Source organism: Schistosoma haematobium, chromosome 5 (assembly GCF_000699445.3).
Source record: "Schistosoma haematobium chromosome 5, whole genome shotgun sequence".
NCBI classification, from domain to species: domain Eukaryota; kingdom Metazoa; phylum Platyhelminthes; class Trematoda; order Strigeidida; family Schistosomatidae; genus Schistosoma; species Schistosoma haematobium.
This window is the reverse complement of record NC_067200.1, coordinates 8658450-8802628: the sequence shown is the minus strand read 5'-3', so window position 1 is coordinate 8802628 and position 144179 is coordinate 8658450. Positions and strand designations below refer to the sequence as shown.

Below are 144179 nucleotides of genomic sequence, written 5' to 3'. Positions count from 1 at the left end.
AAATGTTTTCTTTTGACATTCACTTAATGCGTGACGTCACCAAATGTTCATATAACAACAGTATCTAGTCAAACATGCTCTACAGTTGAAAGCATCTTGAATATATTAATGACCTATTCATAAATTGATATTTAATATTCTAACATTTGATTTACAGCTCCACCTTACTTCTAAACGAATTGTGAATAATCCTCCTATCTGGGAAATATATTTAGATTCAAGTTTCAAGAAGTTCTAAATAGTTTACTTCCATTATCTCTTCACCCTATAGCTCTAGTAGAATTTTTGATGATAAATAATTTACATACTTTCACTATTAAACAGTTTCACATTTTAAAAATGTTATTTAAGATCAGATTAGAAACAACTTAACCTACAAATTATAACAGATTAACCAAGTTTATTTGTTATTTTAACTCCACCTCGAGCCTCTCTGAGGTTACTGTCAGTCTCAAGCCCGGATAAAGGGAGGGGTTCGGTGTTGGGGACGTTAGACCCCCCAGAACTCACTTGGGAAAGGACTTAATTTTTTAATTTATTTAGAATATTTGAATATCTTTGTTTTTGCGCCGAAGGCGCTCTTATCACCTTCATGTCATATTTCCCACTGGGAAATATCTTAGATGCTATTGGTCCGTTGCGTCTTTTAGTATGCTATTTGGTAACTCCCCAAGAACTGTCTTGCACTGTATATATACGTTTTGAATTGTGTTTGTTGTTATCGCTCGTTTCTGGCTGTTTTGCAGAGTATACTTCCCATTCCAAGCTTGGACTTCTTCCTCTAGTTAGATGGGCTGGGACGCATCAATAGCTAGCTTACTAGTCTTCGGTCACCGAGTCTTGTTTCTCGTTCGCCGATTAAGTAAACTCGTGATAGCTTCAAATCTAGCATTTGGAAATGGAGCTAACGATCTCATCCCGTAGATAATTAACTCGCCGAAAAAAGATAACGCTAACCAGAAAAATAATTCATTTGTTAATGTAAATAGTGTAATTCATTCTACATTATCTTAAATAAATAAAAATAATAATCTCCATGTTTACTACTACCCTTTTAGAAATATATTCGATTCAATTTTTATTCAATTATTTTATAATTATTCAATAACAACAACAACAAAAAAGTTAAACATTGATATACCTTTGTTACCAGGAGCAACCAGCAATCAATGTACACATACATACATACACACACATACATACATAGATACAGACATACATACAAAATATGCATTTACCCTTTCAACTATGTATTTGAATAATTAACATGAAATGTAATAAATTTCTAAGGAAACAAGTAACCTAACGATTCACTTAGAAATTACTAACAGAAATGTTAATCTTAATATTCAAATGATTTAGACATTCACTACAGTATAACACTAACAAACAAACAAACAATAACAATATTCAATAAACTTATGTCATTTGAATTTATCAATCTATTTTTATTTAGGGACTATTGTCAAGGTTACATGAACCTATTCAAATGACCTTAACAAATGACCTTGTTTATTCATGACACATTATTATTTATTACTTTAAACAAACACAAAACAAACAATAGAAACATATATATATGAATAGAGGAAAGTTTTCTAATTCGTTTAACGTAATATATATATATATATATATATATATATATATATATATATATATTACTATGATAATGATTGCCTAATTAAAGATTTCTGTAAAAGTACTACAACAATTAATTAGTAACAAGATATAATACACAAAGTGTAATTAAGATCAAATTGTACATTCCATATTGATCTCCTGAGATATTCATTCACTTTTTTTTTCTGAACATTGAACCCTCATATTACCCATAGCCATACACATACATACATACACAAACACATACACATAGATAGACATACATAAGTTAATTGTTCTTCATTATTAAATAAAGAAAATGGGATGTGGTGCAAGTGGATTGAAAGATTGTAAATCAGGTAAATTTTAATTATATTTAATGATCATTATTGTTTGTTTGTTTTTTTTGTTTTTTTGTCTTGGATTTTTTTCAAAAGTACATTTACTTAGATTTTACATTGACTGTATTCTATTTACTTAATATGAAATTAATGAAGTTTAACTATAATTGGTTGAAGTTAGACATTAACTTAGCGAACGGTACTGAGTTCGAGTCCCAGAGTGAACATCAACTCTGAGATGCAGGTACATCCAGCTGACGAGTCCCAAACAGGACGAAACGCGTGTCCTGGATTCCACTGCTAGCCACAATCCATCGTTGCTTATAATGCTTGTAAATTAAGGCAACATCGAGGCATACGCACAGTATGCACATAAGCCAATAAGAGACTGATCAATTTCAGTCCTAAAACATCAATGGGAAGATTCAAGTAAAACAATATCAAGTGAATTAACATAGTTGGATGACAGCTAGCTCAGTCGTTTAAAGGTTAAGCGTTTACTCATGAGACTGATAGGTTTTGGGTTCGAGTCTTGCGAAGCGGCTTCGTGGATGTGTACTGTTGAGGAGTCCTATATTAGGATGAAACGGCGGTCCAGTGCTTCTAGGTTTTACATGATAGTCTAGCTTCAATGGACTCATGAATTCAATTATTAAATTACTATAATTAAATTGCTTTTTATTAACTCTGAATACGATTGACGATACTTTTTGATAGTTATTAGTTAGCTACAGTGTAGGATCAGGCACATATATGCATTAGTCCAATTTGTCATACTTCATTAGCACAAGAAGATGAACAATGAATTCATAGAAGTAGTTACTTCAATGGTGGTAAGATATAAAAGAAAGATTGTGTATAAGGATATAGTACAGGAAGAAAGAATTAATTCGTAGAAAGAAAGTTGTAAAGCAATTTTAATCTCTTAGTTTAAGGGAACACAAAGAGTGTATACACCGATGCCATTGTGGTTGACTGTGAGACATGTCACCCCCAGTCTCCAACCATTGGTTAAGACAGTCGTGCCGACCCCAACCGAGTAGTCCATATCTCCCAACATGGCTTAGACTGGATGCCACGTCTTGGTTTGGCCGCCCTTAACTTTCTTCCAACCATCTCCAACACTAGTCAGCATTGTGCGTCGTGGTAATTGCATTTCAAGCATACGTAACACGTGGCCCAACCATCTCAGTCGATGGAAAATCACAACCTCATCAACTGATTTACCATCATTCCGTAATACTCTGCGTCTAACCTCACTCTTACTTACCCAGTGATCCCAGCAGATGCGAGCAATATTTCTAAAACTCTAGTGTAGATATAATTGTTTGAACAAACCTTGTGCATATATACATAGTCTAATCATTAAATAAATGATATCTATTGTGTACCCAAAATGAATATATTCTGAAAGAATATACAGTGAACTTTGTCTTTTATTTGAGGTCTTTCAGATGCTTAACAAGTAGCTTGTGAGAGTAAGAAATGATTATTGAATTACGAAAATATACATTTATATTCAGTGATAATTTTCTACGAGTTTTTTGAGATCAATTTGATCACCGTGTTACATTATCCTTTGTATTCTAAATGTATAAAACTATAAAGCAGCTAAGAAACTTAATATAACAGGACTTGTAAAAATAACTAAACAGTCATAAAGGAATTGAACAAGTCCATTATCATAAATGAGAAATATTTTAAAGGTGATAGTTTTAATGTACTGTTAAATTTATAAACTGAAGTTTTATTGAACTGAGTTAATATCTTCTCGATCAGACTACGTTCATCCGTCAGTCAGTAACAACGTAGAACTTCGTACGTACGTACATCATTTCGAGTTGCCACACCACATTAGCACAGAGATGCAGTTGTTGACTCGAATTCCGTAGTGGTAAAGGTAGTAAGAGTATAAGCAGTAATCGGAAAGATCAGGGTTTGAAGATGTTATTCAAGGAGTATATTATAGTAAAATAAATTTGGAAAGAAAATAAGGGACATGAAGAATCCAGATAATTAGAATTTGGGAGAGCACAAAGAGTAGATGCACTTGCGCCATTGCAAACGATTTTGAACCATGTCATTCAGGGTCTCTTATCATCGGTTGCTACCATCTCGCGGTCCCCAACCAGGTAGTCTTCACCTACCAACATGGCTCATTCCACTTGTCAGTGACTTCATAGACTTGTGCCATGTTTTGGTCTGGCCGCCTCTAGCTGTCTTCCAACCTACTCCTACACCGTAAAACATAGCACGTCGAGGCAGTCGGTGGTCGGGCATATGTAACACGTTCATCATGGAACTAGAATTAGTTCATTCTGAAATAAGATGTTATACAACGCTTTCATAATGTTCCATATGTGCATATATAATGGATCACTAAAGTAGATGATCTGAATCGAATGATTAAGGTCCTACTCAAATTAGACGGGAATTGTGTGACCGATAAGTTAATGTCGAACTTACACCTCGCAGTTAGTACCTAACATGGATTACCCTTTCGTTGTATCCAGGTGTACTATTTCTGCTTTGATGACCGTACAACACAAACAACGTTATTACCCGACTGCTGGATGATTTGATTAGGGCCCATTGACATTTCACTGACCCTACATATATATCTCATTATTTGTGTGTTGGTGAGCTCGTAAATTTTGCTGAACACGGATAGCATGAATTCACCTCAGCATTCAGACAGGTGAAACGAAATTTGAAATTCTTAAGATATAACAACTTTAAACAGTCTTTTCTTCAAATTAAATAATCATTAAAACAACGATATTAATAAAACAGGTTCTTGATCTTAGTTATCTTAATCCATTTACATACTCATCCACATCTTTTAGAAATTACCTAATCTTTCATTGTTATGGTTTACACAATATAATCTTTGTGTGACATCAAGTTGATTCACTATTCATATTCCCTCACCAAAATAATTAATACGTCTGATAGAAACACATTATTCTGCTTAGTTCCATATTACCGTAATCAGATGACCTCCGATTGATGAATGTGTTCATGATAAACCATCATTTTGAGTCATATAAACGTGTACCTAAAAGCTAACTAACTCTTGTTGGACAACTTACATTTGGAGAAAAAATAGCCTCTTCCTAATCACATTTCTAGTCGTTAGTATTTTGTCGTTAAAAGAAGAGTGTAGGTCAATCGGTGAGCAAATTCTACAACGCGTTAATTCTGATTCAAGTTGCCAAATCGCAATTATTACCCTCAGTCATCTGCTTGTTCAAACCACTTGACAAGAGGTGAGCATGACTGAAAAACTGACATTCTATTTTAAATTAAAAATTCAAGTGTGAACTCTGATGAATGTAACACGGCCATGATCCAAACCACCTTTGCCATTTTTTTAACCATCGTCCTTTATCAATATATAACCTGCTTTCGATATTTGAAGTTTCTTATCACGGGTTAACTTTGGTTAAACAATGGGTGAAGAACAGGAAGGGCTGGACAGCTGTTCTGTTCAAGTATGTGACTTAACAGAATAGCACGTCCACGTCATCATTAAGGATCGAATCCAGGACCTTTAGGTATCGTAATATTTCGATAAGTGAAATTTTCAAACAGTTTAAAATAGTAAAGCAATCATACCCTATTTTGCCTAGTTAACAATCATATCTATTATAAATAACTATCAAGTAAACCTTAAAGTCCAGGTCATAGATATTGTCAAACATGGAATTACTTTGTTTACTAAACTATCTCCATCTTCTTCAACAAGAAGAAATTTACTATAGACAAAACTAGGAAATAATTTTATACTTGAATAGTTTATAAGCAAGTTAACTATCAAGTTGGTTTATAGGAGCCATCTCCATAAAGCACCTAGAACCTGACCTATGTAAATGTTCAACTAAGAGCGCTTAGTAAAAAAAGCACATCATTTAGTCAGGTAGTGAATCTTCATAGACTAAAGTAGTTGAAGTGTGTGCGATGCATCCTGAGCTACCGTCTACTTCGGCATGTAATATTTTCTGATATGAAATTAGCTTAAGATGGCCAAATAAAGACATGGCTTTAGTACATGACGTCACTGTCTAGTGAATTGGAACGCGTACGCAGATGCATACAACGTGGTCAAAGTCGTTCCAGTTATCGTCACCACTGACTGGAGACATTTGTTGATATAGATGATAGTTAGTGCCAATAGTATAAGCTAATTCACTTCTTGTTATCCCTTAGAACCTGTGTTTTGAAATTAGTTTATACATCCCATTTCACGGATTCTCTTTTTCCAAATCATATTTTCTATGTTTTATAATACTACTGATACTATTACGACTTGTACTAAAGTTGCATTCACTTTGATGATTTCATCTTGTTGTGCTGGTGTAGTATGATAATTTGAATCGACACATGTATTTGGTTTTCTGTTACTTATGATTGACTGATTAACACATCAACTGTATCTAAAACGTATCTTTAAAATGATGGTGTACTTTCTCGTATTCCATCATTTACTTTCAAACTATCAATTGTTGTTTACTAATCTCGTTAATCCTATTTCAAATATGTATTTTAAACTGAATAATTATAATTGGAGACAATGTAAAATGAATTTTGAATTATCAGTTTAGGGGTTGTGGAGATTGTTAAGTTTTCGATTGAGATCATGGACCGATTGATGTTAGACCACCATTGAAAACCTGGAAACACCGGACGGCCGTTTCGTCCTATTGTGGGACTCCTCAGTAGTGTGCGTCCACGATCCCGCTTGTAGGATTCGAACCCAGGGCCTTCTATCTCGTGCGCAAACGCTTAACCTACTGGACCACTGAGCCGACATGGAATAGTATTAAAGTCTGACCTCAACCAATCCGCGAAATTGCACGACCATCTTCCATTGTACTGAGGTAGACACCTGTTTCTACCCAACACGGACTAGCTCCGCTGGTCACCGCTTCTCACCAGAACTTCGAGAATTTTCTCACGGAGCTACTCACTAGTGAGCACATGGTAATTATTAGTATAGGGGTTGTGGAGGTCGTTAAGTTTTTGATTGAGATCATGAAAAGATTGATGTTAGACCATCATTGAAAACCTGGAAGCACTGGACGGCTGTTACGTTCTAGTATGAAACTCCTCAGTAGTGAGCATCCATGATCCGGCTCACAGAATTCGAACCTAGGTTAAGCATTTGCGCGTGAGACCAAAGCTACTGGTTTCAAACCTCTCATGCGAGATCGTGGAACCGAAAATTTTCTTCTGTTCTTTCTTCATACTTTATCCTCAGTTGAATAAATTTTATTTTATTTTTTTCATACAAGTTGGCCGGATTTCACAAACTGACAAAAAATCGATTATTATTATTTGGCTTAAAAATCATTTAAAATAGAATTCGTACATTGATTATGGTGACTTTTATGAAAATGTCCGAAAGAGAACATTTAGGTTATATGATTGATTAATGTATTGTGAATGTTGATGTTTGTTTGTTTTTCAGTTAAAGGGATTGTGAAGTTAAATTTTAGTAGGAAACTATTCAAATGATTTCATGTATTCGATTATAAGAATATCAGTTAAAAACTAACTAATTGTTTAAGCAAAGATGGATAGTGGGTAGTAGTGGAATCTAGGAAGCGTGTTTCGTCCTATATTGAACTCGTCAGTTGAGTTGATGTTCATTTTGGGACTCTAATTGTTTTCTGAATAACTTACTGATTGTTGTAAGAGTAAAGTGTCCAGTCTTTTTTTAAAAGACTGAATGAGTATAATAGAATGTTACATATGCCTTATAAAGAAATAAGTAGTAAGTACATTGTTAAAATGGCTTGATAATTGAAAGTCGAATCTAGCTAAAGCAAAAACAATAAATGTAAACTTTCAATATATGAATTCATTATATTTTGCGGTTTCTCATCAACTGCTTATAACCCCTAAACATTAGAAATCAGCTTACATCCTTTATATGACAACATTGAAATGTTCTAATCAATGAAGATTCATGAACAAAGCAATAGAATTGTAAGAACTATAGAAGATATTTGTATGCTAATCAATGTGGATATTTATAGGTTAAATATAAGAATATCCTAGAATAGAAACAGAACATAACATTTTGATGAAGTTTTGTTTTTTTGAGTTAGATGGTTTAGTCATGAAGCTTTCATTGGTCTTCTGAAGGACATTATCAGCACAAACTTCAGAACATAAATATATTAAGTTGATTTCAATAGCTTCTATCCAATAAACTACTAAAGAACCTTGGTTTAAATGTTTTTTTCAGTCGTGTCATAAAATTATAATCAATTAATCAAAGTTGAACTCTATGAGAAGACTAAAATGAAGGTAATAGAATATACTATGGTTGAGAAGAAGCCTGTCTTCTTAAGACTTATATTTTAAGGGTAATGAAATAGCTGGAAAGATTAATTTGAAACTAATAGTAAGGATGTATTCAGCTATTAGGCTAATCTATATACATCAAATGAACTGTTGATTATGACAGTCATATGTGGAAAAATTCCCACCTTAAATAGAAGAACAATACAGAACTAGTACTTTTTGTCTAATCCAGGACTTGACAATTGTGTGTGCCTAGATCTATATTGATGTTCAAACAGGAGTTTGAACTATGCTACTGAATATAGTAATTAACATTTTCACATGTGACCTTCATGAATAGATCCCAACTACAAAATTAAACTGTTACTTACTTGCTTAAGCCTGTTACTCCTCGTGGGGGAGCATAGGCCGCCCACCAGCACTTTCCATCCAACCTTGTCCTGAACAATTCTTTCCATCTCTTTCCAGTTGTTACTCATACTTTTCATACTTTTCTATTTCCTGACGTAATGTGTTCTTTGGCCTTCCGCCTTTCCGCTTCCCTTCACGATTCCAAGTTAGGGCTTGTATCGTGATGCAGTTTGTTGCTTTCCGTAATGTATAACCTATCCACTTCCAACGTCTTTTCTTGATTTCTTATTCAGCTGGAAGCTGATTTGCTCTCTCCCACAGTAGGCTATTGTTGATAGTATCCGGCCAATGACTGTTGAGTATCTTGCGTAGACAACTATTTATAAATACTTGTACCTTCTTGATGATGGTTGTAGTAGTTCTCCACGTTTCAGCTCCGTACAGTATAAATCCAATCAATATCTTCTAGAGATTTATTAATGCATTAACATAAGAATTAAATTTCTTTATCTGTGATATCATTTCTCTTTATTATTGAATAGAAGTAGCCGAATCGACAAATGATGATCATGCTGATAATACAAAAATAGAAACTGAAGAACACAAAGAAACAAACACTAGTCATATAGTTCCTGTATTATCAAGTGAACAATTGGATCTTCCATCAAATAATAGTCAACATGATGAACCCAAAGAAGAAATTCCATACAATCAAGAAACGCCAAACGTTTCAGCGATTACTGAACAACAACCGGATTTAGATTTAACAAATGATGTGAATGTAAGCATACTGTTTTTTAGAAAATAAAGAACACTTGAATTTTAGCACACAAAAGAAATTAATTTACACCATATATCTCCGATTTATTGTTAATATTAGATATGAATAGGTTAATCAATTAGGTATCATATTTGTTATTTTAGACTATATAGCAACCGATGGTTAGAGACCTTGAATGACATGACTCAAAATCGTTTGCAATCGCGCAGGTGCATCCCACACTTTGTGTTCTCCCAAAATCTAACCTTCCAAATTCTTCATGTCCTATTTTCTTTCTCTTTCCAAATTTCTTCATACCATGATCTTTCCGATTAATGCTTATACTTTTACTATCTTTACCATTATGAGATTTGAAGCGACAATTGTATCTCTGTTTTGATGTGGTACAGCAGCTCGAACTGATTTACGTATGTACAAAGTTCTACGTTATTGCTGACTGATTGACTAATATAGTTTATCAATTCAAAGAATGTTTTATCAGTGATATAATTACAGTTTACATTACGGACTGAATTCAATCAGAAAAAATATTGAAAAACGGCGATTAATGAATGATTATTTTGTTCTATTATAGGACTTCTTGGAAGTGTCTCTACACGACCCCAGTATAAATTGAACCCATAAACGTTTAGGCTAATAATGAGCATTCAACATTTAAAAAATTAAGCCCAATATTCAGTAGTTTTAATCTCTAGCTTCAGTCAAGTTATAATGTCGTGTGAAAACCATCCCAAGTTTAGTGATTACTGTCACTAATCCTTCATATAATAAACAAGAGACAACGCTACTAATTTACTAATCTCAGTTGTTTTGTTACCATCAATGAATAAATTTTATAAATGGATACCTTAATAACTCATAAAGTTATACTTTGAATGACATTCAATAATGCTTATTATGTATGATCTAAGAGTCATTTTTCACTTGATTTGATCGGGTCATTATACCATAGCTGGATCATATTATATTACTCTTATTATTCAGTTTAGGATATAGCACCTATTGTAATCTAGTATTTCATTAAATAATTCCTAATTGCCATAAAGAAATTTAAATTGAACCTTACTATTAATGAGAATCTTGACCCTCTTACATACAGAACATAGTATATAGACGGTAGATTGTAATCATTTGATTCATAAATATGTTAAGAGAAACATTTTCTAGAATGACTTATGATTTCCCATCAAAAATACTTTATAGTTTACTACATGAACAGACATTAGTTAGTCAATTCATAAAAATCTACCCATGACATTAAAGATCTTTGAGAATTGACGTGAATTAATTGAAGTTAAATATATAAAGTATTGGATATCAATTTAATGTTCTATAGTTTTAGCACTCATAGAGTGTCATGAAAGTCCTCGATTTGATCAACGCTAATGAAGAGTCCTGTATGAGGAAGAAACAACCGTCTCGTTTTTCCTAGCTTTCACAGGTTGTTTAACTAACATCGGTCCGTGAAATAAAGTTTCAAGGTGAACAATTTTCACAACCATCCCTATTCATAGTGTAGTGAACGAGAACAGTAGTGGGGACAACCAAATGCATTTGAACACAAAATTACAGAATCTCTTAGTAAAATCTGAGAACCATACAACAAATCCTTCATTTGCAAAATGTTAATTACTCGTATCAAATATTATTGTTCCTTCATTTCTATACCAATCATTCTCTATTCTCATTCTTTTTTCTTCATAACCTTCTGTTACTATACATTTTACTTTCGATTGATGATACATACTACTTATACCTGTCGAAATCAGTAGCATTCACCACAGTATCAGTAGAGATGATGATTATAAGTAACAGAATGAAAAGTTGTAAATGAACAAATTCTGAAACTCATGGTTTAAGAACAAATAAATAGTGAACGTATCTTCACTAGCATGAGTGATATTTAGACGATATTACTTAAAGTTTCTAGTCAATGACCATAGTTATCTCATGGATCTAACTAGGAAGCAATCAATAACTTCATAAACTGATACCACTTCTTGTTTTGACCATCATAGGTTTTCTTGCAATCTGCTTCTACATTAATCAATATCACCCTAACACATGTCTCCAAAAACATTCAACATGTAAGATCAGTGGAAATAGAAAGAATGTTTCAATTATAAATTAGGATATCTTTTGGTACTACTAATTTAAGATCTTGGTATCCAAATGGTTATTGAATACACAGTGATTATAGTTTAATTACACTTTATTTCACCGATTGAAATCATGAGTCAATTGAAGCTAGACCACCATGGAAAACCTGGGAACACTGGACCCCGTTTTCTCCTAGTATGGAACTCCTCAGCAGTGCGCATCCAGAAACCTGCCTTGCGAGATTCGAACCCAGGACTATCAGTCTCACGCCAGACGCTTAACCAACTAGACCACCGAGCCGGCCATCATCCAACTGTGTTAATGTCCAGAAGTCAAGTTGTTCCATTATAATTTTGTCTTCGTCTAGCTTCAATTGACTCATGATTTCAATCAGTGAAATTTCTAAAATCTCCACAAAACCCCTTCTGATAATAATCATCTGCTCACTAGTAATAATTTTATATTCTGAAAAATAATAATAATTACAGAATTCACGCCAGTTTACAGGCATGATCAATTTGATATAAATAATAACGTTAGACGTGCAGAACAAACATGTGACAAAAGAAAGTTTTAAGTATACTAGTTCAGTAGTTGTTTAAGTAGTACATATATTACAGCGATCCAATGCATCAGCCGGGAATTTTTAATATTTCTTAAATGGACAGCCTGTTGATTTATGAACGGTGTAATTTAGGGCAATTCGTGTGCCAGACTGACGTCAAGAGATACTCCTGGAGTTCTAGTCAGAAGCCGTTACCAGTGGAGTTCGATCAGGTCTGTTGTGAGATATCAACTCACTGAAGACAATGGTGTACGGTGGTGCAACTTCGTGGATTGTTTGAAGTTAGACATTAACACCGCTGGATACCGGCCGGCACAGTGGTCTACTTGGTTAGGCGCTTGCCGCGAGACTGATAGGTCCTGGGTTCGAATCTAGCGGGGTGCAAGATCGTGCTGAGAAGTCCCATATTAGGACGAAACGGCCGTCCAATGCTCCCAGGTTTCCCATGGTGGTCTAGCTTCAATTGACTCATGATTTCAATCAGTGAAATTTCCTAAATCTCCACAAAACCCCCTCTGATACACTTTATTTGCCAGAAAATCCCACCTGTATTATGTAATATACAATATAAAGTCGTGAATAATAGTTTGATTATTCATTTATGCCAGTGTAATACTATTTCCATAATGGTTAGTCTATTCCTTCGTTTTTTCTTTTTTTGTTTTCGTTTCCAAATTTGATTATATCATCCATCTGTAATCGTTCATCATTTATTTTTTCTTCTCTTATTTGGTCATTAATTAAAACAAATAAATGAAACATTGATCAATTCAGGTGAATATTTCAATAAATCATAAACATTTAATAAAATTTTGTACACCATGTCAACCATTGTATTCTAACAATAATATTGAAAGTATATATAGTTACTAATGAACAGTTTGACTCATTGTTATAAACAAGTGAGTATATATGTTAGTAGATAGTCAAAATACGTATTAGTCTACTACTTAGTTAGTTAGTTCAGTGATAAGTTAGTTTATATTATACACTTAAATGTTGTTGAATGATCACTTTGTTATAGCTATTGCTATGATTGAATGTATAGATGTTGTGCTTGAATAAAACTAATTATGTATCTATTTAAACACATATATATATATATATGTATAACATTTGGTTCTCATCCTATCCAACCACTTTCTTATGTATGAATTCAATTTGTATTTGATATCTTCTTGTCTAGTTCGATTGGTATACAAATGAAGGAAAAGTACCAGTTCACTATTCTGTGCTTCTAAAACAATTGTGCTTTTGAGATAACAAATGTGAACCAATTTTCGGGGATTGTCATTCAGTTGCTATCGTTTATAAATGTATTAGCGAAATGTATATTCATTATGACTGAAAATGTAATTTCAAACTGATGTAAACATATTTGGGAGGTTTTTTGAAGATTGTAGTCATTTTAATAGTTGAATTGATGAGTTGATTAAAGCTAGACCACTATGGAAAACCTGGAAGCAATGGATTCCTGAGAACAGGATCGTAGATGCGCACTGCTAAGGAGTCCTGTACTAGGACGAATTAACCGTTCATTGTTTACAGATTTTCCATGATGATCTAGCTTTAATCGACTCATAAACTGAACTATTAAAATATTTATTATTCATTAATTTAAAACAGTTTACAATTGTTTAACCAATTTTTCCTAATTTCAATTATCGTTCAATATTGTTTAACATTAAGACAGTTGAATTCATTTGTACTGGTTGTTAAAATCTTCCTGGTTAACGTTTTTTTAGCGAGTTAGTTTTCTACGGGATGGGTTCGTTAACCCCATGCCCAACCCTCCTCCTTCATCCGGGCTTGAGACCGGCAGTAGCCCCGGGAGGGACTCCAGGCGGAGTTTAAGACTATAATTGATTAGTCTCTGATTTGCTTAAGAACATTTAATGAAGATTACCAGGATATTGTCTTAACTCATAACCATTCTAAGTAGAAATGAATGATGGCTAACAGTGTAACCGATGACATACATATTTCATTCTATTTGAGACTCACCAACCGGGCATAACTGCATCTCAGAATTGATGTCCACTTTGGGACTCACCTGAAACGACTTCATATCTTACATTCCACTGTTACTCAACATTCATCTCTGATTCATCTATGTTTGTTAATTAACATGTATAGTGTTTCAATGTGTATATTCATTCAATTCCATATTTTCTATTTCAATCATTTCAATCATTTTAGCAACCTGAAGAATATAATAAAACTGATGACAATGTAACAGAAAATTAATCATCTCTAATTTGTATTTATATTATACAAATGGACAATTATTCCTGGATCTAAACAAAAGCAACATGTTCTTTTAAGTAACTAATATGGCTTTCAGGTATATTATTATTATTATTATTACTATAATCAGTGATTATATTGTCATCATTATCATCATCATCCTTATTAACAATGAATTATATTTAAAATCAATATTATTCCAGAATTTCATTAATCAATAATTGAATGAATCCTGATTAGATTGATTTCATATTTTCCTTCAATTGGGAACAACATATATATTTATATATTTAATTATCTATACAGACAAACGATTGTTTACACTGAGACTATTCATCAGTTCTAATTGAGTTACACTAAAATCAATAAGAAATCTATTATTGATAAATTTTGTTGATGGTCAATATTTCGATTATACACACACACACATACATACATACATACATACATACATACATACATACACGCATAAACATACACACGCAGAGATTCATAGCTTGATATACTTCAATAAGAATGTCAAATGTTAAGCTTTGTATATTGATGATAGCAATAAAAGAAAGTTAATCATTTTTCTTTTTTTTTTATAATTGTGCACAGTTTGTATTGTTTGTTGTTGTATGGTAAGAAATTAGATTCATTAAGGCCTTTGTGTATTGTTTCTGAAATCTTTTATAAATCTTTGATAGTTTGTTCATTTATGAAAATAGATTTGTATTAATTCCATTTTCATTATATAGAATGTCCAGAGATGGGTGATCAAGTAATATGATATGAATAGGGGTTAGAAAAAGGGAAAGAAAGTTGCAGACAATAAGATTGAGTATGAAAATTAATATAAGAAGGGATTTTGTGAAGATTGTAGTAATTTCAATTGAAGCTAGATCACCATGACCTCAACTATTTAAATTATTACAATCTTCACAAAACCCCTTTTGATCCTAATCAATATATGTTCACTAATGACTGACTCCAAGATGTATACCTTGGAGTTCTAGTGAGAAGCAGTGACAAGTGGAGTTCAACGGGTTTAGTTGTGAGATAGGAACTCATTGATGACAATGGTGAATTAGTTGAAGTTAGACATTAACACCGTTGGACGAAGGTCAGCTCAGTTGTCTAGAGGTTAAGCTCTCGCGCGTGAGACTGATAGATCGTGGGTTCGAATCCCTCGGGCGGGATCGTGGATGTGCACTGCTGAGGAGTCCCACAATGGGATGAATCGGCCGTCCAGTGCTTTTAGGTTTACCATTGTGGTCTAGCTTCAATCGATTTGCGATCTCAATCATTGAAATTACGATAATTAATGTCAAACATAGTAGTTAGGCCTAATATGCATATATATAGATATGTATTCAGGGTTTTAAAATGGGATTTATTTTCATTCAACGTAGTGAAATGAACATTAAGCTATTCCAAATAAGAACTTTCGTCTAAATTTGACTGAATAGTTTTACAGTATTTGGGCGCCGAGTTGATGTGTGACATTAAAGAGGAAGAATGTATTTGTAGAATCTCAGCGTGTACACAAAAATGTGAATACCTACTATAAACATTGCTAACATTGGTTGGATGACCTATTCAGTATACAGTTAACTGGAGAACCATATACCTATTTATATTCGATAATTTTGATGTTTGATTACATTTCCTTGAAAAAGATTGGACCAGATTGTCAAGCGAAACGTCGAATTTACTTCAAATTCATTCGCTGAGATTTTACAAATACTTTCTTGCTCTTTAATTAAGATATTCTGTTGATACTCGTTTTATTATTTAGCATAGTTACCATTGGAAATTCTTAAAAGTCAAGAATTCCACTGAATCTATATAATTAAAACTAAACAACATATTTATTTGCTTAACAATTCATCTACATCCTGAGAAAATCTTCTTAAAATTAGGCGGTATTTCGAGTTTAAAAGTCAAATAATATATGACATCGAGAAAGTAATTATGAGATTAATGCTTCAAGCATTTGGTATACAAGAAATATCAATATATTACATTGATTTATTGTTGATTAGGATCTAAATGTTATCAACTAATTAAATAAGGTGAATCTCATTGATGATCAGAATGGGGTTGAATTCATGAGTCGATTAAAGCTAGATCATCATGGAAAACCTGGAAACAATGGACGGCTGTTTCGTCCTAGTATACTACTCCTCTCCAGTGTGCATCCATGATACCGCACAAAGGATTCGAAACCACGACCTTCGTTCTTGTGGACGAACGCCTAGTCTTTAGGCCGCTGAGTCGACGATCGACGGTATTAGTGTCTAACTTCCATCGATCCATTCATCCATTGTCTGGGGTAGATACGTGTCTCTACATGATACGGGATGGACTCCACTGGTCATGGCTTCTCACTAGAACTCTATTCATGTAGAACTGATCAATTCTAATGAACAGTGAAATCTTACTTAGATCACTTCAATCAGTGTTGATATTCACATCTAGATCCTTTTCAGAAATAACATCAAACATTCATCATATTCCGATTTTCCCATTTTATTACACAGAAAAACTTATCACATTGGTTTCTATAAACAAATAAACTGTCAGTCAGTCAGCTACAACTTAAGACCAGGCACATATATGCATTGATCCAAGTTGCCATACCGCATCAGCACAACACGATGAACACCGGATTCATAAAAGTAGTCAAGTCAATGGTGGTAATATATAAAAGAAAGATAGCATATAAGGACATAGTACAGGAAGAAAGAATTAGTTTGTAGAAAGAAAGATATGAAGCGATTTTAATCTCTTAGTTTAAGGGAACACAAAGAGTGTATACACCAACGCCATTGTGATCGATTCTGAGACATGTCACCAAGAGTCTCCAGCCATTGGTTACGATAGTCACGCGGACCCCAACCAAGTAGTCTGCATCTACCAACATGGCTCAGACTAGAAGTTAGTGACTTCAAGCGCTGATGTCACATTTTGTTTTGGTCGCCCTCAACTTTCTTCCATCCATCCTAAACACCGGTTAGCATTGCACGTCGTGGTAATCGGAGTACAGGCATACGCAACACGTGGCCCAACCATCTCAGTCGATGAAGATTCACAACCTCATCAGCTGATTTACCATCATTCCTTAATACCCGGCGTCTAACCTCACTCTTACTTACTTGGTGATTCCAGCAGATGCGAGCAATATTTCTAAGACATTTGTGGTCAAATGCATGTAACTTACGAGCATACCAAATAAAACATATGAATTAGCTTTGATGGACATTGTAGTTTGTTTTTATTGAGAAGAGGAATACTTACACTTTGATAGACCAGTATAAATACATTAAATTAGTACATCATATTTCAGTTGTTTTTAACTGTTCTTATTAAGAAAACATAAGATGGATGCACACTACTCATAGCTAACAATAACCCTGTATGTAGATGTATATAAATATTGTACCAACATACTTTATAGAAACTTTAATGATTCTCAGATTATAACAATACAATGGTTAACATTGTTTCTTCTATATACAACATGTTATTCATATTACATTAGGTGAAAAAAGAAATAATTTTCGTGTAGTTCCATTAAATACTATTTGTATTAGTTACTGTGGAGAAAATATTGTCAATAGAATGAGAGAACTACACGTCACTATGGTAACGTCAGCTGTGTGATGAACAAAATGATTAGATGATTATGTTATTCATTTTTTATTCGACCTTATGAAGTTAGTTCGATTATGAAACTAATGTAAAATTTGTAAAGAAATAATATAGGTGTCGTTTCATAAAAACCTTTACATATTTGGGCAGTATCATTGATGAACACGGTGGATCTCATGCAGACGTGAAGGCGCGGATCGGCAAAGCAAGAGCAGCATTTTTATAACTGAATAACATCTGGAAATCAAAACAACTGTCAACCAACACTAAGGTCAGGATTTTCAATACAAATGTCAAGACAGTTCTACTGTATGGGGTGGAAATCTAGAGAACTACGAAAGCCATCATCCAGAAGATACAGGTGTTCATTAACAGTTGTCTACGTAAAATACTTCGGATCCGTTGACCAGACACTTTTAGCAACAACCCACTGTGGGAGAGAACAAACCAGATGTCAGAGGAGAAAGAAATCAGGAAGAAGCGCTGGATGTGGATAGGACACACATTGAGGAAAGCGCCGAACTGCGTCACAAGGCAAGCCCTCATATAAAATCCCGAAGGCCAAAGGAGGCGAGGAAGACCAAAGAACACATTACGCCGGGAAATGGAAATAGACATGAGAAAAATGGACAGGAATTGGATGGAATTAGAAAAGAAGGCACAGGACAGAGTGGGTTGGAGATTACTGGTCGGCGGCCTATGCTCTATTGGGGGTAACAGGCGTTAGTAAGTAAGTAAGTTCATATTAGTTAGCTAATGATGATTAACGTTTATGCGGTCACTATAACTATACTTAGTTAATTGTAAATTCCTTTGGTGTTTAAATCAATTAATCCCTTTGATAAATTTCGATAATATAATAAGAAGACGAAGATTATCAGAACCATGTGATGATATATTAGCGTAAAGTATTTCGAACAATCTGATCACACGCATAATGTACTTGTTAAGAATATTTATATATGAAAATAAAAGGTCGACTAGACTGGAAATGGGGTAAGAGGAGACAACGATGGTAATAAGAGTAATAATGATAATAATATGAACACAATTTGAAACCTAATCACAATGGATAATATATCAATATCTCCAAGGTAAGTTTAAGGTGAGAACAAACTGTTTTTGAACACACAAAGAGGATCTGAATTTTCGTATGGCTAAGGTTTTGATAAACCTTAGTATAAGCCCTTTTACACTTTTATACAACACCACAAAAGCCGAGTTAAGATCAATCTTATGGTCTGTTTCGATCACATGTCTAGCAATAAAGAATAATGGATGTTTATCCTCTGCTCTTATTTGGTCATTCGAATCTATTTGTTTCTGCAACCATTTTAATATTGTTTGCTTGTATCTTCCCCATTGTACAAGAGAGTGGCTATCAGGACTCGGTAGCTAGGTGGATAACGTGATGACGTTTGAGACGAATGGTACTGGGTTCCAGTCCCTGAGGGAACATCAACTATAGGATGCAGGCGAGCCCAGCTGACGAGTCACCAATAGGACGAAACGTGTATCCTGAATTCTTAAACCAATGATTTTCCCAGCATTCTGTCTTTCATATTCCTTAATTCAGATTGATCGAAATTCAGTATTTAATTTCAGCTATCAAATGAAATGGATATTTAAAAATATACAGAATACTCCTTGACCAGTATATAAATATATATCCCTAGTTTATATGTTTCATGATTAAGCTGTATACTTTATTTTAATAACTGTTCAAGCAGTGGCTAGTGGAGCTTTACCATATCAGGCGTGAGGAAGGCACTCACCAACGATAAAAGGATTTGCCACGTTATAACACGGATTGACTGAAGTTAAGCATGTACACTATCGAAACCTAGAGTTCAAGCGTTCTTAAATGAGATCTACGGTTCCCAGTTCGATCCCTGATTTGGTGATTTTGATTACCCCCTTACTGAGGAACAAATCGACTATTTAGTACTTTTTCTTCGATGTTTAATAAACTTAAATCAGTGTGTGATCTCAACAACATTCGACGGTCTACACAACCAATCTACTGATTATTAAGTGATCAATCCAATCCAGGAATTCATTTTCAAAGCTGTTCGAATACGTTACCTGTGAATTTCAATCTTAAGAACAATCATTTCAATTAGGTAGTCTTGTGTATTAAATGCGTTATCATTTTTTATCTCTTGTGTACGGATATAGAATATTATTAGTGTGAAGATATAAACCTTTATGAATAATCATCTATTATGTTTGTAGTAGGTGTTGAGTCACGGTTGACTATGATCACCAGTACAGAAAGACTACGTGCCAGTTACCAGGTTAGATTCCTAAGTAGGGCAAATATTATAAGGCAGTTAAAAGTTGTAGTAAGATGTATTTGTTGGCGGTCTCGTGGTATCGAAGTAATACCGAGGTCGTGCCAAAGTTTACAAGCGGGACTACTAAGCGTACGAGAGTTCGTGCAAGGGGACAGAGAACAGAAGGATGTGTGTTTTTTGGTATACATAAACAAGCAGGTACAGTAAAACAATCACTGGAATAGTTGGTTATAATAATAATAACTTTTTTCGATTATACCAATCGCGTTCTCTTCATAAAAGTAGGTCCCTACAGTTTCTTACTACTTTCCAAGTATCTCATCTAGTTTTACCGCTTACGTTAAGGTCTTCGATGAACACTGATGAGGAGGACGAAATAAATGTCCAATACTTCTTTGATTTGAATGATTTTCTAAATATGGCTGATTTGTGATCTCAAAAACATAAACATATTTATTGATGACGACATTCAACAAGATCCTATACAATACCACATAGCTGATTCTTGAGAATTACAGAAAGAAGAAGTGAAAACAATTATGAGGAATAGGTAATATCAATTATCATTGTGAATATAAGGTAATGAAAAAACTGTGTGTTCTAGTTATGTATTATGTCAAGAGAAAAGCATGTTTTGACTATAGAGAAACATTCGAAGGTCGAGGTGAAAAAAAGGCAGAACATTAAATAGATAAACATTCATTAATGCGGTTACGATGAAGACGTTTTTAATATTACAAAAATAATGTATCACTAATACGATTTCAAATACCTTTATCTAAGACTTTAATTCAACAATTTACCATTCGATGTTAATAAAGTGTTAACGCATTTTTATAATTTAATAGTTGAGATCATGAGTTAATTAAAGCTAGGCTACCATAGAAAACCTGAGAGCATTTGACGGCCAACTCATCCTATTGTGGTACTCCTCAGCAGTGAGTATCCCCGATTCCGCCTCGCGAGATTCGAACCCAGACCCAGACCCTTTATAAGTTACAGACATAAACAACACTACAGTGATATATATCAGCTTATCAACTAATTAAGGTTTTAACAAAAGAGATCAGATCATGAAGGAAAAAGTGAGCAAAGTATAAATAAAATTCTTTCAAGTATATCAATCTTTAAAAAGTACAGTAATTGAGCACGTTTTACTAAATTGATCTACTGTAGATAATTAAGAATGTAACCAATCTATTTATCATAATAAGATGTGTAGAAAATACTCTCTAGAAACATAATAAAATGTACAAATTAAATTGATTAAACTACGTTGACTATAAATTCACTTGGAATTGTTTATTTGTATTTTCCCGTTGATATTTACGACTGCAATTGTTCAGTCTCATGTTGACATATGTGCATCCTGTGCGGATTACCTTGATATAGCCTTAAGTCACAAGCTTTTTAAACAAAGATGGATAGTGGCTAGCAGTGGAATCCAGGACGCGCGTTTCGTCCTATTTGAGGCTCGTCAACTGATTGTACCTGCATCTCAGAGTTGATGTTTATTCTGGGACTCGAACTCAGTACCATTCGTTTCAAACGACATCATGTTATCAACTTAGGTATGGAGTTTTGATAGCCGCTTGTCTATAATTCATTTATTCCCTTAGAAAGTTTCCAAATTTCTTGTGAAATGAATGCTATCATTCTATGAATAATAATACAAAATGATACATATATTCGCCTACATGTGGGATTTTATCAAGTATCAATGACAATTTCAATCTGTTTGTTTATAATTAGACTTGAAACAATACAAGCATTGAGTACATATATGTATGTATATATTTAAGGAAGATTGATGATTATAATATCTTTAAATGATGTAACAAAATCAATGTATATTGACTGTCTGAACAAAATCCCCCTTTCATAAGATAAATAATTAGTGTGTAAAACGTATTACATAATTTTTTAATACTAAATACACTGAAAAGTTGAACGCTTCTGGTTACGGCTTTTCACTAGAACTCTAGGAAATATCTCTTGAAGCTAGTCTAGTGATTCTAGGTTCTCCATGGTGGTTGAGCTTTAATCGACTTATGAATTCAACTAATTAAATTACTATGGTCTCCACAAAAAACCCAATTTTGTGATTTTATGGATGATAGAATCATTGAAACAAAATAGGAATTTACAAAATATCTTTTTGATTCGACATATTGGACGGTTGAATTTCTTTTAATCAAATTCGATTTGATTAAAGTAAGTAGTCATCATCATAGTACGGTACTATACAATACTAAGTTGCACAGCTGAAAATAAATGCAACATTAATCATATAGTATTAGTATTAGTAGTAGTAATAGTAGCAATAGTAGTAATAGTAGTAATAGTAGTAGTAGTAGTAGTAATAGTAGTAATAGTATTAATATTAGTAGTAGTAGTAATAGTAGTAGTAGTAGTAGTAGTAATAGTATTAGCATTAGTAGTAGTAGTAGTGGTAATAGTAGTAATAATAGTAATAATATTAGTATTAGTAGTAGTAGTAGTAGTAATAGTAGTAGCAATAGTAGTAATCTAAATAATTGTAAATTTATCTGCAATAATGAATAAGTGAGAAAAAATTAACCCAATATTTTCCCATGTATGTATATACTCGAATTCTTTTAATAATCGTTGCCTTCCCTCCCTGCTCCTTAGTTCGATGTGACTATAAATTCACCTATGCATTCACACACGGACTGACCACTCTGCTTCAACTTCACTCAATGTGTTTGTAACTTTGTTATCTGTGTTAATCACTAATAAACTGTAGCCACTGCTTCTTATTGCCTTCTCAATTCAACCAGCGTTGGGATCAATATAATAACGGTTATCACGGTGACTGATCAATGAAGCTGAGACACTACAGCGTAACGAATTTGTTTCAAGAAATATGTCTATTGAAATAAGGTAACATTTGAAATTAGCTACGTATTAGTCTTATTAGCTCATTAATCTAACGAAGATGTGTAAACAAGTGTTCTAAAATGTCTCCTTTGCCCGCTCATAATTATGAAAGAAACAAAGTAATATATTTATAGAAGCATGTCAACTCATAGCAAATATTTTCTTTTTAATATAGACTTTATTACTAGGCTAAATGGTAAGGCCCTGGTACGACAGAGGGTGGTGAGAGTTCGCCCTCCCTCCCCGAATGCTCTCACATGGCCACACGTATACAGCGATTGTCAAAGAGGGTTCTACTCACTACCTTCTTGCACAAAAGGTGTTGTTTACGAAATTGAGAGAACAAAAAGCGAATGTTTGGCGCTTTAACCAGGTTGATGGATCCACCTACTGGAGTTGGAAAACCTTGATTCCAAACATTGGTGCACGTGGGATCCAAGATTCTGAGGATACAAATGGCGTATGAACCAATTATTGGTCAACTGCTACCATGGGACTGCATCTCCTTATGTTGCTCCACTGCCTTGTGGATCAGACCTTTAAGTCGAAGGTTCTAGGCGTGATCCTTTAAGAAAACCACCTGTTTTGATCTGAGCACCCGAGCAGAATCCCAACTCACGCACAAATCAAGTGACTTATGTGGCGCATATGTATTTGATGCCCTTTTGTACCAATATTTAAGAGTTTAAATAAATAAATAGTATTTAAACATATTATGTAAGCCTGACAAGGAACAATAATTCCATTTTCGCATAAACATTACAGATGCATCTTAATGACAAAGATCAACAAACATGAAATCTAAATCTTAACATTAACTTAAGGATCAATTGCGAAAATAGTTGATTTAATCCAAAATCATATTCACACTAGAGAGTAATGGACGGCCGTTTCATCCTAGTATGTGAATACTCAGCAGTGTGCATCCATGACTCGAATCCACGTCCTTCGGTTTTGCAGGCGAACGCCTAGCCCCTAAACCGCTGAGCTGGTATCTGACAGTGTTAACGTCTAACTTCCACCGATCCACGAATGACTGCACAACCATTATTCCATTGTCTAAGGTAGATACCTGTCTCTACCCGACTCGGATCGGACTCCACTGGTCAGGGTTTCTCATGAATTCAACTATTAAAGTTTGTAACTCTCTGAAAATTTGTTACATTTTTGTATTTCCTCCAACTGATAACTTGATTACAGTTATGCAGTTATCAGCAATCTGAGAGTACTGGGTGGGTTTTTTAGCACATGGGAATCGGACCCAGGACCTTCGATCTCATGGATAAATGCCTAACCTCTAAACCACTGAACCGGCATCCAATGATATTAATATCCAACTTCAGAAATTAAATTACGCTTCATCTGTTCAAATGGTTCTTTATGTATATTAACTTATAATCTTCAATAGTCTAATTATTCATTGTTAGGTAAAGATCAGTTTGTATTATTTTAGTTCATTATTTCAAATTGTTTATATGTAAAGTTTGTGCAATATAATTGAAATTATTACATTTAAGATATAATGAACAAGGTTTTACATTCTTGAATTCATTTTGGAGATTAAACTTAGTCAAGTGAAGTGAGTTAGTGAATCCAGCTAGCCATTGAATTGTCTTAAGTGTATGAAAGTGTTATTATAGAAAAGTACAAGTTTCACTAATATTTTCATATTTATTGAACAGGTTAATGACTACCTGGAATTAGTATTTCAGTAATTAATTCGTTTGACAATTGAATAGTAAAGTAGTGGATTCGAGTCTCCTTGTGAAATGTCGACACTAGGTACAACAAACTAACTGAAGAGTTTCAAATAGGACGAAACACGCATCCAGAATTCCACAGTTGTTGACATTAAATATATGAACAACCTTTATTAAAACCTTATGTTTTCCCAACCATTTTTTTGTTGTATCTAGAGCTTAGATTTGTGTTATATCGGGTACAACTTGAGCACTCGAATGCTAGAACCCTTCAAGACGCAATTGACAAGACAGAAGACAAGTTAAAAGAATTCTATTTTATATAGTTTGAAATATGGTCTAAAATTCTCAAGCATTTATAGTTTTTTGGTAAAAACGAACTCATTATAGTAATCCATTCTGCATACAGAGGTTTTTAGTATTTGTTCAATAGGGAAGTTATATGTGGAAATTGTGGATTATTTTTCCAAAAGATTATTGGAGCTTCTTAGAGTTTCCTTGAGTTCACTTGTGGGCGGTCCTCACACTTTACAAAACACATAGGATTTTATCGTGATTCAACATCAAGGCTTCTAAGCATAATGTACGGGATTCCTAAATTAAAAAGAAACAGCTTTGTGATTAACATAGTTTTTAATGTTATCATTGACTTATTTACTTACATTACTTACGCCTGTTACTCCTTGTGAAGGAGCATAAGCTGCCCACGAGCATTTGCGCCAAACTCTAATATTGTAATCACGTTATCATCAAAATATTAACTGCAAATTTAATAATTTTCATGAATGTTTGATGTAGAGAATCGAACAAAATATAAAATCTTGAATTATGACCTCGTTTAATAATATAAGGATGATTTTCATCTAGTACTTTTTCTAGCCAACTTAACAATGTAAACGATGTAATTATTACCAATATCGAAAACCCATGAAATTTAGATCACCAGTAAAAACCTGAAAGTACTGAACGGCTGTTTCATCCAACTATTGGGCTTCTCAGCAGCGCGTATCCACAAAACTGAACGCGAGACTTAAACTTGGAACCTTCGGTGTCGTGAGAACCTCTAGATCACCAAGCCAGGATCCAAAAGATACATTTAAATCTAATACAAGGTATTGCACTACCCTATAATGATAAATAAAATTATCGACAAACATTTAGGATTAGAAACGACAACATAGTCTTAGTATAACAATTATTTAGTTTATGTGCAAAGACGGATAGTGAGTAGCAGTGAAACAAAGGACGCGTTTCATCCTATTTGGGACTCGTCAGCTGAATGCACCTGCATCTCAGAGTTGATGTTCATTCTAGGACTCGAAACCAGTACCGTCGCTTCAAACGCCATCACGTTATCCACTTAGTTACTGTATCCTGATAGCCACCTGCTTGTGCAATGGGGTGAAGTTTATACTCACTTGGTGTTGTTTCCCTTGAATTTTCCCACTGACGTTTAAGGACTACAATTGATCAGTCTGATAAGTTTCGAATATAACAACAGGCGCGTTCTGAACTCCACTGCTAACCACTATCTATCTTTGCTCAGAATGCTTGTGAATTAAAGCTATATTGAGTCAATACACACAGTATGCACATATGCCAATAAGAAATTGATGAAACGCAGTCCCAACACGTCAATAGAAAGATTTAAACAAACAATACCAAGTGAATTATTTTGTTTATTTCACATTGATTCACTTTGTTTTTTCGTGTTCAATAATGGAAGTTTAGTTAACAGTAAACATAAAAATGAATCATGAATATTGTTAACGCTTATTACATCTAAATAACATAACTGTTAACGCTTATTTTCTTTCAATGAAGCATTTTATTTTGACTATTTCTACTTCATTAAGCATTATTTGTTTACAATATTAAGACTTAATTGTAACTATAAGTTTAATCTTATTAATAGAAATGAATACAGTTTATTGTTATTGTTGTTGTTGTTGTTTATCTTCTAATCAGAAGGATAAAATATTATTAATTCACCTGTAAATTTTATTATTCAAAATCTTGTTTTTCCATGCGTGATTCTGGGGTAAAATATATTTTTTGAAAAAGGAATATAAGTAAACTAGGGAGACCGATCAAGGACAAAGAATGAAAGACAACCACTGAAATTCAAAAACAAAGAAACAGATGGGTGGAACACGTCGAGGAACTCTAAAATAGACCAGTTCTACTCAATCCATCGGACATCGAAGCAGAAAACACACATTCTTATACATGTCAATCGACCAACGATCCAACAAATCAGAATGGTCGGTCATCAGACAAATCAAGAGTGGGTAAGCAGTAGGACCGCACAATATACACACTGAAACACTGAAGTCAGTTATAGAAGTAACTACAAAGATACTCCACAGTCTTTTCAGGAAGAAGATTTGTGTGGAAAAACAAGGGCTGACGGACTGGAAAGAAGGATACCTCATCAAGATACCAAAGAAACGAGATCTGAGTATATGTGAGGACTACACAAGCATCACGTTACTGTCAGTAACAGGAAACGTTTTCCGCAGTGTTGCTGAACCGAATGATAGACTCAGTAGACGCCCAATTTCGAGATCAACAGGTCGGATTTTGTAAGGATATGTCGTGAGCAGGCTAAATCGCAACACTACGGATCATCGTTGAACAAACTGTTGAGTGGAACTTGTCACTATACATCAACTTCATTGACTATGCGAGGTCGTTTGACAGTGTGAACAGCAGAACATTATGGAAACTTCTTCGACACTATTTAGTTCCTGAGAAGATTGTCAACATTGTCCAGAACTCATACGACGGACTACAATGCGAATTCGTGCATGGAGGACAGCTGACAGATGCATTTTAAAGTAAGGACCGGAGTTAGATAAGGCTGTCGATTCTCTCCCTTCGTCCTTCTTCCGGTTGTCGACTGGATTATGAAGACCTTGACAACTGAGAGGAAATCACCGAATACAATCGACAGCTCGGAATCATTTAGAAGGTTTGGACCATGCAGATGGAATGACCATTCGATTCCATACACACCAACAAATGCAGATGAAGACAACTAATGTAACAGCGATCTCTGTAGCGGTAGGCCTCAGCATACACAGTGAAAAACGCAAGATCCTCAAATACAACACGCAGAACACTGACCCCATCACACTTGATGGAGAAACCCTAGAAGAGGTGGAATCTTTCACGTACCTGGGAAGCATCATCGACGAACAAAGACGATCTGATGCAGACGAAACAGAAAGGATTGGCAAATCAAGGGCCACATTCCTACAATTGAACAACATATAGAAATCAAAACAACTGTCAACCAATATCGAAGTCACAATCTTCAATACGAACGTCAAGACAGTTCTATCGGAGCTAGAACTTGAAGAACTCATACAACCATCATCAGAAATGTACAAGTATTTATAAACGATTGTCTATGCAAGATATTGAATGTACGTTGACCGCATACCGTCAGCAATAAACTACCTTGCAATAAAACAAACCAGCTTACAAATGAACAGGAAATTAGGAAAAGACATTGGATGTGGATAAGACATACATTACGGAAATCACCAAACTGCATCACGAGGTACGCCCTAACTTGGAATCCTGAAAGGAACAGGAAAAGAGGAAGGCCGAAGAACACACTGAGTCGACAAATGTAAGCAGATATGAAAAGGATGATTAGCAACTGGGGACAACTGGAAAAGATTACCCAGGACAGGGTTGGGTGGATAGTGCTGGTGGGCGGCCCATGCTTCTCCACGAGGAGTAACAGGCGTAAGGAAGTAAACAAGTAATAAGTAGATCATGAATGATGTGATGTTGGTATGTTCCTTCTTTAAATATACCCTGTAATATGGATTCATATACATAGTTATTGAATATGTACCAAATGTTCCATTGATATAATAAAAGAAAAACTAACTGCCTTGCTTAATAATTTTTAGAGAAAACAAGTATATATGTAATCCCAAAGGTTAGAATAGGTGAACAATGAATAACGAATTCCTGTTCATTCGGTTATAATTTAGAGCTGATGCAACCAGTAGAATACTAATCCAAAGTATATTTAATACAGAAAAACCATGAATAGTGTTTTTTACGTGTCTACTGATGAGACTTAAGCTAAAGAATAAACTATCTAGAATCGTTACCTCGTTTTGTATGTATCAATTCAACTTCTCTTGTGAAGCAAATTATATTAGTCGAAGTTCTGGCATTTACATTTTCATGTTCATGAAAAGAATGTTCTTCATTTATACACTGGTACATTAATATGATAGAGATTTTCAATCAGTTCATGTGTTCATATATACAGATCACTGACGACTGTTACTGAAATGAATGCCTAAGGCTCTATTGAAAGTAAACTGAGGGACAATGATGCCAAAAGATGAATGATTTTCATCCATATAATTGAACAGTTTTTACATCAATATTGCAAATCCAAGCCACTAAAAAGTCAAAATCATTGAATAAATGATATGAACCATCATTCAATACCTGATAGATCACTCTTATAATAAAAGTTAAACAAAACATTACACCCATTTATACGCATGAATATATTAAATAAGCGATGTAATGAAGAATATTGCGTGCATGAATTGAAATGATATATAATGAATCTCCTTTTCTTTTAAAGAAAAGCCAAATGGTAATTGATAAAAGAATATGGATAAAAGAATATACAATACAACCAAATATAACTTATAAATCAGTCAACTGTTAACAAGAATACACATTTTTTTAAAATGAATTCAATGACTAAATATGAATATACTGTGATTTAGATGGTGGTTGGAGGTAGTCAACAAGAAACCCTGGACCCGGGTTTCGTGCGGCTTTGTGAGGTTAGTCACGTCTCGGATAGCTCAGTGGTAACGTCTCTGACTGTGAAGCTGGGTAACACGAGATCGAATCCGCCAGGGAGCACCAGTTCCCTCAAGATTACAGGTACACCTTGCTGACGAGTGCCAAGTAGCACGAAACCCAGGTCCAGGGTTTCCTGTCGACTACCTCAAACCACCATCTAAATCTCAATACATAGTGCCCGCAGTGTCGAGTCACCTAGACTGGTGGCCACATTGCAACATGATCGATAGCATTCGATCTACACTAATAAGGACTAGACAAGCATGACATTGATCACCACCCAGTGATCAATCAATTGTGATGAATATACTGTACTTATGGTTCATTGTAGTTTATATGTCAAACACATTTAGAATGAGTTGACAATCGTTTACACATTAGAACTCAATCAATTTACAATAACACACAACTACTTTTCTAGATGTTATTCAAAGATAATTGTTTCATATTCGATATAGATGTACCCCACTGATGATACCTTAGTTATTAGAACTGCTGGAACTATCTGTTTATATTCAGTACTAGTGTGTATATAACTGTCATGATTAAAAACGATTTATGGATATTGTTCATTAACTTTATTGACCTAATGGTATCTTTCTCACAACACATTTTGAATGTCTTCGATCAAGCTTTATGTTCAATCGATTTTTTGAAAGATAATAAAGTACCCGTACATTCTATGAAGTAAATAGAGAATAGATGAACGATTGTCAAATTTCAACATTCATTAATCCAAGTTTCATTACTTTACTAAAGCTGCTTGATTGAAATTGTTAGTTATTTTTAAGCTTACTAATTCTAATAGGAAAATGTTTCATTTCCATTGTATAAATCTTTTAAAACGTGTCACTATGTCGTTCATCTAAATATTTGTTCTTAAAGTTTGGACTTATACTACTTATTTTATTGAAAGTACTATAGAAATAGTCAGAAAAACATCCTAGGAATTGGTTTTGTGGAAAGGAATCAGTGGTAAGATCTCTGACTGTGAAGCTGCGTAACACGGGGTCGAGTCCACCAGGGAGCACCAGTTCTCTCAAGATTACAGGTACACCTTTCTGAAGAGTGCCAAGTAACAGGAAACACGGGTCCAGGGTTTCCTGTCGACTACCTCTAACAATACAATAATATAGTATCAATACTGTATTTTGTATAGTACCTTCTGAAATATCTATAAGAGAATATTTTAGTTGAACAGAAAGGGGTTGATCAACAATCACTAAGGTTCATATATATTTATTACGTCACTCATTAAGTATTCTTCCTTATTATTTCTTGAGATCTGCAGGGGAGACTATTCTATGCTATTTCGTAATTGAAAAAACTCATTGATGAAAGCTAAGCCTAACTCAAATGCATGAATGAAATTAACATAGTAACTCATGAATGTTATACAAAAGTGTTTCAGACTGTGATTATGGAGTTTACAGTCACATCACTTCTCGGATAATAAGAGGTATGCTTTTTTGACGAATGTTGTACAATCTATGAAATAAGACTCTAATGATGTAGTAAAACTAAATATAACCTAGATTTGTTCACACTTTGAACTTAATTTGTTCTCATTGTTGACACCTTGATTTGTTTTTAGGTAATTGATTATTGGATTGTAACTAATGTCAAGTGTGTTATGTTCTTCTCGATGCAGGTCAAATCCTATCGACCAAGTCGCAATGTAGCCACTGATCTAGTTACGGTTCGGATAAATCCGTGGTAACGCCTCCGACTACGAAGCTGGGTGACATGGGATTTAATTCGTTAATTGGCATCAGTTCCCTCAAGATTACTGGTACACCTTGCTGATGAGTACTAAACAACACGAAACCTAGGCCTAGAGTTTTCTGTCGACTACCTCCACCATCCATCCCATTGATTATGAATTCACTATAGTAAAATTTACATCTGTAGAACAATTTTTACAACCCCCTTCACTGTGAGAACGTTTAGTGTTGCAGTTTCATGCTTCATACTAGAGGAAGAACTCAAAACACATCAGTATATATAGAAAATATTTAATAGAAATGCTTAGAAGGGAACATCAATTCCAAGACGATTACACGTACACTTTGCTGATGATTTATAACGATAATAAAACCTGGGTCTAAGGTTTCTTCAGGACTGCCTTCAAATGCTTTAAATCAAAATATAGAGCGTGCACGGATGAGCCACTCAAGTCAGTTCCTGTATTGCAAAATGGTTGACAGGAACCATTCATCACTAAGTTCTGTATAAACATGACATTACTCAGTATTAAGTAGTCTATTAAAACGAAAGTATGTGGTTGCATAAGAGTAACAAGTAAACTTGACATGACTCTGTCTTCATCATTTAACAGATGTTATTCATCTATTTTTTACCGATCGTGACGTGAAACCTTGAATTTATGCTTCATGCTATTCTCCAATTATCAGAAAGGCATACCTGAACTGTTAGGAGAATTGTTTATTCTTCTTGTGTCTAAACCTACGTAACACCATTTCACAGTCCGAAGCTTTACTACTGAACTATTCCAATTGAGACATACCTTGTCTATGGCAAATTTATTTAACTCGATTAATCTCATGTTTGTCATATCCTCAGAGCTGATCAAATTCTACCCATTAGTTATGCTTTAAATCATTATAATCTTAAGAACCCCATCACTAGCATTTCGTGTATATATGCTCGTAAACAGATATGTAAGTTCATCTATGAATTTGGATATAATTTTTATCAGTAATGATCCTAAAAATTGACTGAGATCAGTAAGATTAGTTTCCATTCGATTCAATCTAGATTAGAATATGCATTAATTTTGTTTTTAATTTTAGACCACAAACCTAATTTAAGCATCGTTAATAATTCATTTTAATGAAGCTTCGGAAAGACTTTAACTTATGAACAAACCAATCAGATTTAAGATAGCTGGTCTTGAATTTTGGCGCAAAATTTATTCACTCATTTAGTTAAATATCATTTTAGCACTATAGCTGATATCAGTTCGTGATGAAAACATTAAATCGAATTCCTAACTCTAATATGCAGCTGTGAATACTAATCCTAATTCCTAACACTAATCTATAATATTCGTTTAACCCTAGTAATTAGGTGAACATTCCATAGTCATTTTAGAGCTGTACAAAGGTCGTTCATTAATTGTAGTCTCACTAAACTTTCATTTAACTGAATCTGGATTAATATCAGATGGGTTTTGTGGAGACTGTAGTAATTTCAATGGTTAAGATCACGAGTCAGTTGAAGTTAGACCACCATGGGAAACCTGGAAGCACTGTTGAAGAGCCCCACAATAGAACGAAACGGCCGTCCAGTGCTTCCGGGTTTCCCATGGTGGACTAGCTTCAACTGACTCATGATCTTAACCATTGAATCTGGATTGTTTAAATCTTTCAGCACTTTTAAAAAACTGAAATTACAAACTAATAACTCACATTTGGTATTGTTTCTCACGTCAATAACATAGATATTTATATATGATGAAAGTTAGCTCATTATATAAAAAATATCTTCATGAAATGCTTCAATAAATCTTTGTGTTTTAACATACAAACAAAACTTATACAGAATTTTTAGCTCATACCACAAAGAAAACAATCTGTGTAAGATAAGTCACGAATAAGCTGTACGGCTGGGGGTGGGGAGAGTTCTCTCTCCCTCCTCGAATGCTCTCATATGGCCACACGTATACAACGATTGTTCTACTCACTGCCTTCTCGCGCAAAAGGTGTTGTTTAAGAAATTGAGAGGACGAAAAGTGAATGTCCGGTGCTTTAACCCAGTTGGTGGACATGGAGAGTCCACCTAGGGGAGTTGGAAAACCCTAATTCAAAACCAATTGTGAACATGGGCTCCAAGATTCCGAGGAAGCAAATGGCTTATGAACCAATTATTGGTCACCGGTTACCATGAGACTACATCGCCTTATGTTGCTCCACTCTCTTGTGGTATAGACCATTAAGTCGAAAGATTCGTTCATGATTCCCTAAGAAATCCGCCTGTTTCGGTTTGGGAATCTAGGCAGCATCATAGGCCTCAAACATATCAATGATAACTGCTACCCGTCTGATTGTTATTATATGGTGGATATGTATTTCGTGCCTCTTTGTACCTATGATTATTCGTTCAAATAAATAAATCATAAAGATATTCACTTGGTTTTGTTCACTTGAATCTTCCCATTGATGTTTAGGACTGCAATTGATCAGTTTCATGTTGGCATATGTACATGCTGTGCGGATTACCTCGATATAGCCTTAAGCCAAAAGCTGATCAATTGCAGTCCTATACTTCAGTGGTAAGATTCAAGTGAAACAACACCAAGTGAATATAAACTCCACCTCATTGCACAAGCAGGTGGCTATCAGGACTCATTAGCTAAGTGGATAACGTGATTGCGTTTGAAGCGGACAGTACTGGTTTCGAGTCCCAGAATGAACATCAACTCTGAGATGAAGGTACATTCAGCTGACAAGTCCTAAATAGGACGAGACGCGCATCCTAGATTCCACTGCTACCCACTATCCATCTTAGCTTAACTACTTATCAGCATTTTATTGAATAGAATATACTCAAATTACTGATTGATTGAAGAGTAAACATTTCACAATTAAGATTGTATTAATTGAGAAGATCATATGATATTTCATTGGAAAACATGAGAAATATATAAATAAACAAAACATCAGTAATAATTCTAATACCATATGTTTATATATCAGATGATTTGTATTATCTTGTATAGATGTAATAATCAAAATTAATCAGCTCTTGTATTAATCAAATATGAAAGAAATAAGAAGATGAATAGAATATATACATGAGTCAAAAACAAATCATGGATCATTGATAGAACATTAATGAACACTTATATTTGAGCTATTACCCTGTGTATGAAGTTTAAATATACATTCTCAAGTATGACAGTCATGTATGTTACTATTAAAGTATTTAGACATTATCTTACCTCTTGTTAATTGACTAATGATCAGTCCTATATATTTTTAAGGATTGACATAATGTTGCAACATATTATTGTTTTATGGTTTATAACATTTAATTAACATCAGTTTAGGGGTTGTGGAGATTGTTAAAGTTTTGATTGAGATCATGAACCGATTGATGTTTGACCATCATTGAAAACCTGGAAGCACTAAAAGGCCGTTTTCGTCCTATTGTGGGACTCTTCAACAGTGCACATCCAGGATCCCGCTCACGGGGTTCGAACCCAGGGCCTTCAGTCTCGCGTGCGAACGCTTAACCTACTGGACAATCAGTTAACAGTTTCTAAGTCATTTGTCGTTGATATGACGAGAAGAAAAGTCAAAATTAGACTGATTTACTCATTATGAGTTTCGGTTGAATATTACTTCCATTTTAATTCAGTGTACTAATTATTCAGTGTAGTAGTTGTTCTGCTTTCTCGTATGAAATCGTATTCTGTATAACATATAACATTCTTGTATTCAATGGACATGAACTATATATATATATATATATATATATATATATATATATATATATATATATATATATATATATGATTTCATCCTGACTATTAATCAAAGTGTGTGTACAATCAATATATAAATGAGTGTATTATCAATTAGGGTCGTTGTCGTTGTGCTTTGGGAGTTAATAAATCTTTACTTATACCAGTTTTTGTATTCTTACTTTCGCGTCGTAGGAATTGCAATGGTCTTTCGTTTTGAGTATAAATGATAAGCGTTTCCAACACAACAATCAACGACGGCCAGATATAACAAGTAGCATTCAATCGACAAGACATATCAGTCGTTAACTTCATATGATAGTTACTATTATCTAGAAAAAAACCTTACATTAGTGAACTATGATAGTGTCTAAATTAAACCAGTTTTATGGAATTTGATGAGAGTTATCACCAATATATCATTTATACATATAGTTAACTAAAATAAGGAACAATGAACAATATAGAGTTCAAATTAAATATTTTTGACATTAATTTGGCGGTTAAAGTTACTTTTAGTAATCGATGATAGTAACTAAGGTTCATTAACAAGGTTCACAACACTTTTGAACCAGAAATTACAATTAAAAAATACCAAGTTATTATATAGTAATCATTCGGTATAAATATTTTAGTCCTATATGTGGTCTATTTTAACTCAGACAACTAAATAGTAACAATTCAAACAGTGAAACTTGTTAAAACAAGCTCATATCTCATTGGGGTCATCAGTACCCATAAGATTTCTAACATGTCTTACTGATGAGTTCCGAGTAGCTAAAAGTTTTATGTTCAGGCTTTGCTATCAATTATGTTTTACCATCAAACAGTTGATAGTTAATCTATGTGAATGGAGTTCTTTCTGTATGTGTATAAACATGATTTTGTAATATAGAAAATTGATGCTCAGAGTATTTGTTGTTTTGGAGAAGAATATATTCACGTCTACGTTTTAGCTTCTAAATTGAAGTTTTTTCTAAAACATTCTCCTTCTTTTCTCCAGAAACAACTGGAAAGGATTATCCAGGACAAAGTTAAATTTATTATTTATTTATTTATTTTAACACATAGATATTGGTACAAGGAGGCACCAAATACATATGCGCCACACATGTCTCATTTGATATATGTGAGGGCTGTGATACTGCCCGGGTGCCGAAATCGAAGCAGGTGGTTTTCTTAGGGGGCCACACCCGGAACCTTCGACCTAAAGGTTTGATCCACAAGACAGTGTAGCATCGTAAGGGGATGCAGTCCCACGGTAGACCAACGATTGGTTTATACGCCATTTGTTCCTTCAGGATACTGGAGACCATGTACACCATTGGTTTGGAATCAGAGTTTTTGTTGGGATATTCAGAAAAATATCCCAAAAAGTTATCCTGTTAAGTCTAATTCTATCCTTGGACTTGAAACGGTATCGCTTTCCTATTGTTTAATATGTATTTCACATGTCATTTTCCTGTTGGCCAAATATTGTAGAAATTTTATTTTCTATTTTATGGTACGATGTGGTCTGCTTGATTGGTATATAAACTCAGTATGTTTGAAATACATGATTCATATCGCAGAGGCTGAGACTTGTGTTCTGAACTTAACTGGCTGAACTAGGCGGAAAGCAGGGCCAATTAGAACTCTGGGCTGCTCGCACGTGTTTTACACGTCATTGTTCCGATCGATACGTCACTGCTCTCTAATCGGCGGTCACCAGTTATAATAGTTTTCCAACTCCCCTAGGTGGACTCTCCATGTCCACCAACTGGGTTGAAGCACCGGACATTCACTTTTCGTCCTCTTAATTTCGTAAACAACACCTTTTTTGCGCGAGAAGGCAGTGAGTAGGGGAATGTTGGTTGGTGGCCTATGATCTTCCACGAGATTTGACAGGTGTAAGTAAAAAAGTAAGTTCTTTTCTCCAACTAGTGTTCAAAATTGGTAGATTCCTGTGGACGTACATAAGTTTAATAATTCAGTCTCTAGGGCTTCGTTTCAAAAACTTATGTATCTAAGCCCTTGAAATGTAAAATTTTAACAGGAAATTATATCAAACAAGCTGTACTCTCTTATAACAAACGGTTCATGAAAGTATTCTTGTTCCTATCTATTAATCTTTAAACAATAATTAATAAATCAATTCTCAAGCACTTAGCCAAGTTGAGTTTTATCAATATTTATCTCTACGAATGAAGACATTATTAATAGTGGGTAAATACGGTAGACACATTTTACGATTATGTTTTCATTAATAAAATATAACATATAAGCAAAGATGGTTAGTTGCTAATAATGGAATCCAGGACGTGCATTTCATCCTATTTGTGACTCGTCCGCCAGATGTACCTGCATCTATTAGAGATGATGTTCACTCCTGCCCCCTTTTCATTGTGTCATATGGTTGTCTCATATTTCATTCTCTTGCAGATTGTTCCCTGTCGTTGATAGGTCTCCAACGTATCTTTGCTTGTCTGCGCTTATGTTCGTCTTTACTTGCTTATTTGCTTCTATGTATTAAGCTTGTGCCTTGATTTTCTCTCTCCTTGTTCGTCTGTTATTAACTGCTGTCTTTCTGTCTTGAATCTTGTCCAGGCTTTTCAAAGAGATCCACTCTTGCGGCCCAGCACCCTGTGGCGTATTCCAGGAAATCTATACAAGAGATAATGTTCACTCCGTGACTCCAACCCACTACCATTCGATTCATACATTTAAAGCTATTGAATAACTTTCTAATGTCACCTTCATTCCTGTTCAGCCTGTAATACAAACCACAAATTATAAGATTTTATTATATACTTCAATCTAGATTAACTAAAATAAATAGTTAAGTAACATTCAATTACAATCAGTTTCAATAATAATAATAATAATAATAATAATAATAATCGTGAAACTATAAAACTCAATCCAAGTTACAAAATGATCTCACAGAATGGTACTTCATTCATGAAGTAGATCTTCACTTCACATTATCAGAATAACACAAACAAAACAGAACAGATAGATATACTAAACATTCAATTCAATCTTCACTCTGTTCAATTGATTCATTAAAGTATCCCATATTATCTCCATTATTATTATTATTATAATCATTATGATTATTCTATGTCTATAACATGTCTCATCTACTGGATTGAATCTCATATTGAAACAGACATCATTAATTCAGCATAATAAATTAATCATAACATTCTTGCATTGAATTATATATCCATATACAACAAATGAGATTGAATTCATTACTATTCAATTGCGTGTTCATATCAAGTGTTGAACAGAAATTGACTTCATTGAATACATTTCTATTGAATAGAATATAAATAAAATAAATGAATCATGTTTTATTGAAGAAAAAGTATCTTTGAACAAAGAATTGTGTTTTTTTTTGTGTTTTTTGCAATGTAAAAACGATTAGATTTTGAGTTAATAACAACACTCTATTTATTTATTTAAACACATAAACATTGGTACAAGGAAGCACCAAACAGATATGAGCTAGGATACTGCCTGTGTGCCCAAACCGAAACAGTTGGCTTTCTTAAAGGGCCACATCCTGAGCCTTCGACCTAAAGGTCTAATCCACAAGATATGGAGCAGCATAAAATGATGCAGTGCATTGGTAGCAGGTGACCAACAGCAGGCTCATATGCCATTAACTACTTTTGGATCATGGAGCCCATGTATGCCATTGGTTTGGAATCAAGGTTTTCCAACTCCCCTAGGTTGATTCTCCGTATGTACTAACCCGGTTAAAGCACCGGACATTCGCTTTTCGTCCTCTTAATTTCATAAACGATAACCGCGTCATGAGAACGGCAGTGAGTAGGATTTTTCTGGTTGTATACACGTGGCCATTTGAGAACATTCCGAGAGAGAGAGCTGACTATGCACACTCTCGGCCGTACCAAAACACATAATGAATGCGTGTTTTGGATCCAATTGATTGTCATAACCCAACAACATTTCATTAAAATACAGTAATAATACATTTACTTATATTTTACGTATATAAACAGTAACTAACAATTTACGATCTTCAATAATGAGAATAGTGTAATATTAAATGTTAAGAAACTATTGCATAACTTCACTGTTTATAAAGAATTTCTTTATTCAAAGAAACTATTTGACTGAACTTCTCAGAAAAAGAAAGAAAAACATGACTCGATTTACTTTTTTTATTCTGTTCAATAGAAATATACTCAATTGAGTAAATTTCTGTTGAACACTAGATGTGAACACGCAAGTAAATAGAATTGAATATATAGAATAATTGAAGGAATCTGTTTTCAATTTCATCTTAGTGTTTATTATTATTATTCTTCTACAAAGTCAAGATTGAATTGAATGTATAATCTATCTGTCTCTTTTGTTTTGTTCTTCTGATAATGTAAAGTAAGGATCTAATAAATGAATGAATCACCGTTTTGTATTATCCCAGTATCTGTTCGTTGATTTCGTGATCCTGGTTTTATTGTAACCACTTATACTTAGCCATGCACTTTAATGGATTGATAGATGTTTCTGTCTAATGTAGATATGAATTTGAAGAAACTACTTACTCAAAAATTAATGAAAGATATCGAAAATACCATGGATATTGATGTGGTGTGGTGTGTGCTACTGATATCGACAGATATCAGTAGTATGTATGATCAATCGAAATTGAAATGCCTAGCGGCAGAAGGTTAAGAAGATCGGAGAAAAGAGAACGAGAACAGAAAATGATTGGTAAGGAAACAAAGGAACAATGAAATCTGAGACGATTGATTGATATTTTGCAAACGAAGTATTTACTGTATAGTTCTCAGATTTTAATAAGATGTTTTGTAATTTTGTATTCTAATACATATGATTGTCCCCACTTGTGTTGTAGCTCACTACATTGGTACCATCACAGAACGTTATGACATACTTGTTTATAATTTTCTTAAAATGAAAATGTATAAAAAATGTATAAGATTGATGTGTGGGCAAGGAAGATAATGCTTCATTGTTTGCTTAGTCAGATGTGTAGATAATGTAACAGGTTTTAGATTTATTATATGTTCTCCTACGATTATTATTAGTGTTAGGAGTGTTGTCTGCTTTTGATGTGGAAATATAGTTACGTTCAAGTCAAGCTAGTCACGTGTTTTTGATATTATTTGTGTTGAAGTCCTGTAGAATGGACACTGGAAGGGTATCTAGCGTAGATATTCACCTAAGGTGAATGAACGTCCCATTCGTGTTTATATACGTAAAATATGAGAAAATGGATTAATACCGTGTTTCCATTAAATATTAGAAGGGTTTTCGTGGATATTATAGTAATTTCAATGGCTACGGTCATGAGTCAAATGAAGCTAGACCACCATGCAAAATATGAAAGCACTGGATGGCCCTTACCTGCTTATTGTGAAACTCTTCAACAGTTCTGGGTTCGAATCTCTCTCTAGGCGGGTTCGTGCATGTGCAATTCTGAGAAGTCTCACAAGAGGACGAAACAGCCATACAGTGCTTCCAGGTTTTCATTCAATATTGTTGGATTATGACTATCAATTGGATCCAGAACACGCATTCAGTGTCGTTTCTATTACAAAAATCTAATCGTTTTTACATTGCAAAAAACACAAAAAAAAACACAATTCTTTGTTCAAAGATACTTTTTCTTCAATAAAACATGATTCATTTATTTTATTTATATTCTATTCAATAGAAATGTATTCAATGAAGTCAATTTCTGTTCAACACTTGATATGAACACGCAATTGAATAGTAATGAATTCAATCTCATTTGTTGTATATGGATATATAATTCAATGCAAGAATGTTATGATTAATTTATTATGCTGAATTAATGATGTCTGTTTCAATATGAGATTCAATCCAGTAGATGAGACATGTTATAGACATAGAATAATCATAATGATTATAATAATAATAATAATGGAGATAATATGGGATACTTTAATGAATCAATTGAACAGAGTGAAGATTGAATTGAATGTTTAGTATATCTATCTGTTCTGTTTTGTTTGTGTTATTCTGATAATGTGAAGTGAAGATCTACTTCATGAATGAAGTACCATTCTGTGAGATCATTTTGTAACTTGGATTGAGTTTTATAGTTTCACGATTATTATTATTATTATTATTATTATTATTATTATTATTATTATTATTATTATTGAAACTGATTGTAATTGAATGTTACTTAACTATTTATTTTAGTTAATCTAGATTGAAGTATATAATAAAATCTTATAATTTGTGGTTTGTATTACAGGCTGAACAGGAATGAAGGTGACATTAGAAAGTTATTCAATAGCTTTAAATGTATGAATCGAATGGTAGTGGGTTGGAGTCACGGAGTGAACATTATCTCTTGTATAGATTTCCTGGAATACGCCACAGGGTGCTGGGCCGCAAGAGTGGATCTCTTTGAAAAGCCTGGACAAGATTCAAGACAGAAAGACAGCAGTTAATAACAGACGAACAAGGAGAGAGAAAATCAAGGCACAAGCTTAATACATAGAAGCAAATAAGCAAGTAAAGACGAACATAAGCGCAGACAAGCAAAGATACGTTGGAGACCTATCAACGACAGGGAACAATCTGCAAGAGAATGAAATGGGAGACAACCGTATGCCAAAACGAAAAATGTGCTAGGGATATATAGTATGCCCGAGCGTCCGTTCGAGGACAAAGAATGAAAGACAATCACTGAAATTCAAGGACAGAGGAAGAAATGGGTGGAACACGTCGAGGAATTCTTAAATAGACCAGTTCTACTCAATCCATCGGACATCGAAGCAGAAAACACACATTCTTATACATGTCAATCGACCAACGATCCAACAAATCAGAATGGTCGGTCATCAGACAAATCAAGAGTGGGTAAGCAGTAGGACCGCACAATATACACACTGAAACACTGAAGTCAGTTATAGAAGTAACTACAAAGATACTCCACAGTCTTTTCAGGAAGAAGATTTGTGTGGAAAAACAAGGGCTGACGGACTGGAAAGAAGGATACCTCATCAAGATACCAAAGAAACGAGATCTGAGTATATGTGAGGACTACACAAGCATCACGTTACTGTCAGTAACAGGAAACGTTTTCCGCAGTGTTGCTGAACCGAATGATAGACTCAGTAGACGCCCAATTTCGAGATCAACAGGTCGGATTTTGTAAGGATATGTCGTGAGCAGGCTAAATCGCAACACTACGGATCATCGTTGAACAATCAGTTGAATGGAACTCGTCACTATACATCCATTTCATTGACTATGCGAAGTCGTTTGACAGTGTGGACAGGAGAACATTATGGAAACTTCTTTGACACTATGTAGTTCCTGAAAAGATTGTCAACTTAATCCGGAACTCTTTCGACGGATCACTGTGCAAATTCGTGCGTGAGGAACAGCTGACAGATGCATTTGAAGTAAAGACAGGAGTCAGACAAGGCTGCTTACTCTCTCCCTTTTTCTTTCTTCTAGTGATTGACTGTATTATGAAAACCTCTACATCTGTCAGGAAGCACGGAATACAATGCACATTTTGATTGCAACTAGACGATTTGAACTTTACAGATGGTCTGGCTCTTCTTTCCCATACACACGAACAAATGCAGATAAAAACAACTAGTTTATCAGCAGCCTCTGAAACAGTGATCCTCAACATATACAAGCGAAAAAAAGAAAACTCGTCAAATTAAACACAGTGAATATCAACCTGATCTCACTTGTCAGAGAAACACTGAAATAGATGAAAACATACATTGTAACAAGTTCCATTCTAAACAAATTCCCTTTATATATTCTATTATTATTCACATCCAAATAAAATAAATACACAGTTGAATATATAATCATCTTTTTTGTTTTACTGAATGAAAAATAATTATATTGATCTAACTCAATTTTTAAAAAAAACAGGCGGGAAAAAATAAAAACATGAAAGAAATTACATTCAAAAAAAGGAATAAAAAAGAAAAGAAAAAGGAAGAGAAATTTAAATGTAATGATGTATTGAATAAGAAATTACATAATACATATATATTATTGTAATATATATGATGCAATTTACATGGAATTATCAAGTAACATATGAACATATAATGATTATGATTATGATTACATCATCATGAAAAAAGAAATGTGTTCAATTGGACAGTGACCGATTGGTGTGTATGACCAGTTTTGTGGGATTTTTTCTTTGTTTTTAATTCATTGATAGTGGGTTGACACGTCACAGGAGTTATTTCTCTTCCACAAACCCTCTCTCTCTCTCTCTCTTGCTCTATCTATTTAGTTAATAGATTTATCTAAGGAAAAACAAACAACAAAAGAGAGAAACAATAAACGAACTTTAAAATATGGACAAATAGTTTTTTTTCTTTTTTCTTTCTTTTTCTTTTTTAAAAAATAAAATGCTGAAATTATTTACAACATTTGGTTCAGTATTGAAAGAGTTATGATGATTTGTTGTTAAGGGGGAATGATTTTTTTGTTGTGAAATTGCTTACTTTAAATTGGGTAGTTTATTTGTGAATGTTTTATTATTTTATTAGAAATCATTCAGATTAATGACTTCAAAACGAAACCCAATTATCAATATTAATTGTTTTTCTGGCTAGCATTTCTTTAACGAGTCCGTTTTCTATGGAAGCCTCACTGAATCCACCCAACATCGAATCAGCATCCACGATCTCACAATAGATGTTACTCCACCAACAATTGAAGAGATGCAGGAGAAGACAATCAGTGTAGCAGCAGCCTCAACTGCAGTAGGTCTCAATATACACAAAGGGAAAAGCAAGATTCTCCGATACAACAAAGTATGTAACAATTCAATCACACCTAAAGGACAAGATTTCGAAGATGTGAAAACCTGTACGTATTTGGGCAGTATCATTGATGAACAGGGTGGATCTGATGCAGATGTGAAGGCGCGGATCGGCAAAGTGAGAGCAGCATTTTTATAACTGAATAACATCTGGAAATCAAAACAACTGTCAACCAACACTAAGGTCAGGATTTTCAATACAAATGTCAAGACAGTTCTACTGTATGGGGTGGAAATCTAGAGAACTACGAAAGCCATCATCCAGAAGATACAAGTGTTCAATAACAGTTGTCTACGCAAAATACTTCACATCCGTTGAACAGACACCATTAGCAACAACCCACTGTGGGAGAAGACAAACCAGATGCCAGAGGAGGAAGAAATCAGGATGAAGCGCTGGATGTGGATAGGACACACATTGAGGAAAGCACCGAACTAAGTCACAAGGCAAGTCCTCACAATGAATCCTCAAGGCCGAAGGAGAAGAGGAAGACATTACGCCGGGAAATGTAAACAGACATGAGAAGAATGAACAATGATTGGACAGAACTATATAGGATGCATAGGACATAGTCTTTTGGTAGTAACAGAAGTGAGTAAGAGTAAGTAACTACCAACAATAACTCTATAAAATAGCTTCCAACTTACCAATCCTAAATAGGATTACTTACTGTTATAACTTACTTTATAGTTGTGTTGAGTATTCCATGGGATATCAATTACTTTTAATACATTAATATATATATATATGTATATATATATTCCTTTATATCTGTACAGATAGACACATGTTCAACTAAGAAGATGTTGATATGGTGAACAGAATGGATCTAATTAAAAGGTCAGATATCAGGTCAAATTAACAAGACATGTGAACTATCACAGTATGACGGTCACCAACAGCTAGACCTCGATAGAAATAGCTATTAAGGATTTCTTGTACGATAATCGTAATGCTTCATTTCTGTTAGAAAGCTTCTTAATTCAGTGGTTGAATTTATGAGTCGATTAAAGCTGGACCAGCAACAAAAACCTGGAGGCACTGGCTGGCCGTTTCGTTCTAGTATGGGACTCCTCAGCAGTGCTCATCCATGATCCCGCACGCGGGAACTGAAGCCATGACCTTCAGTTTCATGCGTGAACGCTTAACATCTAGACTATTGAGTAAAATTATGGAACGCCTCACGGTTTTGAGCGTCATCCTTATTCAAAGGCAATGCTAATCTTCTTTGTATCGTTCCAATTCTAGTATATGTACCATCGAAGTGAGTACATTGATATTCCTGTGTATATTTGTGCACGACTTAGTATATTTTCACGTATTGAACTCTGTTTTAGTATATTATTTTATTATTCATACTGGTATGTTTATGATGCATATCAAAATATCTCTTTTCACTTTACTGCAATCTACATTCACCTGTGTAGTTTCGACTCACAACTTACACTTAAATCAATATACAGAATTCTCAATTTTCGAATACCTTCCTACACTGTTACTGGGATAATTCTTTTGGGCAGTTGATCCTATAAATTTAATCGAATGGAGTGAATCATTCAACTGAATATATGGATGAATTTGTGTTTTTGTAAAGCCCATTGAGATATGCTACAGTGGCTCATCTATAGAAGATAGATTTGGATAACTTGAGGTACCCAACATGCAATCGTCAGTAAGAATTATATGCACCATCCACCCTCCCGTTGAATGAATAGTAAAATCTAAGATCTTGCAGGTTACCTATCTATATATTAATCTATCTATCTATCTATCTATCCACACATCTATCTATCTATCTATCTATCTATCTATCCACACATCTATCTATCTATCTATCTATCTATCTATCTATCTATCTATCCACACATCCATCTATCTATCTATCTATCTATCCACACATCTATCTATCTATCTATCTATCTATCCACACATCTATCTATCTATCTATCTATCTATCTATCTATCTATCCACACATCCATCTATCTATCTATCTATCTATCTATCTATCCACACATCTATCTATCTATCTATCTATCTATCTATCTATCTATCTATCCACACATCCATCTATCTATCTATCTATCTATCCACACATCCATCTATCTATCTATCTATCCACACATCCATCTATCTATCTATCTATCCACACATCTATCTATCTATCTATCTATCTATCTATCTATCTATCTATCCACACATCTATCTATCTATCTATCCACACATCTATCTATCTATCTATCTATCCACACATCTATCTATCTATCTATCTATCTATCTATCTATCTATCTATCTATCTATCCACACATCTATCTATCTATCTATCTATCTATCCACACATCTATCTATCTATCTATCCACACATCCATCTATCTATCTATCTATCTATCCACACATCCATCTATCTATCTATCTATCTATCCACACATCCATCTATCTATCTATCTATCCACACATCCATCTATCTATCTATCTATCTATCCACACATCTATCTATCTATCTATCACCAAGACAAGTTTCCACATATACATATAAACTTTGCGATTTTATAAATCGTAATCACTTTAATTCTTCTAAAACGATACTATCTATTATTTGGTATTATAATGTTATCTTCAACAGTATGATACCCATTATAAGCTATTAGAACAATCCATGAAGTGAATACTTCATTTACATCATACTACTTAAATTATTATTATTATTCTAATTCTTCCAATTAAACACAAGTTACTTGATATACTACATGTCAAGTTTTTTATGTCACAAGAAAATGTTTGTATCCAGCTATACAACTAACTATCTAACAAATAGTTTATAACTGAATTCAAATAATAATAACCAATAATATTGTGTTTATTAATACCTGAGGCAAATCTCATTTAAAACTGGTAAACAATATCGTTTGTGTTCTTTGAATCAATAACTAAATCATTCAGCTTGATTGCCTTTTCTATTTTTTCAAACAGTGGTCTATAATATTTATATCGATAAGCATCTCTAGTAAGGGTAGTAGTAGCAGTAATAATAATAATAACAGTAGTAGTAGTAGTAGTAGTAGTAGTAGTAGTAATAGAGTACCAGTTAATTAATATTATAAAATCAAGATTTTGTTTCTTGTTTCAATTAATTACAATCATAGGACTTTGATCAGATTATTGGAATATATATACTTCCCAATAGATCAGTAATTCCCTTATGTTCATATATATATATATATATATATATATATATATATATATATATATATATATATATATATATATATATATATATATATATATATATATATACGTGTATTTAACGAAGTTGAATCTTGACTAACATCAGCTGATTAAACTCAAGAATTAGCGGACAATAATAAAGAATAAATTTATTCAGAGAACGAATCATTAAAATGTTTATGAAGTTTTTGTTTTGAAAAATTAAAAAAAAACAACCAGGCAATTGTATCCACCATAGAAACGGATATAAAATTTGCACGGTTCAAGTTGTTATACCTTTTCAAAACTGTAAAATGAAATTTTTAAATCAAATCTTAGATAATGGATAGTTGCTGACAGTGGAATCCAGAATGCGCGTTTCGTCCTAGTTGGGACTTGTCAGCTGGATGTACCTGCATCTCAGAGTTGACGTTCACTCTGGGACTCGAACCCAGTACCATTCACCCCAAACCCATCGCGTTATCCACTCAGCTACTGAGTTCTGATAAGCACTTGCTTGTGCAATGGGGTGAATTTAAATTCACTTGGTATTGTTTGGCTTGTTTGGCTTAGATTAAGATAATATCAAGGCATACGCACAGTATGCACATATGCCAATAACAGACTGATCAATTGCAGTCTTTAACCTCAATAGGAAGATACAAGCCAAACAATACCAAGTGAATTAAAAAGGTTATTTTAAAACTCAGGATTTAGAGTAACACAAATAGTGATCTATGTCTAAGCCACTATGACAGGTTATGAATAGTGTCACAGTGTGTCTAACTAACCAAGTAGTCTAGCTCTTCCTACAATGCAGAGCTCAACGGTTAATGTCCTCACTCACTGATATGGTTTTAATCGGCCAATTTCAGTTTTCTTTTAGCCTACTTCTAAACCAACCATCATAGAGTGTCTAGATTGACTGTGGTTTGAATTACGTAATTCATGTCCTAGTCACTTTAGTCGATAAACATACTTTCACGTAGATTCAAATCATCTGGGTTCCTACTCAGTCAAAAAACACCTCTTTCATATATGACTTCAACTACTACAACTTGATGGAAAAAGACAGACGAAAAATAACGTTTTCTGTCAGTTACAAGTAAGGATATTCAAATCACTTGGAATTCAATAAAATCATCTTTCTTCATTTCTACTAAGACATGAATGTAATGGGTTTGTTTAACAAATTAGTTATTAGATTATGAAATGCCATTCAAAGTGATTTGTATCACATAGGAATTGCACTATAAATAATAACATTAAACTAAATATCAGTTTTTATCTGAAAAGTTTATTCTTAACGTTTCAGACTATGTAGCTAAGCGATGTATTGTTGAATCCAAAGTATGAAACACAGTACATTTCACTTCAAATTTCAATATGTTATCCATTAAACAATTAAATGGCGTCATTTAGATGATCTTGCTCAGGATATCAATATGTTTACATAGTATAATAATTGATTTTAGTTCTTAAGCTCATTAACCAGAAAGATAGACTTCAACTTGAAGTTTGTGCTGATGATGTCGTTCAGAAAAACGATGAAAGCTCCACGACCAAACCATTCATCTCAGAGAACAAAACTCTATCAAAATAAAAATAGAGATACTTACAAATATGATTTACCACGTGTCATTTTAATTTTGAATTTGTCTATAAATTGGAAGTTTCATAAAATATCTATATCATTACTGAATGTATATGACTAATTAAAACCTGAAGTAATATTACTTACCACAGAATCACCAATTGCTATCAAACTTGATCGTCTTGATGTACGAGGTTCAACATTTAGTTCATTGCCCAATTTCTATTTCAAGAATATAAAAAGAAGAGGAGAATAACTTTCATACAATAGAAATAATCATTTATACAATGTGAAATATGCTGTTACAGTAATCAGATAAATATTATACCTATCACCAACAGTTCATCATTTCAATTTTACCGAACCGTAAAGTAGTCACAATAAGAATTTCGAAATTCTACTGTAAACTTATTTATATACTAGTGAGCAGACAACTATATGCTGGTTGAAATGTTCGCCGTTATTGACAATAGCCTTTAATATATGTCAATCGGGGGAGAAAAGCAATCACAATATTAGTTTCTTGAATTGGTTGGTTAGACATTAGCACCATTGGATGCCGACCGGCTTAGTGGTATGGAGGTTCTGGTTTTGAATCACACGTATAGGATCGTGGATGCGCACTGCCGAGGAGCTCCATACTAGGACAAGACGGTCATCTGGTGCTTCCAGGTCTTCAATGGTTGTTTAACATTAATCAATTCATGATCTCAATGAAAAACGTAACAGTCTCCACAACCCTATACTGATAATTCCTGGAATGTATATATTTCATAAGAGGCTGTGAAATAAAAACAGCTTTATGACATCTTGAAAATATCGCTTTAAAGTGTATACTATGGATACATCTATGAAATAACTCACATTATTTGATGTGATTTGTTTCACAGGTTCATTGACTTGTGATGAATTCCAATTCAATTTTGTTTGTATATTTGATGTACGAATAAATGGTCCTTCACATACTTGAGCAGTAAGTAAATTTTTCTCTTCAGAATTTAACAAACCACGAGATTTTGGAATTGTATACCAATTTGTTCTATCAGTATCTTGTAATGATTGGTCACTACTTCGTCTAGATAAATTATCATTTATTTTATTTGTTGGTATATGTGATGTAGTGTTTTTCTCTTGACGTTGTGCATCACAACTATGTCTACGTAGTTTAGATACACTTGGTAATTGTAAACCTAGAAATGATGTACAATTTTTTTTATCCGATAGATTTATATCACTTGTTGGTTTATCAAAGCGTAAGTCACTGTTCTGTGGGGGAAGCTAAAGAAAAAAAACAGACAAAACATACGGATCTAAATTGGGTATTAGTATTTGAAATAGTCAAGGTAGTAACTTAAGGAGACTAATAAAGATTGATTGAACAAAAGGTGGAGTCAACAATAGTTGATGATTTAAATAATGTAGGCAAGGCAAAAATTTATCATACTACCCAATAATTTAAAATGGTTTAAAGATAATCATGGTAATAAAATAATCTGAAGAAGTGGCTTACATGGAGTTACGAAACGTTAGAAATATAATTTTTCTGCTTATTAGGATATGAAAATCATAAATTTATTATTAACCTTCTAATCAATGCTCAATTTATTTGAAACTATCAAGTCCAACCTTGGCATTGATACACATTATCAGGAGAGATTTCAGGCCACTACAAATCGTTTGTGTACACATGAAGCGAGTTTAGATTTTGAAGTTCTCAAAGCTTTCAATAACCCGAGAAATACTTGCTTACTTACTTACTCACTTACGATTATCACTCTCGTGAACCATAAGTCACCAACCAGCGATATCCAACATACGATGTCCTGAGCTCTCGTTTACAGATGTTGACAAGTGTGCCATTCATTCTCTTGATGTATGTCTCTAGTTCTCTGACCAATGTATTCTTTGGTCTATCTCTTTTACTTTCACTTTGGTAATTTCAAGTTAGGGCTTGCCTCGTGATACATTTTGATGATTTTCACGATCTATGTCCCATACACCTCCAATGTAGTTTTCTTAACTCCTATTCATCTGGAAGCTGCTTTCTCCACGGACACAATGAAGTGTGGATGATAATGTCTAATCAACCGGCCTGAAGTATGTTCTACAAACAGGTGTTTATATATACTTGGAACGTCTTGATAATGGTTTATTAGTTCTCCAAGTTTCAGCCTCTTACAATAAAACTTTATCCACGCTTGTATTGGAAATTCTGACTTTGATGTTGACTGATATTTTTTTTCAGTTTAAGATGTTCCCTGATTTTAGGAATGTTGCCCTTAATTTACCAATCCGTCCTTCCACATCTGTATCAGGTACCGCTTGTTTATTGGTAATCCTGTCCAGGTACGAGCTTCTCCACGAAGAGTGGCCTAATTTGCACTCTCTATGTTGTATCTCATGATCTCACTTTACCTTAATGAATGTTGGCGCTTACTGCATCAGAGGTTGTCACTAAAGTGACTGTCTTCATTATATATATATCCATATATATATCAACTGGATCATGAAGACGTCAACATCTAAAGGGAAGCACGGGATACAGTGGACATCTAGGATGCAGCTGGACGATCTAGACCTCGCAGGTGGTCTGGCTCTTCTATTGCACACGCAACAACAAATGCAGGAGAAGACGACCAGTGTAGCAGCAGCCTCAACTGCAGTAGGTCTCAATATAAACACAGGGAAAAGCAGGATTCTCCGATACAACACAGCATCCAACAATCGAATCCCAATTGACGGAGGAGATTTGGAAGATGTAAAAATCTTTATATATTTGGGCAGTATCATTGATGAACACGGTGGATCTGATGCAGACGTGAAGGCGCGGATCGGCAAAGTGAGAGCAGCATATTTACAACTGAATAACATCTGGAAATCAAAACAACTGTCAACTGCCAATACCTCAGTAAGACGTTTCAATACAAATGTTAAGACAGTTTTGATGTATGGGGCGGAAACTTGGAGAACAACAAAAGTCTTCATCGAGAAGATACAAGTGTTCATTAACAGCTGTCTACGCGAAATAATTCACATCCACTGGCCAGACACTATTGTGGTGTGTGTTACTTATATTGACATAAAAAGTATATGATGTTAGTCGTGAACAGAAGGTCTGGAAGCAAAGAGACAAGAGGATCGAACAGTAAAGAATGGGAACAGAATTCAATTTGTATGAAAATGCAAAAACAATGAAGTCTGAGCCATTTTGAGACAATTAGCGGACATTTTGCAAATTATGCATTTAGTTTATGATTGTTAAAGTTTATTAATAAGTCCTGTAATTTGTGTTAAATACATTCGATTGTCCTCACACGTGTTCTGTTCACTTCACTATCAGAAACAGCCCATTGTGGGAGAGGACAAATCAGATCCGGAGGAGGAAGAAATCAGGAAGAAGCGCTGGATTTAGTTAGGACGCACATTGAGGAAAGCACTAAACTGTGTCACAAGACAAGCCCTCACATGGAATCCTGAAGGCCAATGGAAAAGGAGAAGACCAAAGAACACATTACGCCCAGAAATGGAAATAGACATGAGAAAAATGAACAAGAATTGGATGGAACTAGAAAAGAAGGCCCAGGACAGAGTGGGTTGAAGAAAGCTGGTCGGCGGCCTATGCTCCATTAGGAGTAACAATCGTAAGTAAGTCCTTAACAGTTTCTATTAAACCTTTTGAAAGCGATTTTAAGGCCAGTTCTTCGAGAGTTTCAATCATTATTTCTACTTTAGTTGAACGTGGTCTTCTTGATGTGAACAGAGATACAAGAAACCTTGACAAACTAAGGAAGCTATTTTTTGGGAAGTTATTTCATTTGATTCAAAGCTTGTGAAACAATAACATTTATTTTTGTCCCTAGTCTACTCTACAGAACATCAGCTTTCGTTTGGTGTATGATTCACTGTCATAGCTTTTTTTGTTCCAAAGCTATGGTATATTTTGTACTTAAGCTTCAACTGACTCATGATCTTAATCAGTGAAATTACTATAATATGCACAAAACCCATCTGATATTTTGTACTCTAATTTCTATGCTAATCTCCAGTTTTGGATATAACTGTATTTTCTCAATTATTGTGCGTTATGATCTGGTTAGTCATCTATTTATTCATGTATCTGTTTACACTGATCTGGAAATCAGGAACCAGATCAGAATTGAGAATAAATCGTGTGGTGTTCCAGTTGACTTGTCTTTTCTCACTCGCATGCTTGTCAGCCAATCAGCTGATAGAATAGTTTTCGACGCTTTCATTTTGAACTAACGCATACTAGCCTTAAGGTTAAGTCAGTCAGCCTATCGCATCAAGGTCTTAATCTAGATTAGACAAGTTATCCTCAGCACCAAAAGTGAGTAGGCAGATCAAGAATGTAACATTTTTATTTTCTAAATCAACTGAGGAATTCGATATTAACTAATTTTGAATCCATATACACAATTGTTTCATAATCATCATTTGATCACATCAGTTAAATACTCCTTACTACCCATGTATCCCCACATAGACATATGAAATAATGAATTCATTAGAATGTGTGGTTTGATCGTTTATACTTAAGTGGAAAAGTCAATTTAGTAGCATAGTATATTTCTAAATGGCTACTTTTAGTATCTGTCCTGAAAAAAAGAATTTTTTAAATATTTTTCCATTGAAATAGAATTTTAATGTTAACTATTTCTTACATCAATATTTCGGTCAGCAACTTCATATCTTTACTAAACCTATTTACAATATATATATATATATATATATATATATATATATATATATATATATATATTGAATTCTCTTTAAAAAAGAGACTAAGATCTTAACACGCTTTATTTGTACTTTAAAAGAAGTAATCATTGATGAACTGGGGGGGAGGGGAAAGTTAGTTGCTTTTCTTGTTCTTGATCGTGTTGCTGTTGTTGTCAACATTCGATTGTTTTAAAATGCAACAAATGGATTCTATCTATTTCATTCGTTTAACCTTAATCATTATTTCTATTGAAACAATAATGATGAAATAATTTTTATTTTCACATGAACTGAATCAATTCATTGTTTAGTAATGTTAGTTTCATTTTAAAGTAAAGATGATTAAGGTCAATCATTTTGAAGGATAGAAGGATAGAATCTATGAATGAATATTTAAAATAACCAGTATTTATGAAGTATGATAAATATGATCTTGATTTAATGGAAATAGTTTCCTTTATTGAAGTTAAAGATTACTTAAACTGATCAATGATCTGTGAATGAATTGATGCCATCTGAAATTGGATGGAAGATCCTAGATCCTATTGTATATTGACGATTGATATTATAATCAACTTTGATTTACATTTATTAGTATAGTATCATTTGGGTAGGGGTAACAATAAATGGTACCAAGTATGTGAAAATTGAATTTAACTGTATAGATTTTTATGACGTTAAAGTGTGATGAAGGAGAACACCATTTAATGGAGTCCTTCATTTTGACTTCAATTAGATGTTATCGATGTTATTAGCTGGCTCACCACTTTGGTGACCTGGGATCTGACTCCAGTTAGATCGTGTGTATGATTGGTATTGAAATGATTACTGTCGAAATATACATGTCACCAATCTTCGTATATAATTCTTGACTTAACTCGAGTTAGTGAATAACAGAATCAAATATGTCAAATAGGAGAATAGATTAGGATGATGTATATTTTGTACATTCGTTGATCAGAACAGACAATCAGAGAATCGCAGCAAATGAAGCGAAGAAGAGAGAGCGAAGCGAAACGAAAGGATGCACATTGGAGAAAGCATGTGAGCCAACTTCATTTAATCAAGCGTTAACCGATATTTAGTCACACACATATGTAAGAAATACATACACAAACGCTCATATGAAAACAATCTGGGTTGATAAGTGAATAATTAACAAGATCAAAACGTGACTCAAGAAGAGTAGATAAATTGACTTGTCCAGAAGCTAAAATAAGTTATATGGGCTTAACATAGTAACCGACACTACAACCAGTTAGGATGACTGATCACTACAGAATCCCTAAGTAAAATCTGAAACCTATACAGTAAATAATTCATTTGCAAAATAAACATCAAATTGTTTCAAACTTTGTTATTCCTTCGTTTCCATTCCAATCACTTTCTGTTCTCGTTCTCTTCACTTCAATTTTCTCAACCTTCTGTCACCAGGACATTTCATTTTTGATTAGTGGGACATACTACTTATATCTGTTCACATCCGTAGCACACATCACATAGGTGCTCAGCAATATCATACAAGTTGTGCATACTTCTTTTTTTTTAAAAGTAATTTTGAAATTATAGTTTAACTTACTGGACAGATAACATGTGCACTTGCTCGTCTTGTAATATTTGGACTATTTTCTAATTCTTTAATTTGATTTGGATGTAACATTGGTACAAACGAAGCAGCAGTTCGAGCAATAGTTTTTGATGCTTAAAGATGTTAGAAAGAAATTAGTCATTCAATTATAATCAACACAAAGTCTATTACAAATGTAGGTTAGTTCAAAAATCATCGGATTAGATTACCATAACAAGATAAAATTAACAGACTGAATAGCAAAAGAAACGAAACATTGTAGTGGCAGTGATAGTTAAAAAAAAACTAAACAATGATATCACACACTGTGAAGACATAATGAAAAGGTATTTGCACAGGAAAAATATAAAATAAAAAGTGAATGAAACTGTATCACTATAACCGACTCCAAGCTATGACATCTAACATATTCAGCCACTGATTGTGGTCATATTACCACTATTGTAGTGAACCAGAACACAAATGTGGACAATCAAATGTATTTCAACAGAAAATTACAGAATATCTTAGTAAAATCTGAGAACCATACAACAAATTCTTCTTTTTGCAAAATGCCAATCAATTGTATCAAACTTGACTGATTCTTCTTGTCCACACCAATCAATCACTGTTCTCGTTTGTCTTCTCATTGATCTTCTTAACCTTGTATCGCCAGACATTACACTTTCGATTGACGATACATATTACTTATATCTATCGACATCAGTAGCACACACTACACTATAATTCACTCTAAGCCATACCATTTAACATATTCAATCACTGTTTTTGGTCATATTACAAAATACTTTTACATTATACCTGCATTTTTTTAAAAAGAGAGAGAACGACGTTATTATATTGATGTTTATTTCCCTACTTATCAATTTTTGATAGGCTTGATTAACTGACAAAGTTAATAATCATTTTAATAGTTGAGATTATGAGTCAGTTGAAGCTAGATCATCATGGGAAACCAGAAAGCACTAGACAGCCGTTTCGTCCTATTGTGGAACTCCTCAGAAGTGCACACCAAAGGTCTCATCTCATGAGATTCGAACCCTGGACCTATCGGTCTCACGCTCGGCCACCTAACCTCTAGACTATTGTGCCGGTCAGCATCCGACAGTGTTAATGTATAACTTCAACTAATCCACGAAATTGAGCGACACATCCACCATTGTCTTTAGTGAGTTAATATCTCATCACCCATTTCACCATTGAATTGGTGTTATTCCTAACCAGAAACAATGAACTAATGATATATTGTTTACATCACCTATTAGCTACCAAATGTAAGAGTTTATCACTATATAAAAATAAAATATTGCTTTAAGGGAGTTTAGTTGTTAGGACTTCATCAAAGGATTTAGACAATTTATGGCTCAATTTAATTTCCAATTAAACAACTTCATTTTGAATGAAACTATCAAATTCATACTAAAAAGGAAATGAGCTTTATAAATTTGTATTTTAATTATAATGAATGTTGGCTAACAGTAGAGTCGAGAATACAGGCTTCTTTCTACTTGGAACTCATCCATCACTGATTACACCTGAATTCAAGTATTGATATTGACTATAACATTCAATGTTATTGTATTTTGATTAACATGCCTATCTGTTTTCCATTTAACTGTTGAATCAATATAGCTTATGACTTGTGTAACAAGTATTAAGGTATATTTTAAACTATAAACAAAATATGTTAAAGCTTATAACTCAACGTTTAGGTGGAAGAAATTCATTCATGGTGGACATATGCGAGCATAGAATGATTAGTTGCTTCAGTTACAGATAACTGAATCAAAAACTAATAATTTGACTTGTCACTCTACTAAAAATGAATAATAGAGGTTAAAATATTCTGAAAAACATAACATTAGTTATTTTTCATTTGACAGTTGTCTGTATACTGTCAATGTAAGAAAAAATTGTATTTTACACTTGAAGATATATTCGTTGTATATGATAGGATGTGAAAGACTTAAGTTTTAGAGAAAAAAAAATGATGAAATGACAAAATCCGTGTCGGGTAGAAACAGGTGTCTACTTCAATACAATGGAAGATGGTCGCGCAACTTCTTGGATTAGTTGAGGTTAGACATTAACACTGTTGGATGCCGGCTCAGTGGTCTAGTTGGTTCAGCGCTCAACGCAAGAATGGTAAGTCCTGGGTCCGAATCTCACGGGGTGCGGGATCGTGGAGGCGTACTGTCGAGGAGTCTCATACTAGGATGAAACGAACGTCCAGTGCTTCCAGGTTTTCCATGGTGGTCTAACTTCAATTGACTCATGATTTCAATCAGAAAACTTGACAATCTCCACAACCCCTAAAAACCTGATTAAACCGAGAAAAGTTAGATTATCGGATTCCGAAACTAAAGTGATGATCTGAAGGTAACCTTTTCATTGTATTATCTGAATACTTTGTGTTTAAAATCAATGAATGCGATCTCAGTTAAAAAAGTAAACAGTTGTAAACCTACTTAGTAGTCTGATGGCTAGTCTCCCGTAATGGAGACTATAATCCCTGAGACAGATCGTCGTGGATTAGCACTGACTGAAAGTGACAAACTAGAATGGAGTAGATGTTTAATACACCCTTTTTAGTGGTTATCCACCCAAAGACAGTCAGTGATGTAAAACATGAAACGTTGCCTGTATTGAAGAAAGAAGTTTCGGAGTTCTTAAAAAATTGTCAAAGTCTGCTAGGGTATAGTGAACGAATCGATCGATGTTAAACCGTCGAAAACCTGGAAGCACTGGACGGTTGTTTCGTCCTAATATAGGACCCCTCATCAGTGCGCACATGGAATTCGAACCCTTAGTTACAGGTTATTTGCATTATTCACATGACTTTCTCTTATTTTAAAAAGAGTTATCAGATTCATGTCATGACTAACAGGGATGAATTTAAAATACTTAGAATCAGTTCCATATGTTGTAACATTCAATAATTATTTTCTATATTCCATATATATCTATACACGCAAACTGATATGAACTGAATACTGGTTAGATCATTCTTTGAAAGTTAAACGTTTTTATTAACGATTTGATGGAATTACTGATTGTTTGACATAATGATTACCATTATGAAATATCAGATAAATTATGACAATAACCTATAAAACTTCAATCATTAATCACGTTGTTTGTTCATTGAATACTTCAATCATACAACGATCTGTTTGATTGTAACTTTTCTTTCTTTTCGTAATTAATTTTTACTAATTTATGGACGACATTTGAGTAACGCTAGAATGACCTTGAAAATGTCCATCTACTAACTAGGAATTGATGAGGAATCAGAATTATGACATACAGTTAATAGTTAAGGTTAGTAATTACATTTAGGATATTCATCACGAACTGACATCAACTATGATGCTAAAATGGTATTTAGCCAAATGAATGAGTGAATTATGCGCCAAAATTTGAGATCTTCTATCATAAATTAGATTGGTTCATTCATAAATTATAGTCTTACCATATTCCGATTCTATCCTATTGTAGATCATTCGATCGAAACTAAAACTATCATTAGCGATAACATATTCAAATGACAAAGTTAACTTTTTTGTTTTCTATTTCATTTTATTGTGTCAACCTGACTTTGTTCTGATGCAAATTAATAATGCAATTAATAAATGCTTGGTATGTAAATATATTTTCCTAAGTTTGTTTCAAAACAGGAAACAAAACTTCATTCATATAACCAATAGTGTTATAACCCGATGAGATTAATGAATGGTAATTGTTGGAATCTATGTCTGGACTAGTACTATACATATATTTTTTATTGTATTATTGTTACTTAACTAAACTATTCATATTCGTGTTCCTCTTATTATAAGTTTTATGTTGACTTATGAACTATTATTATACGATTTACCATTCATGAGTTATACCCAGTCTATCAATTATTATCTCTCACATTCACAGCTACTTTTGGTTAGATCTTGTACAAATGTTATTTTCCATTTTATGGTACGATGTGGTCTGTTTGGTTGGTATATAAACCCAGTATGTTTGAAATACATGATTCATGCAGTGGAGGCTGAGATTGGTGTTCTGGACTTAACAGGCAGGACCGATAAGGACTCTCGACTGCTCGTACGGGTTTTATGCGTCATCGGTCCGGTCAATAATCCACTGTTCTGTAATTGGCGGTATCATTACGTTATATATTGATAAGGCACAAAACTACAAGTTTTAATAAATGCAATGAGATGTGTTAATGCAGAGTCAATGAAATAATTTACAGCAAATGATAACACTATTCAGAGAGATGTTCATTATAGATTTGAACGAATTGTTAACTAGTATTTTATTCATAGCAATTATATTTTCATGATAAGTAGAAAGCTTATGAAAGTAGTGGGTAATCACTTTGAACTACCTTAGATCAAGCAGTTTGGGACTCTATATTGGGTTATAGAGTGGATCTAGTCAGTGAACCATCATAGGTTAGATTACGAAAATACAACTTCAAAACACCAGTTTGTTATAATTCATACAATTAAAATATGTTGTGTTAGGTTGGATAAAATAAGATGGCTACGACTAAATACTTCTTTGAAATGGAGATAGAGCTTCCCTATGCTAACATTCCTTTAGACGAGAAGGAGGACAAAAACAATTAGAATTGTAATTAACATAGTTCATATTAGAACGGTTTGTCGAGGCAGGATATATTCACTTATCAAAGATAATCTGATTCCTTGTAATTATCAACATTTACAGAATGCTAACGACTAAACTAACTTCTCCTTATCTGCATGGTTAGGTTCTTTTAGGAGGAAGATAAAATTGTCGAGAAATGCAATCATTAGTAAAATGATAGCGCGTGACCTATCTATGATTTCTAATTCGGATGTTCGCAATCGATTTAATAACTGTCTAATTTATCAATGAGTACGAGAAGAAGAAACTAGTTATCAAGAATTCAGCTTTTCACGTTTCCAAATTCAATCGACTTATCATATGCCAAACGGTTACGGACAACTGAAAGTAGATTTTTAAAAAACCCGGAAACAAGTTTCGAGCTAATTAGAACTCAACAGAGAGCTATACTTGACGTCTTGTGGGGAAATGATATTTCATGTGGGATTCAAACCTATTTTATCCAGATTCAGAGTTTGAGCTATTTCGAACTTGGTTGATCATTTGTCTATTTATTGAATTCTACCAATAAGGTTTAAGTGACATTACCTAAATACCATTCACTTCCGTTGATGATAGTATGATGATTAGGAGTATTTGAATTATAGTACGAACTAAGAATCCCAGAAATAACGTAATCGGATCAAGAGGTACTAGACAAGAATGAACGAATGTACTGTATTTGGAATTCGAAACCAAGCATTCAACATATACAAAGGAATCATTAGTTCATTCAGACACTACAGATAGTCATCTTAAACGAGTCATAGTTGAACCCCATTACTTATGACAATATTTTTGAATAAAACTGACTATTCTTATTGAAGATAACCTGAATAAAGTGTTTGGCTGGTGTATTTATGTTTTTATTTTTCGGTACCAGGAAGTTATAACAAGAATTGGTCTACTTTGAATTAACATACTTAATCAATGTTCCTAATCATTTACTCCGATTTATCAGTTTCAATTATCTTAGATCTAAGTTATACATTCCTTGTCATTATGCCCGCTGTCAACTTACATCCAAAAGTGCTCATTTTTTTATACATTGACTATAGTATTCATTTGTCACTACATACTTTATATATTAAGGTTTTTTTTTTCATTTCCACATTACCATAGTTACATATCTACTCAATAACCTGCCTATAATACTCTTGGTCATTATTATCAGTAATATAATGAACATAAACAAAATTTAATTAGTGATGATAGGAATATTGCAAATGACTACAATAAATGAATTGGTGTTTTTTCTCTTAATTTACCCTATTTTATGAATAATTAATACGCTAGTCTTATTCAGACATTAGGCTTTTCAAATTAATGAATACATGGAATAGATTTAAACGATTTACCTTATTTTATTAAATATTGTAGCATAATTGGATGTTGGATAAACTATTCTTGTAATATTATGAAGTGTGAATTCATTTGGTATTGTTTGATTAAATCCTCGCATTGATGTATACGACTGCAATTGATCAGTCTCTTATTGGTATATATACATTGTTATAACTTGTGACCGCCGATTAGAGAGCAGTGACTTATCGATCGGATCAAAGACGCGTAAACACGTGCGAGAAGTCTAGAGTTTTGACTGGCCCTGCCACCCGCCTAGCCCAGCCAGATAAGTCCAGAACACAAGTTTCAGTCTGTGCGATATGAATCCTTATATTTCAAACATACTGAGTTTATATACCAACCAAACAGACCACAACGTACCAATAAAATGTGAAACAGCATTTGTACAAGAATTAGCCAGATGTGGCTGTGAATGAGGGGGGCAGTGACTAATAGACAGGGCATAATTCAAGAATAATAACACGTATAATATTGGTTAATAGGTCAAAATAATGCTTATAATAACAGGAACATGAATATGAATAGTTTAATTATTTAATGATTATACGATAAAAATACACGTTTAGTATTGGTCCATTAAAGGATCCCAAAGTTAGCATTCATGATGTTTATCGGGACCTAACATGCATCCTGTGCGTATTGCCTTGATATTTTCTTAATTCACAAGCATAGGCAGATATGGATAATACCTAGCAGTGGAATTTAGGACACGCGTTTCGTCCTATTTAGAACTCGTCAACTGGATGTACCTGCAACCAAGAATTTGTGTTCACTCCGAGACTCAAACACCGTACCGTTCGCTTCGAACATCATCGAGTTATCAGGACTCAGTAGCTAAATGGATAACGTGACAGAGTTCTAAGCGAACAGTACTAGGTTCCATTTGCGGAGTGAAAATCAACTTTGAAATTCAAGTACATACAGCTAATGAGTTCCAAATAAGAAGAAACACATGTCTTGGATTCCACTACTAGCCATCACCCATCTTTGCTTACTATGAAAAATGGTTTAGTTTGCCTAATTTATTAAACATTTCTATAATTGTATATGGAGCAGTGATATGTGAATATTTATAAAAAATAATGTCATCCAAGCAACAACAAAAAACCATTCATTCACTAGGGAAAGAGATATTATGATATCTTCTTCAATTTAGATGTTTTATCTGTCTATTAGAAGATATTTTCATGGTAGTACAATTATGTACAATGGGAATATTATGAAATGATACTCTAAAGGATACATATTAGTAAGCATTGATTTTTTTCAGTCTCTATGGAGTTCAATGTGATTTTTACAAAATAATGATAGTTATGCATCTAATAATTAAAATTATATAGTTGCTAGTGTATAGTTTTAAATAGATAATTCCTGAATTTCTAGCATTATGCTAGAAACCAGGATCAGTATTAATAAATCATGTCAAGTATGAGATAGTAATCTATCAGTGAGATTGAAAGATGATTGTTCAATAATGAAAATATAGTCAATTTAGAAATTTTTGGCAGCTTAATAGTGATTCATTCGTCTAAACTTTAAGTTTCCGTCTTGTAACTTGAAAGTTTTGGGGTTGTTTTTTTTTCCATAGTTGTGATTGTTAAAGAAGATAATTTATAGGATAACTATACTGAGACATGTTTTTCAATCATGAAGCTTTGTTTTACCAATGATTGATAGGTTCTATATAAATTGGTTAGATAAATCTATATTGATATGTTAACCAATTATTTGTCGACTTCAATGTTATTCTTGCCGAAATTCTAATTTTTCTTAGGATTTTTTTCTCATTTTTGATTTTTGTCATTTGTACTGTCAATTTTGTACCAGTAATTGTCTCCGTGAACTGATAAGTATGATAATTCATTGTCTCACTGCTAATGTATATTGTTGTCCAGTTTTATTGAATGTTGTTTTCTGTAGTTGAGATCATGAGTCGATTGAAACGAGACCAGGAAGGACTGACCTATTGTTTCGTTCTATTGTGCGACTCCTCAGTGGCAGTGAGCATCCACGATCCCACCTAGCGAGATTCAAATCCAGGAAATATCAGTCTCGCATGCGAACACTTAACCGCGACACATCCACCATTGTTTTCACTGAGTTGTTATCTCACAACAGATATAGATGAAATCCACTGGTCACTGGTTCTCACTAGAACCCCAGGAAATACCGCTTGAAGCCAGTCACAAGTGAGCATATGTTGATTAATATCGGAAGAGGTTTCTCTGTGTATATTATAGAAATTTAAATAGTTGAGATTATGAGTCAATTGAAGCTGGACCGCCATGGAAAACCTGGGATCGTGAGAACGCACTGCTGAAGAGTCCTACAATAGGTTGAAACGGCCAACAGTGCTTCCAGGTTTTCCTTGGTTATCCAGCTTCATTTGATTCATGATCTCAACTATTGAAATTACTACAATATCCACAAATAAACCCTTTCTGATACTAATTAGAATATTATTTTGTTCGTAATCCTAACAAGTCCGTTCCTTTTATCACCATTATATTTCAGTTCACTTGAATTCAATACAACATCTAAATGAACAGTGATATCTTAAGCAATTAACTTCATGTAGTTACATCTAGAAAACAACATAACACCGACAACTTGCGAGTTAATGATAATTGTCATTAGTTCAGTTTTATTTATCAGAAAGAAATCAATATTCACCATATAAGAACACTGAACCGAAGCAATGATTTAATTCTTAATATTACCAAATCTCATGAATGGATCATTGTTAGACCACCATTAAAAACCTAGAATTACTAGATGGCCATTTCATCTTAGTATGAAATTCCTCAGCAATGTGCATCTACGATTCCATACACAACACTCAAATCCACAACCTTCAGTCTCATGCACAAACATGTAACCTCTAGATCACTGACCTGATATTCAACCATGTGAATATCTAACTTCAACCAATATTGTTCTAATATTGATCGATTCATGATATCAATTTAAACTTAACAATCAACATAACCCTATAGAGTTTGTTACCAAACCCGTGGATTTTATTCTATTTTTAGTAACAAATGGAAATCACTATACAATTTTGAGTGAATGATTTATGTTTATAGAGAAATGTCTACTTTTCCTTTAGTCCAGTTCCGTATATACAAAGATGTTTTTTTTAATATTCCATTTATGGTACTCCGGGAAATATGATGATTTAATAAAGGACAAAAAGAAAACAGTCTTCTGTCATTAAAAGTAGCTTATATATAAGTAGCTTACATATATGTCCAGTCACGTTTACATAGTCAATAGGAATATAAAACATAAAATGCCTAGAGGTAAAAAACAAAACAAAACTGAGAGAACTTGGTCTTATGTAAATGAATTTCATTTTGTTTACAATCAGCAAAATCTTATACAACTTTAGAAATCATAAACAGTAAAATAGACTTTATAAGTAACCATAAGGTGTATTATTGTCTAACATTAGTTGTTATACTGTTATTTAGGCAAATGTGACAAGAAATAAAAAAATATATAGAAGAATAGTCTTTGTTTTTGGTCAAAACTAAATAAATATGGATGAGCAATTATGAATAATGATTAGGAGTGAAATACAGGATATGTATTTCGTCTTATTTAGAATTCGTCAGCTGGACGTACTTTTGTGGTGTATGCTACTTATATTGATATAAGTAGTATATGATGCGAGTTAAAAACGTAATGTCTGGCAGCAGAAGATGGGGGAAGATCAGGAAAGGGAGAGCGGGAACACAATGCAATTTGTACCAAAACGCATGAACAATGAAATGTAACACAATGGATTGATGATTGTACTGGTATGACCGAGAGTGGAGTGGGCCCGCCCTCCCTCTCGAAATGCTTTCACATAGCCACGCGTATACAGCCTCTGCCAGGGAAGTCCAACTCACTGCCTTCTCGTGGTAGGGGTGTTGTTTACGAAAATGAGAGGACGAAAAGCGAATGTCCGTGGCTTTAACCGGATTCCAAACCAATGTTGCACATGGGCTCCAGTATCCTGCGGGAACAAATGGCGTATGAACCAATCGTTGGTCACCGACTACCATGGGACTGCATCTCCTCACGATGCTCCACTGCCTTGTGTTAAATACAATCCTATTGTCCCCACCCGTGTTCTGTTCACTACACTTGTATCTCAGAGTTGATTTTCACTCCACAACTGGAACTCAGTACCTTTCACTTTAAACGCTATCCCGTTATCTACTTAGCTATTGAATGATGAAAGCCACTTGCTTGTGCAATACGATAAAGTTTAAACTCCAATTAACCATACCAACTCAATTTAAATATATATTTGTTCATGATTTAAGGTTAGTTGACTGTGTAGTTATGACAAAAACTTATTTTGTTAAGTAGAATAAACTATTTCAGTGATTTATGTTAGCATGAATACATTTCGTATATGGCTTTTTGTTCTATTGTTTCATAATGGATATAGATGTAGTATAGCTTGAGTGATTTAATTGGCAACTATATTCTATAAACATTATGGTTATCATCTATTGAAGTCAATAATACAGCATTGAAACAATGGTTCTACAGTTTGATTATGTATCGAACGCAATATTCTCAGTGTTTTTTGTTCATTCAAATTAACAAGAATTTAAATAATATTTTAGAAAAATAATCATACAATTAAACTTACGACCCATTCTTGTGTCTTCGCTAAAATAAAGAACATATATACAGTTTAAGTTAAATCATCTCAAATATTATTCAAGAAATACAATATACAAGTGTAAATAGCGATAATTTGGTAGGTAAAAAAAATACTATGCTTATTTCAGTAGTTGAGATCATGAGTCAATTGAAGCTAGAGCACCATGGAAAACCTGAAAAAACTAGACATCCATTTCGTCTTATTGTGGGACTTCTCAACAATGACCAGCGGAGTTCACCTGGGTCTGTTGTGAGATAGTAACTCAATGATGACGTGTCGCTTAAATTCCTGGATTATATGAGGTTAAACATTAACACCGTTGGATGCCGGCCGGCTCAGTGGTTTAGTGGTTAAGCGATCACGCGAAAGACCGTTAGGTCTCGGGTTTGAATCTGGTGTGTCGGGATCGTGGACACGCACTGATAAGGTGTCCTGCAATAGGACGAAACGATAGGTCAGTGCTTCCAGGTTTTCCATGGTGATCTTGTTTCAATTGATTTATTATCTCAACTATTGAAATTACTATGCTCATTAGTTTAAAACACTAGACTTATTCTAAACATACCTAATGTATCCAAATAAAGTAGTAACGTATCCTCGCAAACATTTAATTTTGTAAATTCTTAGAGTACTACTTTGTCAAATATTCAAAACATTCATAGATATTCTGAAACGTTGTACATTCTAAATCCCATGAAGTTTCTCAAACTATGTTTTTTTCCTTAATGTCTTACTAGAGTCATTTGTGCAGACAACCTACTATCGTTTGAATAGTGTATTGTGAAACTAAAAACACAAGATTTTCATTAACACAAGATATCGGTATTCTTTACTAGTTTATATTATTCGTATAATTTTCAGTGTTCATATTGTAATGTGCGCTATAAGTAGTATGCGACAGAAGTTGGAAGTGAAACAGAGGAAGGAAAACAAAGAGAAATCCGAATAACAATAAGATGAGAAGAATTACAGGGTATTTAAAAAAGAATTGATGGAAGATATGCAAATCTTATTTTCTAGTACTTCTATCAATTCTCATGATTATTGCAAGCGTACTTGGATGACGAATCATATCTATTACAAAAAATTAGTACATAACATCTTTACAGTTAACACTCATCAGGAAGGATTGTTTATAATCTTCAAGGAACTGTTACTTATTGGTGGATTTATATGCAGGTTACCTAATCTGAGATCTTACGAACTGACTGTTTTTAAGGAAACTGAATACTTTTGGTAGGATAATTGTGAAATTTTAAAGAGAATATCAGTGGAAACAAATCTATCTATCAATCTATCTTATAAGCAGTATTAAACAGTGTAAATGCTTGTCTTTTGGAAGTGAAATAAATTTATTTACTGTTGCTTAATTAAAGGTTATTTAACAGTGATATCATTAAAACGAATAGAATGTTTAATTTTCAAGAAGTGTTAACTTTCCATTCGCTTTCAGGCATGAAACATTAAGACTTAACAGACTATTCATTGAACCGTAAATCAATAATACCAATTCAATGGTTTCAAAGTTAAACATTCTCTATTGTGTATGACTATCCAATGTTTAAGCATTAGACAATTCCAGCATGTATATTGACAATGAAATTCATATTATGACAGAATAGGATAATCAGTATTTCATCTTTAGTTTTATACAAAATACAATTTCTAATTTAGAGTGAAACAATGTTGCTTATTTTTCGAAATGTGCAAAAATGAAAAATTCAAATCATCTAAAGAAGTTTCTTATATGGTGAAGAAGATTTGTAGCTAAGGTAGACTTCTACCTGAAGTTTGTGCTGATAATGTCATTCAGAAGAACGATGAAAGCTACACAACCAAACCATCCAGCTCAGAGAACAAAACTCCATCAAAAAAAAGAAGTTTCTATCTACAAATCTACTTACAGATTTTCACATTTTGATGATCTTTTTGACATTTGCCCACTAGATAAACTTGGAGGATTAACTGTGAGTGCTGGAACAGTTCGATATTGTGTTTTTGAATCAGTTAAATCATCATTCTCTGCATTTGGAATATCCAATAGATCCAGTAGTGCATATAGTGTAGACATTAATATACGAAACTGATACAAATAATAATAACATATAAGTCCATGTTGATTACAGTAATTATGACTAAATTAATGCATACAATAGTAATATATCTTGTTAAAATAAATTCACAGTTTATTCTAACTCTTGTCTATTCAAAATGTCACACAATCTATGTTATGGCTGTTAGCCTATACCGAATAAAATAGTGAAGGACTAATGAAAAGCTGAGCTTTATAGCCTTAAACCCACTGTTTGTCAAAGGATAAAGTATGAACAGAAATACAGTTTGCTGTTCATTTAGCCTTTTCAATCTCCTGAATTATTATTCAATACCCATAATTATAATAAAGATTTTGTTTAAAATGTCGTTGACGAACTGAGTCAGTATGTTGTGAACGACGACGCAGGTGGAGACAAACAATGTATGTTTAATACAAAATTGTAGAATGTTTTAGTAAAATATAATAACCATAAACTGAAAACTTCATTTGAGAATTTCCATCATTTGTCTTTCACATTCTAGACAATTCTTCCAGTTTACAACTACTTTCCATTTTATTTTCTGTTCTCTTCAGCTCGATTATTTTTAGCCTTCTGATGTCAAGTTTTCCAACTCGGATTAGAGTTAGGTAAAACTTATTTCAACAGACATAAGGAGTATAAACCACAAGTATTCCACTTTTGAATATATATGTAAAATCAGTAAGAGTGAAACCAATAAGCATAATTTATTGTTTTTGACTGAGATGATAAACTGATCGATGATAGACCATCATTGAAGACTTAGAAGCACTGGATAGCCGTCTCGTCCTATTGTGGGACTCCACAGTGGTGTTCATCTACGATCGCGCTCGCGGGATCCGAACCTTCGGCCTTCAATCTCGTACGCGAACGCTTAAACTCTAGACCACTGGGCCGGCATCCAATGGTGTTAATGTCTAACCTCAATCAATACATTCATTTAATTTGTCTGATATCGTTATTAGTTTATTTTTATATAATATGTACATACTACTCTAAGATTTTATAATCTATTCAAAATTATGTAAACATTACTTACCTCAGTTATACTGACTTTTTTATCAACAACATGAGGTAGTAGACTTGGAAAAATTTCTGTAACAATCAATTGAGGTTCCAATAAATATGATTTTGTATACAGTAACTGTTTCCAAGCATCTTGTATTTCAAAAAATAAAATTTGAAGAAAAAAATGTGTTTTCCACAATGAATGTGTAACCATCAAATATTTGGTAGCAAACAAGTAAACTGTTCAGTAATCTTTTAAACGTTCAAACAAGTCATCTACACTTATCAATACGTTACAGTTTAAACAGGCGATAAAATCATCTGTTGATATCATGTCTTCATTTGACCACATACAACTTTCTTAAAACTTTTTGGTATTACAGACAATACTGTGCCAGCCCATTCAAGATTTAACTCATTTTACATTGGGAAGCAATCAAAAATTGAATAACTGTATCCTCCTAATCGGTGTTCATTTACTAATATAACAGCTCTTACATATAATAGAATATATAACGAACTGAGTTCTTTACTAAACATTCGAAAATTTATTTAAGACTGCTTACAGACCTTGATAATGTTTAATGACATTTGAATGTACACTTGTTACATAACGCTAAAATCATAAGTATCTATGTCAATAAAACAAATCTAAACGCATTTACGAAATTTGTACAAAATATCTTACACTGGTCATTTGTATAAGCTTTTGTGAATTGGGTTTTAGAAGACGAATGTTTCCCTTTTCTAATTGAAACTCCTATAATCCGTTTTGCACACACTCTCTCTCTCTCGTTATTTATTTTTATTTATTTGAACACATAAATATTGGTACAAGAGGGCACCAAATATATATGTGCCACACTTTTGTGTGTGAGTTTTGATACTGCCCGGGTGCCCAGACCGAAACAGGTGGTTTTCGGAGGGGGCCGCTCCTCGAGCCTTTGACCTAAAGGTCTGACCCACAAGGCAATTGAGATGCAGTCCCATGGTAGCCGGTGACCAACGATTGGTTCATACACCGCAGTGGGTAGGACTTCCCTGGCAGAGGCTGTATACGCGTGGCTATGTGAGAGCATTTCGAGAGGAAGGGCAGGCCCGCCCCACTCTCGGCCATACCAGGGCATTTGGGGGCAGTCTCTCTCTACATGCAATATATGCATATATATATATATATATATATATATTCACTCGGGTTCGTATTAACAAAACTGTTGATATCTAGGGCATTAATTGATCAGTCTTTATCGATATACATAATGATATGCCAAATGAGTATCTACCTGAACTCAATTCCTTAATAGTTGATCCAATTAGGTTTTGAGTAATAAATATCAAAAATCAATAATATAAAATAAATCGCTCAACATAATTTCCATTGTCAAACATTAAAGCAAGTTTATATTTCAAAATAATATTTATTTTTATTACTGCTATCATAATCACTGAATTTTTAATCAGAATTATGCACGTGGTGTATGCTACTTATATCTGTCAACATAAGTAGTATGTAACACAAATCAAAAATTGGATGGCTAACAACAAAAGGCTAAGAAGATTGAATTAAAGAAAATAGAAAGAAATTGTGAATTGAAAGAATCATACAGTATGTGAATGATCATTGATAGAAGATTTACAAATAAAACATTTATTGTATGATTCACATATTCTATTACTTCCTATGAAATAATAATTTAGTTATTCCTATCTGAATTCTCGTTCATTACACGCACACAGACACAGACACAGACACACACACACACAGAGATAAACCTTACCATCAATTTATTCATAATAATAATAATAATAATAATAATCTAAACCTAATTAGACATTGATTCATTTATCATGATTTAGTTTCTTTTATCATTTAATTACTTCAATAAATTAACAGTTTATTCAAAGAACAAATCAATGAGTTAAAATGAAATGCTAGTTTCCATTCTTTTCTCTTTCTCTTGTCTTATTACCTATTCTATACCCCAACCCTCTTTTTTTTCTTTTGTCTATTCAATGACATCAATATCAAAGACCTAAAATTCCCCCAACCCCTACCCCTTTTTTTTCATATCAACCATCATTATGATTTGGACACACATAAGGTAATATGTAAAATCTGTATGTATTCTATACTATGAATGCTTGTTTTTTTAATTTATCATCTGACTACTGATTAAAAAAAAAGGTATTTCATGTGATTTACTTAATAACTAATTGAATTGAATCATTAAATTTAGACCAAATTTTGACAATCTTACTTATTATATTGGAATAAAAATATATAATGTCTTCTTTTAATATGAAACAATAACTACCCTTTATCTATATGTGTATACAATATGAAATAATAGGAAGAACTATGTAGAAAGTAAATACGCTCATGGTAACAATCTCTATGAAAGCATTTGAAAATGATCAATATAAGAAGGGGGATCATGTAAGTTTGTTGTGAGTATTGAGGTTTAGATTCAATTGATATCGATGAAATAAGCTTCATCTTGTGTAAATATATATATTTACAAAACAACCACGTTGTCTGTTAAATAACGAATACTACAATGTTTACTTATGAGCAATAAAGAATAATGTTGTTTCTTAAATTCACTTGGTATTATTTGGTTGGATCTTCACATTGATGTTTAGGACTGCAGTTACTCAGTCTCTTGTTAATATATGTGCATACCGTGTGTATTGCCTTCATATAGCATTATATGCAAAGAAGGATAATGGCTAGCAGTGGAATCCAGTATTTTGGATGTACTTGCACTTCAGAGTTAACCGTTCACTTTGGGGCTCGAACTCAGTACCGTTGGCTTCAAGCGCCATAGCGTTATTCAATAAGAGACTAATTAATTGCAGTCCTAAACATCAATAAGAAGATCCAAACAAACAATACTAAATGAATTTAAAACTTCACCCCGTTGCACAAGCAAGTGGCTACCATGACTCAATAGGTAAGTGGATAACGCGATGGCGTTTGAAGTGAACAAAACTGGGTTCGAGTCCCAGAATGAGCATCAACACTGAGACGCAGGTACATCCATCTAACGAGTCTTAAATAGTACGAAAAGGGTGTCCTGTATTGCACTGCTAGTTACTATCCATGTTTGCATATAATGTTGTTTCTTGTTATTTGTAACAATAATGATAAGACTTTACTTTATACCAGATTGATTTAAGGAATTTGAAGTCAATTTAAATTAATGACATCATAAACGAAAAGAACTTGTCAGTTAATCAACGATGGAATAATCAAAATCAGTTAACAATATGAATAGAAAGTACTTCATATTAAAAGAGTTCTAACTATTTGGTAACTAGTGACTACCTTCTGAAATAATTCACATAATTTATGAGATAAGTTGATATGAACAGAGAAATAATAAAGTCATGACAAGCAACGAAAGCTATTTCGGGAGAGATGACGTTATTTCACTCAATTTAAAGTTTGTAGAATACTAAGATTTAGTTTTGTCTTTATGTTGTTCTATAAACAATAAGCTTTCGTTTATTATATGATTCACTATCATACTCTTATCTACTCCAAAGCTATTGTCATTTAACCTTTTGTACTTTATTTTTCAATCCTAATTCCCAGTTTAGATATGTGTATTTTTCTAATTGTTTGTGAGTCGTGGCCATGTTAGTCATATATCTCTTTACACTAATCGGAATCAAGAATCAGGACTCATCTTCTGTCTCACATATTCGCTTGTCAAACAATCAGCTAATAGAATAGTTTTCGTTTGCCTAACAGGAGCTGTTAGTCTCAGATCGGACTCACACATTTTTAGCCTCAAATCTGAACTAGTTAGCTTAACATGTTAATGCATTAACCTAGATCAATACAAGTTATCTTTTGTACATTAACGGGTAGACATATCAAGAACTTAATACACGTAATCGGAAGATTTCAACCATGTTCGAAGTTAGGAATTTATTGATTATCAGAAAAGGTTTGTGTAGATTTTAAAGATTTCACAGAATGACATCATGAGTCATTTGAAGCTAGACCACCATGCGGGATCGTGGATGCACACTGCTGAGGAGTCCCATACTAGGACGAAACGGCCATCCAGTGCTTCCAGGTTTTCCATGGTGGTCTAGCTTCAATCGACTCATGATTTCATTCTGTGAAATTTATTGATTATTATTTAGGATAGTAGATAAAGTATCAGAATTTGAAGCAAAACATCTTGGATTTGAGTCTTGACTTGCTTATCAGCACTAAAATTTAGCTGATGAGCCTGAAATGGAACAAAATATGCTCCGTAAATTTCACTGTTAAAAACAATCCAAATGGATTAAGTTATCGAGATCAAAGGGTACATCAAAACAATCGCTCATAATTAACAAATAGCAACAAAGACTAATTCGTTAGGAGGCTTGATATTAAATATGATAGAATAAAAACGTTAACTAGTGAACAAATTACTACAGGTAAACTTACTGCATAATTCAGAAATTGGTTGTTCAACACGATTACTCTGTGTTTGATCATGTTCATCATTAGCTTTATCATCGACAATATCTATATTGAAATCATGGGCGCATTCATTAGCTGACTTATTATTGTTTATATTTAACTTGAGTTCATTTGAAACAGTCAAAAGAAATGGTATTACATCATTCAGAATAATTGCATCTGATAAACGTGTTAGTATAGTGACTAAACAATGTAATGAAGCTAACTAAAGAGTAGAAAATAGGAAATGAAATTAATAATATACGGTACGTGAATACATTTACATGTAGATAAATATACTATCAGGCATTTCTAATTAACAAAACGGTATTAATTTTCGTTTAACTACCTTTAGTGAACTGTCAATAAAGCGTTATTTATGTGATATCCAGCCCTCAAATGCCCTGTTACGACTGAGAGTAGGGAGAGTCCGCTCTCCCTCTCTAAATGCTCTCACATGGCCACGAGTATGTAGCCTCTGCCAGGGAAGTCCTACTCATTAGTTTCTCGCACCACGGGTGTTGTTTACGAAAGTGAGAGGACGAAAAGTGATTGTTCGGTGCTTTAACCGGGTTGGCAGACATGGAGAGTTCACCGAGGGGAGTTGGAAAACCCTGATTCCAAACCAATGTTGCACATGGGCCCCAGTATCCTGCGGGAACAAATGACGTATGAAACAATCGTTGGTCACTGGCTACCATGGGACTGCATCTCCTAACGTTGCTCCACTGCCTTTTGGATTACACCTTCAGGTCGAAGGCTCCGGGTGTGGTCCCCTAATAAAACCACCTTCTTCGATGTGGGTACCGAGGCAGTATTACACCCCACACACAAATCAAGTGACTTATGTGGCACATATCTATTTGTTGACTCCTTGTACCAATGTTTATATGCTAAAATAAATAAATAATATCCAGTCACTTTGACTAGTTAACATAATACAACATGATCAGTAAAATTCGGCCAGAAATGAGATATATATATACTCCTGAGATTATATAATCATTTTAATGTAACAGATTAAATCAACGGTCAGCTATTTTTTTGAAAACTGGTGGATTATTTCAACATACAGAACTGATTGGTTTGTTCATTATGCTAAATAGTGAAGAATATCACATTAGTCTTTTTTATAGTACTGGTTAGACTCTATCGATCAAGTTGCTATTTGGCTGCAAGTTTAGACTTCCTGAGATCATGTAGTTGGAAGTAGTCAACATAAGACACTTATATTCTTAAAGAAACTGATATTCAATTAGAACTGAAACCTACATCATACAAATTTATAATTTGAAGCGTTACAACTAATCTACTCGAGCTTCATCTAACCTCGATCGAACTAAGATACTAACATTAACTCACCCTTAAATAGTCACTATTTCTATATTCACATAAACCTTAGTACTAATCGATTTCTATCAATTAAATTGAATTTAATCTTCTCCCTCTAGACTGCTGGTATAGTTCCTGATAAAGGTTAATTAGATCAAAATCTAAGTTCAGAGTTTCCTGTTGATCAACATTAGCAACCGAATATTGATTTATTTCATTTATCACAATCACAAAGTCGTTTCCTAATATAAACATAATGAAAGAGATAGATAAAGTATTTACTTTACTAATTATAGAAAATTTATTATAATCAAACAAATAATGTACTTTCATAAAACTTCCGTTTTAATGGTGTCTATCTATTTATAATGAAGGTTATGTTTGTATGTGAAATGCTTTTTTCTAATCACATTGCAATAATAAATAATGACAAATATCTAAACCCCTTCTGATAATAATCATCTTCTCACTAGTGACTGACTTCATGAGATACTTCTGGGGTTCTAGTGAGAAGCCATTAACAGAGGAGCTCAACTAGGTGTGCTGTGAGATATCAACTCACTGAAGACAATGGTGTACGGTGGTGCAACTTCGTGGATTGGTTGAAGTTAGACATTAACACCGTTGGATGCCGGCCAGCTCAGTTGTCTAGTTGGTTAAACACTCGCGCACGAGACTGATAGGTTCTGGGTTCGAATCCCCCGGGGTGTAAGATCCTGGATGCGCACTGCTGAGGAGTCCCATACTAGAACGAAATGGCCGTCCAGTGCTTCCAGGTTTTCCATGTTGGTCTTGCTTCAACTGACTCATGATTTCAATTAGTGAAATTTCTGAAATCTCCACAAAAACCCCTTCTGATTGTTTTTAATCTGTTTTTGGTTGAAATCATGAATTGATTGATGTTAGATTATCATTAAAAATCTGGAAGCACTGGATGATCAAGTATTGGCTTTAAAATGATTTCTTGAATTTTTAGTGAGAAGCTGTGACTTGTTAGTGTAGTCCAGGTAGAGACAGGTATCTACCTTGGACAGTGGATGGAAGTTAGATATTAACACCTTTGAATGCCAGGACAGTGATCTGGAGGTTAAGCGTTTGCGTGCAAGACCGAAAGTCCTGAGTTCGAATCCCGCTTACGAGATCGTGGTAGTCCCATACTAGGATGAAATGGCTGTCCAGTGCGTTTAAATGTTTAATGGTGGTCTAACATCAATCGATTCATGATCTCAATCAAAAGCCTAACAATCTCCACAACCTCATACTGATAATGATTTGTAATTATCACATGAAATATTATTCAACAATAACTAAGATCTCATAATGCTTAATTTAATTACTTAAAACGTATACCCGTTGAAATGAAATTCAAAATTAACACACTTATTCAATAGTTGAGTACATTTAAACAATTCTATAAACAGAAAAGTATCACAATTCACATGGTATTGTCTACTCGAATCTTCCCATTGATGTGTTTTAAGACTGGAATTGTTCAGTCTGTTATTGGCATATGTGCATACTGAGCGTATTGCCTCGATATTGCCTTAATTCACAAGCATTATAAGCAGAGATGGATAATGGCTAGCAGTGGAACACGCGTTTTGTCCTGTCTGCGACTCGCCAGCTGGATGCAAAGGATGCACATATGCCAATAAGAGACTGATCAATTTCAGTCCTAAAAGCATCAATGGGTTGATGCAAGTAAACAATACCAGGGGAATTTGAACTTCACCTGATTGCATACGCAAGTGGTTATCAGAAATCAATAGTTAAGTAGATAACGTATTGGCATTTGAATCGAACATTACCGGATTCGAGTTGTGGAGTGAACATCAACTCTGAGTTTCAGATACATCCAGCTGACGAGTCCCAAATAGAACGAAACTCATGTCTTGCATTCCACTGCTGTTCACCATCCATCTTTGCTTAGAAAAGAATTTAATTCAACTTACTGAAAGTATTCATCGTAGAAGTATTTTAATTTGATTAATTTTGTAGTTCAAGTTGGAATTGAACTGAACTGAAACTAGGCTCAATTATACTGACATCTTAGCAAGATAAAATATTTAATTGTATTCCTCTTTATAATTATGATCTTGTAAATGACCAGTACTTTTCTGAAACCAACAAACGGTCTATTTTGATTATAATATGAAGTTAAATACAATCATCAATAGGCTTAACTACAGTTTAACGGTTGTCCATCGCTTCCAGATTGTCAGTGATGGTCTAACTTAGACTGACTTATGAATTCAACTATTAAAAATTAACTACATCAGCCTCTATCAGTATAGGGGTTGTGGAGATTATTAAGTTTTTAATTCGGATTATGAACCGATAGATGTTAGACCACCATTGAAAACTTGGAAGCAGTAGGCATTAACATGTATCTACCTCAGTACATTAGAAGATGGTCGCGCGATTTCGTGGATCGGCTGGGGTTAGACATTAACACCGTTGGATACTGGCTCAGTGGTCATATAGGCTAATCGTTCGATTGCGAGACTGAAGACCTTGGGTTTGAATCTCGCGAGTGGCATCGTGGGTGCGCACTGCTGAATAGTCCCCTAATAGGACGAAACGGCCGTCCAATGCTTCCATGTTCTCAGTGGTGGTCTGACATCATTCAGTTCATGATCTCAATTAAGGATATTCGTTTTTATTTGTCTAATTGTTTAAATATACTTAGCCAATGGATGATTGTGGCAATTTCGAATACAACATTTATTTAAAGAATAGTGTACTGTTGTAGTTATTAAACTGAAATTATGAAATCTTAGTTAATTTTGAATATTGTTTGATGCGCAAAATGAAAATTTAGAAGCACAGGACGAATGTTTCGTCTTCAGCAATGCGTATCTACGATCCCACCCTCGGTACTCGAACCCAGGATCTTCAGTTACACGCGAATGCCTGACCTCTAGACCATCGAACCGAAATCCAGCGATGTTTTGTTCAGTTAAAAACACCTAACTTACAAATGTTCTGTTTCTAATACGTATAAAATAAAAATATATTTTAAGGGAAATGTTGTTTTGGATTAGTGAATTCAGTTTGATACTGTACTGAACAAGAACACGGGTGGGGACAATCGAATGTACTTTAGTACGAAATTACAGAGCATCTCAATAAGATCTGAGAACCATATAGTAAATGCTTAATTCGCAAAATGTCCATCAGTTGTCTAAACATGACTCAGACTTCATTGTTCTTGCATTTTCATACAAATTGCATTCTTTTTCCATTCTTTACTGTTCGATCCTCTTGTCTCTCTGCTGCCAGACATTCTGTTCCTGACTAACGTCATACACTACGTATGTCGATATAAATAGAACACATCACAATACAACTTCTGTTCATCCTCACCATAGTTTAAAACAATATTTCACTGTATTTCTTTTTTAATTATTGAACCAACTTAGAAAAACAAAACACACACACAGACAAAATCGTTTAAAGTTTTAACATAAATCAAGAACTATAATCTAATTGATCTAATGATGACATATACCTTCTGTATACTAAAAGTTTTAGATCCGAGCGTTACCCTAGTCATCAATTCCAAACAAAGTAACAACATTTATTCATATTTCCCGGGTTTTTTTTCTATGAATTTCATCAAAGTAGACAATTACTTACAAATAACAAGTTATCAGAGGGAGTTTTCTGGAGATTTTAGAAATTTCACAGATTGAAATCATGAGTCAGTTGAAGCAAGACCAACATGGAAAACCTGGAAGCACTGGACGGCCGTTTCGTCCTAGTATGGGACTCCTCAGCAGTGCGCATCCAGGATCTTACACCTCTCGGGGTTCGAACTCAGGGCCTATCAGTCTCGTGCGCGAGTGTTTAACCAACTAGACAACTGAGCTGGCCGGCATCCAACGGTGTTAATGTCTAACTTCAACCAATCCACGAAGTTGCACCACCGTACACCACTGTCTTCAGTGAGTGGTTTTCCATGGTGGTCTAGCTTCAATTGACTCATGATTTCAATCAGTGAAATAACAGGTTATTATGTGCTCAACATTATGTTGATAATCGATCATTTCTACTAACCTGTAACTGTTGATGATTATATTGAAAAGCTCGTTTAATTTTTTGTAATACAATAATCTCCAAATCTGAAGATGAAATATATCCAACTAACAATTCTAAATTGTTTAATGCAACAATCTATAATACAAGAATAATAATGATAATAATAATAATAAAAGGTTAGTTATAATTGTAGATACAATTTGTTATTCATCTTTATCAATGTACATAAATTGGATCAGAAAAAGAAAACTATGACTAAGGATAAATTTCATGTTGTCAAGGTATCTAAGTATATTGTAGTTAGTGATTACAGTTATGCTTTTGATGAATTAGTTACTCAACTGTAGATATATTGAAATAATTAATTGAAGGTATGATTTTTGCTATGTTGTAATACGGCCGACTGCGCTACACTTAACACGTCCGTAGTATGGTGAAGTAGAATTTGTCGTCGTAAAAAATTTGAGATTTTTTTAAATGTACATCAATATAAACAACAGAGAACAACACACACTCTCCAGAATGGATTACAATAGTGTAAATAATAATCACTTCTTCATTTTGGTAGGTTGCCAAGTGCTAAGTCAAAATAACAAATGAGACTGGAATTTATCCTTACCCGTTTTCTCTGTAAGACTTATACGCAACTTTCGATTAGATTGATTTATGTTGAATTATATCTACTTAGTTTATGTTAATGATGAAAATTATAATTTTATGAAATTCTAGTGAAAAGCCGTGACCAGTGGAGCTAATCCTTATCGGGTAGAGACAGGTACTATCTCCGATAATGGAAAATTGTATTGCGATTTTGTTGACTGATTGAAATTTGCTCATGCTAGATGGTCTTGGTTTCCAGTCCTGCTTGTCGAATTGTATATGCGCATATCTTAAGAGTCCTATACTAGGACAAAACGGTCGTTAATTGTTTCACACAACTCCATTACTGAAAGTTATTTCAATCAGATTATAAGAGACCATTCGATTGAATGTATATTCATTATAATTTTTACATTTAATAAAAAGCGTGTGAACTTGCTATTTCATTAGTCAGGGAAATTCATCTTTCTCCTTAAGTATCTAGTTAATTTATGAAGATCAGAATTTTTCCTACGTATGTTAAGTGTACCTCCAACAGACGAATTCAAGATACACGTTTTTAACTAAGTTTCGACTCGTTAACCAAATTTAGACGACATTTAAGAGTTGATATTCACACAGTCTAATCAAACTCAATAACTCAATAACGTTCTTCTGAGACTGTTCAAACAAATAAAATTCTTAGCTCCAGTTCATCATCTGGGTATTACATCAGTTAGAGTAGATTTGGACAAATCATACATAGGTAATTTTATTATTAGTGTAAGGAGTTTGTCTAGATTGTTGAATTTAATGATTTACATTATAAACAGGGTTTTTTTAAACAACTGTTTAAAATCAAGAGGTATTAGATAGATATTTCGTTCTATTATGGAAGTCCACAATATTGAACATCACTTATTCCACTAAAGACCAAACTCAGAATATTCAGGTCCTGTGGTAAGTGCGGGATCTCAAAACCACTCAGCCGTATTTAGATAGTTTTGATAGTTAGCCTCGGTCAATTCAAAACTTTGTGAAACTGTTTCACGATCGATATATTTGAACTCCACTGTTTAAAACCTACCACTAGAATTTCTGAATTATTTGCTCGAAACAAGCAACTAGGGAGTTCATGAAGATTGTAAGGTCCAACATTAAGTGAGATCATGGATGTATACAACTAAGAAGTGCCATACTAGGAAAGTAAACGTCTCTTAGTTGCTTGTAGTTTTAAATAAATGTCTAACCTAGGTTGATTCGTAACATCAATAACATTCTTCATTATCAAACCTTTAGAAAAACAAAAGATCTATTCTCACATTGTTTTCAACATTTAATTATTTTGATACAGTTTTGTTCTCTGAGCTGGATGGTTAGGTTGTTGAGCTTTCATCGTTATTCTGAACGACAACATCAACACAAAGTTTAAGTAGAAGTGAAATGCTCAATTTTTTCTATATATGGTTCATAGCTTATCCTGTAGACCTTGATGTTGATTGATTATTGTTGACATTTAACCTGTCATTGTTTACTTCTTTATTTTAGTTGTATTTCCTATTGGTTTGATAGTTGGTCTTATAGTTGTCCATGACCAAACCATTCAGCTCAGAGAACAATACTCCATTAAAATCATCCACCTGAGCCACAAATCTTCTCCACCATCTTAATATTTAATTATCCTTTTAGTGGTTAAACGGTCGCGCGCGGGACTGATAGGTTTTAGGTTTGAATCTTGCGAGGCAGGATCGTGGACGCACATTCCTGAGGAGTCCTACAAATGGGATGAAATATCCATTCAATGCTTCCAGGTTTTCCATGGTGGTCTAACTTCAATTGATTCATAATCTCAACCATTAAAATCATTATAATCTCCACAAAAACCTTTCTGATATCTTTATATCACTTTATTTAACAGTTCATTCTACCTTCTATCCTTTATCTAATTAAGCCCAACTTTGTATTGTTCTATTCATAGTCTTAGACTGATTACTTACTTTCAAAACATCATATTTCACTTATACTTCATCAGTATATTCAAAGAAACATTAATTAGCAACAAAATGGTAAGAAAACAACAACAACAAATAAGAATTCACTTCATTTATTCTTTCCAATTATTTTCAAGTTGTTATTTTCAATTAAGTTTACTTTCATGCAAACAAATTAACCATTTTGTTTATCTTTAATCATCAATGTATGTATTTGTGTTTTATACACTTCACTGATTATGATTATGGTTATTGTTTTCAGATGTTACAACATAGAATGGACTTAATAGAAGAGGGCTTTATAGAGATCTAAATAATCTAATAGTTTTGTTCATGAGTCAATGAAAGCTAGACCACCATGGATAATTTAGAAGCACTAAACAACCGTTTCGTCCCAGCATGGGACTCCTCAGCGGTGCGCAGTATGAGCGGGATTTTGGATGCACAATGTTGAAGAGTGCCGTATTAGGATGAAATGGCTGTTCAGGGAGAAATAAACTTATTTTGATTATTGTATAATAGAAATATAATGTAAATGAAAATTACCTGAGCTGTAATATTATTTGATACTAAACATTGTTTCATTAATGGTATAATATACTGTTCAATTACATTATCTGGAACTTGTCTTAAAAATGATCGTGTATGACGTACTAAACATATTTTTGTCTAAAATGTAGAAAGCAATACAATAGGAGATTAATACAACAAATTGATACATAGTAAATGTTATATACATAATATAAGCTTTTATGGTAGGGAGGAATTAGAAAACTGTGTGAAGGATTAAGATTATGCATTTCAGCTAATAGCTAGGAGTTAGAAACTTTGAAGTTTGTGCTAATGATGTCATTCAGAAGAATGATGAAATCTCCACAACCGGACTATCCATAGGGTTAGAGACTCCATCCTGTAGAAAACTAACTCGCTAAAAGAAACGCTTAAAACACTGACCCTTCAGTAGCGATCTGAACTCAGTAGCTTAGTAAATAAATAAATAGTATTTGAAGTAAAAGTTAACAGATTCAAGTTGTAATAGAAACAATTAACAATGAGATTCTGATGCAGTTAGATAATGAAATATAAATAGAATATAACTAGTGTCCAGATATCTACCGCTTCATACATGATATGAACATGGAAAATTTAAAATCCGGATCTCAACTCCAGATCTTCAAAAAAAGAGGTGATCTGATGGAAAGAAAAGTCAATTTTCGATCGATTTACTCATTATGAGTTTTGTTCAACATTACTTCCCTTCTAATTCAATGTGATGATCATTCCGTGTAGTATTTGATTGCTTTCCCGATATGATATTTTCTTCTGTATAATATACGATATTCTTGTATTCAGTTGACATGAACTATGGTCAGTAAGTGATTTGTTATAACTGAGTTTGTGATTTCATCCTAATTATTAATCAAAATGGGTGTACAATCCATATATAAACCAGTGTATTTTAGACTATATTCATTCGTCGTCGTCATAGTGTTTAGGGCTAATAAATCTTCACTTATATCAATCTTGTGTTCTTATTTTCGCATCGTGGGAATTGCCGATGTCCCTCATTCCGAATATAAGTGATCAGCGTTTCTTTTCTGGCACAACAATTGCGACGACCGAATATAACAATACATTTGTACTCATCACTTTTGATCATTAGTATTATGGAACTATTTAAGTAAATCTGCACTAAAATCAATACAACATTTACCATGACAACTAAGACTTACTTTTAAATTTGAACTTTTATCAAAGATATTTATTAAATCTTTCTCAATATAATCTGTATAATCTATTGAAGAGCAAACTTCAATTAAATGAGCTAAACCAGAAATTAATAATGAATCTAAATGAATACAATTATCTTCATGTGATACTTGTGATACAGAGTAATGAGATATTAACATTGTTGTATTGTAATCATTGGATTGTTTATTAAATTGTCTTGTTTCTAGTTGTTGATGTAATTCAATCAATGTAGGCATTATTCGACCATAAAGAATTGGCTGTTATAAGATTAATTCAAGATGAAAAAAATCAAGAAATATATTAAGCGATATATTGAATATATCGTTTTTTATTTATATATGATTACTAATAGATATACATTTTGATGAAAAGGTTTTTTTAACCTTTGACTGTCGATGATTACAGATAATTAACAGAAAGGAATATATAGAACCTTGAATAAACTGAGAAGCTGATTGGAAGTAATCGACATGAAACTCTGAACCTAGGTCTTATACTATTTGGCACTCGTCAGCAAGGTTCACCAGTAATGTCATCAAGGGAACAGATGTACCCTAACAGATCCAATCCCGTGTCATCTAGCTTCACGATTAGGGATGCGATTGATCTCTTTTATGACTGATATATATTTACAATAAACTGATCATTGGGTAATGACCAATGTCATCAATATTAGGTGATATTATATAATATATAATAGTATGGATATTTTCTAATCTAAAACAAAATAACATAAGTATTAGAAAGTATAACTCATTGAGTTCATAATTCTCCCCAATTACATATTAATTCTCTTATTTACAACCTTTGTAACTACAACATTCTCTTCAAATTATCAACTACCATGAATTGATCACTTTCTTATTTTCCATACCCAACAACGATTAATTTTCACGTATAATTTTATCTGAGAATCGTTAGCTGAATATATCTTAGTATTATTGTTAATGATTTGACTGAGATTTGAACAAGAGCCAGATGCTATAAACGTTATTATGCTATTACGTAGGATATTGAGTCCCAGATGTATTACACTATTAGTTCAAAACTATACTTACTTACTTACATACTTACTTACTTACCTACTTACTTACTTACGCCTGTTACTCCGCGTGAAGGAATATAGGCCACTCACCAGCATTCTCCATCCAACCTGTCCTCAGCAATCCTTTCCAGGTTCTTCCAGTTGTTATTCATCCTTTTCATATCTGCTTCTATTTCTCGATGTAATGTGTTCTTTGACCTTCATCTTTTCCACTTCCCTTCACGATTCCAAGTTAACGATTGCCTCGTGATGCAGTTTGATGATTTCCGTGATGTATGTCTAAACCACTCCCATCGTCTTTTCCCAATTTCTTTTTTAGCCGGAAGCTGGTTTGTTTTCTGACACAGTAGGCTGTTACTGATGGTATCCGACCAATGAATGTTGAATATTTTGCGTAGACGGATATTTATAAATACGTGTACCTTCTTGATAGTGGTTGTAGTTGTCCTCCAAGTTTTAACTCCGTACAGCAGGACTGTGTTGACGTTTATATTGAAGATTTTGACTTTGATATTGGTTGAGAGTTGTTTTGAGTTCCATATGTTCCTCAATTGTAGGAATGCTATCCTTCCTTTCCCAGTCCTTGCCTTTACGTCTGCATCTGAGCCTCCTTGTTCATCGATGATGCTTCCCAGGTACGTGAAGGATTCTACATCTTCTACAGTTTCGCCATTGGTAGTGATTGGATTGCTGTTCTCCGTGTTGCATTTGGGGCTCTTGGTTTACTTCCCTGTGCATTTTGAGACCTACTGATGCAGATACTTTTGCTACACTGACTGTCTTTATCTGCATTTAGTTCAAAACTATACTATACTGTAATATAGATACTGATAAAACTTAATCCTTTATGTTAAACACTATAATCAATCATAATATAAACTCTATTAAAAGTAAATTAATTCAACAATAGATTATTGAAACAATCGGCAAGACTATAATTTATGAACGAACCAATTACGTATAAGATGGCAGGTCTCGGATTTTGACACGATATTCATTCATCCATTTGGATAAATAGAAACTTAGCATTATAGTTGATGTCAATTCTTGATGAATAACCGAAATCGAATTCCTAAGTTTAATCATCAAATGTAAATTATAATTGTAATTTCTCACACAAGCTCATAAACCATATTTAGTCCTGAATGTTAAATGGACACTTTCAAACTCAGTCTAACGTTACTCAAACGTCGTCCATAAATAATAGTCTCATTAAACACTATTTTACTAAACATACTTTTGATAAATTTTCTGCATTATTTTGTAAAATTTGTAATGCTCTTGTTCTATCTTCATCAGATTTCACATCGAAATTAATCATTCCATCTAATAGTAACATTGTAGGATCGTTGAAAAATTTCAGCTACAAATGAATCATAAAATTGATAATAATTATATTGGAATTGTTTAAAAGAAAATATTTGTTCTTTTATTTTACTTTTGTTAACTTATGATTAGTTGAAAGATATCCGCTGGAACAATCCAAGTCGGGTAGAGACAGGTATCTACCTCAGTACAACGTAAGTTGGTCGCGCAATTTTGTGGATTGATTGAGGTTAGACACTATCACCATTGGATGCCGGCCAGCTCAGTGGTCCAGTTGGTTAAGCGTTCGTGCTCGAGACCGAAAGCCCCTGGGTTCGAATCCCGCGAGCGGGATCGTGGGTGCGCACTGCTGAGGAGTCCCGCAATAGGACGAAACGGCCGTCCAGTGCTTCCAGGTTTTCGATGGTGGTCTAACATCAATCAGTTCATGATCTCAATCAAAAATCTTTAAAGAATAAGGATACAATAGGTAGATACTTTGTAAAGATTCAATGAGTAGAACTCGTCACTATACATCAACTTCATTGACTATGAAAAAATGTTTGACAGTGTGGACAGTAGAACATTATAGAAAGTTCTTAGACACTATGGAGATCATACGACGGACTAAAGTGCAAAGTCATGCATGGGGACAGCTGACAGATGCATTCTAAGTAAGGACCGGAGTCAGACAAGGCTGTCGACTCTCCCCTTCCTTTTTCTTCTAGTGGTTGACTGAATTATGAAGACCTCGACATCTGAGGGAAAGCACAGAAAACAATGAACAGCTCAGAACCAAACTGAAGATTTGAACTTCACAGATGATCTAGTCCTACTATTCCATACACACGAACTAATGTAGATGATAACAACTAGTGTAGTAGCAGTCTCTGCATCAGTAGGTCTCAAAATGCACAAGGAAGTAAACCAAGAGCCCCAAATGCAACACGGAGAACAGCAATCCAATCACTACCAATGGCGAAACTGTAGAAGATGTAGAATCCTTCACGTACCTGGGAAGCATCATCGATGAACAAGGAGGCTCAGATGCAGACGTAAAGGCAAGGACTGGGAAAGGAAGGATAGCATTCCTACAATTGAGGAACATATGGAACTCAAAACAACTCTCAACCAATATCAAAGTCAAAATCTTCAATATAAACGTCAACACAGTCCTGCTGTACGGAGTTAAAACTTGGAGGACAACTACAACCACTGTCAAGAAGGTACACGTATTTATAAATAGCCGTCTACGCAAGATATTAAACATCCATTGGTCGGATACCATCAGTAACAGCCTACTGTGGCAGAGAACAAACCAGCTTCCGGCTAAAAAGAAATTGGGAAAGACGATGGGAGTGGTTTAGACATACATCACGGAAATCATCAAACTGCATCACGAGGCAATCGTTAACTTGGAATCGTGAAGGGAAGTGGAAAAGATGAAGGTCAAAGAACACATTACATCGAGAAATAGAAGCAGATATGAGAAAGATGAACAACAATTGGATAGAATTAAAAAGGAAGGCCCGGGGACAGGGTTGGATTTAGAGTGCTATTGGGTGGCCTATGCTACATTGGGTGTAAGAGACGTAAGTAAGTAGGTAAGTAAGTGATAGTCTGATATTATATACATCTGTAGCCATATGAGCTTTTAAACCTAAATTGTATAGAATAATACAATGTACTAAGAATAACTTTCTACCATTCTGATAAGTATGTGTTGAACCAGGGAACATTGTTGTATAACCGCTTGTTCTTTTATCGTGTACAGTAGATGAACTAATGAATTTACAGTTAGTCAAGTAAAAGAAATATTCAGTATATTGAATTATACAATGATTTCACTGGTCTGGCAGCAGATATATTTTCTTGATAGAAATTTTTATCGAAATGAAGAAACACCTTAAATCCACTTAATATTGAGTGTATTTAATAGTACCATATAGGACACTGATTTATGAAATCAAACTTTGAATATGTTCACTGTATCGAATGATGTTTTAACCTTATACTCCACTATTGTTCTCTATTGTACTTGATATGTCCAGTAAACAAATTAACTATGATTAAAAATACGTTGACAATAATCCCTTTGAAATACTCATAACGGAACACTAGTTTGATCTCTATTTCTACGGTTTAAGATAAACACAAATATTTTATTGGTTCAGAGAACAGCAACTAAGTTGATCCCCGGAATAGCAAAGCTCCTATGTGATACACGACTGGCCAAGCTAAACCTCTCCCGTTATCATATCGAAGAACTAGAGGTGACTTGATTACAGTTTTAAATTTCTTAGTAACAAATTTGCACTTGATATGTCCTCATTTTTCTTGTCTTCCAAAACAGAGAATTTACGAGGACACTCCAAAATAAAGTTCACAAGCCCAGTACAAATTAGTTGTCAGCTGGCTATTGACTTTCCCATTGAATCATTAACGACTGAAGTTCATTACCTCAGTAGGTAGTTGAGGCTCCATCTCTCGATTCTTTCAAAATAAAGTTGGATTAACTGTGAGACCATCATTGTCAGGACTAATACAGGCCATCAAGCCTGCTGACCTTTCCGAACTGAAACTGAAGAAATCAAACTTTTCAATTGTACATTTTACTATTATCAGATGCTTAAACGATGTTTGCTAAATTCACTTCAGTCACTGAAACACTAAATTGATTATAGGAAACAATATAAGATCATACTCATTTGATGTTCTGATTATTATCGAAGTCTGGCAATCATCCTGTTTTTACATCATTCCTGCCGACTACAAGTTGATGTATTTGAAAGATGTTTTTGTCAATGTATGATCTCCACAAACAATAATCAATAATTATTGAATATCTAATCTTCATTATGGAAGTAATTATAATCAAATAATTATGATCAAAAAAATATTCTTTGAAACAAATAACTCTTAACAATATCGAATGAAACAATATTCATCTTTATCATCAGTTGAATACCGGTGAAATGATCGACCAAATATTGTCTACAGAATTAGTCAAGTGCAACAATATCTTTTTATATGTGTCATAATCATATGAAAATTTCAGCCTTCTTGTTACTATTCAGATTTTATTTGCTTTTCATCTTCAGTAATTTTATTATCTTTCATGAAGTTTTCATTATATCGATTATCCTATAACCTTCTTTGAACAAAATAATCGTTGAGTACGGCAGAAAACTGGATGACTGCATCATTCCATTATGAGATATGTTAATAATAATTGTGATGAATTCTAAAACACTCCAACGTTAATGTGAAGACCATACACTTAAATCATCAGGTTGAAGTTCTTTATTTAGGACAAAGAGGAATTATATAATAAGCAAAGGTGGATAGTGGCTAGCAATGGAATCCAGGACGTGCGTTTCGACCTATTTGTTACTCGTCTGCTGGATGTACCTGTATATCAGAGTTGATGTTGACAAAAGGCGCCTCCTGGATTCCGATGCTAGCCACTATCCATCTTTGTTTAAAAAGCTTGTGATTTAAAGCTACATGAAGGCAATCCGCACAGGATGCACATATGCCAACATGAGACTGATCAATTGCAGTCGTAAATAACATTTGGAATATACAAGTAAAACAACATCAAGTGAATTACATAATAGTAGAAAATGTCCATTTTAAAAAAGAAACATACTAAAGCAAATAATTGAGAACTAGGTCTCTTTTGTGAATTCCTTGATAGTAATTTTTCCACAGGTTCAACTAATTCTAAAGGCATACGACATACTGACAATCGAAATGCTTCAGGTATCTATTAAAATAAATAAAATCACGCTTATATAAAGAATAAGCAAATATGTTAAATTATTCTATATAAATATATATTAAATGACAATAGAAATAATTGTCTTATGATAGAATGTTCACTATTGAAGAGTCCCATAATACGATAAAACAGTCATCCAATGCTTCCAGGTTTTCCATGATGTTCAAGTTTCAATTTAACTTATGAATTCAATTATAGAATATTTATTTATCAACTGGATAAAGTGAGATTATTATGATTGATAAGCGCGTAATTTCTAATATAATCATGTGTATAATATAACATGTGATAATGAATAATTAATTTTCCTTATGTAATTTTAATATCACATGTAATAGGAAAGTACGTAGATATTTCTGGACAATTGTTACCATGGCAATAAAATAACAATAATTCCCTGATGATACAATGTAAGCTGTCAAACAACAACAAAAAGCAGAAGACATTATACTTTATTGTTAAACTTCAGAAACCTTATATATGACTTGGAAATGCTCTTGACTCCTAATACTTAATGAGTACACACTTGAGCATAATGAACAATGTGTCATTGAATTCATAACGAAATTTATTAAATGTATATTCTGGTTTTATATAGCTTGTGAATATTTCAAAGTTAGATATTGACACCGTTGGATGCCGACCAGTTCAGTGGTCTAGTGGTTAAGCGCTCGCGCGCAAGACTGATAGGTCTTTGTTGGGGTGATCCAGAAAATTGCTTGCAAAAGACAAGCAAGCATCAGAAAATACTAAGAAGCGTTTCATCCAATCAGCATTCAATTGAAGTCTTAGCCAAAAATATCAAGGAGGCGAAACGTCACATGCAGAGGCTCTGATTGACTGGCTGCTACACTGCCACTATGTTTAGTAGCATTCCAGAATCTTCTAGCAACCCAAAGACATTTAAAATATTATAAAAACCCTGTATTTTCTGTATTAAAATGAACCTTGGAGTAAACTAATTCTCGCATGGTTTGCGTCTTCTCTCTCGTGTTCAGGTCACTGTATAGTTCTAGCTTGGGAGTTACAGAATAGCTTAGGAGACGAATATAGCGTTCAGTCTCTCAAGACTTATCTGTCTTGGGTTTGAATCTCGCAAGGCGGGATCGTGGATGCTGACTGTTAAGGAGTCATACAATAGGACGAAACGGTCATATAGTGCTTCCAGGTATTTTATGGTTGTCTAACTTCAAATGACTCATTAATTCAACTATTAAAAGAAATTATTATTAAAATCAATTAGTTTACCATAAAGTCTTACATTTGTACTTTGACTTAATTGAATTGCATGAAGATATTCTGTACTAGTTTCTTGTATAGTATTTTCTTTACAATTTACAAATGATATCTCTGTATTTGTATATGAATCATTATCAAATCCACGTTTTTTTATATTTTGTAACCATTGAACTGATCCTTCAGCTGGACTATTATTTGTATATAATGCACAAATAATTAAACCTAATGAAAACATATCTGACCATGGTCCAGGTATATCATGAGATAAATTAGATCGAGATTTCATTGTTGATGTTACTGTTGTTGTTTCTATTGTATGATCTGGACTATTTCTATTAGTTACATGATATAAATCTGTAGATGTTTTAGTAAGAAATCCAGCAAATGAACTTGATACATTATTATTATTGTTTGTTAGATTCAAACATTCTGGTGCTGAATAATGATAATCTGGTCTAGCCATTTTTGGCCATTTTCTTGTCCATGGTGACGGACCTAATTCATACTTTGTTAAATAGGAAAAAACGAAGAAAGAAGAACGAAAATATAAAAACAACATCGTATAGTCGAACGAAGTTGTCTGATAGCAAAGAAAATTAAGTTTCTATATTATCAAAGCATCATATTATCACTGATTAAATTCACTTTTGATCAACGTTGTAACAGCTTTATATTATAATCTAAACACTGATTGATTTTTACAAAGGCAACTTATGATTTTCAATTAAAACTATCTCCATTGGCTTTATATCACAACGCAAGTGATATGAAGCCAATTAGAATAGTGTCTGAACTACACTTTGATCAGTAATAAGCATTAGATAAGTTTTCCATTGCTTACTACTCAATGGTAAGTCAATATAAATGTAACGGGGTATATTTGATATAAGATAGCTATAAACTATCAGTTGAGACTATGATCTAGTTAGTGAATCAACTCTATAATTTTGACAAAGTTAATGTTCTACATGAGATCGGTAATAGTAATCAATATATATCTCACAAGTGACTAATTTTTTCTGCAACTGAGCTACTATCATTAAATGTAAACAAATGTTGTAGTGCATAACTGGTGTTTAGTTCTGATTAAATTCTAATGATCTAAGTTACGTGAAGACGATTATGGATGTGTATGTGTATTTTTCGACTAGTCTCCATAACTGAATAGCAACATCATCAAGAACTTATAATAAAAAGCTTGATTCGATGGAGTTTGAAGCGAACGGTACTGGGTTGAAGTTCCAGAGTGAATATTAAATCTGGGATTCAGTTACATCCAGATGACAAGTCCCGAATAGGACGAATCACGCGTCCTGGATCCAACTGCTAGCCAATATGTATCTCTGCTTATAATTACAGTTGTTGTTTTACATTTTTCAAGTTCTTTGTAAGATACAGGAATAAGATCATTTGTCTGATGGATCAAGCTTTCAAACTGAATTTTTGTATTAATCTCATTAACATTTGTAGAAGCCTAACAGAATCTTGGACTTAACAATAGTGCTTGTAATTGCATTGTTGATGAAGTAATATTAGATTAACTAAAAAGACGTATTTTTTCAAGCCAATATGGAATGGTCAATACACAAATATTTAAAGTCAGATCTCACTGAAGTAAAAAATAAGCCTAATTCGTTTTCCCTATTCCAAAGCTAGACGCTTTTACAACAAATATATAATCAATACCAAACTTGATAAACTATGAAAGACACTGACCAACAATCTAGACCACCATGGAGAACCTGAAAACACTGAACGGATGTTTCGTCCTATTTTGGGATTCGTCAGTAATCGTGAGCTCGAATCTCGCGAGGCACGATCATAGATGTACACTGTTGAGGAGTTCCATACTAAAACGAAATGGCCGTCCAGTGCTTCCAGATTTTCCATGGTTGTCTAGCTTCAACGATCGAAATCACCATAATATCTACGACAAAAAAACCCTTCTGATATGAACTAAACATTATTTAATATTATTCAATTATTTTCTTATTATTAGAAAGGAACTAAATATTACAATCTAGTAATCCAGTAAACTAATTAACTTTATAGCAATTAAACATCCTTTTATTTTCTATTCGTCCTAATATGAATTCATGTCAATCATCGAACATAAAATGAAACCATTTATGATTGTTACAGTTTTCATCAAAGAATGAATTCATTTCCATTAAAAGCATTTCCAAACATTTCAATCTCCCTCTCTCTCTCTCTCTTCCTCTCGCTCTTCAATGAGTATATCATCGAATAATGAATGTTTAGATATGACCGATCATAGAAAATATTTCAATGATAAATTAAACTTTGTATTTTCGTTTTTTCTAATTGTTTAATATAAAATTGGCATAACAACAACAACAACAAGAACAAAGAAAAAACAAAGAAAATTTGATATGTCAATAATCTAATCTAACTGATTGAGTAGGATTATGAAAAAGAAAAAAAGGAAACTTTTGACCTTGAACTTTTGATTCTCTTTTTTTCATTTTTTTAAAATGTTTTTCTTTCTTTTTGAAACAAACTATTTTTTTTTTCAAAAAAAAAACTTTAAAGGTTATATTTGATGGAAATGAAATTAACTAATTAACTTATAAGGTTAGAATAGAACTAATGATGGAGTATAGTTTTCAATAAACATGAAATTAAAAAAAAGTAGGAAAAATAATCAGAAAAAATAAACATGTAAACTGATGTGAATAGAGAAACAAGGAAACTTGGCAAACTAAGGAAGCTAGTTTTCGGGACGTTATTTCATTTCGTTCAAAGCTTGTAAAACAATAACATTTATTTTTGTCCCTAGTCTATTCTACAGATCATAAGCTTTCGTTTGATGTATGATTCACTGCCATAGCCCTTTTTGTTTCAAAGCTATGGTATATTTTGTACTCTATTTTCTATGCTAATCTCCAGTTTTGGACATATTTGTATTTTCCTAATTATTGTACGTTATGATCTGGTTAGTCATCTATTTATTCATATATCTTTTTACACTGATGTGGAAATCGGGAACCAGATCGAAATTGAGAATAAATCATGTGGTGTTCCAGTTGACTTGTCTTCTCTCACTCGCATACTTGTCAGCTAGTCAGGTGATAGAATAGTTTTCGTCGCTCTCACTTAGAATTAACGCATACTGGCCTTAAGGTTAAGCCGGTCAGCCTATCGTATCAAGGTCTTAATCTAGATTAGACAAGTTATCCTCAGCACCAAAAGTGAGTAGGCAGATCAAGGACATAACATAAAGAAATGAATATTAGCTCACTAATTTGAAGATTAAATGCTTATAGTAACGTCTATGATGATGGTATGATGATATGATCTGTGACAGTATCATGATTGAAATGATACACCTAAAAGATCTCATACTGATTCAAAATATCCGTATAGGCTTTCATGGTGAAGACATTCATTTTAGTGAACACCTCTGATTCAGTAAGCATCAACATTCATTAAGGTAAAATGAGATCATAAGATACAACATAGAGAGTGCAAATTAGGTCACTTCATGGAGAAGCTCGTACCTGGACAGGATTACCGATAAATAAGCGGTACCTGACACAGATGTGGAAGGACGGATTGGTAAATTAAGGGCAACATTTCTAAAATCAGGGAACATCTTAAACTCAAAACAAATATCAGTCAACATCAGAGTTAAAATTTTCAATACAAACGTGGATAAAGTTTTATTGTAGGAGGCTGAAACTTGGAGAACTATTAAACCCTTGTAAACACGTTCCAAGTATGTATAAACACCTGTTTTTTCAAGATACTCCAGATCGGTTGATTAGGCATTATCATCCACACTTCATTGTGTCCGTAGAGAAAGCGGCTTTCAGATGAACAGGAGTTAAGAAAACTACATTGGAGGTGTATGGGACATAAATCGTGAAAAGAACACATTGGTCAGAGAACTAGAGACATACATCAAGAGAATGAATGGCACACTTGTCAACATCTGTAAACGAGAGCTCAGGACATCGTATGTTGGAGATCGCTGTTTGGTGAATTATTGTTCACAGGGGTTACAGGCATAATTAATTTAATACTCTACAGTAATTTACACACAAATGATGCACCTGTAGTAAACTCATTCCCTTACTGTATTATTTATCTGTTCACTGAAATTTAGACACTTGATCCACCATGTAATTTTCTCTGTGATTCTGATTGAGTACATGTCAATTTTTAATCTATTCTCCCATTGGTTGTAATACACACACAATCAATAATTTATCCATACTTGATTAACACTCACAAATATATATGGATTTTTAACACACACATACACACTCTTGTTTTCCTTGTGTGCTATCTGTAGAAGTGGTGTTCAGGATTTTGAATAATCTCGAGTAAATCCATAATTCTACTGGAAGATTTAGCCAGCGTTAAATACTCAGTTAACGGGATATCATTTATTGGAGTCAGATTTAGAGGATACTTGCCTCTACGACCTAACTTGTTATTCTAGGCTTATTCTTACTAACTAACCTTAATCATTTAAAATTATAATTCACATCATATGTTCATGATAACTCCATGTGGTATCAACCCTAACTCAAAATAATATCCCAGTTACTTGCACGTAAATTTAATTGTTTTTCATTAGTACAAAGAATAATTTAGGATATGAGAGTTAACAGTTTAGAACAAAGTTGTTATTTCGCTACATTTTATTGTTAATTATTCTGTAGCAATTCATCGTTTCTCCTCACATGGAATCCTCAAGGCCGACGGAAAAGAGGAAGACCAAAGAACACATTACGCAGGGAAATGGAAATAGACATGAGAAAAATGAACAAGAATTGGATGGAACTAGAAAAGAAGGCCCAGGACAGAGTGGGTTGGAGAATGCTGGTTGGCGGCCTATGCTCCATTGGAAGTAACAGGCGTAAGTCATTGACTGATAAATCATTCAAGAACGTAAGTGTATTGTACTTTTAACCAATAAAACTCAGTAAAACAAACATTCTTACTTGAGATATATCATGTTTTTCTAGACGGGTAGATTCTATGAAAGCAGTTGATCCAAGTCGCCATTGATTTCGATGTGTTATTAAAATTGAACATGGTGAAACGTTATTATGAAACAATGATTGACCAGTGTGTAGAAATCGTAATAACTCATTTAACTATAGAATATAGATAGAAACAAAATGATATGTAAGTTATCTCAAGGATAATTAATCAACAAAAAAACGTATACTGATTCATAAATATAGCACACAACCAAGTGTTTGGAATAGTTTCAATAGAAATCGTTAGGCTAAATTTCAACATGTTTAACTAAATATTCAAAATCTTGAAGTTGAGGTTCTCGAAATACTATGTATTTGTATGTATGTAATGTGATAGATCTTATGATTTTGTGCGCGTAATACGCTTCTCGTTGTTCGAAAATGGGAAAATTTTGCCAAAAGGCAGGCTTCCACTCGAGAACAACTATATTTTTTCTATAAATGTCTTCACCAGCATGTTCTACCAACAAGTGTAAGATATAGACCTCCAATCAACTGCTCATTAGGATGGAAAACAGCTGAGCAAAGTGGAAGAAAAATGGTACACTTAATGATAACGGATGCACTCCCTCGATTCTACGGCAGACCAAAAATACACAAACCAAACATTCCACTACGTCCAATTGTAGCACTCCCCAGAACATCAACACACAATTTGTCAAAAGAAATTTCACAAATACTGAAACATTTAGTAGATTCATCTAACTACTCCATCAAATCCCCCACACAATTCCTGGACCAAATTAAGGACATTCAAATCAATAACGACGAACTGATGATATCCTTCATGATAGATCTTACTCATTGTACAGTGACTAATTTATCATTATAATTGAAAGCAGCTTGAAAAACAATTATATCACAAATTTCATAATGATAACTTGGTAAACAACTATTAAGATCAGTTGGCTAATCCTACCAAGATAATCATGAGACACCATCAAACACTGAAGATCTATTTCATATTAGTATACGAATCCTTAAAAATATGCACCTTCAAGTTCATCAAGGACAGGTCTCACTATCTACATACATTGTGATCAATACTTTACTACTTAGCATACATCATCTGCAATATCTTTTTTAATTCATACTAAGAGGATCCTTCTGTTTAGTTTTCTCAGATATTCACTCCTAATGTCAATCAGACTACAAAGTAAACATTCTACATATAACTCGAAACAAACCATCATGTATCTTCTTCTCACAAAGAGATAAAAATAATCAATATTTACGGTGTCACATTGTTCTATATTGTACAGTTAACTAATCTGCATAGTTTGTGGGATTTATGTTAAAATTTCAAAACTCTGACTTAAAACAAATTAACGGCTAGTTGGACATTTAAAATTCTCGCATAACAGTTGACAGTTCTCAGTAGTTTTGAGAAATAAAGTTTGTCAGTTATGTGAAAAGTCTTCATATAGACATCAAAGTTGAATACTATTTTATGCTAATAAAATTGGCTAATTTCCTTAAGCATCTAAAGAAAAAAGGAACAATTACGACTAAGATTCATGATTAAATTAAGTCGACTGGATCATTTACACCACGACTGTATGGTTTGCCTAAACTTCATAAACCGGGTCTTCCTCTACGTCCATTTCTAGATATGTACAATTCTCCTTGCCACAAAATTGCAAAGTGGCTAGTGCGAACCTTAGAGCCTTTGCACAAATCAGTTGTTAGAAATAGTGTAAAAGAGGTCTTCAACTTCACCTCCAAAGTGGAAACTATTAATTTTATTATGAAAAATAAAATATAGTTAGTCTGTACGTGTTCCAATTTTCTGATGATTGAGTGATCAATAGCTATCTATCAGTTTCAGGTACCTTACATTTATCCTGAGCAGCTGCCCATTTAGTTTTTATGAAATTGTGCTAGATACTACCATCTGAATCCACTAGGCTCATGTCATCAGATTTCAAATCGGTCAGTTTCATGAACATAGATCCAAATGTTGATGTTATCACTGAAACTTGAACCCAGTATCCTTTAGCTACACATAATGTTGTTAATTCTGTACAGTTACTAGCTTTTGGCACATATCTGAATCTCCGTATAAATGTCAACATTAGGATCATCATACATCTAGCTTATAAGTTCCGAATAAAGCAAAATGGTCGTCCCGTATTTTATTGTTACCACTTATCTAATTTTGATTATGAATTGGATTAGACCATTTATATTCAAGGAATAAATATAAAAAACTCGGAACATTTCTACACTGCTTAATCATTCAAAATCCTTTCTGTGAAATATGTTTTTGTGCTTAAATACATCAATTTTAAGCATAACAATCATAAATAGTGACAAATGATATGGACTATTTAAACTTTATTGAAAATGCTCCGATTTCGAATATTTATCTGTAGTTTAGAGATAAGCACCATAGTTTTAAATTTTTTCGTCTTTCGTAGTTATTTGTGTTTTGTTCATCCTATTTGCCACTACTTGGCCAAAATGTACTTCTAATCTATGGGGGAATGATGCTCCTTGCTGGATACGATACCATAACAGCGTTCTTCATGATTAGAGACTATCTGACCCGTGACTAACCTACTATACCACATAGTGCACGCGATGAGATGTTACCTAGTCCTGTAGCCACATTGCAACTTTATTGATAAAATTCAATTTTCTCTAAGAAAGACTCAATACACTTGATCAATCAATTGTAAAACAACATCTCAGTGATAGCGTCTCTGATTGTGAAAAAAGGCTCTAATAGGATCAAATCCGCCAAGAAGTAGTAGTTTCTTCAAGATCACAAGTACACTATGTTGACGAGTTCCAAACAGACTGAAATCCAAATCCTGAGTTGCTCGTTGCCTATCTTCAACGACCACCATAAAAAAACGTATATTTGCAAGCTCACCATAAACATATTGAGCAATATACACAAGTTTTTCTCAATGTATATATATCACATGATGATGATAATGAATGAAAGTCATCTAATTTCACACACAAAAACTGTAAAAAATATTGCTCTGTTTCCCTATTCTGATTATCATTATATGCATGTGAGTACCTTTCCTAAAATAATTTGTATAATTACTTCATCAAAATAAGTAGTAAATATGAAAATTAATTTCATTCTTTGTATCATTGAAAACTGCATAGTGTAGTGAATGAAGTAGATAGCTAGAATAGTTAGATAACATTCTATGAGAAATATATATATATATATATATATATATATATATATATATATATATATACTTAAATTACACTCACATATATTAACATCTAAGCGTATATCACTTACTTGATAAATTCCAAGTTTTCTATCCATATCAGTGAATCTAAATGTCTGTTTGTTTTTTTGTTTTCATAAAAAGAGAGAATAAAATACAATAAACATGTATGAAAATTTTCGATGATTTGTTTTAAATCAATCAAAATGAATTATGTATTCCTTGTCGAACAAGTTTGTGATTATGCCTACTGAAAGGATTTGTGAACAACGTAATAATGTTTGACTGATATTAGATTATCATAGAAAACCTGGAAGTCCTAGTATAGGACTCCCCAGCTGTACGCATTCATGATCCCGCTAGCCTAATTCGTAAGGGAGTTCTCAGAGTTCTAGTTTGAAGCGGAGCTAATCTATATCAGGGAAAGACAGGTATCTACCTCAGTACAACGAAAGATGGTCGCGCAATTTCGTGGATTGATTGGGGTTATACAATAACACCGTTGGATGCCATCTCAATGGTCTAGAGGTTAAGCGTTCGCGCACGAGATCGATAAGTCCTGGCTTCGAGTTTAGCTTATAAGATCAAGGATACGCACTGCTAAGGAGTCTCGTACTAAGACGTAACGACTGTCCAGTATTCAATGTTGGTTTAACATCAGTCGGTTCATGATCTCATTTTAAAAAAAAGAAGTTTGTAATTATAGTTCTATACTTTGTTTTTTTCATTCAAAAATCTCCTTATTAGTGCATCAACACTGTATAATATCGATTTTAAAGAAAATACCTATACTCGTTTTAAAGAAAAAGACAGATTAATTACTTTAAGACTTTGTATAACGAATTGTTGTAGCCTGGTATGATTGCCCAGTATGTTGGCCAAACTGGTAAATACACGTTCACTTGCAAATGATAATGTTTCACTGTTTATTACAACAATAAAAAAGAGACATTTATCATGAGATTAGCAAAGAGTTGTAACATTAAAAACGATGTAAAACAAAATACATTGATGATATTATTATTTAGATAAGAATCTAATATGGAAAATGTGGCGAGATCATAATTTATGGATCAACCAATCAAGTATAAAATAAGAGGTCTCGGATTTTGGCGCGAAATTCACTCATCTAATTTTTCATTTTAACCATCAACTGTAAATCATAATTCCAACTCCTCACACTGGTTTATAACCTTTATTCGCTCCTAGTTATTAAGTGGATACTCTCAAAGTCACTTTAGTATCACTCAACATAGTTAAAGTTATATAATATACCCTTGTGGGTCAGAGTAATTTTACATTGGTTTTCAGGAGAACCAGACGACATCCGAACTTTCATGTGACAACCCAAACAGTACAACTCAATCCCGTTTAACAGGAGAGCCAGGCACTGCTCAGGCCTAAATTTTTTAACCCGAACATTACAGCTCAATCCCGCTTCACAGGAGAACCAAACACTGTATAAGCTTTAACGCTACAATCTGAATAGTACAGCTCAATCCTGTGGCGCAACCACACAGGTACTAAGCACCCTCGTGGACAATTAGCATCATTCATATACACATCCACGTCATATTTATAGTTATTCCGATCAATGATCACGTGAATCAACTACGCACAGCACGAACAGGCCAAAGTTGACCTATTCCGCTTACACGACCATCAAACTCATTAGCAATGGCGACATGCCTTACAATGTCCCAATGATAATGGTCCTTGAGAACACTGAAAAGCAACCACTAGTATGAATGAAATCGGTTGACCAGCAAACCAATTTTGTGCATGAACAGTCGGTAAAACTTGCCAAAGCAATGCAGAACCATCCACAATACCAATGGCGAACCTCCAGTCTCATATGAGACCTTCAGCTCTATATACTACCCCTAACTCAAAGTCTGAAAAGTCGAAAAAATGAAAATTTCGCAGATGCGATAAAAATGATCTTGGTGGTCTATTAATAGTATTTCGACATCAGACAATCGGTTTTAAGCAATATTTAAGCCCTAACGCTTCAAGCTGGGTTATTACGCTTACTACCCTACATATGTGTTGTATGTAGTATAAGCTATATATTGTCGGTCAACGATGATCTATAAATTATAGTCTCACCGAAAAGTTTCGTCGATATATAAAGTTAGATTTTAATGATACCAGTTTGTTTAATATTCAAACGATTTCGGACTTATCTAGTCACTAGTAAATGTAGTTTCAAATAGGTTTCCTTATTTTTTTTAATAATAATTTGAGATTAGTAATAAAAGTTAAATTATACTGAATTTGTATGGTTAGTACACAAGGAAAACATTCTTCGATATGAGGTGAATGTTTTCTACTTCTTCAGTTGTTAACAGTCTACCCAATATAACTGGTGGTTTTTTCAAGGCTTTTTTAACAAGTATGTGTGTGTGTAAATCAACGACTGAATTAAACCAAAGCATAACTGTCGGCCACAGTTACAATGATTAACTTTAAATGGTAGTGAAGAGTACCTGATTGTATTTAACTACATAAAACATGGTCATAGTGAAAACTGATAAATAATATGTTTTCACAGATTGAAATCATGAGTCATTTGGAGCTAGACCACCATTGGAAACCTGGAAGCACTGGACGGCCGTTTCGTCCTAGTGTGGGACTCCTCAGCATTGCGCATCCACGATCCCGCATCACGCGGGGCTCGACCCCAGGACCTACTGGCTTCGCGCGCGAGCGGTTAACCATTAGACCACTGAGCCTGCATCCAACGGTGTTAATGTCTAACTTCAACCAATCCACGAAGTTGCGCCACCATATACCATTGTCTTCAGTGAGCTGATATCTCACAACAGACCCGGTTGTACTCCACTGGTAACGGCTTCCCACTAGAACTCCAGGAGTATCTCTTGAAGTCAGTCACTAGTGAGCAGATGATTATTATCAGAAGGGGTTTGTGGAGATTTTTAGAAATTTTCACAGATTGAAATCATGAGTCAGTTGGAGCTAGACCACCATTGAAAACCTGGATGCGCACTGCTGAGGAGTCCCATACTAGAACGAAACGGCCATCCAGTGCTTCCAGGTTTTCAATGGTGGTCTAGCTCCAACTGACTCATGATTTCAATCTGTGGAAATTTCTAAAAATCTCCACAAACCTTTTCTGAAAATAATATGTTGTTTGTATGCCAATGTCATAAGCTGATTACATATTTTACATTCCAATATAATGCTTCAATGTAATTAAAACATGGTAGAATACCAATAAACTACTGTATTTCGTAAAAGCTGAAGTTCATCGTCGATGTTCCATTGATTTGATCAATGGGAGATACAAATAAAAAAAAGAAGTAAACAATGACAGGTTTAAGGTCAACAATAACCAATCAATATCGAGGTCTAAAGAACAACCTGTGAACCATCTGTAGAGACTTCCATTTGAAGTCTATGTTGATGAAAGTTTTACGACCAAACCATCGAACTCTGAGAATAAAACATCATCACAACCATCCACCTGAACAACAAATCTCCACTATCTCAAAATATGTTATCTACTGTAGCATTACTGTTTAAATGTTCCACTATTTAACGTCATACTAAGTTGCAACAATTCAATAATTGCGTATAATGACAAAGTTAACCTTTGAATCCACGAGTTGATCTAAGCTATACCAGCTTCGAAAACCTGTAAGCACTAGAAGGCCGTTTCGTGCTAGTATAGGACAAATCACCAGTGTACATCTATGATCCCACACAAGACACAGGAACTCAAGATCTTCGGTCTCACGTGCTCACTCCTAAACTCCAGACCACCGAGACCTGATCCAATGGTCTTAACATCAAACTTCAACCAATCCATAGTCATGCTCAACCCTTCATCCATTGATTGAGGTGGATACCTATCTTACATACGATATTGATTAAACTCCACCGATCATGGCTTCTTACCAGAACTCCAGGAAATCCATCTTGAAGCTAGTTACTAGTAAGCATATGATTATTATCATTATGAGAATTTGTGGAGATTTTAGTTTTTTATCAGTTAATATTCAGGAGTCGCACATGAAAGATCTTGGATGCGTTCTGTTGGGTAGTCCCATACTAGAACGAAATGGTCGTCCAGTGCTAGCTCTAGCTTAGATTAACTAGTGAATTCAACTGTTAAATATACCACAATCTTCACAACTCCCAATAATGACATACAAATATCATTCAAAGATTAATAAGTTTGAATAAATTTGAAAATAGGACGATTTATTGCAATATTTACATGATCCTATTGTGAATTGTCCGATTGCTAAGACATGCTGGCAAACTAAATAGCATCTCTACTTCTCCTCCTCCTCCTCCTCCTCATCATCATCATCATCATCACCATTATCATCATCCAAATCATCATCATAAACTTTCAGTTAGTTACATTAGAAACATCATTAGATCTTTATTTTTATTTTATGTCTATTATTAATAATACGATTATCATTTTAATTGCTCCAATTCTTTTTATGACTGTCATAAATGTTTTTATGATGTGAAAATTTCCCTTATGATATGTGAAGATTTAAATATCACCAATTCATTTTATCTATGATGATTGTAATTTACTTGTTCCTAAACGCCCTGGTACGGCTGAGAGTGAGGAGAGTCCGCTCTCCCTCTACAAATGCTCTCAAATGGCCACGCGTATATAGCCTCTGCCAGGGAAGTCCTACTCACTGCCTTCTCACACCACGGGTGTTGTTTACGAAAGTTAAAGGACGAAAAGCGAATGTCCAGCGCTTTAACCGGACTGGTGAACATGCAGAGTCCATCTAGGGGAGTTGGAAAACCCTGGTTCCAAACCAATGGTGTACATGGGATCCAGTATCCTAAAGAAACAAATGGTGTATGAACCAATCATTGGTCCTCGGCTGCCATGGGACTGCATCTCCTTACGTTGCTCCACTGCCCTGTGGATCCGACCTTTAGGTCGAAGGCTCCGGGTGTGGCTCGCTAGGTAAACCACCTGTCTCGATTTGGGCACCCCGGCAGTATCACATCTCTCACACATATCAAACGAGATTTGTGTGACGCATATGTATTTGATGCCTCCTTGCACCAATATCTATATGTTAAAATAAATTTGATGCCTCCTTGTAATTTACTTACATTGCATTCAGTTAAGTGGATGATCAATATATATATATATATATATACGTATACATTCACATTTATAGAAATAGAGATTCATTTATTTCATTCTTGAATATCAACAATAGAAAACCAAAAATCTTGATAATATCTTCATGTTCGTTGAAGTAATCTGAACTTATTAGCTCAGTGAATAAAACATTTGATGTTTAGAACAATAAGTAATCAGTTGAAATCTCAGTGAAAACATTAACATTGAGATATAGGTACATTAAACTGATGAGGTCTAAATAAGACGAAACTTGGATATTAGTTTTAACTGTTAGTTACAGACCAATTGTAATTAAGTTTAGGATATAAACTTACACTGAGGAGATCTGCTCAGGAGGCTGATCAAAATTTTAGTCGTAAATATCAATAGATGGTAATTATAATTGATTACATATTCTCATTTATCCTATTCTGATATAGATTACATATTTATAATTGTGAAATATGTTTAAAATTACCGTTTAACACCTCAATTAAATCATCAGTATATGTGAGCCAAGCACATCAATGTATTGATTATGAAACTATTAGTTTGTATGTGAAGTATATAGTAGGTAGAATGAAGTGCATTTTCCCTTCTAAAACAATAGTGTTTATCCTCATTTTGTATTGTTTGTTTAAATCTTACCATTGATATTTAGGACAACAATTGATCAGTCTCTTATTGGTATATATACATCCTGTTCCGATTGTCTCGATATCGTCTTAAGTCACAAGTATTATAAGCAAAGATAGATAGTGACTAGCAGTGGAATCCAGGATGCACGTCTCATCATATTTGGGACTCGTTATCTGGATGTACCAGAATCCTAGAATTGATGTTCACTCCAAGACATAAATTCTAATTCGATAGTATTGTGAAAAATATTTAGATAAGATACCTGACAAACTAATTTATCTTAGTACCTGATCTCAAGTTGACTGTACAGTGTATGATACCCTGATTACTGAAAGAAACGTAAACTTGAAAATGAATGTTTAACCAGGTCTTATCAGTTTATAAGTACAATACTATTGCGAAATTTAATCAAACACTTCGTTAAAGAATGTTACCTATCGTCAAAGATTTTGTAATTGGTAAAGGTTGGCAAAGATTACAATCAATGATCCTTGAAAAGATACGCTTGTTTAGGTGTACACAACTTATTACTTTAAATAGATATATATTTATTCCTTAACTGAGGAGTCCCAGTCAGTAAATATGCGGGTTTGAATCTCGGGTTTGAATCTCAAAACACTAAATTAATGTATAGTGCACACGATGTTGAGTGACTTATTATAGTAGCCATTCTGCGACTTAACCAATGGGATTCAGTCTACGCTAAAATGCTAGACGTATATGACAATGTTCATTGTTAGATGAACAAATGATCATAAATATCTCAGTTATAAAGATCGGAAGCAACCCGAATAGCTGAGGTTGGGAATTTGGTCTGCGCAACCTCGAATATTAACGAAAGCAACAGTACACTCCAGATTACCGGTATTCCCTCTTAAACAATGTCAGCTAGCACGAAACTTAATTGAAAAGTTTCCTATAAAGTACCTCCAACAAATATGATTTCTCCTCGCCTTCTTTTTTTATTTTTCTACGACTTTAAACAACACATTTAAGAGGACAATGGCAAAGTGAATTTACTTGTAAAATGTAAGCTAATGTCATATTTTCAAATTTTTCTATGGTGGTCTAGTTTCAATTGACTAATGATCTCAACTATTGAAAAAATAAAATATTAGGACTGATTTTAATTCAAGATCGGAATATGAACAGTTTTGTTTGATCCCTCAACTAAATTGCCCAATCAGTTTTGAATACGATATCAAAAGAACGAATCATAATTAGAAACAAGTATAAAAGATTATCTAGGACAGAGCTCAATCGAAAATCCTGGTGGACAGCCTACGCGGATAAAAAGCATAAGTAAGTATGTTAATGATATGTAAAGATTATTTAAAATATCTAAGATTATTAGTTTGCTTCATAAACTGCTTTCTGTGACTAGCGGAATGATACTAGATGACATATATTAGAATTCCATGAAGAGTAACAATTTCCTCAACACCACAGACTAATGATATTGATAAGTATTAAATAGTGTGCACTAATAAGGACTAGACACGCAACCAATTGTGATTACATCTCAGTCCTACAGGAGGTCGGTCGCGGCTCGGATAGCGCAGTGGTAACATCTCTGACGGTGAAGCTGGGTGACATGAGGTCGAATCCGCCAGGGAGCACCAGTTCCCTCAAGATTACAGGTACACCTTGCTGACGAGTGCCAAGTAGCACGAAACGCGGGTCCAGGGTTTCCTGTCGACTACCCCCAATCACCATCTAATCTCACAATAGTGCACGTAGTGTCGAGTCACCTAGGCTGGTGGCCACATTGCAACATGATCGATAACATTCGATCTGCGCTAATAAGGACTAGACACGCAGTCAATTGTGACTAGTGTAAAATCTTTATCGAGCATATCTTCTTATCAGTCACAACCAATGTCCTAACAATAAATATGTATCAACTTCAATACATATTTGATTATATCTTATCAGTGTTAAACCATATAAAGGTTAGAATCAATACATTCCATAGAATGTATTCACAGAATATACTCCTTTTTCGAAATATCACAAAAAGGATCATACTCAATTATTTGTATTTACTTCAAATATGTTTTATAACATAGTCAATGTTAGTTTGTTTATATAAATAAATTGCAGTGAACGAGAATACAAAATGGGGACAGTCGAATGTATTCGAACACAAAATTACAAAAAGTACTCGTAAAATCTGAGAACCATACAGTAAATACTTCGTTTATAAAATATCAATCAATTGTCGCAAACTTGACTATTCCTTAATTTCCATACCAATCGCTTTCTGTTCTCATTTGTTCCTCTTCGATCTTCTCAACTTTCTGCTGCGAGACATTCTATACCTGATTAGCGTTATATACTATTTATATCGAAATAAGTAGCACACACAACATAGAATGAGAATAACTTAAACAGTCTTAAATTCCTCGTCGCTTTCATATTGCAGTATTACCATAGCTCATTAATAAAAAAAGGAGACTAGTTAATTTACAATATTTGGATTGTTTGTTTTCTTTTCATTTTAGATGATTTCATACCCTTGTCTCAAATTTTTCGTTTGTTTATACATAAAAAACATAATAATAAATTCCATAATGTTAATTCTATACTTTCAATAGAGTTAGTTACCTATGAAATCATTTGATTCATGTTTAAAACTACTCGTGTTTTTATCTTAGTTTACAGTCAATCAACTGTTGTTTATTCATTAACAAGTAGCTAAATAAATGAAAATCTTGTCAAAACATTGATTTAATTATACCCTTATAATAAGAATCATTAAATCATTAACCGAAATGAAATGTGACAACAATCTAGTTTAAGAAAACTAAAGAAGAAGAAGAAGAAGAAGAAGAAGAAGAAGAAGAAGAAGATGATGATGATGATGATGATGATGATGATGATGATGATGATGATGATGATGATGATGATGATGATGATGATGATGATGATGATGATGATGATGATGATGATGATGATGATGATGATGATGATGATGATGATGATGATGATGATGATGATGATGATGATGATGATGATGATGATGATGATGATGATGATGATGATGATGATGATGATGATGATGATGATGATGATGATGATGATGATGATGATGATGCATAAAGTGTGGAACAGTAATTTATTGTTTCATACAAAATTACAGAATATCTAAGTAAAATACGAGAATCATAAGCTGAATACGTCATTTGCAATGCTAACTGGTGTTGCAGATGGTTGGAAGAAAATTAAGAGTGGTCAAACCAAAATGTGGCATCAGTCCATAAAGTCAATAACTTCTAGTCTGAACCATATTGGAAGATGCAGACTACTTGATTGGGATCCGCATGATTATCATAACTAATGGTTGGAAACTCTGGATGACATTGGCTCAGAATCGATCACAATGGCGTCGGTGTATACACTCTTTATGTTCCCTTAAACTAAGAGATTAAAATCGCTTCATATCTTTCTTTCTATGAACTAATTCTTTCTTCCTGTACTATATGCTTATATGTAATCTTTATTTTATATATTACCACCTCTGAATTAACTACTTTTATGAATCCGATGTCCATCTTGTTGTGTTAATGAGGTATGGCAACTTGGACCGATGTATGTATAAAGTTTCTCCAGAACCTGTTCTTATTATTAGGTATTATAGATAATCTATGTTTATTTACTTAAATACAGTATGTGTATGAAGAGTTACTCTATCAAATCAACAATATAATAAACAATATAAACATAATAAAAAGCAAAACAATTTCAACGACATCATTAGACAAGTAAATAAACTAAATAAATGAATATTTGCTTTGAGTAATTATTTCCGTCTCAATAAATAAATCAAAGAACGTTTCAAGTAATTTGTCTAATGAAATAATAATAATTTAAAAGAAAGAAAACAACAACAGCAACAACAATACGGAAATTAGGCTTATGCAACTCATAGTGTGGTGCGTGCTACTTATATTGATATAAGTAGTATATGACGCGAGTCAGGAATGTAATGTCTGGCGGCAGAAGACGGGGAAGATCAAGAAAGGAAGAGAGGGAATAAAAAGCAATTAGTATGGAAACGCAAGGACAATGAAGTTCGAGACAATTATTGAACATTTTGCAAATTAAGTATTATAGTATAGTTTTTTCTATTTTACCAAGTAACTCTGTAATTTTGTGCTAAATGATAATTCGATTGTCCTCACCTGTGTTCTCCTTCACTACAATACTAAGAAGAAACATCCATCCAGTGATTCCAGATTCATTTAGAAGGAAGAAAATAACAACAACAACAATACGGAAATTGGGCTTCTACAACTCATAGTACATTTAAAATCTAACTTTTAGATAAGGAAAACAATTTCAGATCTCATCAGGGTTATACTACATACTGATTGTGAATAGATAATCAATCGAAATAGAGAAGTACTGTATAGATGGTTTGTTTCAATGTAGTACTTATCAGTTCTTGATGGAAAATGTACTAATCAAGGGATTAAATCAAGAGGCTAGAAGCATTGCTAAAATGTTCTTAACCTTCAGATCTACAAGTATATGTTAAACGGTTGAATTCAAACAATTTTTTTAAAAAAGCATTATACAACCGTGATCAAATATAACTGGTGAGTAACTAATTTACTTTTAGCATAGTTACATTTTACAGCTCATGGTTTCTCAATAAAACTGCTTGAATCACCATTTGTCATTGGTTACTGGTAAGTGTACTATTATTATCACTATACAAAGTTTATGAAAGTTGAACTGTAAACCGTTGTTTGCTCAATCAGCTGCTTAACGGCTAAAGCTTAAAATTAAAGCTTTTAGATTCAATTCCTAGAATCTGCATGTGAAGTCACTGTCGGTGATATATATATATATATATATATATATATATATATATATATACCTACACCCACTTCCCTCTGTGCTTCCTGCATGCTTGAGGATTTTAGTAATCACTAACAATAAACTTACCCTACAACTGATGTTGAGGCTTTTGAATAATCTGGAGTAAACCTATAATACTACTAGGAGACTTAGTCTAAGCAAATTCTTAGTTAAAAAGATATTATTTGTTGGAGTCATATTTAGAGGAATTAACCTCTACAGATATACATATTGAACAAGATACAATTCATTATTTAGTCAGAAAACAAGAAAAATAACTATAAGATCAAGATGAGATATAACCATAAGTAATGTGAAGAGAATGACAGAACAATAATTTCACTGATTGAAATTATGAGTCAACTGAAGCTAGACCACCATGGGAAACCTGGAAGCACTGGACGGCCGTTTTGTCCTAGTATGGGACTCCTCAGCAGTGCGCATCCACGATCCCGCACCACACGAGATTCGAAACGGCCGTCCAGTGCTGCCAGGTTTTCCATGGTGGTCTAGCTTCAATTGACTCATAATTTCAACCTGTGAAATTTATAGATTAGTGCAAGGAATAAGTATTAGGATTTCCAGTTGAATTAGATTTAATATTTCCATCACAAACTGACATCAGCTATAATGACAAAATGATATTTTTACCAAATGAGTAAGTGAATTCCGCGCCAAAATTCATGACCTAGTATCTTAAATCTGATTGTTTTCTTCATGAATTATAATCTTACCGAACTATTTATATCATCATTAGCCTGAATAGCCCACTATAGGATTATAATTAATAAACATTAATTTTTAAAAAGTGAATAATTCACTAATGTCTACTACTTAATATTCTATTATACAAATACGTTTATAAACAGTTGAAGAAGAACTATAAAATAAAATGAATTTATATTATTCCACTTCAATTGTTATTCTAACTTTCATTATGAGAGATTTGTGGAGACTGTATCATTTTCACAGTTGAATTCACAAAATAATCTAGGCTAGACAACGACTGAAAACCTGAAATCATTGGATGGCTACTTTGTCCAAGTATGGAACTCCTTATCAGTAAATATTCTAACTTTATTAGGTTTTGATTTTATGAATCACTACTTTATAAAACATCATATTTATTGGATGAGATCATATATTTTAGAGACCAATATTGATATGTTCACTAAATGAAATGAATATTAACTGAAAGAGTTTGTATTTTAGAGTTGTTTATGTTAAACATGGAGAGGATCAGCAAAACAAGGGCAGCATTCCTACAATTGAAGAACATATGGAAATCAAAACAACAATCAACCGATATCAAAGTCATAATCTTCAATACGAACATCAAGGCAGTTCTACTCTACGGAGCTGAAACCTGGAGAACTGCTACAACCATCATCAAGAATGCACAAGTATTTATAAATAGTTGTCTACGCAAGATACTCAATATCCATTGGCCGGATACCATCAGCAACAAACCAGTTTCCAGCTGAATACGAAATTAAGAAAAGACGATGGAAATGGATAGGACATACATTATGCAAATCATCAAACTGCATCACGAGACAAGCCTTGACTTGGAATCGTGAAGGGAAGTGGAAAGGTGGAAGGCCAAAGAACACATTACGTCGAGAAATAGAAGCAGATATGAAAAGGATGAATAACAACTGGAAGGAGCTAAATAGGATTGCCCAGGACAGGGTTAGATGAAGATTACGGGTGAGCGGTCTATGCTCCTTCACGAGGAGTAACAGGCGTAAGTAAGTAAGTAAGTTATGTTAAACATATCAAATAATTAATCTCTATTAACTTATATGCATCATAAATCGACTACTTGAAAGTTCCATTAGGTAAATATATGTTTATTAAATCATTACAAATAATAACTCACACCGATTACACAAACCAATCGTTATCTGAACTCAATGAATAAGTGAATAAGACTAGTAATTTTAAAGGCCATTTTTAGTGGTTTCTAATTTCTATGTAAACATCAAAACTGTGATGTGCTTTATGTTGACATGACTAGTTTCAGATTTAGATTTAGTCACTACGTATCATTTATGAAATAAATACTGAAATCATTTAATGTGGTGTGTGCTATTGATGTCGACAGATATAAGTAGTATGTAACATCAATTGAAAGTGAAGTGCTTGGAAGTAGAAGGTTAAGATGATGGAATAAATGAAAGTAGGAACAGAGAATGATTGTTAAGGAAACAAAGGAACAATGAAGTCTGAAACGATTGATTTACATTTTACAAATGAAGAATTTACTGTATGGTTCTCACATTTCACTATGATATTCTGTAATTTTGTATTCAAATACATTCGATTGTCCCCACTTGTATTCTCGTTCACTATAATAGAAAGACATTATTACATATAATTATATATGTTTATTCACTTTACAAAACATTATGATAACCCTCTATATCAGGTAACTTTTGAAAACCTATTGAATACATACCTTGTTTCTTCTATCGGATGTAAAATATGCAACATATTAGGATGATGAAGTTGAGTTACTAAACGTACATCACGTTTTAATACACTAGTCACAATATCACGTCTTCGAGGTTTATGAAGTTTGTCAGCAATTGACTTATCAAATAAAAATACAGAACATGGCTGAAACGAAAAAAAAACAAAAAGTAGTTTTTGAGTAATTGTAGTTCATTTCAGTAAATCAATTGGTAATACAAACCAATAAAAAAAACCATAAGGAATCCAAATGTTAGGCATCTTCTGAAAGACAAATGGATATGGAGTTTGGTTAAAGGTAAGGTGATAAGAATGAACAATAATAAGGGGATTTTATACAAGGATGAAATAGTTGGTCAGTACTTTCTGTTATTCAACAAGATGTTTAAATAATATCAGCGTGTAATGTAAACTATATAATCCAATAATTTTCACATACCCCATAAACCATTAACATACAATGGGAACATTCAGCTTGAATGATTACACTTTCATTATGGTGATGTACAAAAAACGTATAAAAGCATAACAATGTTTATATAGGTATATGTTTATCAGTGTGAAGTTTTGATTTATTTAGTTCAAATTAGAGAGCTATTGAAATATTGAAGCATTGGAGAGCTTATCCAGCCTATCATGAGACTTCGCATTAGTGTGTACCGACGATCTCATCAATAGATATTGAACCTAAGTCATTCGTTTACCTTCTGCATCAATGAACAGGGATTCAGTACTGTCATTTTAACATAAATCAATTTATGATATTACATAATCATTTTTTTGATTTCACCATCAGCTTGTACTTTCCTCACATTCAACTGAGCCCGATTTCTCACTAGGAATCCGGAAATTTCCGCTAGAAGTTAGTCATCAGTAAGCACATGATAACTATCAGTAAATGATGATGGAAAATGTCGAATTTAACAGGGATACGTTACGAGGTTGGATGTTCAATGTCCAGTTGCCGATGGAAGGATTACAGATACATAGCGCCAAAGAGTCTTTTATTATGAAGAAACAGCTTTCAGAATTACAATAGTTACTAATGAATGATAACAAGTAGATGCAGTGGGATTTCAAGTATACTATAATTTTCAATAATAATCAGGGATTTATAACCAAAAAAAGGCTGTTTAAAGAAAGTAACAATTACCTAATTCTAACACAACAGTTCCAATAAGACTTTAAATACTTATTATATAAATATTTATATCAGATGGGGTTTTGTGGATATTATAGTTATTTCAATGGTTGACATCATGCGTCAATTGAAGATAGACCAACATTGGAAAGCTGGATGCACTGGACGTCCGTTTCGTCCTATCGTGCGGCTCCTCAGTTGTGCGCACTCGCGAGATTCAAACTCAGGACCTATCGGTCTCTTCCTTTTCTCTTTGATTACATAATAGTTGGTCTAACGTTATTTGTAGATTGTTGAGATTATGTATTCCTGTCGTAATAATACACAAACAAATTGTGATTTGATCTTGACATATCTTTTAAAAACAAATACGCCTAATTAATGAGAAGAATGAATTGAGGATGATTGTTTGTTAAAAATGGAGATTGATTTCTATTGAGCTATTTCACTCAATGTTCAGTTTGTATCATAGTATCATTGTATCATAGTATGGTGATCTGCTTGAATATTTGAGCTACCTGTTCCTGCCATCTAGATCTTTCAACAAATCATCTAATTTTCTTTGTTTTAATACATCATTATGTCTGTTAATCGGTTTACCTATTCAGGCGCCTTTATGAAAAGTGTACAACCTTTCGTTGTACAAGTTACAAAATAGTTCAATTAGAAATATCGGGGTTGCTGGCAATATGCAGTGAGACGAATGTACAATATTTCGATGACGATTGACTGGACTCCTAACTTCTAGTTGGCTACCACTCAATATGTATCGTCAATATCGATCAAGAAATAAGAAACAGGAACTCACTGAAATACTCTGTGCTGGGAATTCTATATTGTACCAAAAATGTAGTAGTGAATAGAGCTTATAAAAACAATAAGTGGATTGGTTGAGGTTTGACATTAACACCGGCTCAGTGGTATAGATTTTAATTGCTCGCGTGCAAGACCGAAGGCCCTGAGATCGACTCCGGCGAGCAGGATAATGGATGCGCACTGCTGAAGAGTCCCATACTAGGATTAAATGGCCGTCCACAGTTTAAAGCATACTTAAATCAATTATTTGTCTTGTAAAAAAATACCTAACCGTTTTCATTTTACTTCAGTGACATGAACTTATTATTTCTCAGTTAATAAGATCATGAATCAATTGAAGCTAGACCACCATGGAAAACCTTGGACCAGTGAACGGCTATTTCGTTCCATTGTGGGAGTCCTCAGTAGTGCTTCATTTGACTCATGATCTCAACTATTGAAAATAGTACAAACTCCACTAAACCCCTTGTGATACAGTTAATAAGAGACAAACGTAAATGAAATTGATTCTTCTGCTAGAATTTTTTATAACCTTCATGCTATTATCTAAACTAATACAAGTGGGAAAGAAAATGAGAATTTTAACAAACCATCTTGAATTTAATGATACATTAATTACCTTGAATATGATTAGACTTTGGTATATGCATTTTTACATCACTATTCATATATCTTATTTTGTTAATTAAATAATAATTTCAATAGTTGAGATCATAAGTCAATTGATAATAGACCACCATAGAATACCTGGAAGCATTGGACGACCGCTTCGTCCCAGAATAAGACTACTCAACAGTGCGCATCCACGATCTCGTGTCGCGAGATTCAAACTCAGGACGTTTAACCTCTAGTCCACTAAGCCGGGCGGCATCCAACGGTGTTAATGTCTAACTTCAACTAATCCATGAAACTGAGCGACACATCCACTACTGTGTTCACTGAGTTCCTATCTCACAACAGACCCGACTGAACTTCTCTGATCACTGCTTCTCACTAGAACTCCAGGAAATACCACTTGAGGCTAGTCACTAGTGAACATACGTTAAATAATTGCTTCACGTTGCAAATCATGAAGTTCTAGTGAGAAACTGTAATCAATCCACTACAATCAATGTCCGATCTCAGATAAATAACCAACTCAGTCAATAGATGAATTATTGCACATTATCATAGATTAATTCATGTTAGACATTAACACCGTTGTATGCTAACTCAATAGCCTGGAGTTAAAGAATTCGCACGCGATACCGAATATCCTGAATTCGAATGTCGTGTGTTGGACCATGAGCACACACTGATAACATGTTCCATACTAGAACAATATAACCATGTAATCTTTTTAGGTTTTTATAGGTGGTCCAACTTAGATCAACTCATGATTTCAACCGTGAACATATTATTCTATCCGAAAATCCCCATACTAAACATTGAATAATGGTTTATAAATGGAAAATTGAATTAACTAAATAAACATTAAATACTTATTTTGAAGTTATATTATTCATTATTCTGTTGACAAAATATCAAATTTCTAAAGTTTTTCAATGAAATTCATGTCAGTCATTAATTTCTTAAAATTGTCTATCATGAATCGGTTTTAATCTAAATTGTTTAATTAGAAGGTAACTGGTGTTATGATTATAGCCTCTGCGGCATTACAAAAGGGGAAAACCAAGATCTACAAATAGAACGAAGGAAACACCAACCCAATCTCACTTGATGGAGAAACTCTGGAAGGTGTGGAATCTTTCACGTACCTGGACAGCATCATCAATGAACAAGAAAAGTCCGAAACAGACGTAAAGGCAAGGTTTGGCAAACCAAGAGAAACATTCTTACAATTAAAGAATATATGGAAACCAAAACAACCTTCAACCAATATCAAAGTCAGAATCTTCAATACGAACGTCAAGACAGTACAGAGCTGAAACGTGGAGAACTACTACATTCATCATCTGAAATGTACAGTATTTATAAACAGTTGTATACGCGAGATACCATTAGCATCAGCCTACTGTGGGAGAGAACAAACAACCTTCCAGTTGAAGAAAGGGAAAGGCGTTGGAAGAAGATAGGAGATACATTGAGAAAATTACTAAACTTGGAATGTTGAAATAAAACGGAAAAGAAGAAAGTCGAACAACACACTGTGTCGTGAATAAGAAGCAGACATGAAAACGATGAATAGCAGCTGGATAGGATTGTTCAAGACAGAGTTGGATGGAGAATGCTAATGTTTGTCCCATGGTCCTCCACAATCTAACAGATTACGTTTTATTTTGTTTTCAATATTATCATTCACAAAATTCATATAAGTGTATGTATACTTGTATAGACTAGATGGATTATAGATAGAAGTGAAATCATGAATTTCTGCTTCACTCTATTTTAATTTCGTTAGCTGAACACGTCTACATTCCAGTATTGATGTTCATATTACAATTGACTACAATAAATACTGTTAACTGATATTTTTTATTGACAACATTCCTAGAGACGTTCAATCTATGTCAAATATGAATGAATAATATATTTGTAATATCCCAATGAGTAGAAAAACTAAATTTTCTGACGTTTCGTTACTTAGTGTAAGTCACTTCTTCAGAGAATAACAATCTACCCATTGTTCAATTTATTCGAAATTATCAAATCAAACCTTGGTAATGATACCTATGTCAAATATAAATCATCATGATAACTTTAGTTAATAATCAGGTGACTGATTATATCATCATCAAATGATTGATTAACATGGTTCTATTTAAAATGTACACCAAGATACGTTAAAATTATGAATGACAAATGCTTTTCCCTATTTGAAAAGATCATCAACTTGATCCGTTTTTCCAACAAATCATCAGTTTTTCTGTTTGTTTGTTTTTTTATTCTCAAAGATCAAGCTCCAAGATCACAGACACTAATCCAAAAAAAGAAAATAGTCCAAGTCATGTGGTTAGACAATGATCAACTATCAAGTTGATGACTTTATAAACATTTCTATTTTGTTATTCATTCAACAACAACAAAAAAATAAATAGAATGAACAAACAATTTTCGAATGTTATCTGTTTACATGATCAATTGGATAGTTTTATTGGATACATCACAACTTTTGTATCTGCCAACTAAGGGGTATATATATGTATACGTATGTTTGTTGTTATGTGTATTTCTTTAAATGACTTAATTGTATAAGATGAATCTGTTGTTGATGGACAATTTAAAGTTTACCAAGTGAATTTAAATTCACCCCATTACACAAGCAAGTGGCTATCAGGACTCACTAGCTGAGTGGATAACGTGAAACGAATGGTACTGGGTTCGAGTCCCAGAGTGAACATCAACTCTGGGACGCAGGTACATCCAGCTGACGAGTCCCAAGAGGGGCGAAACGCCTGTCGTGGATTCCGCTGCTAGCCACTATACATCATTTTAAAGTTTTTTAAAAAGATTTTTAGTATTCATTTTGTATGAAAACTTAATTATACCTTTAAGGAAGAAAGTTTCGTGTATATAGATAATCTGTTTACATTGTTTAATCATTCAGTGGTAAGTGACCAAATGTTATATTTTTTTCATCTGCTTGGTTTGTGATTGGATTCTATAGTGGGTATAGTTGAGAAGTAGTAATGTAGGTTGCTGAACATAGTAAGGTGTCTCTACAATATGTTATCAACTGTTATTCCTTGATAGATTTAAACTTGAGCTATTCAGTCTTACTATCTAAGAGGTTACTATTAAGCTTTTTGCTAGATAATTCACATTTTGTAGAAGTGTGACATTTGTCATATGATGGGTCATATGAATGTCTTGACTACACTGTAGCTGATATAAATTGTTTTAAAAAACAATTGTAGGATTAGTGATATATATATAGATAAGCTGAATAACTATAAAACTCAACTTTAAAAAAAATATGTTTTTTTTTCGTTTTCATATTGGCCAAAAACACTTTAATAGGAACCAAATACAGATTATACTTAACTTCATGCATGAAGAAACATGTATATCAATGTATATCAATCTTCATAGTTGTCGTTACTTTTTTTCTAAAAAAGTCGACTTTATCTAAACATAAAAATAATTTTTCATCACAACCATGAAAGAAACAAAACACACATCTGGTTGGATTATGCTTCGTCTAACTGTTTTACGGTTGAAAAGTAGATTTTTATCAGTAAGAGGATTTATGGAAATGGTAGTAATTTCACGGTCGAAATCATGGGTTGACCATATATGAAAACCTAAAAGTATTACACGGTTATTTCGTTCTAGTATGGGATACATCATCAGTGTGCGCTTACAGTACAACAGAACACATTCCAATTCAGGATATTCGGTATCGCATGAGAATTCTTAAACTCCAGACCATTGAGTTAGCGTATAACGGTGTTAATGTCTAGCATGAATGAATCTATGATAATGTGCAATAATTCATCTATTGACTGAGTTGGTTATTTATCTGAGATCGGACATTGATTGTAGTGGATTGATTACAGTTTCTCACTAGAACTTCATGAGTTACAAATTGAAGCTAGTCTCAATGGTCTAAAGATTAAATGTTCACGTACAAGACCAAAGTTCCTTCCAAAGATTCCAATACAATGACGAAACGATCATCCAATGTTTTCAGGTTTTCATTGATAGTCTAGTTTAGAACAACGGATGGTTGCAAGTTTAAAAAAACTAATTTTTAATAATTCCTAATCAGGAATTGTAAATACCATAATGGAAATAGAGAAAAGGTGATATGTAATTCAAGTAAACTGATTGTTCGAAATTGAGTCAAACATTTGTATTGTATTACAGGGAAACAAATTTTCAATGGAAATATTTTGAAGCTCACAAACAATATAGTGCTGACAATTATATTGGCGTTATATATTCAACTAAGTAGAACGATATAACTATGCTTCTTCGAGTTATGTTGTAAAACATGCCATTCTAATGGTAAATAAATGATGGCGATGATCGATAAGGATTTCAATCATCCCATAATTGACATCTAGGTCTACATTTTGATTAACCTATGTCGTTAATATTGACTGCGTTTGAGATGAGATGGTTCAATATACTGATTTATTTACATGTACAATTTAATTTCAGATATCAACTACCAGTTGATGAACACATTGGATTAGCAAATACCGAAATGGTATTGAAAATGAAATATTCCAGTTTCATGATTCATTATGAATCATAAACTTAAGCATGAAAGTGGATTTAATTGGATTGCTAATCCGTCGGGGTTTCCTCCCGTAGGTTCGAATCTCATCCCCGTCGCCACTGATATGTCTTGTCGTTTGAATGCTACTTGTTATATCTGGTCGTCGTCGCGCTTTAGGGTTAATAAATTTTCACTTATACCAGTCTTGTGTTCCTACTTTCGCGTCGTGGGAATTGTAGAGGTCCCTCGTTTCGAATATAAATGATAAGCGTTTCCGACACAACAATCAGCGACGACCAGATATAACAAGTAGCATTTAAACGACAAGCAACACGGATTTTTAGTTTACATTAAGGACAAATTTTAACTAAACATTAACTAAAAACCATAAAATATAAGATAGTTGATTCCAACTTCAGTTAGTTCATTATGTAATGAAATCGTCATGCAATGGTTAAATGTTTCTCATAGTATTCTACCTTTGTTTCTTTGGAGAAACAGTTGATATTTTAAATCTTGAAATGATGTGATACTTTTGATTTGTGGTTATCTTTTAGATTAATATCAGAAGTGGTTTTTGTGGAAATTATAATAATTTTAATAGTTTATATCATGAGTCACTATATAATAAACCGCAATGGAAAACCTAAAAGCACTGGATGGCCGCTTCGTCCTAGTATGGGACTCCTCAACAGTACACATCCCCGATACCGCCTTGAGAGATTCCAACTGAGGACCTATCAGTCTCGTGCATGAACACTTGACCTCTAGACCACTGAGCCGGCATGTTAATTTCTGACTTCAACTAATCCAGAAAACTGAGGGACAAATCCACCATTGTTCCACCATCTCACAACAGACCCGGTTGAATTCCACTGGTCAATACTTCTATCTATCAGATTGACTGATTTGATTTCTAATTGTTACCTAGAGTAATGGTTATTCCCATCAGATGTCAAAATATAGACATACACTTCTTCTCACACTGCAAATAACTTAAATTCATATTCACACTTGAACAAATCCTGAGATTTAACATTTGGACTTAAATGAGAAATATCTACATGGAGTTTTTCTCTGAAATTTTGATGCTTAATTGTTTTTCTGAAGAAATTCGAATCAGATTATCTAGGTGAAATATTGAAGTATTAGTTGACATTTTTTTGACGAATATGATATTTAGAATAAGGATTTGTGGAGATTAAAATTAGCTTTAATAGTTGAATTCATGAGTCGATGTAAATTAGATCATCATGAAAAACGTGGAAGCACTTGATGGTCATTTCGTTTTAGTATAGAACTTCTCAGCTTACATTGACCCATGAATTCAACTATTAAAATTACTACGATCTCTACAAACCTCCGTTCTAATCATAATCATCGTGTCCTTACTAATGACTGGCTTCAAGATGGATTTCCTCGAATTCTAGTGAGAAGCTGTGACCAGTGGAGTCTAATCCGTGTCAGGCAGAGACAGATATCTACCCCAGACAATGGATGAAAAGTTGCATAAGATCATAGATTGATTGTAGTTAGACATTCACACCGTCGTATGCCGGCTCAGTCGTCTAGACGTTAAGCGTCTACTCGCGAAACTGAAGGTCCTGGGTTCGAGTGTTATGTGAGGGATCATGGTTGCACACTGCTGAGGAGTTCCATAATAGAGCGAAACTATCATCAAGTGCTTCTAGGTTATCAATAGTGGTCTGGCTTACATTGACACATAAATTCAACTATTCAAATACGATATTTAACTACTTCAAATTACAATTGTCCCGAGATATCTTTCGACTAATTTAACAGTTCATGTATTTTAACCTTTCAGCTAATTTAGATAGTCTCATTATAAATGACCATATTTCATAACAAATTAGAGTAATTAACTCGATTTGTTTTGTTTGTATATCAACATCTTTTTATTAAATCTATCCTGTTGTTATATAATACAGATATAAGATATTGAGGCCTTGTTCTCAACCTAGTATATTCAAAATATTGGGGTACAATTCCGATATTGTTCAGTTCCTTGAGGTGGATATTCGAAACTACACAGCTTATATTGTCGTTTTAACTGCAATTAGGAGTTAATGATAAAGTAAGCACTCACAATATCTTTCAAAACAACAATAAACTTTCAGCAATTAAATTACGCATCTTCACGAAGCGCAAAAATTACCCACATATACTGCTATCATTTCAATGGGTACGCATTTACCAACTTTACAAATCCAACTTCATTGTATGATAAACATTAAACACATTAAGATCAGTATATACTGTTTGTTGAATGTTAAAACCAGGTTATTACTGATTTATCTTATTATATGTCAATCTTCTTATCAGTTCTCTGAATATACTTCTATAATATTACAAAGTAATAATATATATGATCATTATATTTATTGCCAAATATATATCTTGTTCATATGTAATATTTAAGATGTTATCATATATGTATTTAATCTATTTCAGTAATATATAAATTGTATTATAGATTCTCATTTATGCTATATAAGTAGGATAGAGCAATCCAGTATGTTTATTATCTAACATATATCAATACAGAAATGAATTAGTTTGCATTTAACAATGAAATACAATAAAGATCCAGTTTTATCACATTTCATGATCATATTAATTTGGATTATTTTGGTTTTCGTGACTGAATTAGATCATTATAATGATTTCATTAAATCTTAAATAAATATCAGCCAAAATTGTATCAAGTTTCTGGTAAGACTAGAATTTATAGACGATCTCTGAGCAATGCTAAAGTGACTTTCAAAATATTCAACTGTTAACTAGAACTAAACCAATGTGAGGAATTAAGATTATGCTTTACAGTTGACGATTAAGGTAAGGACAACAGCTTAAATGTTAAAACGCTATTTAACCAAATCGATAAATGAATTTTGTGCCTACATCCAAAACCTATTATTTTGTATCTGATTGGTTCGTGCATAAATTTTAGTCTTGACAAGTTTCTTTCATTAGATTATCGTTTTGTCCGTGAGTTAATAAAAAAAATTAATATAAATATTATACATTTTGTTTAAATACGTTTCATATAGACTATGAACCTTCAACTTCGTGACAGATGATACATAGCTCCAGTGGATATTTACAAACTTAAGTTAATTTCATTATGATAGATCCTAGCTGAGTAGTCATTTGCAAAAGTCGGTATGATTGACTATTATCTACTTATAAACTTGAGTTCATTCATTTAATGTCCCTAATAAATGGATATGAAAAGACAGAATAATTTATCAGTGGAATGTCAGTCGATTTATACAACCAAAATAAAATATAAGTGAATGATCACTGATTAGTGACCAATTTCATAAGTATCCAGTTATCTAGTATAGACCAATTTCTTTTAACGAATTCACAATATATCCATACTATTTTAACTGAATCAATATTGAATGCATCATGTTAAGGTATTAGGCAGTTTAATGTCGTTATCAGGAAACTCGATAAACACACTCTATGTATTAATGAGTACTAGATTTCAAGGCTCGAAAGATCTTTTCTAAACTTGTAAATCTTATTATTCAGCTTCAAAACTTTAAATGTTACTGAATAGTTACTTAAACTAATAACCACATTACAAATTGATCAACACTAAACAACTATCAATTATGTTATATATCTCTACACATTAACCAGTCATTTAGAAATAACACTGTTCTACTATTATTCAATCATCTCTTTTAATCATTCAATAGTTCCTGATAATCTGTAATGAAACTGTAATGAAAAACAAACAAACCAACTAAATCAATTTACCAAGTTAACCATAATGATTTGAAATGTCCGCATGAATTTAAAATAAAACAAAAAAAACTGTCCAATTGTTTTAACAGATTGTTCTTTTTCTCTCTTCATTTCAATATTTTATACTCGAATGAATTTCAATAGAACATTGAATAATCTAACTTACAATGAATCTATAAAATACAATCAGTATTATAATCATTGAATTGTGAATGCAAGTTAAAATGTATTATTATTTTTTTCTTTTTCTTTCTGTTGTTGTTGTCGTTGTCGTTGTCGTCGTCAGTGTTGTTGTTGTGAAAAACTCGTCTTGTTTTTCTTCTACTAAAAAGAAGTCGTTTTTTTTCTTTGTTTTTGTTTTATAGAAATAAATAGACCAACATATGAAACGGACTTATATTATAGACAATAATAACTATTTGTTATAATTTTATTCAATATTCGCTTGAGTAAAATTGAAATTAAAAAAAACACAACTAATATTTTGTATAGTGGATAATAGTGGAATACAGGATACGTGTTTTGTTATATTTGGGACTCGTTAGCTGGATATGCCCGCATCTCAGTGTTGATATTCATTCTGAGACTCGAACCCAGTACTGTTTGCTTTATACGGCATCAAGTTATCTACTTAGCTATTGAGTCATGATAACCAGTTTCTTGTGCAATGAGGTGAGGTTTTAGATTAACTTGATTTTGTTTACTTGAATCTTCCCAATGATGATTAAGATTGCAATTGATCATTCTCTTACTGGCATATATGCATCGTGTGCGGATTGTTTCGATATTGCCTTAATTCACAAGCATTGTGAGCAAAGATGGATAGTGGTTAGCAGTGGAATAGGGGATGCTCGATTTGTCATATTTGGGACATATCACCTGGATAAGCCTGCGTCTCAGTGTTGACGTTCACTCTGAGACTCGAACTCAGTACTGTTTGCTTTATACGGCATCAAGTTATCTACTTAGCTATTGAGTCGTGATAACCAGTTTCTTGTGCAATGAGGTGAAGTTTTAGATTAACTTGATTTTGTTTACTTGAATCTTCCCAATGATGATTAAGATTGCAATTGATCATTCTCTTATTATTTTATAAAGTTTGTTATCTTAAATGTCAAATGATATTTATAAGTCTAGTATTTCTATATTACTGAATGAAGTATAATTTATGATGGTCATTGAATATAACGTCACTTGGTATTGTTTACATGAATCTTCCCGTTGAGTGAACATTAACTCTGAGATAAAGGTATATCGATGGGAAGATTTAAATAAATAGTACCAAGTGAATTTAAACTTCACCCCAATACACAAACAAGTGATTATCAGGACTCAGTAGTTAAGGGGATAACACGATGGCATTTGAAGTGAACGGTACTGAGTTCGAGTTGTGGATTGAACATCAACTCTGAGATACAGACACCTTCAGCTGACGAGTATCAAATGGGACGAAACACATGTCCTGGGTTCCACTGCTAGCCACGCTCTATTTTTGCTTGTAACACTGAATGCATAGTTTATTTTTAATCTAATTTTAAGACAGATTCAATTAAACCTAGTTTTGGTTATTTGTTTTCCTATCTCAAAACTACAAATGTTAAGGCTATATAGAGCTTTGAAGCTCTTGTATAACTCCAAGAATATGACAGGAAACATCTTGAGTACTGACACTGATTACAATTTTACTCACTTAACTCAAATAGTTCTTTAACAATAATTTTTGCCAATATGGGATTGTGGAGATTGTTACGTTTTTGATTGAGATCATGAAATGATTGATGTTAGACCACCATCGAAAACGTGGAAGCACTGGACATTCATTTAATCCTAGTATGGGGTTACTCGTCAGTGCCCATCCACGATCTCGCACAATAATATCAGTAATTCTTAACATAGTGGCCTAGAGGTTAAGCGTTCACGTGAGAGATCTAAGGTCCTGGGTTCGAATCCCGCATGCGAGATCGTGGATGCTCACTACTCATCAGTCTCAGGACGAAACGGTCATTCAACGCTTCCAAGTTTTCCATTGTGGTCTAGCTTCAATGAACTCATGAATTCAACTATTATAAGTAGATTATTTAAAGCAATACTTTATTTTCTATGGTATTTAGAATATTTGTTCAAAATTATTCCATAAGAAATCTAGATCTTAAAGTTTATATAAAGAGCCCTGTAAACATGATATTCATTGATGAATTCAGAAAAAATAACCTAGAAAGTCTGTTCACCTTTATTCTACTTGCATAGTTTGCTTAATTTTAAAGAAAACAAAGTTTACTACTAACAATTGTCCTTAAGAGAAGAATGTTGATAGTCTTATATAAACCATACACTTTAAACCTTCAAACCTCTTGGTATGGCTAGCTAATTATTGAAAATAATATCTCACTACTTTTTGTAAACACTACAGATTTTCTCATCAAGTTCCATTATATATCATCAACCTGAACATAAATAAAATATGTAACAGATTTTTAAGTTGAAATGAATGGTGGCTAGTAGTGGAATCCAAGACGAGCGTCTCGTTCTATTTGGGACTTGTCAACTGGAAGCATGTGCATCTAAGAATTAGTGTTCACTCCGGGACTCGAACTCAGTACCACTTGCTCTGCAACTGCATCATATTATCCATTTAGAAATTGTCCACACTTTACTACAAGCTTGTGCGATTGGGTGAAGTTTGATTCACATATATTCGTTGTTTGAATCTTTTCATTAACGTTTAGGACTACAATCGGCCTCTCTCTTCTCCTCATATGTACATTCTCTGAGGATCCCCTCGACATTGTCATAAAGTCACAATCAATTAAAGCACAGATGGATGGTGTTTAACTGTAGTTCAGTTTCACTAGAGAACAGTGGTTTCTTGAAGATTGTAAATAGATATCTTTCTGAGGATTTCCGTCTAGCATGAAACCAAACTGAAGTAGAATTTCCTGTTCACTAACTGCAACAACTTAATACACGTTTCTATAGTTTAGTTTACTAAAAACTTATTCCCACTAATAACGCTTAGATTACTATATTTTGATGAATCATTGCTACATACGGCAGGTATCACAAAACCAACATCATAGTGTTCATGTATTTATCACCTTCATTCATTTGTACCATCTTTTTGATGGAGTTTTGTTCTCTGAGCTGGATGGTTTGGTCGTAGAGCTCAGAGAACAAAACTCCATCAAAATCATCCACCTGAGCTACAAATCTTCTCCACCATTTGTACCATCTTCATATTATTCTCAGACATAGATTTTTTCTTATCTGAATAGATTAAAGAAAATCTGTCAAGTAAATGTATCATTTTATAATCCCGTTAATTATGTTGATATGATAAATTATTAACTTTCAGTCATACACAAAGTTTGTCCAGTACATCAATTCACTTAGCACATACCCCAAACACACACACACATACTAGTGTCACTTCCTATCAACGATCCAAATTATACGCATGATCTGTTGAATCAATTTATCTTAACAGATTTCAAGTCAAATGAGCTGACATATCTTAGGCAACTTCAAATACTAACTTCATCAAGAAATTATTTGATTAAGGCAATTACATTAGGCAAACAGTTTTCAAAATACAAAATTATAAACATTTAAGCAAACTAACTAAAAGTAAATGGGGTCAATTGGTTTCAACAAATTAGATTTAATAAGAAAGAAACAGTTTACGATCATTCGAATTATATTAACTGATCAAACAAAAGATATACACATCGGTCACTTCATTCTTTTCTGTTGAATGCTGTTGTTAGTATACGTTTAAATTGTTATTGTACCCATTGAATACGTTACTTATTATCTGGCTTCACTGGCTTCAAAATCAACGCATGGATCATTTGAAGCAAAAGACTCAATACAACCATCTACTCTAGGTGTCACGTAGATCCAGCTGATAAGTGCACCATTTGAAATGGTGGAGAAGATTTATAGCTCAGATGGATAGTTTTGATAGAGTTTTGTTCCTTTGAACTTAGACAACAAAACTTTATCAAAGTACACCATTTAGACATCAAAATAACTCACACCATAATGGTTAATAAATTACATATCACACTTTCTTTTATCAGTGTCTTTTGTCAGTACATAGTATTTATGAACATTATAGAATTTTTATAGTTTTAAGCAAAAATTGATCTGGGCTCAATGGTTTGAAGGTTAAGCTTTGGCGCCCGCGACATGAAGTCCTGCTTTTTATTGCCTATTATGAATACTCACTCATGAGGACTTTCTTTATCATGAGGAAGTAACTAACTAGTACTACCTGGTTTTCACGAGTAATTTAATTCAAATCAATATCTTTTACTCAACATTTCCATCCCTTTTAAATTGCTCCATAGCTGAAATATTCTCTTCATGTTTACTTAACTCTTATTTTATACCAATCCCCTTTTTTCAATATTTACATAATCTAATCCATTCATTTACTAAATAATGCTACTAATGATAATTAACACTAAATAACGCACTGATGATAAATCCCTTAGTAAGACAAAACGTCCACCCATGGCTTCCAGGTTTTCACTGATGGTCTAACATTGATCGGTTATTGATCTAAATTGGAATATTATTCACTTTATCCAGATCATCTTTAAATCATTTATGTGTGTTTTTTACATCAATACAATTTAGATTTATAATGTTAATTATTATCCAACACATCATGGGCTTAGTCTAGGGCAAACTAATTGATACTCTGACTAAATAAAATACAACTGTTCTCCTACCTTACGAACAGATCTCATGTAGCCGAATAACTAAACAAGAAAATTTCTTTATTTCCGCAGACACACCACACTGGATGACCATTTCATCTTAGTGTGTGACTCATTAACAATGTGCATCCACAACCCTACCACAAAACATGGAACCCAGAATCTTCAGTCTTGAGAGAAGACTTTTAATTTCTAGACCACCAAGGCCGCATCCAATGTGGTTTTTGTCTAACTTTAATCAGTTCACGATGTTGTACAACCCCCACTAATTGCTTGAAGTCAATAACCGTGCGATATCAGACATGGTAGAACACCACTGCTAAAACTTTACTTCAGAACCCCAGGAGTTGCACCTCGAAGTTAATATTCAGTTAGCACATGGTTAATATCAGCATAAAGGTATTTGTGAAGACTGTAGGGATTCCATAATCTTGAATCCGACGCCCAGGTAAGGTCGTGAGTGCACTTCACTGGAACGTCCCATAGTAGAACGAATCGAGCATACACTGCAACTAGAATTTTAACGATGGTCTTGGTAAGATTAGCTCGTGCTTTAAAATAGGACAATTTTAATGTCTCCACAAATGCCTCTACACTAAAGTTATGTGAATCAAATCGGTAACTTCATATTTACGGTGTTCATCATGAAAACACAAGCTCTTCTATTTCGTCCGGTAGGGGTTTCAATATTATTAAAATGTTCAGCACCAAGACAAACCAGTTATCCAGCAATTTCGAATCATCAGTGATAATTCAGTTGTTGGAATTTCACCGAGATAATTTCCAAATTATGTTTCGTAACAGTTGAAGTTCCATAGCTAGGTAAAATAAGAACTACTGACTTATACGTAATTTGTTTTTTATCGACTTTTTCACTTCTTATATAATACAAGCGAGTTAATGATTTTTGTGGTCTGTATTTGTCACAGACTGACCTCAGATGAAGTATCATTCAAAACCAGGACGCATAGTTTCGTCCTAGTATCGAAATCTTCACCAGTAATCACTCGCGACCGTGCTAACATCAAGACATTTAAGTAGACGTCCACTGGTCCATTTCCAACTTCAGTCAAATTTGGACATAGTTCAATGATCATCCAACACCATTAATAAAAAGTGTTTCACTTCCGACAGGTATGTTTTTATGTATTTATTTCGACACCAGTGTTTATTTCCTACTGAATACCTATAATCTATGTATCTATAACACAAGAATATTAGTCAAAACTTACTACTTAATAACTGAAGATAAGCAGTGTGTTTATGGTCAATTTACTGACTCAAAGTTGGATGGGGGCTAGCAGTGGAATCCACGATGTTCACTCCGAGACTCGAACCGTTCACTTCCATCGCTGCTATCGCTTTATCCACTTAACTACTGAGTCTTTATATCCATTTTCTTGTGTAAAGCGGTGGAGTTTAAGTTCACTTGGTATTGTTTACTTGGGAAGATTCAAGCAAACATTCACCATCCATCTTTGCTTACAATGTTTGTGACTTAAGGCAATGTCGATGCAATCTGAACAGGATGCACATATGCCCATAAGAGACTGATCAATTGCAATCTTAAACATCAAAAGAAGATTCAAGCAAACAATACCAAGTGGACTTATCGACTTTCTTCTTTAAACTGTATCAATATAAAAGGTGCAGGGATAAGTAGAAATTTCATACGAGTCATGAAACTGAAATGAACCGTGTGAATAATTATTTATTTGGTCTCAATTTCAGTTTGAAAGGGACAGAATTCTAGATGGACTGTGTTAATCCTGACAACGATGGTTTCTCAGCTGATCCAACTCTCTCTTCAAAGAGTCAATAGATGTAGCTTCATCCACGTGTAGAGTTAATGAATCTTACTCGTTTATGATTCGATGAGAAGATCGATAGTCAGCTGATAAGTAATTTATTCTGAGTTTGTGAACATTTTAGAGTGTCCTCGTAAATTCTCATGCAATAAATCACAAGGGTAAAACCGTGATGGTGTAAAAAGGAAAAAATGATAAATACCTAGACACATTTAGATCACAAATAATATTATATTAAAATCAATGATGAATACAATTCATTTTTTCAATAGTTGAGATCATGAGTCAGTTGATAATTGACCACCATAGAATACCTGGAAGCACTTGACGGCTGATTCGTTCGATTGTGGGACTCCTCAACAGTGCGCATCCCCGATCCCACCTTGTGAGTTTTGAACCCAGGACTTATCGATCTCGAGCGTGAACGCTTCACCTCTAGATCACTGAGCCCGCCGGCATCCAACGGTGTTAGTGTTTAACTTCAACCAATCCATGAAATTGAGCGACAAATCCACAATTATCAACATTGAGTTACTATCTCACAAATGACCCGATTGAACTCCATTGGTCACTGCTTCTCATCAGAACTCCAGGAAATACCTCTTGAAACCAGTCACTAGTGAGCACATGTTGATCAGTATCAGAAGATGTTTGTGAATATTATATTAATTTTAATAGTTGTGATCATGAGTCAATTGAAGCTTTGAATACACATACATGTGTGATCAGCTTGTTAGACTTTGTATTGTGCTAATATATCATCACATAGTTCTGTGAATCTTCGTCTTCTTATGACATTATCAAAATTGATCAAAGGAACTAATTGCTTTAAATCTGTGTATCATTAAATGTCATAATAACCTCAATCTTTGTGTTATTCATTCTCTTATGAAACATGAAGTCAATTAACTTGAATATTCTATGTAGAACATTCAACTTAATTGATACTTTTAAATGATAATAAGCATTTATTGGAAAGAATATTTTCTCGTTCATATATTGGTGTATTGAGATAGGAATTGTTCAACAATTAAAATGCTATAATTGAAAAATTCAGATTGAATAGGTACTAATCACTAATCATCTAGCTGTATTACTGATATTAACTTAGGTAAATGAATATATATAATCCAATTTCGTGGATGGGTTGAAGTTAGATATTAACATCGCTGGATGCCGATCATCTTAATGGTCTAGAACTTAAGCGATTGCGCGAGAGACTGGTAGATCCTTGGGTTCGAACCCTGAGGGGCGAGATCGTGGCTGAGCACAACCGTTGAATGCTTCTAAATTTTCTTGGTGGTCTAACTTCAATTGACTCATGAACTCAACCATTAAATTATATAATTCTTTGTCCATTATAATAATAATATTTACCTTCTGGATAATCATACATAACTGAGGCATTATGGTCAAAATCTATTCAACATGTTTGTTTAGTTGTTTATTTAAAATTAGTAGTGACATTAGTAGTATCGATTATGACAACTAAAAAATTATAGTAAATAATAGTTTTTTCATATTTCAAAAAAAGATTCGTATGTATCAACAAAAACAGAAATGTCTTGATTTTAGTGAAAATCACAAAGAGAAACTAACGTATACAAATGAAGAGGTAAACAAATAAGACAAAATTCGACTTCACGTAAATGTCAGATAAATCAAATGGTTTTTTCACTTTTTTTATTTACTTTTCTTTTTTTGGTGGTGGTGGGGGAACATTCAACAACGAATTTAATCCTTATTCTAGAAACTGGTCAAACAAACTCCTTTTTAAATTATCAGTTTAGTGGTTGTGGAGGTTGTTAAGTTTTTTTTATTGAGATCATAAACCGATTGATGTTAGACCACCGTTGTAAATCTGGAAGCACTGGACAGCCGTTTCGTCCTATTGTGGAACTCCTCAGCAGTGCGCGTCCACGATCCCGCTGGCCGGATACGAACCCAGGGCCTTTGGTCTCACGCGCGAACGCTTAACCTACTGGACCACTGAGCCGTGGATGCGCACTGCTGGGAAGTCCCACAATAGGATGAAACGGCCGTCCAGTGCTTTTTCAATAGTGATCTAGCATCAATCGGTTCATGATCTCTTTTTTAAATGTATAGAAATAAATCAATTTTCTTCTTCTTTAATTATAAATGGAAATGATATTTTCATTATGGTAATGCACTACTACTTTATCACCAAGAATTGAACTTGTAGAACTTTTAGTTACTCAACAAGTGTTTCACCCTTTGAATTATTGAGTTTACATGGTTTACATGTATAAACTCAGTATTACTTCATAAATTATAGAAAAATATTTTGAGGATGGAGATATGTGGAGATTGTAATCATTTTAATAATTGAATTTGTTAGTTTAATTAAGCTAGACCACTATTGAAAACCAAGAACAACTGGATGGCCGTTTCGTTCTAGTATGTGACTCAGCAATGTATGTTACAATCCAGCAGGTAGGACTCGAACCCGGGATCTTCAGTCTCTCACGAGGACATTGAATCTCTATACCACTGAGACAACACTTAATAGTGTTAATGACTAAATTCAATCGATCCATGATCTTGCACAACATAGATTATACGCCACTGATCCGGAATTCAACTGTTAGAAAAAAACTATCTTTCTTTAAAAAATTACAAGTATATAAACGAAATTCATTATTATGATACTACTTACCTTTTGATCTTGACGTCGTACAGCATCATATACTTTCCAAACTAATTCTGGTCCACAACTTGCTGTTTGTTTCTCAATACTAAAATATTTAGTAATTGGATTTGTTGGAAAATCTATAGAAATTTGTTTATTACATCCAATATTACTGATGTTATTACTATGACTAGTAGTATAATTAGTGTTACTAATGTGATGATGATTATTATTATCTACATGTGATGCATTCATTAAGAATCAATATGTAGATTGTAAATATTTTGATCAAAAATATTCGGACGATTTCCATTCAAGTATATATGTGAATATGACTATTCAGAATAGTATCAAAACACATATACTATTTATATACAATGATTTCTTAGAGTTAAATTTACACTATTATATTATTCATCAATGTTATACTACTCACAACGTCTATATGAAATAGTAATATATACATATATACAAATATTTCCCATCAATAGATGAACCAATCAAATCTCAAATAGAATAAACCAATCATATTTTGAGTAATAATTTGTAACTAAGACATGTAACAAACATTTCGGGATTTTTTTTAATCTTTTTTAGAAAAGTTAACGTAACAGGTAAAATAAAACAATGAAACTTTTCTTTTCAACAAAAAAATATTTTTTTATACAAGGAATTCAATCTTCAAAAGTTTCAAAAGTTTCCTTTGTAAAACACCTTTTTCGTTAGAAAAAAAGGAAAAAAAAGAGAAGAAAAACTTGGCAATAAAATGCTAAATCAAATGCTCAACTTTATTAGACGAATAATTTAGAGAATTTTGTGATATGAGTATAAAAATAGATTGAAATAATGATTAAGAATGAAATAGACAATGAAATGAATATGAAAGGAGAAGAGAAAAACACTTTCAAGAAAGGTAAACAAAAAGAAACGTTGTTGTAAAAGTGAAAAGTTAGTGAAAATATTAATGTAATAGTTGAATTTATGAGTTCATTGAAACTGGATCATCATGGAGAAGTTGGAAGCATTAGACGGTTACGATGGAGTTTTGTTCTCTGAGCTGGATGGTTTGGTCGTGGAGCTTTCATCGTTCTTCTGAATGACATCATCAGCACAAACTTCAGATAGAAATGAAGTATTCGGTTTGTGTGCCACACCTATCCCGAAGGTTTTCAGCAGTCTCGTTGCGGTTTCTGATATTCCTTTTATGTATGATAAGGCAACTCTTTTGTTGACTTTTGTGCTTGACTTAGGTTCTGATGCTGGGTGCGGTTGGTATTTTTTGATATCAACCAAAACAAAGAAGTAAACAATGACAAATTTAAGGTCAATAAGAACCAATCAACATCGAGGTGCACAGAACAAGCTGTGAAACGCATATGAAGAAATTCGAACACTTCACTTCTATCTGAAGTTTGTGCTGATGATGCCGTTCAGAAGAACGATGGAAGCTCCACAGCCAAACCATTCAGCTCAGAGAACAAAACTCCATCAAAATCATCCACCTGAGCTACAAATCTTCTCCACCATTAGACAGGTATTTCGTCCTAGTATAGAATTCTTCAACTGTGTGCATAGAATAAGTGATTGAATAGGAAATATTTAAGAAGATTTAAAGATATTTTTTTCCTATAAATGAATGATTTTTTACTTAAAGGATGATGTTTAGTAATGAGATCCAAGACAAATGTTTCTTTTTTTGTGATATTCATTGGTTAGATTTGCTCAGTATTCTACTGTCGAGTTATAAATTATTTGAATCAACATGACAAACTAGAGACAATTCTACCCTTATGGTCAAGTCATAGAGATTACATTCCATAAAAATTTTATTCATAAATTCAACAATACAATGCATTACCTCTGTCATACGGAAAAACAATAAAAGATGTAATGTCGTGGATCGTTTAAAGTTGGAAATTAACAATTTTGGATACGGGCACAGTAGTTTAAAGGTCAAGCGTTCGAGCGCGGGACCGGTAAGTCCTGAGTTTCAGTGTTGTATTTGAGACAGTAGATGGATACTTCTGAAGAGTTTCATACTAGGACGAAATGACCAGCCAATGCTCCCGGGTTTTCAATGGTGGTCAGACATTGATCGATTTGTGATACCAATTTAAATAAATGATGCCTAATGACAATTTTTACAAAAGATTGGCTATCCATAAAAACTTTATTAAAACATCAACAACAAACAGAAAATCATATGCGATAATCAAAAAACAAACAATATGGATATATGCAAACCACAAACTAAAAAAATAAGATCACTAAAAGATGCATTTTAAACATCATCCACAAAATAAATGGATCCTCTCTAGCTGATTGAAACCCAAAACATTATATTCAGTAACCATTGATTTTGATTAAAATGAATGAAATCGTAAGCATTATTAATATAATTTGAAGACAGGTCTACAACTCATTACAGGGATGAGAATTCAAAAATTGATAAGATGGAATGTGTTATATACTGGTGAAGCTTAAAGTACCAGTAACTTCTGAGATCTATTAATGGACTAATATTATCTATATATTCTTATTGTATAACTATTCAGTAACTAGGTTGTACATATCTATATTTTCCTTATTATAAGCTTCATTTTGACATATAGATTATTATTGTACGATTTACTGTTTTTAAATTATACTCTGTTTATTAATTAGTGTCTCCCACGTTCACAGTCACTTTTTGGCTTTATTGTGTATAAATGTTATTTCCTATTTTATGGTGCGTTGCGGTCTGTTTGGTTGATATGTAAACCTAGTATGTCCGAAATAAATGATTTGAATTAGTGGAGGCTGTTGTTGGCATTCCAGACTCAGCTGGACGGGCTAGGCGAGCAACGGACCAATAGGACGCTAGGCTGATCAGACCGGTTGGAAGTTATTGGTTTAGTATAGTATAATAGCGAATAAGTCGTGTTTTGATTGGCGAATAGATTACGTGATAACTAGCGGGCCATCAAGACACAACCGAATGCATAGCGTAAATAGAAGAGTTGCACAGTTTCCATAAGGATCAGAATAGGGTAAGTGAAATAACAGTTAATTTAGCAAAGATTGGTTTTATTTTATTTTAACACATAGATATTGGTACAAGGAGGCACCAAATACATATGCGCCACACAAATCTCATTTGATATGTGTGAGGGATGTGATACTGCCCGGGTACCCAAACCGAAGCAGGTGGTTTACTTAGGGGGCCATATCCGGAGCCTTCGACCTGAAGGTCTGATACACAAGGCAATGGAGCAACGTAAGGAGATGCAGTCCCATTACAGCCGGTGACAGATAATTGGTGCATACACCTTTTGTTCCTTTAGGATAATGGTGCCCATGTACACCATTGGTTTATAATCAGGGTTTTCCAAGTCCCTAGGTAAACTCTACATGTTCATCAACCCGGTTAATGCGCCGGACCTTCGTTTTTCGTCCTCTCACTTTCGTAAACAACACCCGTGGTGCGAGAAGTCAGTGAGTAAGACTTCCCTGGCAGAGGCTATATACGCGTGGCCATGTGAGAGCATTTGGAGAGAGAGAGCGAACTCTTCTCACTCTCGGCCGTACCAGGGCATTTAGGGGTAAAGATTGGTTTTTGTTGTCTGTTATTTATTTTCAAAGATTTTGGAACGTTAATAATACGATGTCGATTTGATGTACTGTTTTGGGATTGGGACATCATTTAATTTCAATTTCTTTGAAATGTACAAGGAAATACAAACGTGTATGTGCGTTAGCACGTACATATAAATTAACACATATAATTCAAGATACTGAGCATAGAGGTGTTTTAGATCTTTGATTGTTTAAGGAAACATTTCGTTTCACACAAAGTGATAAACCCCACCTCTGAATAAGTACTTTCAATACAGTAATAAATCTGTTGTCAATAATACTAATAGTTTCATTCCCTTTAAAGTATAAGTGTGAGAAAAATGGTTTCAATTGTGCTGTATTAAAATGCAACCATTCGTTTCAGCATACATGTCAAAGAATTTCTGTGGTTGTGGTTTATATGACCATATGTTCTCCAAGTGCTTTCTTAGGTTAAACATTTACATTAGGATTAAAATGCTCTTACAATCATTCTTTTACCGACTTTTAAGTCTAAACGTTTATGGTCTAAATAAGTTTAATTCCGTATATTTTTGTAAGATCTTGTAATTCAATGAATTCCGAACGGAAGGCTATATAAGTATAATCATCTCAAAAATTACAAGACATCTAGTACTAATGACCACCTGATTAGTGTAGATATCGTAGACTAACATGAGATTGATTACGATATAAATAACTGAATAGTTACGTATGTAATGCAGAAGTAGTTATTATGGACTCAATTTTTCCGAATAAAAAACATTGTCGCCAAACATCAGATATGCTATGCTGATAATACTAGGACGAAACGGCCGTCCAGTGCTTCCAGGTTTTCCATGGTGGTCTAGCTTCAATTGACTCATGATTTCAACCTATGAAAACAAATATCAGATCTAACATTTATTATTGTAGATGTCATAATGTTATACCCTGTATAATGATAAGTAGAGATAGTAACTTTTTAGTCGGTAGAAGGATTTGTGTTACAAAAGTTAAACTATCTACATTAAATAAAGATATTCACTGGAATTAGTGCTATTATGAGATTTTAGAAGCTTCGATAAACAATATGTTGACTACTGACAAATAAGATCATTCAATTAAGAAAGAATAACCAATTGATTTCTGGAAACTTATCAAAAGTTTACAAGGAAACGTATTGCTCAAAGTACTTTTGAATTGCTTTTAGACGTCTTGCAGACGTTTTCAATCTATATCACATTATACGTTTTGATAATTTTTATACCCTGATATCCAGTGAACTAGTAGAGAACGTTCTAAAATGGTTGAGAAGATCTGTAGCTTAGTTGGGCGGTTCTGGTGGAATATCCTCTTTCTGAGACGATCGGCTTATTCGTTGAGCTTTCATTTTTCTTCTGCATAAAATGCTTAGCAATAATAATGAAGAATTCGAATTTCTCCATATATTACAGACTGTACTGTGGACCTTAGTTCTGATCGGCTACTACTGACATTTACTCTGTCATTACCTGGATATTTATATGAATTGTCTTCTTTTTACACATGATTTTTGATGTTATTTATGTTTATACCTATATTTTATTGTTCGATCAAAATCGACCCTGAATCAAGAATCAGGCCAGATAGTAAGGTAATCAGAACAAATACACAGATAATGACAGTTTAAACCTCGACAATAATCTGTTAAGATCAAAATAAACTGGACAATATATCAAAAAGTTTAAATACCTCACATCTACCTAACATTTTTGCTGTTGATTTTGTCCAGAAGAACAATAAACACTTCAGCGCTGCTGAAGAGTTCCACACTTGGACGAAACGTCCGTCTAACGCTTCTAGATTTTCAATGGTGATCTAACATTGATCCATTCATGATATCAATCTAAGCTCAACAGTTTTCACAACCCTTTACTATAAACTTGATTATTGAATCATTTCGCTTAAAACTAGGCAATCAACCAAAAATAAAAAACGTTCATTTAACATTATCATATAAATTGTAACCGAATTAATTCAATATAACAGCCTACATATTTTTATGAATATCAGAATGGGGAATCATTGTTTAACGATAAATGATCAACATAAAATACTATCGATGGAAAAATTACTGAAATGTAACAAAAACGTATTTCAGTAAAAGTTGAAAATATATGGGAAGTAACTTGAAAACATTCTATTTATAAATAAAACAAGGGCAACATTCCTACAATTAAAGAAATTATGGAACTCAAAAAAATGTCAACTAACATCAAAGTCGCAATCTTTAATACGAACGTCAACAGAGTTCTACTGTACGGAGATGATACTTGAAGAACTACCATAACCATCATAAAGAAGGTACAAATAATTACAAACAGTTGTCTACGCAAGATACTCAATATCGATTGGTCGGATATCATTAGTAACAGCCTTCCGTTAGAGAGAACAAACCAGCTTCCATATGAAGAAGAAAATGGAAAACGACGCTAGATGTGAATAAGATATACATTACAGAAATCGTCAAACTGCATCATGAGGCAGGCGCGACCATTGAATCCTGAAGGGAAAGGAAGAAGAGGAAGTCCGAACAAGCGGACATCAAACGAATGAATAATAACTGTAAAAAATTGTCCACGACAGAGTTCTTTAGAGAATGCTAGTGAGCAGCCTATGTTCCTTCACTATGAGTAACAGATGTAAGTAAGTAATTAATAATTGATAAACTATTCTACATTTATACTTGGTTAGATAAATAATAATCAAAACATGCCACTTCCTCTTTTGAAAAACCGACGATTAAATATTTAATCTGTTTCAAGACAAGTTTTCAGACTTCTGGAAATTGATGTAAATACTTTGATGTACCAGCTTTCTTTAAAATCTTCTGATAGAATTTGAAACAATAGCGGACTGAATAAATTTTGAGTTCCTTACCAACGTTGGAATTCTTTTTAATAAATATCTTGGACCTCATGATCAAATTTGATCATGTAAATATTTTTGTTTGAGTACTAACTTTCAATGTAAAGCTTCTTTCTGCACCTCCTAACTTTTATATTTCATTCAGAGTCCACGTGAAATGGATTCTGATAGTTTAATACATGATCCAAATCTCAATATAAAACACTTAGAAACTCAATATACCGAATATATATGTGTTAAATCCCGTTGTAGTAAAGAAGAACACCAGTTGGGACAATCAATTGTGTTTCTATATATTACAGAATATCTGGTTAAATCTTGAGAATCATACAGTAAATACTTCATTTGCAAAATATCAATCAGTTGTCCAAAACTTTTTTATTCCTTTGCTTCCATACTAATCACTTTCTGTTCTCGTTCTCTTCACTTCGACCTTCTCAACCTTCTACCTCTAGATACTCCAATTTCGATTGGTGATACATACTACTTATATCTGTCGACATCTGTAGCACACACTACACTTGTTGTAGAATCCTTAAAAGTCAGTATATAAGATAATATTTTCTCTTTCTCTATCTCCCTCTTTCTACTAAACCACTTATTGAATTTCAAACTTGTTGACAAATGAACTACATATCACCGATGTTGTTGACTAACTATCACACTATATTTCAATTTTACAATGTTGTTCAATTCACTGGTTTAGTGTATGATAAATCTTCTAAATGAATGCTTGATTCAATTTCCTAAACTCTTCTGGTAACCCCTTAGCTAAATCTACATCAGTAACACACACCACACATCATTAATAACATTGTTTGATTATTCCAGCAAATAAGTTGATGGAATTTCAACATAAAATGTTCCACTTCAACTACTCAATAGTTGTTGTTAATGAAATAATCTTTTATCACATATTAAGATTTCTGACAGATTTTGTTTTCTAACTAAAAATTAGTCAACTAGACAGATTACAATACATGAATTAACAATCTTTTGTCATACATATATAGGATAAACTGACAAAACCTTAATATTCATGGTCTATTTATAAGGTATAAGCATTGGAAACAATAAAATGACTATTATCTAGCTTCAATTGACTCATGATCTAAACTATTGAAATTACTACAATCTCCACAAAACCCCTTCTGATATGAATCAACATATGCTAACTAGTGACTGGATTCAACACTTATTTCCTGGAGTTCTAATGAGAAGCAGTGATCAGTGGAGTTCAACCGGGTCAGTTGTGAGATAGTAATTCACTGTTGACAATGGTTGATGTATCGCTTAATTTCATGGATTGATTGAAGTTAGACATTAACACAGTTAGATGCCCGCCGGTCCATTGTTCTAGTGGTTAAACGCTCACGTGCAAGACTGATAGGTCCTGGGTTTGAATCTCAAGATGCGGGGTCGTGGATTCGCACTGCTGAGGAGTCCCACTATAAGACAAATTAGCCGTCCAATACTTCCAGATATTACATGGTGATCTAGCTCCAAATGACTCATGATTTCAACTATTAAAATTAAGTGGCTAATTAGAAAAGAAAGAAAAGAATATAATTTGATTTCTATAATGCTAAATCATATGACAATCTTAATTGTCAACAATTTCAACAGACTAATTAATCGATCTGTCATATTTTTAGATTACTATAGTTACAATTACATCCGAATCGTTTAAATGTTTTGTTTCCAACTTGTATTCACAGTATAGAATGGAGAATATTACATAATTGTTTTAATCATCTATCATTTTGATTTTGTTTGTCTCATTTCTCATCTGTAGCAATAATTGACAATGACAAATGGCTAGAACGAAAAAACAAACAAGCAATGTCAAGTTTGACAATGTAAAATAAACTTTTCTTTTAACGTTATCTTTATCTTTTCAAACTGTGGCTTTATCATTTGATTGAAATAAATTGTTAATAATAGAAAGGAGTTTTGTGGAGATTGATAGAATCAGCTTTCATTCTTGAAATGCTCTCACAATGGCCACGCGTATACAGCCACTTCAAAAGAAGCCCTACTCACTATCTCCTCACGGCAAAGGTGTTGTTTACGAAATTGAGAGGTCAGAAAGCGAATGTCCGATGTTTTAACCGAGTAGGTGGATATGAAGGATCCACCTAGGGGAGTTGAAAAACCCTGATTCCAAACCAATGGTGCACATAGGCTCCAGAATTCTGAGGGAGTAAAAGGCGTATGGTCAAATTATTGGTCACCGGCTAACATGGGACCTCATCTCCTAAACTTGCTCCACCGCCTTGTGGATTAGACCTTAAGGTCAAAGGCTCGGGTTGTGACCTTCTAAGAAATCCACCTGTTTCGGTTTCGGCATTCGGCCGTATCACAACCCTAGTCTAAAAGAGTACAATTAATCAAGTAATTCTTATTAATCCCACCTTTTATTAGTCATGTCTGTTTAGTTCCTAATGTTGACAGAATTCTATCGAACAATTTACAATGTTCTCCTCTAGTCTAAGTGACTCAATTCCACAAGTACCATGTTTTGACGTTAGAAGATCGAATATCATTGGAAGAAATTGTTGATTCAAGGTTTCTGAATATCTGGCACTTTTTATTAAGGCATACCTGTAATCACTCAACTTCATATTTTTGAAACGTTACTTCTGAGCTATTCAAGTAGTTAATGATACCCTTTAGGACTGAGATACTTGCATTGATTAACCACTGGCTAGGCGTTAATTTCATGTTTTGGTATTTCTTGATATACTTTGGGAAAAATATTTTATTTCTCTTTTAAACTAAAGTACATCTTTCATATTGTGACATAAGTTGAGTAGTTGCTTAATGTTCTGTAAGCTAGATAGTTTAGTCATCGAACTTTTATTTTCCTTCTAAAGAATATAATCAGTACATACTTCATAGAAAAGAATAAGATATGTGTTGTTGATATTGTCCTAAAGGACAAAGAACGTTTTCTGATCAGAACCGTTAGCTCAGAGAAAACAAAATAACTGATAAATATGAGTTTTATAGATCAATCAATAACTTAGGAAATTATGACCTAGTTATCTAAACAACACGTTGCTTAACACAATTAATTAATAGATGCTACTTAATGAATAATTGTCAACTGATATTTTCGTCTTGGTAACAAATTCACTTCAAGTTGAATACTGTTTACGAACCGTCAACTGCATTCACATCTACAACAGGAAGATACAAACGTTTACATACGATATTATATTCACTTGTTATAACTGTACTATTGTATTATTATCTGTTATATTCATGAACTATAATTTTTATCAATATGGGGATTTGTGGAGATATTCGCAGTTAAATTTTATGATGCAGATGTGCATTGTTAAGAAGTCCAATACTACAACGAAAAGGCCGTCCAGTTCTTCCAGGTTTTCATTGATGGTTTGACTTTGACCAATTCATGAATTTAACTAGAATATTTAGCCAATTTGCAGTATTTAACTTGTACTTCTTGCATTTTTAAAAAAAAAACTACACAATCATGTACAGTTTTAATTTAAGAAAAACACGATAACTTGAATTTATCGTCTTCTTATTCTCCCTTTTTATGTTCTACTAGGAATGAGAACACAAGTGGGACAATCGAATGTATTTGAAAACATGAAATTATAGAACATTTTAGTGAATTCTGAGAACTATATAGTAAATACTGCAATCGTAAAATGTCAATCAGTCGTCTCAGACTTCATTGTGCTTTCATCTCTATACTAATTACTTTCTATTCTCATTCTCTTCACTTCGATCTTTTTAACCTTCTATCGCCAAACATTTCACTTTCAATTGATAATACATACTACTTATATTTATCAATATCAGTAGCACACATCACACTACATTTTTGCATGCCTAACTTTCATTTTATAATAGACTTATGAAGTTATCTAACATGTTTATAGTTCTGTCTATAATTTAAGCTATTTGAATTATTCGCTTATTTTCTTCTTTTCTTCGAAAGAAGATATTTCCAGAAAAAAAACTACTCCTAATGTTCATGTCATTTCCTTTTCAATATTTAATTATCCTATTGAAATCTTTAGTCTTTAATTATAATTTTCATTCTGAGTTGGATTTGTTTCATTTTTACTTATTTGACGCACAAATAGAATTAGTATTGTAAATATTTGGAGAGAAAGATAAGGCAAAACAAACTGTAAATGAAACTTACATATGATCCAGTGAAGTGTTAAGTTCACATATCAATGAATAAACGAATAAGAAAGAAGAAATTGTCAAGGGATTAACTCTTTTTTAAAGTTATGGTACATACTTGAAATCATGAGTCAATTGAAGCTAGACCACCATGGAAAACCTGGAAGCACTGGACGGCAGTTTCGTTTTAGTATGGGACTCCTCAAAAGCACGAATCCACGATCCCGCACCCCACGAGATTTGAACTCACGACTTATCAGCCTCTTCAGCTCATTGAAGACAATGGAGTACGGTGGCGCGATTCCATAGATTGGTTGAAGTTAGACACTAACACAGTTGGATACCGTCCGTCTCAGTGGTCTAATGGTTAAGCTCTCACGAACGGGACTGATAGGTCCTGGGTTCGAATCCCATGAGGGGCGAGATCGTGGATGCCCAGCGCTGAAGAGTCCAATAGTAGGACGAAACGGCCGTCCAGTGCTTCCAGGTTTTCCATAGTGGTCTAGTGTAAATTGACTCATGATTTCATCTATTGAAATTACCAAAATCTCTACAAAACCCCTTCTGATTATGGTACATACATCAAAAACTATGAATATTGTCTATTGAATGTAGATTACAAACGCCTCAGTAATCACTGCATCATTTCAAGTCATGACTTAAATCTAAACTTTTGGATTAAGATTTATAATCAACATTACAGAGTATAATTAGAATTATAGGGTTATGAGTTAAGAATAAAATGTAAAGTTTCAAATTTAGTGTTATAATTAATATTACAATTTAAGATTAGGACTTAGAATTACGATATATTTTTTTAGAAATTGATATTAAGGTTTACATTATGATTGTATGGTTTATGATTTATAGTCAAAGTGCAGTATAGAGTTAGCTAATCGGTGAAATGAGAATTTATGGAGGACATTTGAGCAACGCTAGACTGACCTTGAGAGTGTCCACCTGATAACCAGGACCAAATAAGAGTTATAAAGCTGTTTGAGGAATTAGAAATATGACTTACAGTTGGTGGTTAAAGTTAAGAATTAGATTTAGGATTTTCATCACGAACTGACATCAGCTATAGTGCCAAAACTATATTTAGCTAAGTGGGTGAATGGATTTCGTGCCAAAATTCAAGATTTGTTATCCCGAATCTGATTGGTTCGTCCATCAATTATAGTCTCGCCAACTAATCTACATGTTTTTATAGTAGCTCAATTCATGAGTCTAATAAAGCTAGATTACCATGAAAAACCTGCAAACACTGAAAGGCCGTTTTGTCACGGAATGGGACTCCTCAGGAGGACCGTGGATGCGCACTACTTAGGAGTGTCATACTACGACGAAACGGACGTCCAGTGCTTCCAGGTTTTCATTGGTGATCAAAGTTACATTGGCTCATGAATTCAACTATTAAAAAAATCATTACAACCTCCGAAAAACCCCATTCTGGTAGTAATCTACATGTAACCAAAGTCTTAAACCCTACATCCTAACACTAGATCTTAATCATAAGCTATGATACAAACATGAATTTCTAGTTCTAAATCCTATTCCTTATATCATAAACTATTCATTCATAATTGCTGTGTCTTACTGATTGAAGTGGGTTAGGAACTCATCAAGGTCATTTAGAGAATCGCTTAAGCTCGTTCTTATAATTTAGGTATACTGTTATGAATTATTTTC

The 144179-nt window shown here is 33.5% G+C and overlaps 2 protein-coding genes across 3 annotated transcripts; one reads left to right on the top strand and one right to left on the bottom strand.

The window, feature by feature from the left end:
* Positions 1-1646: 1646 nt before the first annotated feature.
* Positions 1647-14941, top strand: MS3_00009101 (uncharacterized protein; the record flags this gene model as incomplete). Of its 2 annotated transcripts, XM_051217440.1 has the most annotated exons (4): positions 1647-1958; positions 9146-9384; positions 12824-12951; positions 14249-14941. In XM_051217440.1, exons 1-3 carry the CDS (start codon positions 1919-1921, stop codon positions 12920-12922), a joined length of 378 nt encoding a protein of 125 aa, XP_051064841.1. In that variant the 5' UTR covers positions 1647-1918. The 2 variants fall into 2 exon arrangements, with proteins under 2 accessions (XP_051064841.1, XP_012795961.2); XM_012940507.3 differs by lacking the exon at positions 12824-12951 and having other exon boundaries at positions 14249-14296.
* Positions 14942-43094: 28153 nt separating this feature from the next.
* MS3_00000684 (uncharacterized protein) lies at positions 43095-132141 on the bottom strand. The gene is made up of 19 exons (XM_051208359.1): positions 131865-132141; positions 111738-111898; positions 99460-99559; positions 98709-98753; positions 95396-95551; positions 90445-90927; positions 89052-89168; positions 85332-85457; positions 83031-83306; positions 81844-81966; positions 78746-78862; positions 73340-73580; positions 68921-69039; positions 67711-67889; positions 65792-65811; positions 55120-55241; positions 49665-50078; positions 48948-49022; positions 43095-43481 (listed from the first exon to the last, which is right to left on the bottom strand). The coding sequence occupies exons 1-19, from the start codon at positions 132090-132092 to the stop codon at positions 43461-43463; spliced, it is 3123 nt and encodes a 1040-aa protein (XP_051064840.1). The 5' UTR covers positions 132093-132141; the 3' UTR covers positions 43095-43460.
* Positions 132142-144179: the final 12038 nt, after the last annotated feature.

Coding starts and splice junctions, on each gene's coding strand:
- MS3_00000684 (XM_051208359.1), bottom strand. CDS start 132,092: ATGAATGCATCACATGTAGATAATAATAATCATCATCACATTAGTAAC. Junction 67,890..68,920: donor AAAAAGTCAGTATAACTGAG/GTAAGTAATGTT, acceptor TATTTGTATCAG/TTTCGTATATTAATGTCTAC. Junction 65,812..67,710: donor TCATCAAAATGTGAAAATCT/GTAAGTAGATTT, acceptor TCTTTATTTTAG/CGAAGACACAAGAATGGGTC.